The sequence below is a fragment of the Eptatretus burgeri genome, chromosome 11 (genome assembly GCF_056783735.1).
Source record: "Eptatretus burgeri isolate ZD-2024b chromosome 11, Ebu_testis_v1, whole genome shotgun sequence".
Taxonomy (NCBI): Eukaryota; Metazoa; Chordata; class Myxini; order Myxiniformes; family Myxinidae; genus Eptatretus; species Eptatretus burgeri.
The window spans coordinates 26310632-26454810 of NC_140971.1; the positions used below are offsets into that span (position 1 = coordinate 26310632).

The 144179-nt window shown below is 44.7% G+C and overlaps 4 protein-coding genes across 10 annotated transcripts in view; 2 read left to right on the forward strand and 2 right to left on the reverse strand.

Moving 5' to 3' along the window:
* Window positions 1-8286, reverse strand: part of CIART (circadian associated repressor of transcription) — a 65381-nt gene extending 57095 nt beyond the window's left edge. The window contains exon 1 of the mRNA XM_085845648.1: window positions 8116-8286. The gene's annotated coding sequence lies outside the window, so the exon portion shown is untranslated. The remainder of the gene's footprint in view (window positions 1-8115) is intronic.
* A 4764-nt stretch (window positions 8287-13050) lies between these two features.
* On the reverse strand, window positions 13051-56053 carry TAF1C (TATA-box binding protein associated factor, RNA polymerase I subunit C). Of its 4 annotated transcripts, XM_085845650.1 has the most exons (15): window positions 55864-56010; window positions 55604-55688; window positions 52767-52873; window positions 48647-48736; window positions 34603-34652; window positions 34041-34273; window positions 33870-33941; window positions 24649-24783; window positions 20951-21074; window positions 20720-20791; window positions 19035-19170; window positions 18595-18723; window positions 18082-18259; window positions 16521-16658; window positions 13051-16363 (listed from the first exon to the last, which is right to left on the reverse strand). In XM_085845650.1, exons 1-15 carry the CDS (start codon window positions 56008-56010, stop codon window positions 14994-14996), a joined length of 3066 nt encoding a protein of 1021 aa, XP_085701776.1. In that variant the 3' UTR covers window positions 13051-14993. The 4 variants fall into 4 exon arrangements, with proteins under 4 accessions (XP_085701776.1, XP_085701777.1, XP_085701778.1 ...); XM_085845651.1 differs by lacking the exon at window positions 33870-33941 and having other exon boundaries at window positions 48647-48785; window positions 55864-56053; XM_085845652.1 differs by lacking the exon at window positions 33870-33941 and having other exon boundaries at window positions 55864-56051.
* Window positions 56054-56982: 929 nt separating this feature from the next.
* HINT2 (histidine triad nucleotide binding protein 2) lies at window positions 56983-72705 on the forward strand. Of its 2 annotated transcripts, XR_015049157.1 has the most exons (6): window positions 56983-57251; window positions 64663-64815; window positions 64996-65080; window positions 65233-65337; window positions 69722-69794; window positions 72459-72705. XR_015049157.1 is itself a non-coding variant. In XM_085845660.1 (5 exons), the coding sequence occupies exons 1-5, from the start codon at window positions 57156-57158 to the stop codon at window positions 72548-72550; spliced, it is 519 nt and encodes a 172-aa protein (XP_085701786.1). In that variant the 5' UTR covers window positions 56983-57155; the 3' UTR covers window positions 72551-72705. The 2 variants fall into 2 exon arrangements, 1 of the variants encoding a protein (XP_085701786.1); XM_085845660.1 differs by lacking the exon at window positions 64996-65080.
* Window positions 72706-86860: 14155 nt separating this feature from the next.
* The window catches only part of LOC147016709 (integrin alpha-11-like), a 121627-nt gene continuing 64308 nt past the window's right edge, over window positions 86861-144179 (forward strand). For 2 of the 3 annotated variants that reach the window (XM_085847856.1, XM_085847857.1), the window contains exons 1-5: window positions 88458-88767; window positions 96257-96365; window positions 128705-128817; window positions 137856-137929; window positions 142851-142965. In XM_085847856.1, the coding sequence (XP_085703982.1) occupies window positions 88710-88767; window positions 96257-96365; window positions 128705-128817; window positions 137856-137929; window positions 142851-142965 (469 nt within the window). In that variant the 5' untranslated portion in view covers window positions 88458-88709. Of the gene's footprint in view, window positions 86880-88457; window positions 88768-96256; window positions 96366-128704; window positions 128818-137855; window positions 137930-142850; window positions 142966-144179 lie in introns of those variants that run through there. The other variant, XM_085847858.1, reaches the window with a different exon arrangement.

Here is a 144179-nt window from a genome sequence, read left to right on the forward strand (position 1 = left end):
ACTCTGGTCAATGGTATCCAGTGTCCCTTGAGACAAAATTCTTCTTTGCCCTATGGTGAGTTCCAAGACATCCACCGGCAACATCAAGGACGGTGGTCTTGAAGGCACTCCACAACTCTTCAGGAACCCCCAAAGCACCCAGGCCCCCCAAGTGTCCACTCAGCCTGTTCGCAAACTCCTCAGCAACTCTCTCATCCTTGAGCTTGCCAACATCTAGCCCAGGCTGGGATGGTACCATTCTCCGGATTTAAGGTGCAGCTTTAGAGTTGCTACAACAAGCCGGTGGTCAGTATTAAGGAACTGTGCACTCCGGTAGACCCTGCAGTTCTGGATCATCCTCCAGCGACCGTCAACGAGGACATTGTCACTCTCCTGTGCCACACCGCCAGCATTGGAATACCAAGTCCAGCATTGAGCTTGTGGGCGCTGAAACCATGAACCAGCCACCCTAAGTCCATGACTTCTTGCAAAGTCAAGGAACTTAGTGCTATTCTGGTTCATAGTTCCTGACCCATGGGGACCAACACATGTCTCATAACCATCCCTATCAGTTCCAGTCGATGGATTGAAATCCCCCAAGACTAGAAGTGTATCTCGTCTGGGGCACTGATCAACCACAGACTTGAGCGTGGCGTAGAATGTGTGCTTCACGGTGAGGTCACTCACCGCAGTCGGAACATAGACAGAGACCAGGGAAATGACACCGAAGGAGTGACGAATCCTTAGTCTCATAATACGCTCGTTGACCGGTGTTACCTCAATTATCATTGGGGTCAGCTTATTGGACACAGCTACAACAACTCCTGGAGTATGGTAACCATCAGAGCGACCAGACCAATCGTAGGTGTAACCACCCACCATTATCTCACCGCAATCCTGTCTCCGAACCTCAGAGTGCTGCAATACGGATGTCCAAACGCTTGAGCTCAGATGATAACAGAGAGAGGTGATCATCCTCTCTTAGGGATAGGACATTCCAGGCACACACCTGAAGGGACCGCCTCAGGTTAACCCAAGGAGACCGCCGTCTGGTGGACGACACCTCAGCACCACTCCGACACACTCTCCCGCAATCTGACCCAGGGATGTTACCCCATGGATTCCCTCCTTTCATAAAAGATTGGGGGTCTCGAAGGCTTTGCCGAAATCCCATCATCCGGTGAGCTGACCTGCGAAGAGAAGCTGCACAGGAGGTACTCCCACGGAGTGGGTTTTCAGATTTTTTTGCGTTGTTGTGTTTTGCAAAATAAAGGGTTTTACAGTGGCCAGAGTGCAAATCCTGCCACCAACCTCCTAATAAAAAGTAACCCAACTGCAGGAGGACGTCCGCAGATACAGTTGGGCACTAGATATGGATGGCCGTTGGCTCACAAGGTGCTCCTCCGCCCTTTGACAGGTTTTGTTTTTAATCCTGCTGGGTGTCCATATCCAAACACCCTCCTCACCAGAAAACCTGGTGGGGGAGACGGTTTAGTCGCCGACAACCCGACCATGGATCAGGTTAGTACAGTTTTACATGGTAGAGCGTACGAGGTGCGGTGGGACGCAAGAAGCACGCGGGCCACCATCTACTCCGCTTTATTGCGCGACCAGAAGCACAGTCTTTTCACCCCTAGCGGGCGAGGCATGATATACGAAAACCCAATCACGTGACACAGCACACTCCTCCCCTCGTAAAAAAAAAACCCGTCACACGATGAACGGACAATCACAACATGACCATCTGAAACCCATCAACACTCATAATCCTCCAAGTACCGCGGCCGCACCCTGACCTGCCTTGGACGGGCAGCACCACCAGACAGCCCAGGCTCAGACGCCTCCCGGCTCGGCCGAGGTGACACCCTCGCCGGACTCGCACTTCCTGCAACACCAGCCACCCCCGACCGCCCAGCCTGCTCGACGTCCCCGGGCAGGACGGCCTCAGGCGAAGACCCCCCTGGCGTCGGCCCAACCAGCCCCGGCGACACAACGTCAGGTGCCGGCGATACTACCGGTGGGGGTGCCGCATCGTTCGGCCCGGGGAGGGTGACGGGTGGGGGGGGACGCTGAACAGCGATCATGCATTTGGTCCACGTGCCGCTTCCACACATACCTACCATCAGTCCGCACCATGCAATTTGCCGGCCCCAGCACCACAGAGACCACCGCCGGCACCCATTTGGACCCGTGGAAATAATCGCGCACCATTACCCGCTGCCCCACCTCGAAGCTGCGCCGGACGCGACATCGCCCCACTCCCCGACCCTCCAGGTCGCAGCAAATCCAGCCTGGACCGCAAAGCCCGTCCATAAAGACGAATGGCCGGCGAATCACCCGTGACAGGATGAACTGCGTTCCTGTAATGGAGCAAAAAGACATCGACCACCGTCTGCACAGGTGCAACACCCCCCCTGTGCAAAGCCCGCTTCAACATCTTGACAAACGACTCAGCTTGGCCATTCGTCTCAGGATGATACGGTGCGGACCTTAGGTGTCGAATACCATTCTGGTGCATAAACTCATCAAATACACCCGCGATGAACTGCGGACCATTATCAGAGACCAGGATCTCCGGCAACCCTTTATTAGCAAAGATCGTCCGCAGTTTCTCTACTGTAATGCTTGCTAATGTATGCTGCATTACTACAACCTCCGGCCATTTAGAGAATGCATCGATCACAATCAAAAACATTTTGCCATTAACCGGTCCCGAAAAATCTACATGGACCCTCTGCCAAGCTCGGTCCGGCACAGGCCAGAGACCCGAAGCTCGACGCGGGTTATCAGCATCTGTCTGGCACGTGGCGCAACGCTTAACCAACCGCTCAATGTCTTTGTCCAACCCGGCCACCACAACAGGCTACGAGCAAGACTCTTGGTCTTCACGATGCCAAGGTGACTGACATGCAGTTCATCCAAACACCGCTGTCTGAACTTCGGTGGAATCACGGTCCTCATTCCCCACACTACGCACCGCTGGACCAACGACAGCTCCGCTGCGCGTGACGTGAAAGGTTGAAATGCCGGTGTCGAAGGCAGATCGCTCCAATTCCCGGTAGAAATCGCCTGGACGACACGGGCAAGCACCGGATCACGAGCCGATTCCACCGCGACCTGCCTGGCCGTGACCGGCCCGCTTTGGACCTGGCCCAGCGCGAACACATCGACCCGGTCGCTCAACTCAGACGCAGCAGGACCCTCCGCACACGGCAAGCGTGAGAGCCCGTCGCAGTTAGCATGCTTCTCAGTGCTTCGGAACTGAATATCATAATCGTAAGCACCCAGAAACAGACACCACCGCTGTATTCGCGCGGCTGCTACCACCGGCACCCCGCGTTCGGGTCTCAGGATGAATTGAAGCGGTTTGTGATCCGTCTGCAAAGTGAAATGCCGCCCCAGCAGATATTGATGAAACCTCCGCACACCCCAGACGAGGCTGAGAGCCTCACGCTCAATCTGGGCATATCCGCGCTCTGCTGTGGACAGGGTCCGGGATGCAAAACAAACCGGCCGCTCGGAACCATCGTCCATCCTGTGGGAGAGCACTGCCCCGATGCCATATGCCGAGCTGTCGCATGCCAATAGGAGCGGATGCGCAGGCTCGTAGTGCACGAGGACCGTATCCTCTGTGAGCAGCCGCTTGACGCGGTCGAACGACGCCTGGTGTGCAGGCCCCCAAGTCCAGCGCTCGTCCTTCTTGAGCAACCGCGTTAACGGTGCAAGTTGTGAGCTGAGCCCGCGCACGAACCTTTGGTAATACTGGGCCATACCAATGAACGAGCGCAGCTGCGTCTTGTCGCGGGGCGGTGGCATGTGTTGAATCGCTTCCACCTTCCGAGGACCTATCAACAGCCCCTCCGGCGTGATGATGTGCCCGAGGTATTCCAAGCGCTGCTTGAAGAACGCGCACTTGTCCCTGTTCAAGCGCAGGCCACACACTTCTAGCTTTGTCAGCACTTGGGCAATGTTCGCAAGATGCTCATCCGCCGTTTTCCCCGCAATGAGCACATCGTCCAGGTAGGTCTGAGCGGGCAGGCCAATGCAAACCTGATCCATAGCTTTCTGCCACAAGGCTGGGGCCGAAGCAATCCCAAAACAGAGTCGGGTATATCGATAGAGCCCTTGACACGTGTTGATTGTCAAAAGCTCGCTACTCCCGGGATCCATCGGCAGGTGAAAATATGCATCACGCAGGTCTAGCTTCGTGAAGTATTGACTCCCCGCCAATCGCGCATATATTTCATCGATTGACGGCAATGGATATTGCTCCACGCTGAGCCCCAGGTTAACCGTGGATTTGAAGTCCCCGCACAATCGGACGTCTCCATTTCGTTTCAGCACCGTGACAACCGGGGTGGCCCAATCCGAGCACGACACCCGTTCGATCACTCCACAGGCCTCCAGCCTATCCAGTTCACCCTTGACCTTGTCCCGCAGGGCATACGGCACCGGACGCGGCTTGCAAAACCGAGGAACCACCCCCTCCTTCAAGAAGAGCTTCGCCTCCATGCCCTTGAGTTTTCCAAGGTCGTCGCTAAACACCCCTTGATGTCTTTGAAGAATCTCCTCCAACTGATCCTCCCACCGGCTCGGCACGGGTTGCACAAGGTGAACTGCGGCCCAGTCTAGCCTGATGCGGGCCATCCAATCTTGGCCGAGGAGAGACGGCCCGCTCCCCCGCACGACGTACACCCGAAGCGTGGCGACCTGGCCTTGGTACCGCACAGACACGTCTGCCATCCCGACTGGCGTTATCTTCTCGCGGGTGTACGTGAACAGCACGAGGTTTGACCTGATAAGCTTCAAGCCGTTGAGTCTACGCGCGGTCTGTTCACCGATGAGCGACACCGCTGCTCCCGTATCGACCTGGAACGTGATCGGCGTTTCGTTCACTTCGACTTCCACTGTCATCGGGCGCGCCGTCGCCGGGCCAATTGAAAACAGGCTCAACAACGGCCGCTGGTTCCGCCCCGAGTCGCCTCGCCCATCGCCGTCCATGACCTTAACGGTGGCCGACGCCCCACGGCACACACGCGCCAAATGACCCACCTTGTGACAATTCAAACACACGTTGTGTTTAAACGGGCACGCACGACGCAGGTGTCGACCTCCACATCCCAAGCATGTCTGCGGGGTCACCCCGCCGCACGCGCGGCCGCGCGGCGACGTGCGCCCCGCATCGCAGGTCGTGCGCGCGTCCCGGGGTGCTCGCGACCCCGCGTGGCCGGTGATGGCTCGAACATCCCCGCGACTCTGCTCGACCGCCGTAGCCATGCTGATCGCCGAGTCGAATGTAATGGCTTCATCCTTCAGCCGTAAAACCGCTGAAACCATCTTCGCATCTCGCAAACCAGCAATAAAACGATCTCTGAGCCGAGCTGGCCGCTCCCCCGCCGTGAACTTGCAGGCCACGGAAGAATGCTTAATCCGCGCCACGAACTCAGCGACGCGTTCCTCTGCCCCTTTCGAGAGGCGATCGAACTGGAATCGAGCGAGCTGCAATGACTTCTCCGGCGCCATGTGTGCTTTCATTTTCTCCACAATGTCCCGAAACGACAGCTCGTCATCCCGGGGCCTGTTCGGTGCCACTAAATCACCCAGCAGCCGATAATGCTCCGGCGAAAGCGAAGCGAGCAAGATTGACTTCTGCTTGCTCTCGTCGACCACATCGTTCGCGTGGAAATAGCATTCCAATTGCTCCGAAAACAATTCGAAGTCGTCCCCGTCGAAAACGGGCATAAGTCCATATTCAACCATCCTCGTCAGCCAACTAGAGTATATGAGGTGCGGTGGGACGCAAGAAGCACGCGGGCCACCATCTACTCCGCTTTATTGCGCGACCAGAAGCACAGTCTTTTCACCCCTAGCGGGCGAGGCATGATATACGAAAACCCAATCACGTGACACAGCACACATGGTACCTGCAGCAGGTCACAGATCTAACCTGACCTGACACCAGTACCTGGACATAATCAAGGGCGTCTGTTATGAACGGTGCAGTTTGTAGGGCTTTGGATGTAATGAGTTGGGTGACATGAGCTCCACAGTGAACATAATTGTCCAGCGGTTGGAGTTTTTTTTAGCTGTGTTTGACAGCCCTTGTACTTTCCAGACATGTTTCTTGCCCCATCGTAAGTCTGCGCTCTAAGGTGTTCAATAGGGAGTTGACACCGAATTAGGACATCCTGAAGCATCTTACAAAGTGATACTCCTGTTGTTGACGATACTTGGTAGAGGCCGATGAGATCTTCTTGAACAACAAAGGAATCCGTCACATAGCGCACACACCGACTCCTGCTCATTACCCTGAATGTCTTGTGTTCCATCAGTTACGAGTCCGAACTGAGTGGACATTTCATTCACATTACTGCAGATATTTCTGAGGATGGCATGACGAATCAACTGTAGAATTTCGTTCTGAATTTCTCCGCTTGTGAACATCGTCTTCCTTGACAGCCACGTCTTGAGTTTTACATCATCCTCGGCCCGCAACTGTAAGAGCATTTTGAAATTCCCTTCAGAGGCATCCTTCCCACGAATTGCAAAACCTTGTCAGACTAAATATTGCGGTGAGGTGATAATCTTCAGAAGTGCTGACCGTGCAGATCTTTGCTCTTCTAGCAGTTTGCTGCTCAGCTGCACATGGACACCAGGTTGACTTCTGCGACATTTCATATTTTCAGAGGCAAGCCTCTGTGTATTTTATCGTTCGTGTTGTCTGAATTTTTCTGTAGCCTTTTTCCCAGTTCTGAAAGCCCTTTGAGACAAATGCGTCTTCTGCACAGCGGGCAAGTTCGGTAAGTTTTTCACGAGAAGCGTCCATACAGGTGTGACAGAGTACACCGCCGATGCTCTGATCAAAATGAAGCCACGGAAAATCTTTGAACCACTGTTGTTGAAACTTCAACCTTCGGTTTGGCAGTATTTGGACTGTTATACAACTGGCATCATGAGGTTGAAAAGGCTGATCTGGGAAATTAGGCCGAGCACTCGCAAATGCACCCTTTTCTGCTATCTTCTCCTTTGAATCGTCCACCTCTTTCTGGGAACTTGATTACTCCAGGAGAGTGGGTGGGGATGTGCTACTTGATGCTGTCGCAAAAAATTCTGATATCCACATCCTCCATGAAACAAGAAGGGAATTACATTTCAGTTGAATAAATTTGTACATGTGAATTATAGGGGTTAATTTTGCGTAACAAGGCATTTTTATTCGGTCTATCCTTATCCTTATCCTGTCGGTTTTTCCTTCGTCTTTGTCCTCGTGAAAACGGAAAATTATTCGGATGATGGCGGAAGAGAAATTCCTTCCGGAACGTTATTTTTCCTCGTAAAAATTGCAAGTCGCGGCTAAGCTACAAAGCCCAAGCCTTTTTTAATCGGATTTTCGAGGTAATCTCATTACTACCCTATAGATACTGTATAATCCGAGAACAGAATTCAAAAATAATTTTCCGTTCGTTTGTCCGAACCGTTTAGGTGAATTTTGCATATTTTTCAACAGCTACCTTTTAAAATCTATAATTTAATCCTCACAAGTCCGACGACCGAATGATACCTCTCGTTTTGTAGGTCTATACCTCCCCTAAGTCCAAGTACCGATGAAAAAATTATTTACATTAACCGCCGCAAAAGCGAGTGAATCAGCGCATTTTATTTTATGTTTCCCAAGTATTCAAAGCTAATTTAGTCGCCAAAATACCCACTTTCCTTCGATTTTCACCCGGTTTTCAACGTTGGGATTTAGGCCACTGTTATCGACTTCGAAATATGAAAACAGAATTACAAAATATCTTTCCGTTTGTTCGTGTGAGCCGGTAGAGTGAAACCGCGTCATCCTGCACAAGCTCCACCATCTCGATCAGCATACCAGGCCGCGAAATCTTTTATTGGCTTCTAACTCGACGGTGCAAAGTCACAACAATTAAACACACACATCATCGTGCAGGTAATAACATCAGGCATCCGGCGATATAAGTTAGAAAGGTGAAATAAACTATTTTGGTCGCTAAAGGGGCCCCGAGCCGTTGCGGCCTAACGCTATCCGAGGCGGGGCGCTCCGGGCCATGAAGCCGCGATTAATTTAAACACTCATAAAATGACGATACAAAGTCCGAAAACGCCCCAGCATACCTCAAAATGTCCAGGTCACGTTCCCTGTTAGTGGGTGAACAATCCAAGGCTTGGCGAATTCTGCTTCGCAATGATAGGAAGAGCCGACATCGAAGGATCAAAAAGAGATGTCACTATGGACGCTTGGCCTGTGGGAGACCATGGTTTGGGAAGCATGGATTCTCAATGTTGAATTGTTAACCTATCATCTTTAATAGAACTATAATAGACCAATAAAACTTTAATAGAGATTTAAAAATTTCTTGTTGTATTCGAGGAGCATCTCGGCCTGGTTGTACTAGAGCAGCTCGTTTTGTGTTACGTAACTTACGTTCAATGAAAAAGGTGGGGGGGGGGGAAATCGATATGTTGTCCCCCCCCTTGATAAAAAGTGGGGGGGGACATGTCCCCCCCCTGTCCCCCAGCAATCGACGCCCATAGTTCTTGTGGACTTTTTTGTTTCACACCCTACAGTTTTCATCGAAACTTCGTGAAACTTGCCATGTATATGCAGAAAGCCCACGCGCAGACAGTAACCATCTCCGATTTTGGAAATTCTTCCGAGAAAAAAAAGTTGACGTCATAATATCACCGCTAATGGAAATCGCCTATACCATTATCTCCTAAACTAGGCAAGCTGTTTGAATTTTGTTTGCGGGAATCAAGCCGGGCATTAGCACAGATAATTATTTATCGCAAACCTGATACATCACAATGACGTCATATTCGTTTTTATGACGTCATCATTAAGAGGACGAGGATCTTAGCTCATTTGAGCTTGTTAAACGGATGCATTGTCATGTGCGCTTTATTTCCGGGCAGCTCCTTTGTTTATTACGACGACAGGAAACATTTAAATAATGACCGCACAATATAACGGATAAGGAACAAATTTTCACGTTAACCTTCGCACATCCATATTCTGATATGACAAAGCATGATCGGGACTGCCGAAGGAGTCTCGTGACAGGTAGTTCGCCGGGTGGTTGCCATGAGCTTCCCAGCTATATGGTCAGGGCAGGAACTTGTTGAGGATGCCGGTGATAACTCGCTCCATAAAACATCACCCTGGGATCGTGAACGTCCACCAATTAATGCTTGTAGACGGGATGAGTTTAAAGTCCATCGGAAGGACGGCACACTGTTATGCGATCAACCTGTCTCTGAAACACTCCGTCGACAGATGAGAAAGAATTCGAACCCAGACTGGACGGTTCGAACGGGAAGTGCACTCACCCCTGAGCTATCCTGTCATTAGCACGGATGTAATTAGTGTCGACCTATTAATTACGTGTACATACAGGGAACTATGGTGGTTTGGATGGGTCAGCAGGATGACTTCGAAGCTGTCTAGTCTGGGTTCGAATCCCGACCAAGCTATAAACTGTCATCTTGGTGTTTCAGAGGCAGGGTGATCCAGCAATACGTGTGCCGTCCATCGGATAGATGTTAAACTTGGCGTCCCGTCTACTGGCATTCGTCGGTGAACGTTAAAGATTCCACAGTGTCCGTCGTGGAGGAGGTGAGCTATTGTTGGGGACAGGGGGAAAGAAAATGGATTGGTGGTCAGGTGGAGTGTGGTAGGGTGGAGGCAGTTACATACCTCCTTTAAAATATCTTGCTGGTATAAAAATTGTGTTTTTTATGAGAACCCCATTATTTAGCTAATTCCTCAGTGTAAATAAAATGACGTTTTCCTATTACAATTTACGTAAAGTCACAATTGTGGTTGCCTCAATATCTTCAGGACAGGCATGGATGGGCACTCTAATCATATTTAATGGTCCCAATTATTCCCACCTTATGGGATTGCCCAGCGAGGGTAATAGGGAACCGTTCTGGCCCAAGTCTTTCTGGAACCACTGGGTGAGGGCTGACTTATGACCGACAGGAATTTGGAATTTGTTCAGTTTGCCTATTCTTCTCAAGACATTGTGGGATCATGGATGGGCACCAAAGATTTGTCCTTGCAGACACGTCATGCAGATTGTTTTTTTCTGATGGATGGCGCACACATCAATTCATTGCCCTCCACGTCAAAGGCTACAGTTTATAATTTGGTTGAGATTCAAACCCAGGCAAGAGAAGCGAGTGCGAGTACTTCCACACCATCTCCTGCCAGCCAGTTAAAGGGAACTGATATTATTATAATCTAAAATAATAAATACAATTGTGTCTCCTCCAGAACCATCAAACCTCATGGCTGTAAACTTTGCACGCATACAAAGGTAACTCAAAGACACTGCATGAATGAAAACTAGGTATTTGGGTTAATACACCCCTGTTGAAGATAATTAACGAGGTGTTCATCAGTAAAAACAAAAAGGCTTACCCTTGCTCAGCCCATGGTTCACAACACAGGGGTCTTAAGCCACCATTTTGTTTTGGCCTGCTCAAAAATGCCTTACCTTGGAGTAGGGGATGTCCTAACATGTCGTTTTACAGGGGGTTAGGGGGTTTTCAGAACCGTCACATAACGACCCTTTAAGTTACATATTCAACCGAGCTATTAAAGGACGTTTTCGACGTTTCTGGGTGAGCTTCCTCATCACCTTGAATGAGGTTCTGATGGGGCTTTTCTCTATTCGCCTTGGTTTTGTCGAGAGATCTCACCAAGCTGGTCGATGGAAGAAAAAAAAAGTGATGACACCTCCATGAGAACAGGAAGAAGGGGGAGGTAGAAGAGGCAGCAGCAGGAAAATAGGTTGTCCATCTATAAAAAATAAATGTCAGTTTGTCTCCTCCATAACTCCAAAACCATGAAACCGAGCAGCCTGATACTTTGCGTGCATACCAAGGGAACTACAAAGAATTTCAATAGTGAAAATTGGGTGTTTGGATTAGTTAAAACACCCCCTTTTCAAGACAATTGACAGCCTTAATTAATTATATCCTTCATCAGGCAATCCTCGACCACCTCGATCTATATGGGGTCTTAAGGCATTTCCTGGGTAACCTCGCTGGGGTCTGAAGTTGCATGTGTTTTGGCATGCTCAACCATGCCTTGACTCGGAAAAGACAGCAACGATTTAATGAGAAAGTTTGGTTTTTTTTCTTCCACTTTTCTCACTCATATCGAATGCCTGTTCATCACAGCTATGACTCGCTGGATACATTGTAATGCTTACAAACGCCCAGAAACGTCAGCGTTCATTTCATTTCCACACATACCATAACCTCAAGAATCTCTTAAACCAAGCCAACTTACAAAATTTAACCTCTGGTTCCAACTACTGAAGAAATGTTCATTTGTCTAATTCGGACATAGTTTGGTATTTTGGGCATCTCCGGGACGGTTTCAATACGACGGAGCAGCGATCACCAATCGCTTACCAAACCAGCCGTTCCTTATCAACCGTTTCGTTGGAGTACTTCCTCGAGTACTTAAAGGTCCCATGACACCCAAAAGTACTGAAATTGCATATATATATATATATATATATATATATATATATATATATATATATATATATATATATATATATATATATATATATATATATATATATATATATATATATATATATATAGATGTCCTATCGGAGTTTTTCATCGTGATTTCAGATCTGACAATGTTTTTTCACAATACTTGTTCTGTAACATGTAAAATTTGAAAAACAAACCTCTTCGGGAACACCCCTAAAAATTGTGCCGCAATCTACTGAAAGGGGCGTAACCCACATGACGTCAACTGCAGGACGACAAAGGCTGCACGTAAATTACTCGGGTTGGTGGTCTACGTGATTCTATTGGCTTCCTGTGTGTTTCCACATTCGATTGGTCGACTCAATCACTTCGTTCATTTCTGCTTTTAAAAAATCAAACATTTGGTTTTGTATAATGGATGACATGGACTTTTGATTTGTCTGGTAGCGACAGTGAGTGTGAGAGAAATGAAGGATTTTGGTCTGCATCAGATGGAGAATTGTCGGATAACGTAGTCGCGGGAGGTGAAGTTCAGGCAGCTGTAAATGAAATACAGCCTTACCAGTTCGAGCCTGAAGCAGGACAAGCAGAGGAAACTGGCGATGAAATTCCCGGAGTTTATGATGATCGGGAGAACATCGAAGGAAGACTTGGCAATAACAACTGGTTGGGCTAAATTCTATTCGTAATTGAATAATGTGAATTCGACTTGCATACTGCTCGATATCAGAAATGTTTTAGTGAGGTGATGTGACCAGCGCAGTGGGCATGTTGCACCGCGGTGAATGAATCACAAGCAAGGCCGGCCCATGTCATCGGCCGTGTCTCTCCGCGCATAAAACGAAGCAATCTCGCTGTCCGGATACGATGAAAACGTGTGCAGAACACACCTTGTGACACAATTGTCTCGAGTAGTACGATAAATCTGACGTTCTGTTGCATTTTTATTTATTTTATTCCTACTGTCGTCATGTAGCGCCAGTGGAAAACAATGAAGAAAAGAGAATAATAAAAGAAAGCTACAGCACGTCAGATTTATCGGACTAGTTGGACGGACGACGGATTTATCGGACTAGTCTCGACTCCAGAGTTGACAAGTACCTTGTATTAGCATGCACACAATGGATAAATCAATGCGAAAGAGTCCTGAGGCTATGAGGCCGTGTAATAGGACAGAGAAATTTGTCTTTCAGAGTTGTGCCAACATATTTTTCCCTGTTCATTTAATACAGCATTTTGGCTAAATGTTGATGAATAGCAAGCCAATGGAAGCAGTACCTTCACATTAGAATAAACCCCTGTATGTTGAGTGCAGCCATACCTGGCTTGCATGTATGTGGAATCGTACCTATCCCAGCAGGCTGGTTTCAACGAACAATTCAATAAGCTGCAAAATGTAGGTGCATGTTTTTCACATTATTTGATTTTAAAATTCTCTCCTTGCGCCTTGAAATGATGCAATATTAATCTTTAGTATTTTACTTATGTCCCTGTAAGTTTCTTTTTTAATGGAAAGGTTCAACAGTCACATTTAATATTTTGTGGATATGGTATAGCCCTTTATTGTGCATACATGTATTGGATTTGTACATGACTACGACAAGGTAGTAAAGTGATACATAATTGCCTCGTGATTGTTGTGCATACACGACTCAGAAGCAGAATTTCTTTTCCGCGAAATAATCACATGAATTAAGATGATCAGTGAGATAGCAAACACATGTGCACAATGCATTTGTACGTACTTTATACGGCGCGACATCTAATCAATCCACTCTGTGTGAGTCGCATTCTGGAGTTGAGGTGAAGGCTGCGGTTCGCTGAAGTCAACGTTTTTAAGGGGCGGGTCATAGCAAGTCGTGAAAAGCACCAGAAATGTTCGAAATATTGGTCTAATTATCCCATTTTTTGATTTAAAAAAAGAAACATGGGTGATTTCTTCACGAGGAAGGTCAAGTTAATATATAAATAACCAGAAACTTTTGAGTGTCATGGGACCTTTTAGCTACTTCTCGAGTGCTTCACAATACTTGCAGTCACCGATTACTGAATATTGATAGACTTGAACAAAGTTCAGGACTACTCACCTGCATTGGCCCTAAGGTGCATTGGGGGATAGCTGGCTCAGTGAAAATATGCAATTTTATTTTACACTACGTTTACCCTTTTTGTTCAATCTTCTTTCATGATATGTCCCGTCACTTCGGCATAAATAAATACCTATAGAAAACTAGAACGGCACTCGATGGAGCGCATACCTCCGCCACGTAATGCCTGATCCACGAGAACATAACGGGCCCATACATTTTTGAAATATCATGCGATACAGTAATATATCGTTTTTGGTCCCACATCTCAATGGTGAAGAATCACTGTAAAAATTAAATAATTATCGTATCCCGATACAGATTCGGATCTTCACCAAAATCAAGTCAATTTGTCCTTGCTACACACCCAACCTGTCCACAAAATTTAATCTGGATCCGTCCATAACTTTTTGAGATATCCAATACACAGACAGACAGACAGATAGACAGACAGAAAGGGGTGAAAACATAACCTCCTTCACCTTCGATGGCGGAGGTAATAACTGTCAGGATCACTATATTTTGTGTGCCATTGCCTCAGGAGAGTGTTGGTTTTACAAAACCACAACAATATATTTGATAACACCCGATTTCTGAGCTGTTTGACGAATTAACCCGTTTTCTAAATTAGAGCCAACTTTCTTTCCACCAGTCACATGACGATTGGCAGCTGTTTATAAAGATTAATGTTTCTGCACATCTCCCTGAACCGTCAATAATGGAACGTTGTTTTAAAATTTGTTTATTGAAATTCCCCCAAAACAAGGGTGAAAGCTACTCAAGGTTTTTGGGTTGCATACAGTACGTACTGAACTGTCGACAGTATGAATCACAATTAACACTCCACTGCATGTCTGCCTTCCCTTCCTCTCACCTTATGCTGCCTTCCTTTCCCCTCCACCTCCTCCCCTTATGCTGCCTTCCTTTCCTCCTCCTCACTCTCCCCCTCCCCATCCTTATAGTACTTCTGTCAGCGAAGCGGTGACGGGAACTCTTCCGTGTGTGTGTGTGTGTGTGTGTGTGTGTGTGTGTGTGTGTGTGTGTGTGTGTGTGTGTGTGTGTGTGTGTGTGTGTGTGTGCGTGTGCGTGTGCGTGTCGTCATAAAGCACAAGATATCATTCTCTTTGCAAACTCCCCCTCATCCTTCTCTCTCTTAGTATTCCCATCAGTGAAGAAACGGGCGGCATTTGCTGGTTGTTAATAATGTATGTAATCTGCAAAAACAAATTCGATGAAAAGGTGCCTGAGCTTTAGCTAACAATAAAATTGGGAATGCTCACATACATTTCCAAATGATATCATATTTCCCCTCTCCCACCCTCACGAACAATCTTTACAACTTCACTGAAGATAGAATTTATAACATGCTCAGGAAAAAAAACAAGTTCAAAATCCCATGTTGAACTTCCTCTTCTTCTTCTTTGGTTGCATTCCAGGTCGGACGCAGAGGGATGTCCGAGAGGAAGTACCAAACATCGTGGGCAAGCTACACTGCGATGAAGGATTGTCAAAGCACAAATCCTCATCCATTCCAATTTCAAAATCTGGTGGGAGTGAAGATGGTTTAGCCTGACTGTGACCATGTACTTGAAGAGAAGCTGAGTCTAAGTATGCTGACATAAGATCTAAGTGAGATGAACTCCGAGTAGGCGATTGGCATAAACCCAGCATGATGGAATAATCACCTGCATTACGACTGGCCCCAGAATTTCCAAGTGCACTTTGACTTGAGGGGGTATTGGCATGTCTTTGTGTCTTGAGAATGGAGCTGCGCAATTTCACCACACTTGAAGGTGAAGCTTGTGTAGCAATGCCATCGGGTGAAGCTTCAGGCAGCTGTGGAGGAGCAATAATGGCTTCTGGAGAGTTGCTCTCGAGTTCATTTTCATCTACAGTGTTATCAATGATACGATGGGAATCGGTCAAGCCTCGCCTTGAAATTTCCACGATGTTCTCAGTCTCGGAACCAGAAAAAATACTGAAGGTGCTGTCATCATTTTGGCTGAGAGAGGACTGCGAAAACATCCCAGACAGGCGGCGGCGTTTGGGCTTCGTCCGTCGGTGGCTTGTACTTGATTGGACAGACCCAGAGAGGTTGGCTGTGCCACTATCGCACCAATTACCATTCCATGCCACCACCAAGCGTTGGCTCAAAGAATCCTTTGCAAGTTCATCCGGAAATGGATCAGGGAAACTTGTGGGTGGTGGGGTGATAATATGCAGTCGGCGTTCCAAGACAGCGCGCCATGTTTTAACATCACAGACGTTGCCAAGATGCTGTCGTACTGCCTGTATGTTGTCCATCTCCAATGGAGGCAGGCGGTCAGGCAGCTGATTGCCTCTATTTCTAAAAGACGTCCTCCTAAGCTGTTTGGGTGCTGCTACTTTCCAGGCCGTCAAGAAATGTGTGGCCCACCTATTACAAACCGCTTTCAAAACAGGTGAGATAAGATTTTCACTTTTTTGACCCAAATATTTAACTCCATTTACATCCTGAAAACAGCCAATAGAAGAATGTGGGAGGCTATCTGCTCGTGGAATTTGGTCTTCACCAGCAGAATTGCTCTGTCCTTGTGACCTACTGCCGTTGCCATCTTCTTTTGGGAGGTTTTCTGAGATGGGCATGGCATCCATACTGTTCGACTGTACATCTGGTGCACTGAAGAGCAAGGTCTGCTGAAAGGCATCTCCAGCTTCTGAAAGGTGGAGAATACTTAAATTCCTGCAATCACCAACATGCCGCACCACCGTAACACCTAGGAGAAAGAAAAAAACAAAAAAAATGACGACTTATCCACCGACCTGTTATGCATCTAAAACGTCTGGGAAATCTGGTTAATTACTTCCAAGAAAGATTTAGCATTTTCCTTTCCTCATTTCACCTGTATCCATACCCTGACTTCTGTAACTCACCTGCACAAGGGGCACCCAACCTTTTCGCCAAGGCTTGTTGTTCTCGAGGCCTGTGCGGAGAAATCAAGCCAAGCCAATCACGTGGTCCACTGAGTTTCAGTGGAAGGCCGTGTGCCTGCCAGGGACTCTCCACACCTCCTGCAGCAATCAATTAAGGGAAGCAATAGAAACGTCACCAATAAAAACTTTCCATCTAACCACAGGTATGGGTGGCCTGTTTGGCCTCCAAGTTCAAGCAAATGACACGTGATCCTGGAACTCAAACTTTTGCACTTGCAATCCTCGATTTAAAAGATACCATCAAGGAGAAAATTAAACTTTCGTGACCTTCTCAGCAATTATTGTGGAGCCAGTCATGCCTTGTCTATGATTTGCTGAAACGCACAGTCGACATAACTTGCGCGTTTCCGCAAGAAGACTTGCCTTGAAACTGCCGATCAAATATGCACATCAGGTCATGTGCCTAAATGGAATAAAATTTGTTGTCACGTTTTTGGTTTTTTTATTTTCCAGCAAACTGAAGAGTGATTGTGTTGATAATCATGATGGACAATCTATGTATTGGGCCAGAGGGCAATTAGAAAGCAATGACGAGTAAGCCCGCCAAGGAGATAACCGGCGCCGCGATTCCTTCCACGCCGCGGAAGTCTGTGGCGCCTTGTCCTTAAGTAGTGAACTGACTAAGTGCATGTGCATGGTAAATAGATATCGGCTGTAGGTTTTCTTGCTCGTGTCTTGTCCCCTACCCCCATTCATTGCCTTGCTTGCATATGTGGATTGGAAATAAATGTTCCCTATTGTTTGAATATTCACCTGCTCGTTGCGTCCCTTCCTCCATTGAACTGCCGTAATTGCGTTCGAAATATTAGCTGTTTTTTTAACACCGATAAGATAATCGGGTCCAACGGGGCTTGGCCATAATAAACCGCTCGGCAATCGCAAACAGAACGAGCTGCTTAAGGCGGCTCGTTTCCGTGCAGGCTCCATTGAGGTGTAGGCTCCCGGCATTTTTGTCCACGCGAATAATTAGGTACATCGACAATTCGGCCATCGACCCTGTAGTGCGTGGACAGAAAAGTTGGCTGGCTTATGGTGTGGTTAAAAGCACAACCGTAGCTGGATTTCGACGTTGATCCGAAAGCTGCGACTGGATTTCCACGTTCGGTGGGCGCGCGCGGCCGCAATCGGGGAAAAGGCGGCCGTCCGCATGCTGGAGTGGCGAGAATCCACAACAATATGTTTATAAATCATGTCAATACGAGTCTTTTCCATGATAAAATATGTACTTTCAATCATTCCAAAGAAAAAAAAAACGTTTCTGTGCTATCCCCATCATTATAGTAACACATATACTGTATATGAATTTTCACTTGGATGCCCTCATTTTGCTTTCCATACTTTCTTAGCCATCCCACAAATTAATCAAATGTTTTGGGATCAACAGTGCATTTTCCCATTGTTCCTAATCTTATCCTCTTTTCTCTGCAATAAGCCATAAAAATTAAACAAACCAACCCTGCAGAAGGTGTTTTCAATTTTTAAAAAAAATTATTTTTTTTACCTCTGTAGTTCAGCAGTACAACTTCACTTCTGTGAGTTCCCAAAACGAGGCTTCGCTCAGAAAGGTCCCTTTCTTCGGCAACAACAGCGTGTGCGAATATTGGTGACAATCCAAGCCCATGGTCCCACTTCACCACTGGCACATCTGGCATCCTTTCATCGATGAGGTAAGCAGATGACTGTGTGCACATGGAGGTTTTTGTCAATTTATAAAAGATGGAATATTTAGGGCCAAAGCAGTTTTGGCCAGATTGCTCAGGGAACCAGCAAAGTGTTGGTACCATCACGAATATTAAGGAGTCACTTCCATAGATGAGAGAATATAGGGATGAAAGAATGGATGCGAGTGCTCAGCTTATAAACGTGGTGGGTAACCAGGTGTGGGATTCTGGAAGAATGTGTGTGACCTGTGATACTTAAAGATGACAGTGGAAGTGTGACTTGCCAAACATGGGAAAAACATGTTCCACTAAGTTTTGAAGTAAAGCCACAAAATAAGAGCAAGATTACCTACCTGGGTGCTCACGAGCATGTGGAAGGGGCTGTGAAAGGGCAAGTGCTGGCTCAAAGCCACACGCTCCCCCAAGTGACAACCCGCCGTGGCCCCAATGCGGAACAGGCTCCGACCAGCTACATTACCGACCTATCCATCCATAACAGCACCAAACCACATGTCAGGCTGGATAAATCAACTGGACAAAAATGTTTTTTTCAGAGATAAACGGAAATAACTGTCATTTTAGATGCTTTAAACTAGCTTTAGCATGATTTCAAATACAATTGCTCGTTCGAACCTCAAAATTCGTTGAAGAAAAAGTTGAGATTATTACATGGTTGGGGGATATATATATATATATATATATATATATATATATATATATATATATATATATATATATATATATATATATATATATATATATAAAATCGGTTATGCGGCAGGTACATACACACCCTACTATCTGCTAATGCCACGCCAGTGCGGTCTGTGTACGCCAGCACGCGGGGATGTGCTGTGAAGTGACACCATCGCCAGCTGGACAATGCATTGAAGTACAGGTTTTGCTTCTCCCTCAGCACCAACTGCAACCTGAAAGGGATAAGTGTGGAATGGTGAAACAATAAATATTTAGCACATTAAATCAATTTGCTCAACAAACGGAATAGTTTATGAAAAAAAAAAAAAAAAATGGCCGAACAAACAGTATATAACATCAATAAATCAGGTCGTTTTGTTTCATTGTGAAAGAGGAGAAGAAGAAGGAGAAGAAGGAGAAGAAGGAGAAGAAGGAGGAGGAGAAGGAGGAGAAGGAGGAGGAGAAGGAGGAGAAGGAGGAGGAGAAGAAGGAGAAGAAGGAGGAGGAGGAGGAGGAGAAGAAGGAGAAGAAGGAGAAGAAGGAGAAGAAGGAGAAGAAGGAGAAGAAGGAGAAGAAGGAGAAGAAGGAGAAGAAGGAGAAGAAGGAGAAGAAGGAGAAGAAGGAGAAGAAGGAGAAGAAGGAGAAGAAGGAGAAGAAGGAGAAGAAGGAGAAGGAGGAGGAGAAGAAGAAGGAGAAGAAGGAGAAGAAGGAGAAGAAGGAGAAGAAGGAGAAGAAGGAGAAGAAGGAGAAGAAGGAGAAGGAGAAGAAGGAGAAGAAGGAGAAGAAGGAGAAGAAGGAGAAGAAGGAGAAGAAGGAGAAGAAGGAGAAGAAGGAGAAGAAGGAGAAGAAGAAGGAGAAGAAGAAGGAGAAGAAGAAGGAGAAGAAGAAGGAGAAGGAGAAGGAGAAGGAGAAGGAGAAGGAGAAGGAGAAGAAGGAGAAGGAGAAGGAGAAGAAGAAGAAGAAGAAGAAGAAGAAGAAGAAGATCCAAATAAATAAATTAGGCAAGTTATAAAAAGGATCTCTGCAGAGCAAGACCTTAAAAGGTAGTGTGCAACAGTCATGTGGTTGTGCAAAAGTTTGCATCAAATACAATTTTTTACACTTAATAAATAGAGCTTGTGTGGCTGTAGCTATGTCACCAATTGGTCAAGGCACTGACCAATCGGGTTACTCATTTTTCTCAGCATCATTCCTCTTGTCTACTGTTATCGCGTCTATCTGCGTCAGCAAGCAACGGTCCATCTAGGTGGTGCGGCAAATCAATCACAAGCTTTCCTCACCTCTCACAGTGTTGATTACATTATTGACGATTACGGTGTGGCGTCTTTATCACATGCTTTCCTCATGGAGTATGACAATGCCGTGATCAATAAAATCTTTCAAAAAGAACAAAAATGATGAAGTACATTTCGAAGACCGATTCCGCAGCATATTGCCCACCACAGCTGGGCCGCCCGGATGGCGGGAGTGCCCACGAGTACGTAAAATAAAACTCATTGATAAGACTAATGCAATGAGCAATACAGCCGATAAGAGGCGAAAACAATGTGTCGGATAAGCAAAAGTCGTGATGCCAAGGTGCAGAGGGGAAACACAATGAGTTGAGGGTGAGTCAAAGTGCGAAGGAAGCTGTTTGACGAGTTGTAGGTGAGGCATAGTCAAAGTGAAAAAGGGAGCCACAAGTGAGGCGTGATGAAGGTGTGCACGGAGCCATTGGTAAGGTGTATTCAAAGCACCAAGGAAGTCGGATATGGCATTGTATGCATGAACAGCAAGATTCACCCTTTCTCTGCCCTCCATAAGTAGGCAGCTCCAGTTTCTGTCACCACTGCTGCTTCTCCTGGCAGGTGTGGACTGTATGTAGACAAAAATCTGTAAGTCAGTACCTCAGCCAAAATAGTCAAAGTTTTTAGGTGGCGATATAGTGCAAGAATGATAATATCAACCTCAACTTTCATCTCCCTTTTATGAGATGCACAAAACCATTAGAGAGCCTCAATCAATGATCTTCACCTGAGTGCCAGACAGGTCGCTGGAGTTTTCAACCCCACAACCTCAATGCAGTGAGATTGTGCTAAATCTCCAGAAGGCAGCTTCCACAAACCACAAAAATAGTCTGAACGCACACCAGCGTAAACTGAAAAATAAGGAAAACAAGGCTCAGTATATTCATTTTTAAAATAGTGAAGCAAAAAACACCGGCAAAAATGGAAAATTTCCTGGAGAGACAAGTATTGTACTGCAATCCGAAATTTCCAGCAGTGATGCAAGCCTATGAACTGGAAAATTGGGGACGCTTCAATAATAATACTAATAATTCCATGAAGGATGCTTTACTTAAGGTTGGTTGCAAAGGGCCTTGAATAACAAGAATAAAGAATAGGTCTGCAGTGACTAGTTCTACCTTTCGAGTCTTACCAGTTGCAAGGTACAAAGTCTTTCCTTCGCACATCTGGACTCCTATCCACCTACAAGGATCCGCAGGTTGATGGAGTATTGCTTTCCCCTCTAAGCTGGCTCCACTGCCTCAAATCTTGCTCAGCTTGATGCTGTGGAAACCATGTCCTTCAAGATTATTGGAATCTCCTGTGCTGTACCTGAGTCTATGGGCTTATCATTTCACCATCGCTGACAAGTTGGTGGTCTCTGTCTTCTACCGCCTCCTCTCTGGTCTTGCGCCCTCTATTCTTTCCATGCTCCCCCCCCCACACCCTCAGGTTTCTGCATGGCTTACACGGTCCACCATCAACCCCCTTCTGGTGAATCAACTTAAATCCAGGATCACTGCTCACCTCATCATCTCTCAAACCTCTCTCCCTCAAAATCCTGGTGGCGTTTAATCAAATCTGTTTCTGGTGTATGTTCCCCCTCCATCCCCTCCCTTACCTCAAATGGCCGCACTGCTGATTCCACACATGATAAAGCTGAATGTCTAAACTCGGTGTTTGCAGCTAAATCTTGTGTCCGAAACCCATCTCTATCTCTACCCACTTTACCCAGTCGCACCCAACTGTCCCTGGACTCTGTGTCCTTTTCTCCTGACAAGGTGGAGAACTTGCTTTCAAACCTCGAGTCAGACTCTGCAACCGGTTCAGACAGCATCAGCCCACGTGTCCTCAAAGCCTGCTCTTCTGCTCTTGCTCACCCTCTCTCTGTTCTATTCACCCTCTCATTTGCTCAAGGTCATCTGCCATCTGCTTGGAAATCTGCTAACATCACTGCCCTGCATAAAAAAGGTGCAAAAACAGATCCTTGCAACGACAGACCAATCAGCCTTCTCCCAATCATCAGCAAGGTTATGGAATCCATCATCGCTTCAGACATGAAATCCTTCCTCTTCTCCAATGGCTTGATTTCCAATCATCAATTTGGTTTCAGACCAGGTCACTCTACCCTGGATATGCTGCTTCTGCTCTCCCATCAATGGATGGAGGTCCTCAATGCCAGAAAGGAAATCCGAGCCATATCCCTGGACATATCACGTGCTTTTGACAGTCTGGCACCCTGCCCTACTCACCAAACTCTCTTCCCATGGTATTCAAGGCCATCTCCACTCATGGCTCGCAGACTTCGTCTCCTGTCGCAGTCAACGTGTGGCCCAAAATGGAGTTCTTTCATCCCCTCTTCCTGTTCAGGTTGGAGTTCCTCAAGGTAGCGTTCTGGGCCCTGTTCTTTTTCTGGTTTTCATCAATGATCTCTCCGACTCTGGAAAATCCTCTATTTCTCTTTGCCGACAACTCCACCCTCTGCCGTACCATCTGTCATCACTCAGACCGGCAAGCAGCAGCTTCTTCGCTCACTGCAGATCTGGATAAAATCACAAACTGATCGAACACGTGGAACATGTCTTTCAATCCAGACAAATCTCACACTCTCACTATGTCTCTTCGAAAGGACCGTTTAGAACCCCCCCCCCCCACCCATCCACTTTCTCAACAATCCTCTGGAAGAAGTCTTTTCTTTCAAGCTTCTGGGTCTCACTATCTGCCATGACCTTTCCTGGGAAAGTCACATTTCCAACCTCGCCTCAAAAGTCAGTCGCCAACTGGGAATCCTCCATCGTGCAAAGTCCTTCCTCGGCCCTCTTGAGCTCCTGATCACTTACAAAGCTTTTGTCCATAGCCTGATGGAGTACTGCTCTCCCCTCTGGGCTGGTGCTCCTGCCTCCCACCTTTCTCGGCTTCATGCTGTCGAAACCAGGGCATTTAAGATCATCGGCATCTCCCGCAATGAAGCTAAGTCTTTGGGCCTCTCACTCAATCACCGCAGGTTGGTCGGTGGTATTTCTGTCTTCAACCGACTCCTCTCCAGCCTTGCCCCCCTGCTCTCTCTGCGATTTGTCCACACCACATTTCCACAGGGCGCTCAAGGTACGCCAACAACCCCCTTCTGGTAAAACTACCAAAATCACGAATCACTGCTCATCTTCGCTCTTTCATTCCTCTTTTTTCCCGCCTTTGGAATAAACTTCCTCACTCTATTCTTTCCCATTCTTCCCTCCAGGCTTTCAAAACAGCTGTTCACCACCACCTCTTATCATCCCCCATCCAAATCCTCGATCTTTTCTACCCCCGATAATCCACCCAAGCCCACTTCCTTCAATTCCCCTGCTTTCCTTCCTGAAAGTCCCTGTAATGTCCATCTTCTCTTCGCCATGTTCCCCATCCCATCCCATCCCTCTCCCTTCCACAGTTCACCTTATGTGTCTGTTCCCCACTGTTTTGTCCCTTCCACTCCCGCCCCTCTCGTCTCATGCCCCCTTGCTGCGAGTTGTGTGTTAGCTCTCATACGAGCCTCGACAAGGTATACAAAAAAAAAAAAACCTCCACTCATTTGTTCCTCTTTCTTCCCCTCCTGTGGAACCAACTTCCACATCCACTTCAATCTCATTCTTCCCTCCAGGTCTTCAAGGCAGCTGTTCACCACCATCTCGGATTGTCCCCAATCCAAAACCATGATCTTTTCTACACTCGTTAACCCACCCCAATCCCTCCTCCTTCCAAATTTCCAGTTTTCTCTCCTTGGAGTTTCCTTCCATATCCATCTCGTCGACCCCATGCATCCTATGTATCCATCTTGTCCACTCCATGCATGCATGTTTTGTGTCCTGTTTTGTCTGTTACATCCAGATCCGTTCAGTGTACTCGCTCTTCCATGAGCCTTGACAATGGATACAAAATAAAAAATAAAAATAAAAAAACTTGAAGGGACTGTTCTGCTACCCTGCTGAATATGGTGAATGTCTTTTACGGATTCTTCCAATGTACTAGTTAATAAATTGCATCCTCATTTAAAGCCCTGTGCACCTCCAATAATTTGGTTCTACCCTGTGGTGTCGTGACAGAGGTGCTCCAAGGCAGACACGAGCGGGGGAACAGTACAACCCTGCTTTATTGCACGAGCGAGAGTGTGAGCGTACGTTGCCCGTAACTCCACTTTATTGAGTACTCGATGCACTCTACAAGCCACACGACCTCCAGGCTCCCCAGGCCACAATGGTTACAGCAACTACGACAACGCCTCAGGCGGTGCGCACTCCTATATCCCGTGCAAGCACGTGACCACTCTAAAACCACTCCTCCACCACGCTCCCCAAATCATGCCCTGCCCCCGCAGGCCCGCTACACCACATACCCCACCAGAATCTTGTACCTTTCATTTAAATTTTTAACAAAAAAAATCCAAGGTGGCAAAAACAAAGAGGAACTCACCGTCTCCATGTATAGAACTGCTGCTGATCTGATGGATGCATCCCTGCAGGTGGAAGAGCACACGCGTTTGCAATGGCACCAGGCAAGATCTTCCACACGTCCTCCTTTGACAATTGCATGCCAGTCCCTGAAAAGCTAATAATTGCCAGAGTTCATTAGAAAAAAAAAAAAAAATATATATATATATATATATATATATATATATATATATATATATATCAATCACTTCAAACACTAAAAAAGATCTCAGAGTAGGTTACAAGTCTAAATCATCAAGCTGTCAAATGAGTCGGCCAATATAAAAGGATAGTAGTAAAGAGTGGCGTCAGTGCCGAGACCAAGTGATGCACGCGTTTTAGCACCTCTTCTCGTTCTTCCGTGTGCAGCTGTTCTTTGCTAGTGTATCTCGCAAAGTTGCAAGGGAGAATTCGTTGACCGAATAAGACTAGGGAAATGCAGGAAAAATATTGGATCCTAAACTGATGATCAATTGCATGTATGAGTGTTATACCATATCTCCAATCCCTTCACCTTTCTTGTTTTATGCGACATTTTTGGCTTATCTTTATTGTTTTTACTTGTAGAGGCACTGGGTTGAGTGTGAAACAGGTGTGATGGGCCAAAAGGCCTTTTACCCCTGTCAATTACAATACACGGAAATACACTTTACAAGAGATTCTGCAGGAGTAATGTTTCCGACAAGTTGGTGGTCTCGATACGGCAGGTACATACATCTATTACATCTATTACATCGATTCATCTATACATCTATTACATCTATCTATCAATACATCTATTCGTAACGATTCATTGAGCTGACACAAAAGGACATGTGTGACAAGAGTGAATACATTAAATTTTGGTGAAGATCCAAATCCAGATCTGAACACTTGAATTTTTTAAGTAATTCTTCACCATTGAGAGACAGGGCTAAACTAACATATAGCACAATATCTCAAAAAGTTGCGGACGGATTCGGAAAAAAACAAGGTGGATTAGTTGGTTCGGTGATGTGAACAAGCCAATTTGATTAAGGTCCGGATGTAGATCCGACCCATTGGTGGGACAGAAAAACGTAAACTCTTCAGCCTGGCGGAGGTATGCCGACCGATTGCCGTTCTCATTTATTTTGTCAAGAAAAGGGTGAGAAGTGAGAACCACTGTTGAAAATCTGGTTTGAAGGTGCTTCTATTTCTAAAAAAAGTAAATATAAACTCTGGAAATATAAACAAACATTCAAACCCATGATACAAATTACATTACCTCTGCTCCTCCCCCGAACCACTGTAAATAAATAACCTCATTGTTTGGGCGTTTGTACAGTATTAATACAGACACAGGAAATATATTGAAAGGAAATGTGTTAGGAAAATTTCCTACCCTTTCCCACTGTACTAACCGAGGCCTCACTTGACAGGAATATATATATATATATATATATATATATATATATATATATACATATATATATATATACATATATATATATATATATATATATATATATATATATATATATATATATATATATATATATATATATATATATATATATATATATATATATATATATATATATATATATATATATATATAGTTGCGGCCCCAAGGTCATGGGGATACTACGAGGGAGGAGATATCCCTGGTTTCTCCCCGGACTCACCGGGAATCGCAGGCCGTCGCACATGAATAAGTTAGTGTGACGGAGGGTCACTAATCGACCGTGAACGCCAATAATTTGACCAAGTGACCCAGTGTCCTCCGTCTGACTACCGTTTAACTGGGAACATGTGGTCGCCATATCAGGGAATCGCACCCTCGATGTGTACTTGCGTTGCTGACCACATCAGGTGCAGCTGAGCAGAGCTCTCTCTATCGAGTGCAGCCTGTGGCTGCTGGTTGCATCATTGGTTGGGACGCGGCTATGCCGCTGATGCAGTGTCCCCCTTACCAGTATACTGGTACTCATTTTGCCGACCTCGGAAGGATGACAGGCTGAGTTAACCTCCTGGTGTATTAATTCGGCGGCCCAACGGGGCTTGAACTCAGGACCCTAGGATCCCAAGCCACCACCCAAACCACTAAGCCAACACCAGGCTTGAGCAGAGCTGCCAAGGACGCACTGGCTAATAAGCATATTTTGGGGTGTAACTTCCCAGCTATGCTCAGGTGCAGACCATGCTGGACCAATGGAGGAAAAGAAAAAAGAAAAAAAAATGAGCTGGGTACATTTATAACAGACACATTTATTTGACAAAGTAAGGAAAGTTATGTGGTATAGTATGGGTTTATTCACAGATGTACAGCAGGGAAAAGTAAGGAATTGGTGGGTGCGACAAAAGAAATGCAATATTCACAAAAGAAGACAGTGCAGATTTACCCTGATAAACTGAGATAGTCTTAAACGAGAAGGGCACTTGGTAGAGCGCATACCTCCGCCCTGTAATGCCTGAGTCACGAGAACATATCGGGCCTGCAGAAACATTTTATCATGACTAGCATAACCCGTGCTCTGCGCGACATGTTGGGGTGGGTGTGTTTGAGAAAGGAACTGATGCAGAGTATCAGTCGTAATTTTACTTTAATGCAGTAAATGGAATAGGATTTCACTGTTTCAGAACCATTTTATTTACTTTTTTTTGTACCATGCACCTCATATGGTCTTTGAGATAATGTAAGCCGAATATCACATTACTCGAGCGCAGAACAAAGTCGAAGATAGCGCGACACGAAACCACAAACTCGGAAATAATATATAAAATGGGTTTGGGGGTGATAAAATAAATTAATTGATGATTAAAACCTGATATTAAAATAAAATATATGAATCCTGAAATAAATGCACTCAAATATGATATGATGTTTTAAGTATGTATCCATTTGGAATGAACATAATTATATTTCTCCTCTGTATGGAAAGATCACCTTTATATTAAAAGTGTCAACAGGTTGAACTTTGCCAGTAAGTTGAATATAAAGAAGAATTGCCTGTCACGTAGAACTATCTTCAGAATTTTGTATGGAAGACACAAACGAGTTGGAATGTGGACTTAAGAAAATGTACAGGCGCTCTGGTCGCTTCAAAATAATATTGTTACGAATCTGGCAGCCATTTGCACACAAACAGACAGCAGCCCCGTAGTTCAGTTATTTTGATAAGTATGTGTTTTTAGTCAGGGTCCCGTCCCCTATGTGTAATGGGAATTTCGTGTGTGCGCTGTGAGTTATTTTATAGTCATGTTTTATACATCCACTACAACAACAACAACGGCACCATCCCTCACTCAACCTGGTCGCCATTGCCCACGTGTTTTTGGCTGAAGTCGTGGGCGCAGCCTCCATCGCCTCAGATCGAGGCTCCGCCCCGAGGAAGGGCATGGAACGTTTCCTCCTGCCAATTAGCGAAGGGCGAGCATCGCACGCGTGCCCCATCCAATGGGAGGCCAATGTGCCGAAAGCTACTACGGAGCCTCTTCGGGGGGTGGGCCTCCGAGACGCCTCGACACCCCCACCCCCCGAGAAGCCTCGTCCAATTAGGAGGCTGACCACCTCAGGGGCAGCCCCGCCCAGCCAAGTGTGATGTTCGCCCCTCGTCCAATCCGGAGGCAAGTCCCTCAGAGCGGTTCCCTCGACCCGCGGGAAAGAAAGGAGAAAGAGAAGAAGCCTCGTCTTGCCTGCTGGCGTTCTCGTCTACCCGCGGGTGCTCGTCTCGTCTGGTCCGTTCCCGTGCTGGCTGGCATCTGTTGCGTCGTTCCTGGTCCCTGGTGCTTGGTGCTGCGTTGTCGGCGGCGGGTTCGAGTCCCGCCACCGGACAAGCTCGACCAGACCGCACGAGGCAGACAGGTGCAAGAATAGGCCCTGTCCTCAGCTCACCTTTCCCTCCAAAGCTGAATGGCCCAATAAAGGCCGCGGCCACCATTTATTTGGGTGTGTGTGTGTGTGTGTGGTGCCAGTCTGTTAAGTAGAAACTGTCCAAGTGCTTTTCGTTCACTGTACATTGCCTGCATTTCTTTTATTCGGATAACTCTGCTCTTTGTGTGCTCCCCTCCCCAATTATTGTTTATAAATAAACCCCATGTTAAATGTTCCAGTTCGTTGTCCGTGGTTTCTTTCATTGGCCAAGCATGGTTCGGGCTTGAGAAACAGTAAGGCCGTTGGTGCCGTAAGTTGTCATTGGGACGGGCGCGGCTCTGGTAACTCGGCTCGGTTACGCCGGATCTGAGTCGGTACCTGTGACTCGGTTCGGACAGAGTCGGCCGAGGGTGTGATTTCTCCGGTAATTTGACGACGTGGGTACTTGGGTATATTGAAATTTGGCTATTGACCCTACCCCACACCGTCAGAGAATTGGCGATCACGGTCCTTTAAGTGGCCCGTCGACTCCGGAGTTATCTGGGGTGACGACCTTTTAATTCCGGGTGTTCGGTGGGAGACGGCTCTACTGCTCCACCTAGTGGTCGTTTATCGCCACCGAACTCCGGCCCACAACAATATATCTTCCCAGTTTTGGGAGAAGCAGACTGACTTTTAACCTACAAAAGATAGAAACTTGTTTTAATGGCCATTCGAGTTGGCATTTGATGTCATTCTAGCATTCTGTGCGATTAATATATCTGGGGTTGAGTATGTGTTCCAACCATTTAAGCAGGAGCTGTCAAATAAGACTGAAGATAAGGTTCACCTGGAAATTGTTAAGACCGGGAGAACTGGCATCAGCGTCAGAAAATTACAAAAAAAACTGTCTTACTGGAAACTATATCAAGACGAAGATTCTCCGGTTATGTTGAAAGATCTAGAACTCGTATGTATTGTCCAGAATCTCCGATGCACATATTTAAGGTCCCATGACACTCCAAAGTTTCTGGTTATTTATATATTAGCTTGACTTTCCAAGTGAAGAAATCACCGATGTGTTTCTTTTTTTAAATCAACAATGGGATAATTAAGACCAATATTTCAAACATTTGTAGTGCTTTCACAACTTTGCTATGCCCCGCACTTCAAAAAAGTTTAGTTCAGCGAACCGCAGGTCAAGTGACCGTTGATCATCTCCAGAACGCGACTCGCTCAGAGTTAATTGATGAGACGTCGCGTGCCGTATAAAGTACGTACAAATGAATTGTGCACATTTGTTTGCTATCTCACTGATCGTCTTATTTCCTGTGATTGTTTCGCGGAAGTTTCCTCACACACAGAGACAAGAAATTATGCTTCTGAGCCGTGTATGCACAACAATCAAGAGGCAATTATTTATCCCTTTACTACCTTGTCGTAGTCGTGTACAAATCCAATACATGTATACACAATAAAGGGCTATACCATGTCCACAGAATATAAAATGTAACTGTTGAACCTTTCCATTAAAAAAGAAACTTACAGGGACATACAAGTAAAATACTAAAGATTAATATTGCATCATTTCAAGGTGCAAGGAGATGATTTTAAAATCAAACAATGTGAAAAACCTGCACCCACATTTTGCAGCTTATTGAATTGTTCGTTGAAACCAGCCTGCTGGGATAGGTACGATGCCACATACATGCAAGCCAGGTATGGCTGCACTCAACATACAGGGGTTTATTCTAATGTGAAGGTACTGCTTCCATTGGCTTGCTATTCATCAACATTTAGCCAAAATGTGTAATAAATGAACAGGGAAAAATATGTTGGCACAACTATGAAAGACAAAAGTATCTGTCCTATTACACGTCCTATCTGTCCTCATAGCCTCGGGACTCTTACGCATTGACTTATACATTGTGTGCATGCTAATACAAGGTACTCGTCAACTTTAGAGTCTAGACAAGTCCGAGAAATTCATCGTCCATCCGACTAGTCCAATAAATCTGACGTGCTGTAGCTTTCTTTTATTATTGTCTTTTCTTCATTGTTTTATACTGGCGCTACATGACGACAGTAGGAATAAAATAAATAAAAATGCAACAGAACGTCAGATTTATTGGACTACTCTAGACAATTGTGTTGCAAGGTGTGTTCTGCACACACGTTTTCATCGTATCCGGACAGCGAGATTGCTTCGTTTAATGCGCGGAGAGATACGGCCGATGACATGGGCTGGCCTTGCTTGCGATTCATTCGCCGCGGGGTAACATGCCCACTGCGCTGCGCTGGTCACGTCACTTCACTAAAATATTTTTGATATCGAGCAGTATGCAAGTCGAATTTACATTATTGAATTACGAATAGGATTTAGTCGAACCAGTTGTTATTGCCAAGTCTTCCTTCGATGTTCTCCCAATCATCATAAACTCCGGGAATTTCATCGCCATTTTCTTCTGCTTGTCCTGCTTCGGGCTCGAACTGGTAAGGCCGTACTTCATTTCCAGCTGCCTGAACTTCACCTCCTGCGACTACGTTATCCGACAATTCTCCATCTGATTCAGACCAAAATCCTTCATTTCTCTCACACTCACTATCGCTACCAGACAAATCAAAGTCCATGTCATCCATTATTCAAAACCGAATGTTTGATTTTTTAAAAGCAGAAATGAACGAAGCGATTGAGTCGATTAATCGAATGTGGAAAGACACAGAAAGCCAATACAATCACTTAGACCACCAACCTGAGTAATTTGTGTGCAGCCTTTGTTGTTCTGGAGATGACATCATGTGGGTTATGCGTCGTTCAGTAGATTTCGGCAGAATTTTTAGGGGCGTTCCCAAAGAGGTTTGTTTTTTTTAATTTTACAGAACGAGTATTGTGAAAAAACATTGTCAGATCAGAAATCACGATGAAAAACTCCTATAGGACATATGTATATATATATATATATATATATATATATATATATATATATATATATATATATATATATACATACATACACATATACATACAATTCCAGCAATCTGTGTGTGTGTGTGTGTGTGTGTGTGTGTGTGTGTGTGTGTGTGTGTGTGTGTGTGTGTGTGTGTGTGTGTGTGTGTGTGTGTGTGTGTGTGTCTGTGACCGCAGTTTCTCGACAACCACTGGTCCGATCTGATTGAAACTTGCCAGGAATATTGTCGGGGACCCGCGGATGTGCCTTTTCAAGGTTTGATATTAATCGGACGAGCGGTTCCCAAGTTACGGCCATTTTATTGCTTTTTCAGTGTTGGAAGGGTGTATATATTGCAGCTGAAGTGTCGTTCCACCTTATCATGCCATTTTTTCCAAACGATATCTCAGAATAATGATAACAGCATATTAATAAGAATAAGAATAAGAATAGCACAATAATTGGCAGTAATAAAAAGAATAACGCGATACAATGACCAATGTCTGTCAACCAATAACGACCTATATATTGTCTGTCAACCAATAACGTCTATCAACCAATGACAGGACACGGTGCTATGACATCACGAATGACGTCACAATTAATGTTTATTCATTTTGCTTTTTTTTGCACGATTGACGTCACAATTCTTCTTCTTCTTAGTTTGGTATGACGTCACAATCGACGCTGGGGACCTGAGTGTGTGCCTTTTCAAGGTTTGATATTAATCGGACAAGCGGTTCCCAAGTTACGGCCATTTATGTCAACCAATGACAAGACACGGTGCTCTGACATCACGAATGACATCACAATTAATGTTGTGTTTTTTTTTGCATGATTGACGTCACAATTCTTCTTCTTCTTCGCTTGGTATGATGTCACAATCGACGCTGGGGACCTGAGGATGCGCCTTTTCAAGGATTGATATTAATCGGACAAGCGGTTCCCAAGTTACAGCCATTTATCTGTCACCCAATGACAAGACACGGTGCTATGACATCACGGATGATGTCACAATTAATATTTATTTGTTTATTTATTTATTTAATTTTGCACGATTGACGCCACAATTCTTCTTCTTCATTTGGTATGACGTCACAATCGACGCTGGGGACCTGAGTATGTGCCTTTTCAAGGTTTGATATCGTTCTTCATCAGTTTCAGCCGTTTCCCAAGGTTTGAAAGCTGGTTTTTCCCAAGGTTTGAATTAATTGTTCAAATTATTAATTAATCCCAAGGTTTGAATTTTCCCAAGGGAAAGAGCTGTTTCCCAAGGGTTTGAAAGCTGTTTTTTCCCAAGGTTTGAATTAATTGTTGTGCTTGGTAGACATTTGTGAATACATTTGCAGAGAGAGAGAGGGGCGAGAGAGGAGGGGGGGAGTTGCTATCAAATCAAGTATGCTATCAAAAAGGATACATACTATGGTGAAAATTTAGCATCGATCAGATTTATGTTTGCTGAGAAAATGAATTTTAAAGCGTAAAAACCCCATAATTTGCCGGCGGAAGAAAAATATAAAAAGAAACAACAAAAACAATAGGTTACCCAGTCTTGAAGGCTTGGTACCCAAATAAAACTCTGCAAAAGCTTTCCAGGTACTTGAAATACTTTGTGCTGTGCTTTGTCCATTTGTACATATCATCTCATCGAGATTTATCTCCAATATTTTGCTGTAGTTGTGATGTGATGATGTAAAACCAGGTAAAACGACACACAAAAAGCAGATGCACTTTTATCTCCTAAATCTTAGTCTCCAAAATAACATTAAGCCTGTAAGTTGGGTGAGTACTTGGATTTCATAGTTAACTATAGCGTCACTCGGGAGAGCACATACCTCCACCAGGCTGAACAGTTTACGTTTTGCATCCCACCGATAGGCCGGATCTGCATTCCGGACCTAAATCAAAATGAAATTGGCTTGTTCTCCTCACCTCCCCAACTCATCCACCTGGTTTTGTTATAATCCGTCCACAACTTTTTGAGATATCGTTTGTGAAGAATCACTCGATTTTGTTGAAGATCCGGATCCGGATCCGGAAAAAAAAAAAAAACAAACATTTCAATCAATTTGTCTTTGTCACACGCGCAATCTGTCCACCAAGTTTAGTCTGAATCTGTCAATAACTTTGAGATATCCTGCTCACAGACAGACAAACAGGGGTGAAAACATTTAAACCTCTGTCTTCCTTCAGTATCGAGGGAACTATTCAGGACTCATGGAAGAGCGAGGCGACAAAGGAGGAAAAAGCAGTGCACCAACAGTGGGGCACAGTACAGTAACAAGCAGCCGAATGAACAAACAGGAAAAGAGGGAGGGGAGGAAATACAACAATAGACCCGAACGAGGACTACAATAGCATGTAGGACATACAAACTCAGCACAAAAACACAGGCGAAGGCACTAAACGAGATGCACAAACACATCAACAATTAAGAAAAACCATTAAGCAAGACTTCCAGAGCAGGTATCGTCAGCTTTCGATGACAACCTCTCAGAGCAGAGAAGACTGCATCTGGCCACAAAAGAAAATGGGGCCAGAAGGACAAATTGTATTTTACAAAACAAACAAAAAAGGAAACACTTTATGAAAATTATTTGTTGCAACATATACCGAGGGTGTCCATGGCGCTTCCTGTTGCAAATGCAAGAACACCGTGGTTAGGTCGTCCTTCCAACTGTTGAAACTGCAGGGAGCCCCCAGTGGCAGTTTCCTGCTGATTAAACCCAGCAGTGATGTCAGACTGCACGTCTTCATTGAACAGGGACGACAGGCAGCGTGGGGGAACCTCGTGCAAAGCTGTACCTAATAGTCTGGCAAGCTTGATCATCTGCCAACCATACCGACTGTAAAAAGGTAATGAGAAGTTGGGCATTATTGATTTAAATTTTCTAATTGTAGAAATATAAAATATTCCTAAGCTACAGAGAGAGAGGGGAGAGAGAGGGGAGAGAGAGGGGAGAGAGAGAGAAGAGAGAAGAGAGAAGAGAGAAGAGAGAAGAGAGAAGAGAGAAGAGAGAAGAGAGAAGAGAGAAGAGAGAGGAGAGAGGAGAGAGAACAAACACAGTAACCTACTGTTAAGAGGGTTAACGGAGGTTTTGTTCAGAAGCATTACATTTTTCCAAAAGATATCACCTGGTAAAAGAACTCCAAGTTTCTTATGCAAGTTACTTACCCATTCTTCATCAATTTGGGTATCACCACACACTGCCTTCCATCACCTGGCTGTGGAAAATGTGCAGATAATTATTAGTCAATGAGAGCCCATTTCACTACTATCCTGTCATTCATAAATTTTTCTCTACAACTCAACCGATAGGCAATGAAGTATCACCAAACTAATTTTTTTCCCCCCTTTTTATCAACAACAAGCTGGGGCACCTGGCTGTTGTAAAGTTGCTATTCTACTCCTGTTGCCATTTGGAAGAAATCGAATTTTGATTTTTTTTCTTCTTCTATTTTTTTGTAGGGGCCTAAAACACTTCCCTACACCCACAAAGGAATGGGGCTGGGGATCAATTAATATCACTTTCAGGTAGCTACAAAGGCAATGGCACTATAGAATTTATTTTTTTTAAAGGCAATGGCACCCATCCCCCAAAAAACACTCCCCGGCACTCACTGATCAACCTCAAAGTTTGACAAATATCCATTGAGCCATCTTTGAGAAAAATGGCAACACAAACATCTCGTATAGACACGCACGCACGCACGCACGCACACTAAACCTCGTTATCTCATAGTATTACGTTTAGCTTATAAGTATACTGTATTTATGTAAACAGATACGCTTTGCGATTTTCTTATTATACATCATTTTCTACACCTATTTCTTGCATCGCACATTAAAAACACTTTCTCCGCTGAAGATCAGCGCTGGGACCGTGCCCTCTGCTCTTAACCCTCTTTGCAAACGTTTGCAGAAACCGCCTCAAATGGGGGAGACCCCATTAAAGGTGGAGTGCACAGCACATGAGAGATTATTTTGAGAAACCAGCTTCTTTCGCACACATGAAAGCTCTTTGCGGTTTCTTATCTGGTTTCCTCTATGTCTTTCCTTTCGCTTTGCTTACTCGTTCTCGCTCTTCTCTTCTGTTCTCTTCTCTTCTCTTTCACCACCTTTCATTCTTCTACTCATCTTTCCTCCCATTCTCATGCCTATATTTAATAATTCACACACCTCCTTCACCTCTTGTTCTCGTGTACCCTCGCATCAAGTCCGGTCGCTACACTTGCGCTGCCTGGTTACATAACCGGCCCGACTGGAAACGATGGAGGTGTGCGAGCCAGACAAAACCCCAACAGCGAGTTCGCACTGCGAACGATGCATCACTGGGCGCATGGAGAGGGCGGCGCATTGGTGACGTAGAGGAGGGACCGAGAGCGGAGCGTGAGGGTTATGGATGCAAGATTGTCTGCCAGATCCATGGGGCGGTGCGAGCTCAACTGGGCTGGTACAAGGTGTGCAGGCTGGGGCACGGCACATGACCCCATCTTCTTCTTTCACTTATCCCCTCATTTTACCTTGCCCCTTCCCCCATCTCTCTTTTCCCCAGGTGCATGTTGGTGCCAGGTTATAGTAAAGTTGACAAGCGACTGATAAGGATCCGAGGACAAGTGGGAATGTATACATGCCTGTGAATAAATGTCTGTGAACCTCCTTGTACATATATAATTGTGAATTTGCCCACTCTGTAAATATGTATACATTTTCATTCGCACTCGAATCCATTGAGTGACTTGACTTATTCTGTCTGTTTTGATGGTGAAATAAGGCAGCTGAGGGTTGGTTAACCAAGGTTTAATTGGGTTTGTAGAGTACAAGAAGTGATTACGCAACAATTGGTCCCACTCAGCCAACCAATTAAGATCTGTTGCGTGATCGCCGGGTTCCCGGTCCTTTGTATGGTAAGACAACATTGGGCATGGGATCCTGTAAGAAGTACTGGAGCGACTGTCAATCATGATCTTCTTAGATGCGCTGTCCTCTTGGAGTTAGCTGGAGGCGACGATATTTGTGTGTATATATACATGTAATTAATCTCAGACATGCCAGCTGAGATTGAAGAAAATTAATCAATAAAGATAATCACCATTTTACCTCTGTCGGCGAGGTTTTTACCCGTTTGTCTGTTTGTGAGCAGGGTATCTCAAAATATTATGGACAGATTTGGATGAAATTTGGTGGCCAAGTTGGGTGTGTGACAAGGCCAAATTGATGAGATTTTCTTGAAAAAAAAAACAAACAAATGGGTGACGAATGCTTTGTCCACCGTCGTCGGCTGACCTGGTATCTTGTTTGCTACAGGATTGTCCCCCTTTCATACTTTCCCTAGATGCCATTTGTGTCCGTGTCCCACCCTCGTGTCTGTGAGGTGTCGATGTTCTGCCTGAGTGGGGGGAGGGGGGGAGGTGTGTGGTGGTGGTGATGGTTGATGGGGGATTGTGGAGGGGAAGGTGGTGCTGGGCGTCGAGGATAAAGGAGGGGACCCTGAAGGTTTTTGCGTCCTTGGTCAAATCCTGTCAGAGGAGTAGATGATACATACAGCACATACTTTCTCTCCACCATAAATAGATGATAGATGGTGGTAAATAGATATATATTTTTAAGTAACTGTAAAATGTTCCGAGCACAAAAGCAAACATTTTGCAGGCCCGATCCACACGTGGGGTATTTCGGACAAACCTCATCCAATTTCTGGCAACCCTCGGATCTTTCAGCCATTGGTGAAGCATGAAACCATCTCGATTTGTGTTACTATAGGACGCATTGACTCAGCATACTTCAATTTGTAGAAATTCGAAAATTATTCGCCGTTGGAGTTAAATCGTACCGTGATGTAACCCCGTATACAGTCCGGATCTGGTGATCTACTTCGTGTTGCGATGTCACAGCTAATCGTGAAGAAGAACAAGATTTTGACTTTCAATCAAAAAAATTACCCACTTAATGAATTCGGAAATCGGAAAAAGACAACATCTATTTTGTAGGGTATCAAGGGATAGATTAGCATTGATGTGGTCTGAGCATTTTAGTTCCCCTTCAAACATGTCAAAGCAGATCTGAAGGTTTCAGTGAACTCTGAGATACTTATTACCCTCACCGAAGGAGAGAGCCTGGTGTAGGCTTAGTGGTTAGGGTGACGGCTTAGGATCCTAGGGTCCTGAGTTCAAGCCCCGTTGGCCGCTGAATTAAAATACACCAGGAGGTTGACTCAGCCTGTCATCCTTCCGAGGTCAGCAAAATGAATACCAGTGTACTGGTAAGGGGGACACGGCATCAGCGGCATAGCCGAGTCCCAACCAATGATGCAAGCAGCAGCCACAGGCTGCACTCGAGAGAGAGACCGAAGGAGAGGTTATTGCATTTGGGTCTGTTTGTTTGTCCGCACAGAACTTTAGTGTTGTTCTCCGCAACCGCTTGTTGGATTGAGACGAAATTTTCACCCTGGGAGTGACTACTTATGTAGAATGTTTCAATGATATTTATGACGTCATCGGTCACGTGGTGTGGCAGCCATGTTGGAGAAAAAAATCAAAGAAATTTGGACCTCTGCATCTCTGAAACCGCACCAAGGAAAAAACTGAGCCTTGGCACATGGCAAGTACTCCTCATGGGGAAAAGTGATTCTTTTACGACATCATAATTGCATATGTAGAACGCGACATCTGATCAGTATGAAAATTTTTGATGGTCATCTAGGGATAAAATGGTCCAGAGAAAAAAAAAATGATGACGTCATCGGTCACGTGATTCGGCAGCCATGTATATATATATATATATATATATATATATATATATATATATATATATATATATATATATATTGTTGCGAATTCGCGCCCGCCGGCGTGCGGACGGCCACATGACTCGAATCGCGGCACGTCGCCCACCGGACGGACAATTCAGTCGTGACCCTCTCGGACCAACGCCGGGAGCTAGTCATGGGTGGGGGTTTAACCTCACCACGATCGTGCCAATTGCCCACCCGCGCAGGATAGGGTCGCTCGCCAAATTCGATCTACCGACGTACCTGCGCGAATGGTTTACCGGGCGATTGCACCACGCCACAGGCCGACTCCGGACACTAACCGCTTAAGCAGTCAGTTCCATACGACAGTGATAACCGAGCGGTGTTATCGTCGGCCTCGACGGTTCCGATTAATTATGGGGCGTGTTAAGCCCACTACGAATCCTTTACGTGAAGCAGGATGGAGGGTCAATAAAGAAAAGACGAAGCGAAATGGGAAAACAGTTCACACAATGCACATTTATTACGCGACACACGGAAAGCACACATATACAGCCAAACAGTCAAAATGCACATATAGCAGCTAAAACAAAAGAAACAATGATGCAGAGTTATTACCGAATACGCGTACACACGGCAACACTTATACAGTTCTACTTTACAGATGGCGCCAACACACATTTACTCAAAAGCAAAGGAAAGAAACCACCCTCATAGACAAGGGGGCAGACAGGCCTGTAGACAAATATGCGCACGTGACCTGAAGGAGCGGCCAGGTCCGCGATTCCGGGGGGGGGGGGTCCTACCTGCACCCTCGTGACGCGTTGGCGGACGAGCCGCAGATGTGGCCGTGTGGCTGTGCCCCGACTCCGTGCTCCTTGGCGGGTTTCGTTGGCACGATGTTTGGAGTGGGGTGGGAACGGGGCCCCCTTTTTGCACTATCTCAGCATGGGGGAAAGGGGGAATTGTTGATGCCCTGGGGGAGGAGAATTGCTGGCTGGCTTGGGTCCCGCGACGAGCGATCTCACACCGCGACCTCGTCGCCGACCGCAGTCCTTCTCGCCTCGGACCCGAGCTCCTTTGCCTCTTCTCGCAACTCTCCTCAGCCGACTGCAGAACCCAACTCGATGCCACACCGACGACTCGACTCACTCTCCCCTGCCGACACACTGCTACTGCCACATTCTGCACTGCCACACTCTGCCACTGCCGACACACACACTGCTACTGCCACACTCTGCCACGATTCGCCTTGCGCTCGCATTTTTATAGGCCGGCAGGAGAAAACAACATGCAAATATCCGGATCAGGATGACCTCGGGGGTGGAGCCACGCTCGCCAATTGAACGGAGGAAAAGTAGGCGTGAACCTCCCCTGATCCTAGAATTTGCATATATCGATTTCACACAGACGCGCCTGGAGGCGGGGCCAAGCCGCTCCGTGCTTGCTAACTGGATGGATCAGAAGTGGGTGTGCAGCATTCTTGATCCAAATTCTCCCTCGGAAAGGCCACGATTTGCGCTCGCGGCTCGGTGCGTACCGCTGAACGAGCCCAAGACAGCCCGACGCTCAGTGTTCACAGGTGGTGCGGGAATGGCCGTAGAAGGAGAGAGGTGAGGGTGGTGGAGGGTTTATCGGTGGTGGTTTGATGGTTATGGTACCGTTTGGGAATGACTGTGATGCGATGTTTGCGGGATTGAGTTGTGAAGGTAAAGGTCGTGGCTGTTGTCTGAGGGTTGGAGCGTGGTTGTAGTTGGTGACGATGGCTGGCGTGGTGGTTAAGGTGGTTGTTGTGTGATGGCGGTTGAGACGTGGTTGGTTCAAAATAAAGATATAACAGAAAAACGGCTATCTCAAAGTGTCGCAGCCCGAATGAATCACATAAATTCCCTCTAGACAATGGATTTGGGCTAACTACACATGTACTTAGAGATATCTCACCTACGGGCCCTTCATGGTGTAATGTGACTTTCCACAGCCATAACACTGCCCCCTCCCCTTTTTACAGACTCATCCCGAGTCGTCAAATTATCATGTGCCATCATGTGTAGTTCTCCCCTCGTACGTTTTACCTTCGGATCCCCGAGTGCGACATTCATGGTATTCGTGTCCCCAAAACAAATAACCTGAGGGCTGAGTAACTAACAAAACAAACCCACTCATACGGACGACTAAAATAAAATTGCCGGCGCTAGACAGACATGCCGGGGGTGCACTTATATGTACAGTACATCTTAACCTTAACTTACAAATTTTACACTAAACCATGGCCCAGGATCAATGGACTCTGCAAAGAGAAAAGCAGTTAGCAGGGAGCCAGGCTGCTCGCATGCAGTCTCTGGCTCAAGCAATGCAGGTGGCAGGGAACATGGCCGGCTGCTCACACGCAGTCCTAGGCCTCCCCCTTTTAAATGGGGGCAGCGAACAACGGCGCATGGGCTGTGCAAATGCAGTCTCCTTGTGCGGCTGCCTACAGGGCAGTCCCTGCAGTACGCGTGACGATCTGACGCAGCAAACAACGTTGCACGGGCCGCCAATGCGGTCCCGTGATGCGGCTGCCTATAGGGCAGCCCTGCAGCTTGCAAACTGTTGCGACGATCCTGGCGCACATGGCAATGAACAAGGGCGGGGGGGGGGGGTAAAGCAAAATTGAACGGGGGCAAAAAGTAGATGAGGGCAGTGGGCAGGCATAGCAGAGGCAGCAGGCAACCACAGCCTGCAGAACAAGGCCGTTGCAGGCAAACAGAGCCGGCAGACGAAATGGCCGGCACAGGCCCTTGAAGCACAGCAGCTGCAGACGATCCAGCCGGTACAGGCCTTGCAGCAAAACAAAAGCTGCTGAAGTTGGCCGGCCTCTCGCCGTGCAGTGCAGGTTGATGGAGGGAGTGCGGTGGTGTTGGCCACACAGAAGGCGGTCTCGGACCTACCTTCCTGTCTCCCTCCCAACCTATCGCCTTTGCCTGTCACTGTCCATACCCACTCCCTTAATTTGTAAAAACCCAATTTAGCCCCAATTAATTTTTTTGTTTTATTTTCTTTTTATTCCTATACCTCCCACTATAATTCGTCCCCTAACCCCCTTTATCGTCCTTGTTCGGCTAACCTATCGTCCCCGAGCCTACTCCCAACCCCTACGTTCCCTTCCCAGAGGGGAATAAGGGAGAGCTAGCGTCCTGTGTCGAGGCCCAACGAAGCCTCAGGATGGCCTCCCCAGACTTCAGCGATCTTTAAACCAAAAGTGGGTCCAGCGGCCCACAACGAGAGCGAAGGGATGAATGGTGCGGAGGGGTACACTTCCTAATCATTAACCTTTAAACTACCCCGGAGCTTTCAACAAGCGCCTCTTGCTTAATTTATTGGTTCTAACAACCCAGATTCCCGTCGCCCGTGTTGGTGTCCTTACAATTTTGGGTCTCGCCCCCCCAATTTTCTCTCCGTGCCCTCACACGGTCTCATGGCTGGGACGCATGGCTCCCTTGGCAGGCCGACCCTCTGCCGATTCTCCTACAATGGCACCCCCGGGCACTACACTGCCTCCGAGCCTACCAGCTCCCTAAACACCGGGGAGTGCCCTCCCTGGCGACTCCCCTGAAATGCTCAAGTGGCAGGCTGGCTTCCCTGGCCCCTTTCCGAGGGTCACCCGTGCCCACAACATTGCCCACGCGGCTAACAGTGCCCCGGGCCCCCACATCATGCGGGCGCACCCGTGCCCACTACGCTGTCCCGGCCCCCCATGGGCCCTTGGCCTACTACGGCCGACTAGCCTGGTGCCCGGGGTACCCACTCAGCGATACTCACCTTTCGCAGCCACGCTCCCAACCCGTCAACAGGGCTCCTGCACCCCTCCCAATGGGTATCGAGTCTACACTCCCACCAACAGCAAAACGACTTCCATTTTGTCAATTTAACTAACCTAGCTAACTCACTTTACACTGACCCCGGGGTCCCTTGGGCGGGAGTCACACCGCCCCCCAATCACTCATCGCACCATGCATTCCCCATTCGCTCCATTCACACAGACCCGCTGGCCTCACTCACTCATCATGTACTCACCTCACAACTCTTCAACACACACACACCGCTGAACTCTGCCATCCTTCTAACTACCTCCCCTAACTACCTCGTGCTCCCACATCGTCCCTTAAACTATAGCACGTTCCTTTTAACACTACGTAGCTAAACTACGTCCCCTCTACACATCCACAAGTCTCTCTCTGTCCTCAAATCTCGAAAATCCATTTCCCCTCCTAAATCTCAACTAAAACCCTCTACCTAATCCATTCCATGGGCCCCATGAGGACTTACCCCTGCCCCATGGAGCTGGTCTCGCTAAGCTAACCCTTCCCCCTAACTAGTTCCATCCTGTGCCCAGGCAAGGGGGTCTTCCACCCCTTGCCCGGGGAATCCTGTTCACCCGAAAGTGAGGCCTGCTATTTTTTTTTTTATGCGCAGCACCAGCGCGGCAACTCGCACCTGCGCACCAGCGCGGCAATTCACAGCCGCGCACCTTTGGCGTGACGTCATGGCAGCTGTTCGCGTCCCTCGTCCCTCTTGGACGGTACCATCCGGCAGGGATTCACCCTCCTGCCGGATTCCAACCACACACGCAGCCATGACGTCACCCTGCGCATAAAAAAACAAGCCCCACGTCTCGAGGGGTTCCCCACGCGAACACATGTGCTCTGCCCTTTGGAGCTTAACACACACGCCCGCGTGGAGAACCCGTCCGGTCCAAATTCGTCAACCTGCCTAAACTTCGTCCGTCGTGGGATTGGCGACATTCACCGCGCTCGTGTCCGGACCGGGCTTCACTCCCGCAGCCGAGCACGTGGAGGCCTCATGCGTTGCACGGCCCGAACCTCGCGCTCGCCGCTGGGTGAACCCAGCACGGTTCCCAAAATAGCTACGGCCGCTATCCGGCCTTCGTTCCTCATATGTCGCCGTTGTCGTCGCCATTCCACCCACGCACACCTACGTGTCACGACGCTCACACTCCATTCAATCACATTCACACCGGGAGACGCGGCTGCATGCTCACGCATGCCGACCGACATCTCTCTTGCACACGCTGTCTCCCTCACACTCGGCCGCTCACTCACTCGTGCCATTTCCCTCACACAAATCATACCACTCACACGCGGGGGCACTCGCCCATGGTGTCCCACTCACACACCGTGCCTCATTCACACACGGCTGTTCGCACACGCGTGCCGTTTCCTGCGCACACATGGTCATTTCCACCTGCGGTGCTCCTTTCACACACGGCGTGCTGGGAAGCACGCTCTTCGGCACACTTGCCACCACACCACTCGCACACGGGGCCACACTCACACTTTGCACCACACACCGGGACAACCACACTGGGGATTTGTGCCACCCCAAGGGTTTCCGGGGCCTCTATACCCCCCAAGCTTCGTGTGCACCCGTTCGCAGCACTCCTCCCCTCAATTCCGCTTGGCATGACCGAACCCACCTGGTCGTAAACCGCTTCAAGGGGCATACTCCCTCCCCTCGTTCCTGGAGGAGGTTATCCAGCTGCTCGCACCGGGTCACGACACAGTCCGCCAGCTCCCCCTCATCATCCTCCACTAACTCTGTGTGTGTGTGCTCGTCTTCAATCCCGTCAAAGTCACTCTCTATTTCCCTTGTCTCTATACATTTTATTCTTTCCGTCGTCACCTCGTGTCTCGTCTCATACGTTTCGGTCTCCGTCACCCCGATTAGTTTTTCCCCTTGCGTCACCGTCACAGTTTCCGTCACCTCCACGCGTCTCGCCCAACATGTCTCCCGAATTATTTTGTCCTCACCCGCCTCCATTGCGGGCCTGACAACCGTTGAACTCCCTCCCAGCTCGTTCGCTCCCACACGTGGCGTCGCCATTTTGAGCTCCCCTGCTATTGCCTTCATTCCCGCCTGTAGGCTTTGGACAATGTTCTGCGTCTCACCCCACATTTCTTTAATTTCTTCCTTCACTTGTTGCGCATTTACTTTCATTTCATTCATGCTTGTCTCAATTTTCTTATCCATTTCGTTCATTTGTTGCGTATTTCCATCCATTTTTGTTTTCATTTCGTTTATGGCTTGCAAAATCATTTTGAGTGCACTCGGCTGAGCGGATTCGGCATGGATCGGGGGGGTTTTGGTGGAGAGGGGGAGGGGAAATGTCAAATGCCGCAGCCGCTGCTGCTGCTGCGCCCATTTTGGGCTCTGGGTTCAGTTGTGGGGGGGTTTGCTCCTGCACATTAAGCATTTCCTGCTCGGGACTTCCATCCTGGGCCATGGATCCTACATTACGACACATATACATTTCTAATACCCCCGGCACCTGCTCGCCTTGAGACTCCATCTTATTTCTCGTAAGGGGTTAATTTAAATCGCTCGTAATTTGGAGGGAATTGGGGGTCGCTCCTCTCACCCCTGAACCGATTCGCCGTGAATTTAGCTGGAGACGGGAGAGTTTTCATCCCACTCCTGACACCAGTGTTGCGAATTCGCGCCCGCCGGCGTGCGGACGGCCACGTGACTCGAATTGCGGCACGTCGCCCACCGGAGGGACAATTCAGTCGTGACCCTCTCGGACCAACGCCGGGAGCTAGTCACTGGTGGGGGTTTAACCTCACAACGATCGTGCCAATTGCCCATCCGCGCAGGATAGGGTCACTCACCAAATTCGATCTACCTAAGTACCTGCACGAATGGTCGACCGGGCGATCCCACCACGCCACAGGCCGACTCCGGACACAAACCGCTTAAGCGGTCCGTTCCGTGCTACAGTGATAACCGAGCGGTGTTATCGTCGGCCTCGACGGTTCCGATTAATTATCGGGCGTGTTAAGCCCACTACGAACCCTTTAGGTGAAGCAGGATGGAGGGTAAATAAAGAAAAGACGAAGCGAAACGGGAAAACAGTTCACACAATGCACATTTATTACGCGACACACGGAAAGCACACATATACAGCCAAACAGTCAAAATGCACATATAGTAGTTAAAACAAAAGAAACAATGACGCAGAGTTACTACCGAATACGCGTACACAAGGCAACACTTATACAGTTCTACTTTACAGATGGCGCCAACACACATTTACTCAAAAGCAAAGGACAGAAGCCACCCTCATAGACAAGGGGGCAGACAGGCCTGTAGGCCAATATTCGCGCGTGACCTGAAGGAGCGGCCAGGTCCGCGAGACCGGGGGGGGGGGGGTCCTACCCGCGTCCTCATGTCGCGTTGGCAGACGAGCCGCAGCTGTGGCCGCATGGCTGTGCCCCGACTCCGTGCTCGTTGGCGGGTTTCATTGGCACGGCGTTTGGAGTGGGGTGGGAACGGGGCCCCCTTTTTGCAGTATCTCAGCGTGGGGGAAAGGGGGAATTGTTGATGCCCTGGGGGAGGAGAATGGCTGGCTGGCTTGGGTCCCGCGACGAGCGATCTCACACCGCGACCTCGTCGCCGACCTTCTCGCCTCGGACCCGAGCTCCTTTCCTCTTCCCGCAACTCTCCTCAGCCGACTGCAGTACCCAACTCGATGCCACAGCGATGACTCGACTCACTCTCCCCTGCCGACACACACTGCTACTGCCACACTCTGCTACTGCCACACTCTGCACTGCCACACTCTGCACTGCCACACTCTGCACTGCCACACTCTGCACTGCCACACTCTGCACCTGCCGACACACACTGCGACTGCCACGATTCGCCTTGCACTCGCCGTTTTATAGGCCGGCAGGAGAAAACAATATGCAAATATCCGGATCAGGATGATCTCGGGGGCGGTGCCACGCTCGCGAATTGGACGGAGGAAAAGTGGGCGTGAACCTCCCCTGATCCTAGAACTTGCATATATCGATTTCACACAGACACGCCTGGAGGCGGGGCCAAGCCGCTCCGCGCTTGCTAATTGGACGGATCAGAAGTGGGCGTGTAGCGTTCTTGATCCGAATTATCCCTTGGAAAGGCCACTATTTGCGCTCGCGGCTCGGTGCGTACCGCTGAACGAGCCCAAGACAGCCCGACGCTCAGTGTTCACAGGTGGTGCGGGAATGGCCATAGAAGGAGAGAGGTGAGGGTGGTGGAGGGTTTATCGGTGGTGGTTTGATGGTTATGGTGCCGTTTGGGAATGACGGTGATACGATGTTTGTGGGATTGAGTTGTTAAGGTAAAGGTCATGGCTGTTGGCATTGTTGTTGTTGGCTGAGGGTTGGAGCGTGGTTGTAGTTGGTGACGATGGCTGGCGTGGTGGTTAAGGTGGTTGTTGTGTGATGGCAGTTGCGACGTGGTTGGTTCAAAATAAAGATAGAACAGAAAAACGGCTATCTCAAAGCGTCGCAGCCCGAATGAATCACATAAATTCCCTCTAGACAATGGATTTAGGCTAACTACACATGTACTTAGAGATATCTCACCTACGGGCCCTTCATGGTGTAATGCGAATTTCCACAGCCGTAACAATATATATATATATATTTTTTTTTTAACCTTCAAAAATCTTCTCTGAAGTGGCTGAACAGACAGACACGTGTGAAACTCTACACATATGTCCACCTATCCATGAGGAACAAAAGGTTCACACATATGATGTCATCGGTCACATGGATAGGATGTGCATTTCAGCTGCTACTCCTCGACCTTCAAACCCATCCAGGCACAGCCAAGTGAGCCTCTTATTTCAAAAAAAAACAAAAAAAAAACAAACCAAAAGGAACCCAAATCAAAAAAAATTAAATAATTCTGGCTGTCAGACCATGTGTCCAATCAGGTTGAAATTCAAACCATATATTCCCTCTCACTACTCGATCATAATTGTAAAGTTTCACATCGATTGATGAAGCAGTTCAAGAGAAATACATTTTAAAGATTTTCGCTTAATCCAATATGGCTGCAAGACCATGTGATACCAATTTATTCATGAATACACTGGTTTTACATGAAGAAAAGCTTGGGGAATTATTCATGGTTCCCCAAAGCTTGGGGAACATTTGTGTGTAGTTTCCCCTCAATCTGTCCAGCCATTCTGGAGATTTTTATTGGTTTTAAGGTAAATCCAATATGGCTGACAAACCATGTGACCTATGACATGTGTGTGAACGTTTTGTTCCTCATGGATAGGTGGTCACACATGTAAAGTTTTGCCTCAATCTGTTCAGCCATTGTTGAAAAAAAACCCAAAAAACAATATGGCTGCCGAATCACGTGACTGATGTCAATGTTTTTTTGTTTTTTTTCTGTGGACCAATTTATCCCTTGATGACCCTCAAATTTTTTCATACTGATCGGATGTAGCTTTCTACATATGCAATTATGACATAATGATGATACCTATGATGTCAAAAAAAAAATTAACACTTATTTCTCATGAGGAGTACTCACCCTGTGCAAAGTTTCAATTTTTTCCTTGGTGTGGTTTGAGATACAGAAATCCAAATTTTTCCCGTTTTTCCAACATGGCTGCCACACCACGTGACCTCTGATGTCATAATTACCAATAAAACATTCTACATGAGTAGTCGCTCCGATGGTAAAAATTTAATCACAATCCGACAAGCAAAGTTCTATGTAGACAAACAAACAAACAAACAAACAAACAAACAAACAAACAAACAAACGGACCCAAATACAATAACCTCTCCTCTGGCGAGTAATAACTGTCTCGAGAACCGCTACATGTTGTGTGCCATTGCCTCGGGGGAGTGCTGGTTTCGCAGGACCGCCACAATATACGTATTACAAAATTCACAGCCCATAAAGCTCCCACTCCCACCCCTCCTCCCAAACATTATTAATCGTAAATATCATTTCAAACTTACCCTGTGCTGTTAACCTTAAACACCTTGATGTAACCTTGACCAGTGGCAAGCACCAGAAATGACCTTCCCATCAGTGTTAAGAAGCATCCAAACCAGATGCGGTGTCTCCCTCTGGGAAGCATGCCTCAGTGCTGGTTATGATGGCATAATCTTTCCAATTGCAGAGACTTCCATTAAATAAATCTACAAGCCTGCCATGTTCACATGAGGTAATCCCGTAAGGTTCAAAGTCCACTCACTGGAAGTTCTGATCAAGGTTTAGGGAGAACACGCCCATCTACAAACCTTCGGGTTTTGCACCAGCCCACGTCCTCGGGAGTTTGCAGTACGGGGGTGAGGTGGGGTGGGGGGGGGAGCTGCAAGCTATCAGTTTTTTGAGCGAGTTCATAAAGTTAAACCACTCTTTCGTTGTGCAGAGGCACACCCCTTTCTCACAGCTATGCTTCCAAGTATTTTCGGCTTCTTTCAGAAGCATTGTGAGCCATTTTAGGTAACAGTCCTTATCTCGCACACACAATATACTTTGTGTTGCCCCCAACACCACCGTTTCCTGGGGTTTTTGCACATGTGTAATGAGCATTCTGGCACAGATTCCGTCATTTCAAAAGACGCACATTGTCGTATCAAGAAACAAATTAGAGGGCACATACAAGTTTCAAACCTGTGTGGTTCTGAAGGTAAAGTTTGCTTCCAAATGTTGGCCAACAGAATGAAAAAGCACCTCAGGATAATCCTCCATCAGGTTATTCACCTGCCATGCAAAAAAAAAAAAAAGATGACCAAAGGTTTCCCAGAAGAACCTGTAGAAGGAAGAAATATGAACTTGTTTGATCATCATACTATATAATTGTACTACAATACGCAGTTGGGTGTGTTTGACCGCGATACATTCGGTCGTTACTGATCCAATCTCAATTAAACTTGCCAGGGACACTCGAGTTGGAGGTTGTAGCGACTTAATCCCCCCCCCAGCCCCCACCCCAGTGAGTTTTCTGCTTTGGACAAACTCCATGTTAAGGTGCATAAATAGCTTATCGTGACATTTTGTGGGCCACACCAACAGGAAGTAAAAATTAATATAACCACAAACTATTCAACGCAGGATTACCATTTTAAAGTCACTACCGTTGTTTAACACTAAACTGAAAGAAATATGGAGGAAACCTGACACCCTAAAGGCATTCTATGCTTATCGCATCTGCCTCTTCCTCTTCTTCCCTCATCCATACCACTGATCTCGATATTAACTGCATTCGAGGCTTAACACTGACCATTGACATCACCATCTACCATCTTTGTTCACCCAAAACGGAATCGACAAGCACCCTCCACCACTCAATTCAATGCCTGCCACACACTCAAAGCCTGTTTACGACTGTTCCAAAATGAATTGAGCCCAACAAATATAAAACGAGCGCACACACCAAAGTTTTCTCTTGAAAATTAAATATTTGTAATCGTTTGCCGACGCCTAAAACAAAAACACTAAATCAAAAAACAAAACAACAAAAAAAACAACAACAACAATACAAACAATGTGAAACACTGCTTTTACAGGAACAAAACATACAGTAGTTTTGAAATAATCAATCCACCGAAAGGAAAAGACGAAGTCAGCCAGGATGTGGAGCCATATATTGTCCTTTATTTTGTTTATAATAAATTAATTTTATTGAAGTGAAGTTTATTGCTTGGGAGGTTCAGCTACAACAGATTGTGCATTGCACAAAAAAAAAAAAAACTTACAGAATCATCCTGAACTTTTCAAAAATGCAACGCACAATGCGTCGTCTTTACCGACACCATGACGGACGTATCCCACGTGGGGCCATGTGTCATTAAAAAGAGCCGTTTGTGTTTGATAGTGGGAGCTGCTGACTTCTTTGCCTTGGTTGCGTATTCATCTCACTGATGCAGAATCAGCTTTAACATCTTCTTCCTGACTTTAGCTCCCATTATGGATTCCATTAGTTGTTCCCCTAGGTGGAAGAGCTTCGACATTGCAAAAGCGAGAAGATGCCATCCTCACAAGACTGTGAATGTGATTTAATTATCCACCGTTGCCGAGTCAAAATGATGAGTGCGCAATTCTTCAAACAACTCCATGTGAGCCGAGTTGCTTGGGACAGCCATGGATATTGCAGAAGACACCCCATATCCCCGTGGAAGTTTTCCACTTGATGTCTTCAGCATCCACTGGAAACACTTCTCCGTTTCTAGACATACAGAGATGATGCTTGCCGATTCCTTCCGTCAGCCTCCATTGTCCTTCATGGCCACAAACTTGTGACTCCTACCATGTGGGTCTGTTTGAATTATATTGTCAGTGCACAATCGCACTGACAATCTTATTCAGTCAGTCGGCCTGCACTTGTGAACAAGAACATTAAGTTACAGGAACAAACTGCTTATGAAGTTCCAGTCGATGCTTCTCTCATTTAATAAACCATTCTAGTAAGACATTTGTCTTCTGTCCCTTCAGCTGAGTTTGTTCAATTTCAGTAACACAGTGTTTGCAGCCTTACCGATGGAAAGTCAATGATGTCTCTCTTCGTACATGTTCATCACGATTTGTACACCCGTAGGCGGCACACAGCAGCATTTTGCTTTAAAGTGCAGTATTTTTTTAGCAATTCAATCAGTATGAAATCAGAGTATTCGTAAAACCAATGAAATCAAACAGAAGATCAGCGACAGCTTTCCAGTTGCATTCAAACAAACATTCAGTGCACATGTTAGTGGGAAACAATATGGCCACCAGTACACTTCCGGTGGTGTCACAATAAATCAGTGAATCAGTGTCGAGGCTCCAATCCAGTTGGCATGAACCCTTCCCAGCATGGTTGTCTTCTCCAGACTTGCATTTTCTGCACACATGATGCGTCCAAGTACGAGTCCGTTTTAGCACGAGAGCTTGTAACGTACATGGTGGTCTAATTTCTTCAAGTACCGATTTGTTTGATCTTCTTGCAGTCCATGGAACTTTTAATGTTCGTCTGGAACACAACACTTCAAACTGCCCATGACTCACATCCATACATTGTCACTGGAAATAACAGAACATTCACCAGCCTCCTCTTGGTTTGTTTTGTCACGTCTTTGTCGTTGCAGATCTATGTCAATCCTGACATTGCTGTTCTTCCCAATGGAAACCACCTCTGAATTTCTCTTCTCCATTCTCCACTCACTTCAATCTTAAAACCCAAGAAGATGAAACTTTCCATTATTACCATCTAATCGTCTCCAAATATGAACACGTCGATCTTTTCAGATGACAAGATTTTGCTCTTTTTTATTTTAGGTTTAAACAAAAAGACCATATTTTTCATACCCTGTAGCAGTTCCATAAAGTCCTCTTTACTTTCTGCCAACAGAGTGGTAATGTCAGCACACCTTAGCTTGTTGATTATATCTTCCTCCAATCCTGACTCCAGCCTCCATGTCATCAAAGTTTGATTTTGCGTCAAAATTATAACCACATATTAATCAGTTGATTATAATGGCATAATGATAATATTAATAATATATTAACACGGGGGCTGGCAGGGTGGCCTAGAGGTACACATACTTGCCTCTAAGCTAAGCTATCTTGCCAGGGTTTGAATCTCGGCCCAGCTATAAACTATCATCCACGTGTTTCACAGGCAGAGCAATTCATCAATGTGTGTGCCATCCTTCAGATAGACATTAAACTGGGCATCCCATCAGCTGCCATTAATTTTTGGATATTTAAGATCCCACAGTTTCCTTTGCAAAGAGTTCGTCGACCAAGAATTAACAGGGTCTATCTGACATTTCATTCAAATTTAGAAGAAGTCCATGTAGAAGGGCAACAGAGGAAACTAAGTAAGATTATTTTATGTAACCTTTATATGTACCTGTTATGTAGCACACGATATGAAAATAAAATGTTATGAGATAGCGGCAATTGCACTTTGAATTTTTGATTTCATTTTTCTCAAACTTTAAAAAAGTGTAGTTGGACCCTGTTAATTCTCGGTCGACGAGTTGGCAAGCTATCTCCAGCATGATGGCCAAATTACAAATCCCTGCCCAAGCCTTAAATCGAACATCAGGCCTGGTCAGCGGGTTCGTAAAAGACTTGGGCTTCCCCTGGCCAACCCCACAAGATGGTGAGAATATCTGTGGCCCTTTTGGCAAAGTTGGCAAAAGGTGACAAAACTGAGACTATGAGGTCACAAAAATTATCAAACCATTTTATTTTATTCTGAATGGAAATAAAAGAAGAAGATATTCATGAGAAAAATCGAAGAAGGGCTGGTATTTAGAGATGACAATAATGGTTGCCTTCCCTCGTCTACTCTTTACGAAACACATCAGGGAATCTTAGAGACCACCAACGACCAGTGCTGGCAGAGGGGTCCTCCGGCTTAATGTCCTTCCGATGGACGGTGCACACACTGATGTATCTCCCTGCATGTGCAACACCAGGGTGAGAGTTTACAGCTGGGTTGAGATTCAAATCCAGGTGAATGTGCATATCCTGCCAGCCCTTGTGTGGTGCACAGTTGCTATTAATTGTGTAAATTTCATCAGTCTCAGCACTGTGGTGTAGAAAAACCAATGTACAGTATGGTACTGCAAGTAATGCAACAATTATTTTTTTAACAGCAACACAAACCACTATGGTCAAAACATGGGACTCGAGCTTTTGTCTACGACTCTACGTGACAAGTTTACCAGTTGGGCGAGTCTTACGCTCCCGTATACCAGTGAAGACATTGGTGTTAAAACACCAACGGTTATAGACTTTGTGTTACCTGCCGCAAATAGGATGACACTGGTTTCCTTTGATATTTCCCACCAACTGAAGAAACTGGAGATTTTTTCTGATGCATGACGCAGTCCAAATCGCGAATCTTGCAGACTGCAAAAGCAATGCATTCAACAATTGCATGAAACATTTTCAGAGCATTGATAAAGTTAAATTACATAAATGTCCTTCGCCATTTATTCTATATCCCGAAAGAAAGTCATCCCTTCATTCATTGTATATAAAAGCACACGTTAAAGAAGTCTGTTGCAACAGACACAAAAACTCTACGAACCATTAACCCAAACCTTTTGCGCCAAATTTACAAAAGGAGTTTAAGAGTTAGACGCGTGTAGAATCGCTAATCGTGTCATGATCACCGTTCAAAGTTAGTCGCCAATCACTGAAGAATGATTATCTAATGAGTGATCAAAATCTAAATCGTAAGTGTGCAACTAACAAAAAAATTTTTACACCTAGTAGAGGGCATGTTGAAGAGTGCGTTTAAGGCCTTGAAGCAAGCACTGCATGGCTCATTAGTCGGTAGTTTACATGAGACATTTGCTTGAATTAACTCAAGAGAAGGCAGAAGAGGATAGGAATGACAAAGCCCCAGATATGACCTTCCCATCAATGTTAAGAAGCACCTAAACCAGATACGGAGTCTATCTCAGGGAAGGCTGCCTGATACATCCAGCACTCGCATGAATAATACAGGGTGTACGTAAATGAATGGTGGGGTTTTGTAAGCAGATTTATTTTTTAAATTACAGAAAACAACAACAGATACTCACTGTGCATTGTACTTTTGTTTGTTTGATTCACCAACTCAAAAAGTTTTTATATATCGCAGTTTTATCCATTTTATAAGGTACGTACTACTGTATATCCATGTCAAAAAATATATAAATGAGTGGACATGTGTACAATCCATCCATCCATTGGGACCATACTCTGTGCAGAGCGTTGGTGCTGCCTAAGCAGTCTCCCTGGCTATTGGGCACAATCCTGGACAGGTCGCCACTCCGACAGGAAACCAGCATGCTGGCACTCATTTTGCTGACCTCAGAAGGATGAAAGGCAGAGTCAACCCCACCTGGTATCAATTCAACAGCTGAGTAGGATTTGAACTCAGGACCATTAGATCCCAAGCCCACCACTCCAGCCATTAAGCCAACACCAGGCATATATGTGTATAATGTGGGGTATTACAGTGGTGAGTTAATGGCAATATCATGATACCCCACCATTCATTTGTGTCCACCCTGTAGCTGGCACAAGCTTTGTTTATTTACACGTCATGAAGATTTCCTTTATCGAAGAGTTAGTAACCATTACTTCGTTGGTAATGGTGATGCACGGCATGGTCTTTCCAAATGCAGACGTCCATTAAATAAATCACCAAACCTGCAATGTTCACAGGAGGCACTCCAGCACGGTTCAAAGGTCATTCATTGGCAGTGATGGTCAGGGGTTTGGGTTGAATGTGCCTGTGTACAGTTCTGGCCTTGCACCAGTCCATATCGTCGGGAGTCTGAAGTATGGACAGCTGTAAGATCTCAGCCCTGTCCACGAGCTGAGAAATTTCTCCAACTCTTTTGCAGCGGTGAGGTGCTCCATTTTCTCTGAGATACTTTTCAGCTTCTTTTAGAAGCTTTGTGGGCCATTTTAGGTAACAATCCCTTTCTTGCACACACTATATACGTCAGCATGATGATCACTGGTTCTAGGGGTTTCTGCACATGCGTGCCAAGCATTCTGGGGGCAGTTTACATCATTTTGAAAGTCCGATGTTGGAGTTGTAAACACTTATGTTAACATTCACTACGAGATAATCAACCCCTCATTAAATCCCCCCCCCCCCACCAACCCCAAAACTACGTTTTAGGTTCTCGTGGAGGATCTCTAAGTCTTACTCACATTGTTGTTCTTCATCTTCTTCTTGTGGACTTTTTTGTTTCACAGCCTACAGTTTTCATCGAAATTTCCTGAAACTTGACATAGATATGTAAAAATACCCTGCGCAGACAGTAACCATCTCCGATTTTGAAAATTCCTCCAAGAGAAGAAGTTATGACGTCAAAATATCTCTGCTAATGGAAATCGCCTAAAAAAATTATCTCCGATAACTAGGCAAGCTTTTTGAATTCTGTTTGTGGGAATCGAACAGGGCATTAGCAGAGATGAATTACCGCACATATGATACATCACTATGACGTCATATAAATTTTTATGACGTCATTCCTATTTTTTGACATTTTTTGTTTCACAACCCAGAGTTTTCATCGGATATTCGTGAAACTTGCCATGTATATGCAGAAATCCCACGCGCAGACAGTAACCATCTCCGATTTTGGAAATTCTTCCGAGAAAAAAAGTTGACGTCATAATATCGCCGCTAATGGAAATCGCCAATACCATTATCTCTGAAACTGGGCAAGCTGTTTGAATTTTGTTTGCGGGAATCAAGCCGGGCATTGGCGCAGATAATTTATTGCAAACCTGACATCACAATGACGTCATCATTTAGAGGACGAGGATCTTAGCTCATCTGAGCTTGTTGTGACAATATATACTGTACACACATCACACCTTCACAAGTATATCCAATGCAATTCAAAGACTTCATGATAATCATGGAGATTTTTTTTTAAGTAATTCCGTGCATGTGTTAGTGGCTAACCTTGTCCAGTAACCAACAGTACCACTTATAGGGAATTTGGCTGGGAGAAGAGGAATAGGGGACAATTTGTTGGGGGAAAATATTACAAGTACAGCAATTATATAATTAGTATAATTATCTCATGATGCTGTTCCAAAGAAAAAGAAAAAAAATATTATTACTGTCGTTTGGAGGAAGCAATGGCCATGCCACCGGGTCAACGAGGGCCCATGGGTCGTGTCCGTGGATCCTGGCAGTGAGCCACTTCTGCGCAAAAAAAAAAAATGTGCCGGGGGTTAAATTTTACCCCGTCACGTGGACGAAACACGAGGGAACGTTCCCTGGAAAACACCGACACGGGATTTAAACACGTAAAAGGAAAAGAGCGTGTTCGATCATCCAATGCATTGTAACGTTCGGAGGCCCCGCCAGCGTGATCTACCGAAGATCCTTGGTTTCCCGGATCCTGCGCAGATCCGAGCACCGTCCACGGAGCAAACGACACGAACTCGTCGCACACCGGGCCCGTCTCGTAGAACGAGGGGAAAAGGCGCGAAGGAAATGCCGCGCTTCCTCGAGGAGCATCCATCTGCACGTACAGGGGGTGGTGGAGCACGTACAGGGGGTGGTGGAGCACGTACAGTGGGTGGTGGAGCACGTACAGTGGGTGGTGGAGCACGTGCAGGGGGTGGTGGAGCACGTACAGGGGGTGGTGGAGCACGTACAGGGGGTGGTGGAGCACGTACAGGGGGTGGTGGAGCACGTACAGGGGGTGGTGGGGCACGTACAGGGGGTGGTGGAGCACGTACAGGGGGTGGTGGAGCACGTACAGGGGGTGGTGGAGCACGTACAGGGGGTGGTGGAGCACGTACAGGGGGTGGTGGAGCACGTACAGGGGATGGTGGAGCACGTACAGGGGGTGGTGGAGCACGTACAGGGATGGAGCACGTACAGGGGGTGGTGGAGCACGTACAGGGGATGGAGCACGTACAGGGATGGAGCACGTACAGGGATGGAGCACGTACAGGGATGGAGCACGTACAGGGGGTGGTGGAGCACGTACAGGGGGTGGTAGAGCACGCAGCGTGCCGTGCACCAAACGTGCTATCCTGTAAACACTGTACTGTACTGCACTGTACCCGTCTTGCTGAAACGACGCACATTCAAAATGTAATTCACAGATGCTTTACATTCCACGTGTTATGATTTAGCACGAAGGGCGATCCAAAAACACACGAGTGTGTTAACATTAAATGTTTATTTGTAACACGATTAATTATCGGTTCGGCCCGAAATACGAATCACGGCTTATACACCGCCACGGAATCGAGATTGTATTTTACTCCTGCTGAGGGCTAAATCCATCTCCCAAATGTATGTTTAATGAAAACAAGTAGAATGCACGAGTTTTAAAGGCTGTCCGTCACTGCAGACCACTGGTGATGATGAAGACCACGCCTTCCTTCCCTTCCTCTTCCGGTCAGGTTCAGTTAACCCACAGTGCTCAACCGGGTCCACCCAGGTTCGCTTCTTCTTCTTCTTCTTCTTCTTAATTTCTGCTTCTGCTTCTTCTTCTTCTTCGTCTTAATTTCTTCTTCTTCTTCCTCTTCTTTTTTCAAAACAACGGCCTTTCCCTTCTTTTCGGCTCGACGTCGTTACACGTTGAGTAATAAATATTCTTGTGTGGCCCACGTGCTGAAAGAGGCGTAATCACGTGTTGCGAGGGACAGCGACATGGCCTGCAGTGCACTGCGTACGGGTTACCGGCACCTGGGCGCTGCCAGAAGTGTTGTACAAGGAAAACGCGACATGTGGAAACTGCTGGGAAAGGTACATGACATGTCGGAAGGAGACGCTTGGAGAGGAGAAACAGCTTTGGAGGCGTGGCTTCGTGACGTTTCAGTTCATTTTATTCCCACCCTTGGGCCAATCAAATACAACAAACATACCTGTACCTGTACATCTTTATAATGAGAACTTAAGGAGCTTGAAAAACAAAAAAAAAATCACTGCCTTGTAACATTTCAGATCGCTATAGCAATGGGTTATGATTAAAAAGATGGATTCAGAAATTCGGGGCATTCCATGTAAAGTGTACACACCCTCCCGATACATACCTCATTTTCTCCCCTTATTTTGGTCATTTATTCACTTGGGTGAAAAAACTCAAAATACCAACTTTTAGAGCTGTGGGCCAATCAGGGCCCATGTTAGGGGCCCCCCAAATTTGGGCACCCCCGGCTGCCCCACAATCTTCCAGAGGCCATATCACAGGTTGTCGTGGTCCGATTTGGATGATCTTGGTATCAAAATGCTCGTAAAAGCGAGATCTTTCGAATCACGTAAAGTAAAATCACTCCGAAACAGTAATTCCAAAAGTTATAGTTTGGGGCGCCCTTTGAGCTTGGGCCCCCGCTCCCCAGCCAAACCGATGGTCCAGATTATTTCGCATGAGAATACCCCTTAATATACTCCAACACCTCAGCATAAATGAAAATGGGATCTCAATGGGTTCAAGTGTGATGATGGTTTTATTGTTCGGGGACTCGGGTGCTGGACAAACAATACAAAGCACAATATTTGAACACAAGATTTCCAATACACTATATCAGTATATTGTACATAAATTTTCCACATGCACATGCAGGAACTGGAAGCGATACTAGTACGAGTAAGAGTTTTTCCTCGCATATTATAGTCAAGATTTTTTGCCAACCAATGTTTTATTTGACAGCTGTGTTTCTTTTTTACCAATTGTGTAGGTTCTACCTGTAGCAGTTTTTGGTTCTACAGAAAGAAGTACATCAGAAATGTCTAAAATGCAGTGATCGTCAATGTCAGGAAAAAAGAAACTACTGGCAGGCCCATTTGGATGAAGAAAATTCACATTCACTTCATGAGTGTCCTGAAAGGCTTCCATGATGCAGGCAAGCCACCATTTTCCATCATAGTGCACTGTGACATAACCTGAGAGCTTCCCGTTAAAAGTTGGTGTAGATTTTGAAATAGCTGACTCGATACGGTGTTCCTCGCTCAGGCTGAATTCACGTACTTGAAGAGCAGTTTCAGAAATAGGGATGAAAGCATGAAGATTTTGAGTTCCAGCTATGGTTTTGGCCGTTTTTAACCTTTCTTCCAGATTTCGTTCTTCCTCGTCATACGCCTCTTGGATCCCGTAACTGAACTTCATTTCATTCAAACCATTTTCGGCAAAGGTGAAAAGTTATTTTGGAGAAATAATTTGACTGTCGTAAGGTCTACGCAGGCTCTCACGTGTTGCTTCTCGTTTGACTGTACCTCCCACGCCATCTGAAGGGCCCTTGCCATGACTTGTGGCAAAAAATCTCATTCTGCATCAATACCATACTCTGATTTGTGACGACATAGGTTATGAAGGATTTGCAATTCTTATATTGGCCAGCACAACCGTCTGAAAAATAGTAAAGTTTCTTTACATTTCCAAAGCTAGATTTCAAGGTTTCTTTACATTTCCAAAGCTAGATTTTAAGTGTTCAATGAGCATTCTTTGGAAGAGGTGGACTGAGACAACGTCGTGAGTATTGCATTCTGATATAATGGTGAACGAATCGTGGTTTAATTTGCCATCGTCCGATGTGAAATCGTAAACCCAGGGGTGAATTGTCACTTGAGAGCAGTTCCAATGGAATCCTTTGGCCGCATCCTGTACGACAAACTAATAGTTGTCTGAGAAGTCTCCAATAATGACAAATTCTCCTTCACCGATTTCATCTTTCTTATTTTTCAGAAACTGAGATTGGGCCTTGGCAATGAAGTCGTATCTCACTAATTTCACCGTGCGTTCACAGAATTTATTAATGAATTCTTCCAAAGGCAGGACCATGGAGCTCAGTTCAGATCTGTCGGTGGATGTCCACCGTTTAAACTGAACTTCATCAATATCCTCTAGTTCATAAGCACTCAGTAGCTCAGTTTTGAAGTTTTCAATTGATGGGCAACTTTCGCAAGTTCTGAAATACCATGCCGGTTGTGCTGGGTTACAAACTATGCGTGCTATCACATGATGATAGCAAGGAAGTTCAGCTATCTGTGGCATTTTGGAACCAAATATCACGAGTTTCACATTTTGATGTATCGCACATTCACATACACTGTGTGTACCGCCTGAACCGGCCAGGACACTCTGAGGGACGGAGCATGGCGAACTTCGCGAATCCAACTTTCAAGCCAGGGTTCTTCTACTTGAATTTCTGAAACAGTTCCTTGAGATTGTTTAGTACCAGGTGCTTTTGAATTTTCTCCTTTCCATGTTCATTCCTGACCACTACACAGTCCTTTTTTCCCGGCATTATTCGGCTGACTTCATCACTTCGGTAAAATTCGGTTACGGCGGATTTCACTTCGTCAGGCAATATTTTACCCTGTTTGGGATTTGGAGACGATAGCATACCATTTTCTTTCTCTCAATTTTTGGCTTGCACAGCCATTCTTTGGGAGAAACTGAATTCGCTCATCATCCCTCTGATGCTCATATTCCTAGCAAATATTGTCAGTATACGTATTTGCTCTGAACGGCTCGAAACAACGTATTTTTCTTTCAGGCTTTTGATCACCTCTGGCATGCAGTTTTCATCACATTTTGATGCTGTATCTTGTGTTTTCTCCGCAGTGCTTGGTCCAGCAACTAGTTCTAATTTCTTTTGCACAGAATCTTCCACTTTACTTCGCTTTTCAGGAACGTACCCTGGGTTCCTTTCCACCTTTCACCTATCATCGATAACGACTGGTTTAATAGGTCAACTTTTGCTTCTCGCTCAAAAACCTCCTCGTCCTCATCTGTCGAAACAGATTCAGCAATGCCTTCGATAGTACCTTCTCATGATAATTTCGAACTGGTCGAAGATGATTCTTCAATTCGCTCTGGTGACAACTGAGAAAGTTTTTTTTTCTGCACGAAGTACAAAGTCGTCATCTTTTTTCACCTTTGAAGAAAATTTCATCAACATATCATTTGACACATTGCGAAGATCTTTTCGTTGTTTCGTTTTATGGCAGCTGAACGGATCGCAACAGTAATTCCGGAACTCCTTTCGATCTTCAGTCGCCATGTTTATTGCAAAATATGCAAAAACTGAGATTAGCCAATTTATAACTTAATTCGATGATGGTTATACAAAAAAATGTACACTTAAAAATCAATAGACACAATAGGCACAATAATTTTTCACAAATGATGCAATATATATATATATATATATATATATATATATATATATATATATATATATATATATATATATATATATATATGTATATATATATATATATATATATATGTATATATATATATATATATATATATATATATATATATATATATATATATATATATATATATATATATATATATATATATACACAGTATATATAATAGTCCAGAGATGATGATTGTCAATTTCAGACATAAAGTCGCCTGCCAGCAGGTGACGTCATTGGAACGATGACGACAAACGTCGCCCAATGTTGAATCAAGAATTAGTGATATGTGGACCCCGAACAATAAAACCATCATCACACTTGAACCCATTGAGATCCCATTTTGATTTATGCTGAGGTGTTGGGGTATATGAAGGGATATTCTTACACAAAAAAATCGGGATCATCGGTTTGGCTGGGGGGCGGGGGCCCAAGGTCAAAGGGCGCCCCAAACTAGAACTTTTTGAATTACTGTTTCGGAGTGATTTTACTTTACACGATTCGAATGATCTCGCTTTTGTGAGGATTTTGATACCAAGATCATCCAAATCGAACCACTACAACCTGTGATATGGGCACTGGAAGATTGTGGGTCAAACGGGGGTGCCCAAATTTGGGGGGGGGGCTAAAATGGGCTCCCAGGTCTGAAAATTGACACATAATGCTTTACCATGGATACAAACACTTGCACAAAAAAAGAGTGAAATCTGAGACGATGTGTCAAAATTTTGCTGAAAAATGTGTACACTTGACATGGAATGCCCCGTTTCGCCATTGTCTTGGGTCACTCACCTGCATTTGATTTTTCATTTATTTGTTTTCATTTATTTATATTTTCATTTATGAATGCTTTCCGGTGGTTCTGTGATTTTTTTCTGGTGTATCGGCTTTGATGTATGTCGGCACACAAAATTACCATGCTTCCCCATTGTCTCGGGTCACTCACCTGCATTTTTTTCTTTTTTTGTCATTTATTTATATTTTCATTTCTGGATGTTGTCTGATGATTGTGAATTTTTCCAGTGTACCGCCTTCGGTGTTCATCGGCACACAAAATTTCAGCTTTCTACATCACCCAGAAAGTACCGATCTTTAATATCAGACAGTGAGTCAGTGAGTGTGTGAGTCATTCAGTGGTTAGAAAGATATATGTGTACATATATAAAGCCTGGTGTTGGCGCAGTGGTTAGGGCAGCGGCTTGGGATCCAAAAGGTCCTGAGTTCAAGCCCCGTTGGGCCACTGAATTAATACACCAGGGGGTTGACTCAGCCTGTCATCCTTCCGAGGTCAGCGAAATGAGTACCAGTGTACTGGGCCGGTGTATACCCCGGTTAAAATAGGTGTACCATATCCCTGTGTCGTAAGAGGCGACCAGGGTTGCGTCAGGAAGGGCATCCGGCGTAAAACATGTGCCAAATCACTATGCGGATCATACGGATGATCCGCTGTGGCGACCCCGAACGGGAGCAGCCGAAAGAAGAAGAAGAAGAAGATATATATATAGATATATATACACACACCACACACACACACACACACACACACACACACACACACACACACACACACACACACACACACACACACACACACACACACACACACACACACACACACACACACACACACACACACACACACACAGTAAGCTTACTGACTGCCTGATTCAATCACCATCGGGATCATCATTTGGGCATGATTCATTTCCGAGGTTACATCCAGGTACAGAACCGTCGACCAGAACCTCCATTGTGTCCTAAAATCACCCAAATGAAGCAGAGTGCGATAAAGGAAAGCTCCATAAATTACCAAAGACAACAACTCTCTTTCTCGCTCTCTCTTTTGCACCATGTTGTATCTATACAGAACATTAGTTCTGCCAAAGGAGTTTCTTGGCTAGGGCTTATGATGCTGGACGGATTTCCACTCCGGCACAGGATACTTGAACGAGTGTGCAGAAAATTTTAATTAGTTTGTGGTGCTGGTGATACCTCAGCTACGTTCCTCACGCAGGACACCATGGGATCTTTCACATGCACCAACTAATGCTGGCAGATGGGACGTCCAGTTTAACTTTCCTCCGAGGGATGGCACACACATTGATGTACCATCTGCATGCAAAACACCAGGGTAACTGTTTATATCTCTGTCGAGATTCAAACCCAGGTGAGACAGCTCAGAGGTGAGTGTGCATATTTTTCGGCTATCCTCAGGGTAAATGTGCAAGTGCGTATGTTAAGCATCATACACCGGATCATAAAACCGGGTACACTTTGGGCAAAGACGTCGCTTTAACCCACAGCACCACAAGGCAGTGCACAACCAGCAAAGCTTGTGGTTTGTGAGAAAATGTAATGCGTGTCTGACCATCTTGTTTCCTCGATGACTTAAAACATTGCATTTCTCAAGTTTGGGCCACTGGTGTTGTATGTCGCACTCCAGCTGTAGTCTACTGCATCACCCTGTAGCACTTACTGGGTACTGTGCCGAGACAGAGAGAGATTCTGACTGTAAGGCAACAAATGGCTAAATGAGGGTCATTCACAGTGATAGATAGGCCTGGCACCTTAGTGGAATACACGATCGCAAGATGGACTTGAAGGAGTTTATGTTGACATCTTCTGTCGTTATGCTACCCAAATAATTCACGAAGGCAAACATTCTGCATTTGCAGATGCTGGCAGATTCTGTGACGTTTGTCTCTGCTCATACCATTCAAAGTTGTCTGAAGCAAAGGAAGCATTGGACAATGGGAGGAATGGCAAGATGATCTATGGCCTCTGACAATTGCCTGAATGTCTTCCAACTTTGCAGTTAGTGACTACACATTCAGTCTAAGAGTCTTCATCCAATTAGAACGTCATTGTTGTCCATCAAATCGTGTTTGCCAGCTGGGGGCCACGTGTTATTTCATTGGCAAAGAGAGGGGGAGGGCATCCTGTGAGTACTATCACTCCAAGAACAGCGATGGCTCTTCCCAGTTGTTGCAAGCTTGGTCATCACGCATTGCTTCCTTCAGTTGAGACTCTGGTAGCATTCTGAGTTTATCGTGCACAACTTGTGAGCAGGACATTCGTTTTTTTGACAGCGTAGTAGAGATGCGTGCAATATCAACACGGTCGCCTTGGTGCGCCGCATATCAACATCTTAACAGCAAACAGTAGAACTCTGTGCTTTTTACACTATCGTCCACTGTTCTCAAATAAAAGATGTATTTATTGTCAACTATGTAGCTTCAACAACAATACCACGATGACTAGATAAAGAGCTTCAAACAGGAGTGGGAAGCATCCCATAAGATTTATTCACAGCTTGAGATGTCTTATCACGGAGAGACTTGTCTTTACTCGCTAAAATGCAGCTTTTGTTTTCTTACTCATTCAAGTTGAAGGGAATAGTATTCTTTGTGTCATCGTAAAACCCAACTGGCTCTCTAATGCTCCACAAGGAAGAAGTAATCTGCCAACCTTACCTGGTCTAGTTTACATGTTGTGCCAATCGGCTCTTAAATCCATCCATCCATTGGGACCATGCTCTATGCGGAGCATCGGTGCTGCCTAAGCAGTCTTCTTGGCTCCTGGGCACAATCCTGGACGGGTCACCACTCCGACGCAGTATACCAGCATACCGGCACTCATTTTGCCGACATCGGAAGGATGACAGGCAGAGTCAACCCCACCTGGCATTAATTCAACAGCCGAGTGGGATTTGAACTCAGGATCCTCGGATCCCAAGCCCACCACCCTCACCATTAAGCCAACAACACCAGGCTCTTAAATGCTGCCTGCAAAGGACAGCACCACTCACATTCCCATGATTATTGTATGATAAAAAGCCAATATATATATATATATATATATATTTTTTGGTTTATTAAATTTGCCGTTAAAATTGTAAACATTTCGGTTGTGAAAGAGAAATTAAAATGCGACAATAATTATGGGGTCCTCTTGTTCCTTGTGTCGCATTCCTTTGACTTGCATCACTGTGTGTCTGTCTGGAAAGGCCAGGTACTGCACAGCCTCAAATGGAGATGAAGTGGACAGGGCAAAACAAGCCACCGTGGAAAGTTCCAGGTTTCGGAACAAAAAGCCAACGATCTTCTCCAAAATAATCGATGGGACACTCCCTGCCGACATACTATATGAGGATTCCAAGGTGAATTTTGTTTTGTTGTTTTTGGAAAACATTGAAACATTGAAGTTTAGTGTATCTCTTCCTGGTGCTATGATTTTAATACAAAGTGAAGAACAACGATGTGCTCCAACAATAATTACCTCCGCCACCGAAGGTCGACGGAGGTTATGTTTTCACCCCTGTCTGTCTGTCTGTGAGCAGGATAGCTCACAAGATTATCGATGGATTTGGACGAAATTTGGTGGACAGGTTGGGCGTGTGACAAGGACAAAGCGATTCGATTTTGGTGAACACCTGGATCTGGATAATCTTATTTTTTAAAGCTGTTAGGGTTAGGGACAGGAGATGGTTATAGTTTGTCGACTTTTTTCATGAAAGCAAAAAAGATAGTTTGTGCAATGATGACTCGGTGACAAATCATGGACCTTTTCTCCGCAGTGCCTGGCATTTCGGGACGTGAACCCTCAAGCACCAGTACACTTCCTTGTCATTCCCCGCTTCTTGCTACCACGTATCAGCCAAGCCACCAGTGAACACGTTCAGGTGTTTCCCATAAAGCACGCCGACATCATTTCCTTGCATGGCTTGCTTGCTGTTTGGAAACTGTTTCCTCTCCTTCACTTGTTTGTGCTCAATTCAATGCAAATATCGACTTAATGCTGGGATAATGATGTTATGCCGGGTGTTCATAAGGTTCTACGAATGAGTTACTTGCAACAGTCCAAGACGCGACAAAAAAGTTCAACATGGCGGTGTATGTATAATAAATAAATAAAAAATACATTTACACATTTTCTTACGAACTACACAGTGCTCATGATCATCAGGCACCATGCTGTATGCAAGGCATTGGTTCTGCCGAAGCAGTTTCTTGGCTCGGGTTACAATACAGGACGAGTTGACGCTCCAATACATGATACTTGAACGTGTGTACACACATTTGTAATTTGGCCAAGGTGCCGGCAATAGCTCAGCTACTCTTCATGAAGGACACCGTGAGATCCTTAATGTCCACCAACTGATGCCGGAAGATGGGACTCCCAGTTTCACGTCCATCTGATGAGGACACGCACGTTGATACCTCACTCTGGCATGTGAAACACCAGGATGACAGTTTATAGCTCGGCCCTGATTCAAAGCCAGGCTAGACAGTTCAGGTGTGAGTGTGACTGGGTATACATCTAGGGGACCGGACTATCCTACCAGCCCACATTACTTGTATATTGAAAAATAAAATTTAAAAAAACATCTGTCCCTTTCGTAAGAGGATTTTTTTTGTCATAAGGACGTCTTTGCGAGACTATCGTGAGTATCTCGTTTGTAGAACCTTTTGAATACCTCCTGTATTTGTTGCTCCATCTTCACGATATTTTGTACTTTGATAATGTGTTTCCTTCACCCTGTGAAAAATTAATTTGCACAACTTCTCTTAACATGAAGTCATCTTGGATAATAAGTCGGACAAAAACAGTGATCACATACTCTTTGCAGACTGTAGGTTCTGTCTTCGCATTCTCTTGTCAAGGGTTTATAATCCTGGATGGGTCACCACTCTGACGCAGGATACCCGATGAAGGGATGCGGGAATTTGGAATTCCTCCATCGTGCCGGCGATAGCTCACCTACTCTTCGCGAAGGACACCGTGGTATCATTAACGTCCACCAACAAATGCCAGCAGATGGGACACAAATTTACATCCATCCACAGGACGTCACACACATCGATATCTCGCCCAGCCTGCGAAGCACCAAGATGACGGTTTATAGCTAGGTCAGCATCCAACTCCAGGCTAAACAGCTCAGAGGTGGGCTTGAATACCTCAAAGCTGTCCTACCAGGCTGGCTCGCACGGACACCAATGGTGAAGTGCAGAGCTACTTTGCGTGACCCATAATAATGTCTCATGAAATGCAGTTTTTTTTTCATCTACACAACTCATTAAAAGGGACAAGTTGAAGTCTCAAAACAAATAAACAAAAACAATCAGACAAGATTTTCAACATTGGATATTGGGCAACAAAATATGGATATTTTAGCCAGGATGGTTTTTGGAATCGGGAACGTTCAAAACATGAGCAGAGAATTATGACTTTGTGACAAGATTGCCTGGCATTATGTTCCATACTAATGATCCTTTTTAATATTAATGTGATGTGAAATGCTGAGTGCTGAAATGTTGTCTTCTGTGCATTAGAGCAAACCAGCCACCCACCGATATCTTTCCACCAACATGTTAGGCTTGGCGGTGTTGGCTTAGCGCTTCTCCGTGGTTTCCTGGTGTTGGCTTAACAGTTAGGGTGGTGGCTTGGGATCCCAGGGTCCTGAGTTCAAGACCCGTTGATTGCTGAATTAACATCAGGGGGTTGACTCATCCTGTCATTCATCCTGTCATCCTTCCGAGGTCGGCAAAATGAGTACCAGTGTACCGGTAATAGGGGCACTGCATCAGCGACATATCTACGCCCCTAATCAATGATGCAACCAGCAGCCAAAATAAGGCTGCACACAAAGGGAAGGGGTATTGGCAGATTTATTAAATCTGGTGTTGGTGTGGCGCAGGCATGATGGGCCGAATGGCATCCTCCTGCGCATAATTTCCTTGTAATTTCCTTGTAATATCCTTGTAATTTCCTTGTAATTTCCTTGTAATTTCCTTGTAATTTCCTTGTAACATCCTTGTAATATCCTTGTAATTTCCTTGTAATTTCCTTGTAATATGCTCCCACCCAACCTTCCCAAAACTAAATGAGTTATTCTTACTAATACAGAGCTTCTTGCATCTCAACAGATTTTAACTTTTTATAGCAAATGCAATAACAATCACTGTGGAATGTTTGTTTCCATGTTTTATTGATTATTTATTTGTATGCAGCCTGTTGCTGCTTGGCTGCATCATTTCCAGGGGATGCGGCTGTGACGCTGATGCAATGCCCCCTGTCACCAGCATGCTGGTACTCATTTTCCTGACCTCGGAAGGATGACAGGCTGCGTTCATTCCACAGCACGACAGGGGCTTGAACTCAAGACCCTACGATCTTAAGCCAGCCCACCGTAACCGTTAAGCCAACACTAGGCTTCGTCTCCATATTGACACTTGAACATTCCAAACATTGAATTATATTTCAATCTGGAACACGTTTTGAAGCCACACTTAGCGGTGTTGTGGTTAGAGCGTCCTCCAGTCACGTGGCCACCAGTCTCGGAGGTTCCATTCTGACCCCGGCCGAGTCACACAAAATGCTTTAAAAATTGTACATACTGCTTCCTCGCTCGACCTTTGGAATTTAGAGGATAGAGCATGGATAAACCACGTGTGATGGCATCCTGTGTCAGGGGATTTGGGGGAAGTGATTTCTCCTTAATCACCCAACTGACTATGCAGAGAAAAGGACGGTATCACCAGGACCCCAGGGTACCCCGGCAAGTTACGTCACTTTTTCCTTACGTCACCGGCTATGTTGATCCGAAGTTAAGTCTGATGTTGTCTAACGCTTCTGTCTGCAACTCTGCACGTATGAACGTAATTTGTATGACTACTTTGTCCTCGTAAAACCTGTTTAAAAAAAAAACAAAAAAAAAAACGGATAAATGCATGATCCAGGTCTTTCTGCATCTGGATTTTTGGTTTTCGCAGTTTCTCTTTCACGTGTAATTGGGCAGACATTGCACTAAAGCTCGTGGTCAAAGGAGGAAAGCCGAGAGGGTGTTCTAAAAAGATACGGATTGAAGCTGTCAAGAAAGCTCTGTAATGTTTGGGTTTGCACAAAAATGACGCATTGGATAGATCTGTTGGGAGGAATCCCATCACTCGACCAACTCCCTGAAAAAATGAGAAAATAGTCGTAAAACGCTTGTTTTGGTCGTCGTTGTCGTCATTGTCACTGTCACCGTCATCGGCGTATTGAGGTACTTGACCTCTGATGGTGGGCCTTCAGTTTGACACAATATACAAGGGAATGAATGAACAGGAAAATGGGGGAGAGAGGAGGGAAGGAAACAGAGTAACCTTCAACTAAGAGGGTTGGGTTAGGTAGGGTTAATGGGGGTAAAAATAAATTCTGGGTGAGGATGGGGGATCACATGAGATGCTGTTGCACCTCTTCCTTGAAGCCCTGGGGGGGGGGGGAGGGAGACTGGGATAGCACAGCCTTGGGAATGTGATTCCACAGACGGGAGAAGGGAGGAACAATAAGGTTTAGGTGCATTCAGCCTGGATTTCAGATGTTTGTCAGTCAGTGGTCAGTGGGGTCAGTGGAAGAACGTTTGCATCCTGGAGTTGCTGGGGAAGGGTCAGATGACTGAAAGAGCAGAGGTGAGACTGCCTGGAGGAGAGGCAGTAAAATACAGAGCGACTGCCGACCCGCCTGCGATATGAAAGCAAAGACCTTGTGCTTTGGGCTCATTGCCAGATATTCCAATAGGTTAAGAGTTTTGGATTCTGCAGAATCCAGGAGAGACAGAATGTGATGCTGGGATGCCAATCCATGGGAGCAGTAGTCCATTGAGCTACAGATAAAGGTCTTGCAGGCTGTGCGTAGTTATAATTTTTCAAGTAAAGACTTGGAATGACAGAGGATGCCCAGTCTGCAGCTGGCTTTGGAGACCAGCTTTGCTGTGTGGTTGGCCCAGGAGAGGCCTTCACTGTCGGTTAGGGCTTAGCACTTCAAAAGAGTGAACCTCTTCCAGTGGCTGGCCAGGGAAATAGTTAGGTGGTTTCATTTGACAATTTTTAAGAAGTGATAGGTGAGACTGTGAGGTTTTCCAGGATTGAAGGACATTCTTCATTTAAAAGACCAGGCAAAGTACTCCTCTTGTCCATTCAGTTCTGATGTCGTTTGCTGGACATGTGGTGGACAGTGTTGTTACAAATTGAGTGTGTATGATAAATGCCTAAGTTTCTCCAACTACTTATCTTGTTCTTCCACAGCTTTTGGGACATCTCTTGCTGGTCGCTCGAAATGTCGCTGAGCAACAGGGGCTCACTGATGGTTATCGTGTTGGTAAGTGCTCCAGGATTTTTCTTTTGTTGATGTCACTGAGCAAGGTTTAGGATGGCTTATTTACTTTTTTCAAAAAGTGAATGACAATTTAAAGTTCCTTGCTTGTGGTCCAAGTGTTGCTGGTCCATTGGTGGTACCTTTGCCTGTAAGATTCTATAATTTGAATTGGGAAATATCTGGCAAGCATAAATATCAAAGGTATACAATAAAACTTGTGCTGTTTATGCTTGTTTAACAACTCTGCATCACATTATCCTTAAATTGTGAAGTTCCTGCAGTAATATGGCCAATTATCCATCCATAGGCCAAACCCCTGCACAGCAGGGAAAAATGGCTGTAAAAACGGTCATATATATATATATATATATATATATATATATATATATATATATATATATATATATATATATATATATATATATATATATATATATCCATCCATAGCTTTGTTTTATGATCGAAAGAAAAAAGTGATGAAACAAGCTCGAATGAGCGAAGATCCTCGTCCTATTCGTGATGACGTCATAAAAACGAATATGACGTCATTGTGATGTATCAGGTTTGCGATTAATTATCTGTGCTAATGCCTGGCTTGATTCCCGCAAACAAAATTCAAACAGCTTGCCTAGTTTCGGAGATAATGGTATTGGCAATTTGCATTAGCGGTGATATTATGACATCTACTTTTTTTCTAAGAAGAATTTCCAAAATCGGAGATGGTTACTGCCTGCGCGTGGGCTTTCTGCATATACAGGTCAAGTTTCACGAAGATCCGATGAAAACTCTGGGTTGTGAAACAAAAAATGTCAAAAAAATAGGAATGACGTCATAAAAATTGATATGACGTCATAGTGATGTATCATATGTTCGGTAATTCATCTCTGCTAATGCCCTGTTCGATTCCCGCAAACAGAATTCAAAAAGCTTGCCTAGTTTCGGAGATAATTTTTCGGCGATTTCCATTAGCGGAGATATTATGACGTCATAACTTTTTTTTTCTAGGAGGAATTTTCAAAATCGGAGATGGTTACTGTCTGCGCAGGGTATTTTTACATGTATACGCCAAGTTTCAGGAAGTTTCGATGAAAACTGTAGGCTGTGAAACAAAAAAGTCCACAAGAACAACAACGTGAGTAAGACTTAGAGATCCTCCATGAGAATGTAGAAAACGTTCGATAATATTTCATATAAATATTTTTGTGCCAGACTACGCCACATGTTTCCTCATGGAGAAATGCCGAAGATCTAATGGGTAATCATCCTATAGTTTATTGAAGATTGAATGGGATCACATATCAATGTTTTCAGTTCGTTTCGTGGTGGTGTGTTTTTGTTTATTTAATGGAATCACCAGAAAGGTACTTTCTCAGGGCTGGCTGAGCTTACCCGGCATAGACCACGCCAAGACACTGCCTTGGCAGCATGGATGCTCTGTAAGGAGTATAGCACATTGATGATGGTACTTGCTGTAAAAGTAAAGATTTAACACACGTACGTTGGTCTATGAACACGTACACTTGCTCCCAAAATGTATATACCACAGGTTTCAATCCCATATTTAATTTGCCCTCATGTCCTTTTCTTGAATATAACTTTTTAATAAGCTCCTTCTTGAGCTTTAGACCATGGAAAAATCACCGCACAATGTTGTGCAAGTTCATAAACATATTGCATGAGTGGGCGAGTATGCGGAGGGGTAAAATCTGCCGTACAATTTAAGCTTGGTATTTATTCACCCACCAATTGAGTTACACTACGCTACAGCTAATCCTACTCTACAGATGTTACACATCCCTTGTGTAACATTCTTCGGTGGAATTTTTTAATTAGAAGTGGAATTTCTTTTGGGATAACTTCCAAACGCTTTTGTTTATATCGAGGTAATGGATTAAGTTTTTGAAAACGTTTGTCGCATTGATACTTTAACTTCCAATGTTGGATAAAATTAAACTTTTCAAGTCCTTGTAGCGAAGCCGTGGGATTGAGTTCTTGTTTTGTGCATCGGTTGTTTTTTAACTGTCGCACATAACAATGAAATGTACATGTTTTACCAAAAGTGCTCTGACTGGCCAGTCCCCCAATGAAGTGGGAGACAGGGTTTTGCAAGTGTGTGTGTGTGTGTGTGTGTGTGTGTGTGTGTGTGTGTGTGTGTGTGTGTGTGTGTGTGTGTGTGTGTGTGTGTGTCCGTGTCCGTGTCCGTGTCCCTGTCCAGGCCATAACTTTTTTTACCATTTGAGCTTTTGCCATCAAATCTTCAACAAACCATTATTATGAAAATATGAAGAAAAATAATTTAAAATTTGGGTCAAAATGTGAAAGGGCAAAGTCATAGCGATTATAAATAGCTTTTATCAGCCCGTCCGCAGCGCGTCGAGCGAGAGACGTCCCGTTTTTTAAAATCTCTTATTTACCGTTGAACTTCAGTGTGCCTGTCCAGGCCATAATATTTTTTTTTTACCATTTGAGCTCTTGTCATCAAATCTTCAACAAACCTTTATAATGAGAATATGCAGAACTCAGATTAATAAAATGTGCAATATTTTTTAACTGTGGTTTTCGCCAAGTTTAGTTTGAGTACAAAGCGGACACGGACGGGCTTTGCATTTTGAGATGCTTTCTAGTTGTAATTTGGTCTGTGTGTGCATGTGTGTGTGTGTTTTACAGTGATTAATGATGGAGTCCACGGATCTCAGTCTGTCTACCATCTTCATGTGCATGTGCTTGGGGGTCGTCAGATGAGCTGGCCTCCAGGATAGCCAAACTGCGTTCCACATATCCATACTCCTTTTTCTAGGAGAGGTAGCGCTTGCCTGCAGAATAGCCTAATTTGCTTTCAGAAAACCTTTTTATGATTAGTTTAATGTAACCAAACAATTTCACCATACTCAAACCAATAAAGTCTGAAAATCTGTTGGGTTTTTTTTGATTAAATGAAGAAAACATCTTGGTGACACATTTGTCAACAAATTCCCAGTACTTACTTTGCTGGTTACTTTACTTTTTTATCCACTACCTTTTTATTTTGTGAGTTTTTTTTTTAATTGAGAGACATTTTTACCAAAAAAGATGGAGAATTTTATATACGAGTCGAAAAATGATTATATTGTCATCGTCGTCATCATCATATTATACTCTTAACAGAGTGTCTGCACTGCCTTAGCAGTCTTTTAGCAAAGGTAATGCGAGGTGGTTCACTATTGCATTCCCAGCAGTCAGCCAGGACAGGAATTTGTAATTTGATCAGGGTACCTGGTTGTAACTCGCCAACTCTTCCTGAAAGACTGTGAGAACTTACCTTCCATCAATAACCGTTGCCAGCAGAACTGGTCCTTTGAACATCCTCTCTCCCGATGAACAGGTCAGGTCAGGTCAGGTATTGGAGCATGCGCCAGAGTAGCGCTTCGCTGCGTCCACTTTCTCTAAGTACTCCAAGGGCCTCCATCTGGCCATCCCCCAGGCAGATGCTTGGCCCATCCCCATCTCTTTGAGATGCCGATCAACCTGCTGCAACCACGAGGAACGAGGTCGGCCCACTGGCCTCCTCCACTCACGAGACTCCCTCGCTGAGAGAATCTGGTGAGCAGGATCAGCATCAGGAAAACGAGCCGCATGTCCATACAGCCGCAGCTGATGCTCAGGGACTATGCAGGAAACAAGTCTCATTTGAGTTTCTCAGCAACCGCTCGTTAGACACAAAGTCCGACCAGCTACAGCCAAGGATTCTCCGAAGAGACCTGGTTCCAAAGGAATCAAGTCTCCATCTCAGATCCCTGGTCAGAGTCCAAGTCTCACATCCATAGAGCAAGACTGGAAGCACCAAGGACCTGAAGACTCGGACTTTCGTCCTCCCGCACAGGTACCGGCAGCGCCACACCCCATGATCCAGTGAATCCATGACTCCCCAGGCCCGATGCAGCCGTCTGTTGACCTCTGACTCACAGGCAGTGGAGACATGAACATCACTGCCAAGGTAAGTGAATCTCTCCATGACCTCAACATTGTCACCACAAACAGGTACAGACAGGTCACGTCAGGTAAACAGGTATAGGTCAGGTCGTTGGGCCAAATCCACCACAATAAACACACCATATTTAAACCCCAAAACAATGCAACATAACCAATTCGAGTACAACGTAAAAATGTCACAAGAAGTTCAATCAATGGTTATAATATCTATTCTTATGGTTAAATGGCTATTTAGTTAATCAAGAGGTCTTATTTCGAACTCAACTCTTTGAGACTTTTGAATTGGATGTCAAGGGTGTTACTCTCCTTGCTGCTGATCCTCCAATCAACTGTGCCCACCTTTGTTTGTGGAAACAGGCTGCAGTGAACCAGTTGAAAGGGGGTAAAGCTCCTGGGATCTGTGGCATCCATGCTGAACTTCTCACAGCTGGCGGAAATGCTGTACTTGTGTCGTTGCATGCAGTTTTGTGCTCTGCCTGGAACACAGGCATCATCCCAACTGACTGGAAGAGGGGCCTTGTCCCTCTCTGGATTGCCAGGAGTGCAATAACTACCGAGGGCTGACACTGCTCTCAGTGCCGGGCAAGGTCTTTATTCGGATAATAATTATTGAAAGGGTTTGACACCATTTGCTTGAGCACCAGCACCCAGAGCAGTCCGGCTTTACACCAAAAAGGTCAACGATTTAACGTACCCTTGCTCTTCAGGCCCTCACCAAACGCAGGCGAGAGTTTCAGCAGGGGCTGCTTACAGCCGTTGTTGATCTCCACAAAGCATTTGATACCCTCTGGAGGATCCTCGGTCTTCAGCCGGTGCCACCAAAGCTGATTGATCTGATGTCTGAACTATACTGTGCTCTGGTACTGTGAGTGCTGTGAGATGTGGTTATTCCATTTCTCACTTATTTCCAGTTGTTTCTGGAGTTCATCACGGTGTGTACTGGCCCCCACCCTTTACAACGCTTGTGTGGACTGGATTGTGGTTAGGATGTCGGAGAGATCAAACTACAGTGCATCGTTTGGGAATGATAAGATCTCTAACCTTGATTTCGCAGATGATGCAGTCATCTTTGCGGAGACTTTAGATATCCTTTCGGGGCCCCCGTGGTGCTGAATGAGGAGTCGCGGCCGTTGGGATTATGGATTTCCTGGGTCAAAACTGAGATTCAGGCTTTCAATAATGTCTTGGATGCTGCTGTCCTGTTTGTGCCTCATTGTGGTGAGGATGTTGAGGTCATGGAGAGATTTACTTACCTTGGCTGTGATATTCATGTATCTGCAGGCTATGAGCCAGAGGACAATAGATGTCTGAGTCAGGCCTGGGAGTCATGGATTCACTGGACCATGTTGCCTAGCTCTGTTGGAACCTATGCAGCAGGATTAAAGTCCAAGTCTTTAAGTGCTTGATGCATCCAATCTTGCTCTACGGATGTGAGACTTGCACTCTGACCAAGTATCTGAGACAAAAAGATAACTCCCTTGGTACGAGGTCTCTTTGGAGAATCCTTGGCTGCTGATGGTTGGAATTTTTGTCTAAAGAACATTTGCTGAGAAAGACTCGGTTGACATTTGTTACCTGTGTAGTCCATGAGTATCAACTGTGCCTGAATGGACTTGTGGCTCCTTTTCCTGAGGCTGATCCTGCTCACCAGATTCTCTCAGCGAGGGAGTCTCATGAGTGGAGGAGGCCAATGGGCCGACCACATGCCTCGTGGTTGCAGCAGGTTGATCGGCATCTCAAGGAGATGGGGATGGGTGAGGCATCTGCCTGGGGGATGGCTAGGCCTAGGCCCCTGGAGTACCGGTGGAACATGGATGTGGCGACGCGCTGCTCCGGCGTATGCTCCCATACCTGACCTGACCTTCAGGACATATGGGGTGGTCAAGATTGGTGCAGAAGCAAACTCTGTGGAAGGAAAAACTGGAAATTTGGAAGGAGGTGAGCTTAGGGGTGGTTAACAAGGGTATAAAATATCCTTTTTAATTTATTATGGTTCCAAGAGGGAGGCATTAAGTGTTTAGCCTTGATGTCCATGGTGTCCCACTTTTTGAAAAAAAACAAAAGACGTTTGTTTTCATTATGAGACAGAATTTCAACTCCAACCAATATGGAACTTTCGAAATGACAAATGAATGCCGAACAAGGCCTTTTGCACATATGCTGTGTCAATGTTTACCGTGATTACGTTCTGCTCGCCAGGCACTTTTAACCATGCTATTGCTGGCATGAAATCTGTAATTCAAATCAACTTCTAAACATAATTTTCAGAATTTAGATGACAGAGTGGCAATTTCAAAATGGTTAATTTCAAAACAAATACACATGCAAGCATGGAAACGTCTGTATAAAGATGATGATGATTATGAAGATGATGGTGATGGTGATGACGATTAATCAGAATTGTTCTGTTCCTGAATGCAAATCGGACTCAAGAGAATATAGGAATATGAGAAATATCCGTGGATGAGCGGGATTGGGTTTGTTTCATTTACTGTTTCACCAATAGATGCAAAAATCAAATATAATTTATATTGTGCCCTGGAACCAAACAAAATTAATAAATACTTGTAACGGCACTCAAAGCTCTTTTGACTTCTTCTTATACCCCCAACACCTCCTCCGAAACATGATTTATAGTAAATATCATTTCAAACTTACCCTGTGTATTGCCAAGCCCAGATTATGACCTTCCCATTTTTGTTAAGAAGCAGGACGGTTTGGGTAGAACGCACCATCTATCAACCTTTAGGCCTTTCACGGGTCTATAACGTTAGGAGTTTTTGCAATACGGACTGTGGACATATCAACTTTTGGACGAGGTGATCAGAAAGCTCTCTATCTGTTTTGTTGTGCAGAGACACACCCCTTTCTGATTGGTATGCTTACAAGTACTTTCAGCTTCTTTAATAGGTGTTTTTTAAAAGTCGTTTCATTCTACAATTCTTATCTGGGAGGCATGAAAAACTGTATGTCCAAGCTTCCTCGACTGACTTCATTACTAGGGGTTTTTGCGCATGCGCACTGAGCAGTCTGGGGGCAGAATACGTCACTTTGAAAGTGCCATATTGGGTAATATTGTTGTGGGCTGGGGGTCGGTGGCGAGGAACTGCCAGGTGGAGCAGTAGAGCCGTCTCCCACTGAACACCCGGAATTTAGGTTGTGACTCTGACAACTCCGAAGGTCACGGGTCACTTAAGGACCGTGCTTGCCAATTCTCTGATGGCGTGGGGTAGGGTTAATAGCCAAATTTCAATATACTGTTACGGAAATGGCCCTTATTGGACTACTAAATATAGGATTAGCTCAGATCCCCCATTAAATGCATATATAGCTAGGTTGTGGTAAAATGGACGTAACATGTGTCGGGAGTGTAAAAGGCTGTTTTGTTGTATGTGCGGTGGTGGTGGAACAAGGGCACCCCTCTTCTTCCTCCCCTCTACGGACGATAGGCCCCGCCCAGTCGGCTGGGAGGGTGTGGCCAAGGGGAGAAGGTGGAGCTAGAGGGAGGAAGTGATGCGAAGTGGAGGGCTTTTGTCAGCTCCACCGAGAGAGGCGTGCTCGTAGAACGAAAAGAAAATTGTAAAGAGAGAAAAGGGTAGAGTGTTTGGAAAACGGAGTCACTGAGAGGAAGGCGTCATCGTGTGTCGAAGGAGCTCGTGTGTTGAAGCGAGCGAACGAAGGCTTCGTAAAGAGAATTGTATGTGAAAAACAGTCGGGTTCTCGAGGCGTGCTCGGAGTGGTTTCGAAGTGAGAGAAATGAAGGCTTCGTGAAAAGGTTGAGTTTGGAAAACTGCAGTCGGTTGAGATGGTGTTCGTGTTTTGGAAGCGAGCGAGTGTAAGAGAGGCTGCCTGCACATCGAGCCGGCGATCGACTCTTGTGGGGAGGTGATCGACAGGTTCGGCCTGCGTCTGGCCATGGAGCCTCCGTCCTTAATCACTTCACGGCTGGACACGTCGATCCGCCTGGGGAGCTCGGCACCTCGATTTGGGCCTTGTCTGGTGCACAGGCCAGGCCTGGATTTGTGTGCTAGACCTAGAGAGAGATCGGCTGTGGCCCATCATGTATCTGGCGGACTTGTGCCATCGACATTGCGCGGGGCCGGAACGCGCTGAGGAGAGCGTGCGCACGCGGTGCCTTGAGGGAGCAAGAGTACGACACCTCCATTTTGCCAGGCGGCACGTTCGAGCGGGAGTTCGAATCCGTGGACATTCGCCTGTTGCGAGCGACATTCGTGCTTTTGACACTGTCCTCTCGTCCATGAGACATCACCAAATACTCTGTCTTGTCTTGCATGCATGCTGTTTGTCTGTCTGTCTTTGCCTGCACGTTGTCTAAGGCATATTTTGGTAGCAACCCCCTTGAAACCTATAGTCTGTGGTTCCCTAGTTAAGAACGGGTTGAGGATTGTTAATAAAACCATTGTCATGAATTTTGCTTTTGTTGTGATCCCCGATGTTCCCCAATAAATCTGGTTAATTCGGATGAAGTTGCCACTATGGATTAATTTGTGTCGCGTCGAGGAACAATCCGTTCGATTGGCATATAACACCAAAAATGGTTACAGATTGGCAGAAAACCCTCGGCATCTGACAAAACCAGTCTGTAACCAAGGGTTCTATTTCCCCAACTGCCAAGGTACAAGGATTACGTTGGTATCGTGATTGAAGACGCGTGACCCGAGGCCTGTGCTGAGCCGGCCGGCGTTATAAACCCCGGAGACGGCGGTGGTGAGGGTGGCGCCAAAGACCGGGTGAGAATTCCGCCACCCTGGATCCGCAACAATTTGGCTGTCAGGAGTGGGACGACGAACTCTCCGCTTCCACTACCGTAAATTTGCAGAACACCAATTGTTAGTCGGGAGCGGGATATTTGGACCAGTGGTGCATTTTGCACCCCGGACATTGGTTACAAAAAAAAAAAACGGTCCAAATTTGATTTGATTTTATGCTTGAGCAGATCGGACAAAAAACTTGCAAATTATAAAGAAAATGGAGTCGCAAAATGGCGGCGCGGCTCCATCTCGGCGCGACACGAAGCGGGAGTCACAACAATTGGCCGATGCACAGGAACGAATTCGGTGGCTGGAAAATGACTCTGTCAAAACGGTCGAGGTACTATTTAGAGAAATGATTAAAGTAGAATGGTTTACCAGAAAGATGTTGGAACCAGAGAGGAGCAAACTGAACAGAGGAATAGAGGAAGAGCAGATTGGTATCTCCCAGGATAGGAAGAGCTTGGAGGACGAATGGAAAACAAAGCTGGAAGAGGAAAAACGGAAACACTATTTGGAATTGAAACAACTGAAGGAAGAGGTAAGATCAGGCAATCAGATAAGGGAAAGCCTAGAACAGAAGATAAAAAGAGGAGAGAAATATCTGGAGGAAAGGATGGAAGAATTGTTGGAAAAGCCAAGACAGTTCGAAGAACTACAGGGAGAAATGAGGAAAGTAGAGGGGAGTACCGATGAGTTGGAACAAGAGATGAGCGAACTGAGCGAAAGATTAGAGGAAGAGCAAATTAGTAACTCCCGGGATAGAAAGAACTTGGAAAAAGAATGGAAAACAAAGTTGGAAAAGGAAAAACAGGAATTGGAACTACTGAAGGAAGAGGTAAGATCAGGCAATCAGATAAGGGAGAGCATGGAACAGGAGATAGAAAGAAAATAGGAATATCTGGAACGACTAAGGGAATACCGTAAGAAATTGGAGGGATTGACGAGGGTAGACTGCAAAAGAGGTGCGGAGATGAGAGAGGAATTAAAAAAAAAGCTTCTGAGTTACAAAAACACCAAAATAAAGAGAGGGAATTACAAAACGAACTGAGCATGTTAAGAGAGGAAAGAAAGAGAATGGAGAATGAAACAAACGTTAAGGAACCACACTGTGCAGATTGAACAGCGAGAAGCCAAAGCAAGACTAAAGAATGACATGAAAGAAAGAATAGTGAAAGAACAACGAATGAAGCAGGAAAGAGAGATAAACCAATTGAAGGAAATGATGGGATTGGAGAAGGAAGAACAAGAGAGACAGTGGGAGAGGAAACAAAAGGAAGGACAAGAACAACTAAAGGAGAAAGCAAGGTTGAAGTACGAGGAGATAGTGAAAGAACAACGAATGAAACAGGAAAGGGAAATCAGCCAATTGAAGGAAACTACGAGATTGGAGAAGGAAGAACAAGAGAGACAGTGGGATAGAAAACAAAAAGAGTATGAATTTGAAACTGAACAACAAAAGGAAAAAGCAAGGTTGGAGTACGAGGAGATAGTGAAAGAACAACGAATGAAACAGGAAAAGGAAATCAGCAAAATGAAGGAAACGATGAGATTGGAGAATAAAGAACATCAGAGACGGTGGGATGGAAAACAAAAAGAACAAGGAATGAAACAGGAAAAGGAAATCAACAAATTGAAGGAAACCATGAGATTGGAGAATGAAGAACATGAGAGACAGGATAGAAAACAAAAAGAAAAGGAATTTGAAATTGACCAATTAAAGGAGAGAGCAAAGTTGGAGTCCACGGAGATGGAAAAACTTGGGAAAGATAACGAACAACTAAAAAGGCTCGGAGAGGAAGAACGACTCAAATGGAAAGGAAAATGGAGCCAGGAAGTAGAACAGCACAATAATATGGGATGTGTGGCATCACCACAGGGAGGAATGTTAGTGGTGCGGGACTCGATTGACATCACTCGTCGGATGACACCACAATTAGAGCAAACCCTGGTGAAGGAGACATTGAGGGAGCATGCGGGGTTGTTGACGAGTGAGATACATTTTGAGCAGGTCCAGCATGTGGAGCTGACAGCCCCGGAGGAGTGTGGCGAACCGATGATGAGCAACCTGCTGGAGAGAAGCGACCAGACAGAGGTGACTCTGGAACGAAGCAGGTACGTGGGTACATGCATACATGGTGCGGATGAGGAGCTTAAGGTAGAAATTGAATTTTATGTTTACAAAGAGACTCTGTCCGATGGGGTGAACGTATGCGTGACCCCTGAAGGTGTGTGTGGAGTGCCTGTGAATGAATGCTGTGAGCCCACAGTCCAGACTACAGCACTGGTGTGTGCTGCCGAGGCCGAAGTGTGTGTGGGTACTCATGTGGCGCTCGAGAATGTAGCTCTAGAGTGCGAGGCAGTCGGTCAGTACACAGGCAAGGTTGAAGGTGTGGAATGTGAACACCTAACCTTGGAATGTGTGCAGCCTGCTGTGTGTGGGAGTCCTGAGCATGGAATGAGTGGTGACATAGGAAATAGGTTTGAGGTGCAAGGGGAGATAGAAATGCCACCAGGACAGAACTTGAGCCAGGGGACGGAAACCATAATGGACAGCTCCGCATGGGTTCTTGCAGAGTTGGAGGTGCTGCATCCAGGAGCAGTTTTCGATTGGATTTTAGAAATCCAATTTAGAAATTGGATTTTAATTTCTCTATCAGCCTCACTGGAACTTTGGGGTAGAGCACACGAGTGGTTTGGCTAGCTGAGTGGGGTTTATCTGTGTTGAGAGAGTTGTGGAGAAGAGGGGGCGGCCATTCCACTGACTGGGGTTTACCTGATTTCCGTGAACCCTGGAGAAGATGGGGAGGCCATTCCACCTCTTGGGGTTTACCTGATTTCCATGAACCCTGGAGAAGAGGGGGAGGCCGTTCCACCGATTTGGGGTCTGCCTGACTTCCGCGAACCCTGGAGAAAAGGAGGTGGTGGACCACAACCCCCATTGAGGCGTGACCCCTTTGAGCCGTGGTGGAAAGGCAGCGGGGGCATGTAGTGGGTAATGAGGGATTCGTTCCCTCACTCCCCTTCCAATGAGCCAAAGAGGCAGGCCATATTGGGATGTAAGAAATTGATTGAAAATTGTACCGAAAGTGATTGCAAATTGAGAGGTGACAGAAGGCATAAGAGTGGCACGAGTGGATTTGGGTGATTATTGGAAAAAAGCGCTGGAGACATTACAGGCAGAGCGTTAAATGCACCTGAAACAAGTGGATGACAAAGAGTGGCTTGTTTGAGGGAGGATTGAAATGCCTGGTTAGAACCATACAGAGGTTCATGGGACTTGTGAAGAGATTTGGATGTTTCGTTTAAACTTTTGAAAAACTTAAACTTTTGGAAATAAACGATTAGGGCAGTATGGAGGAGGCCAGCCTACGACGGACGTAGTGACAAATTGATTGGGGTTTGATGAAAAAGTGTACCAGTTAAATTTGATGACAAAGTGGGATCCGAGGGACTGGTGTGTTGTTGTTTTCACATAAACGTGAAAGGTGTTGGATGGTGTTGTGGACTGGGTATGCGGCACTGTGGAATGAATGACTAAAGTGTTTGGGTGAATGGCGTGATGGTGCAGATGAGGAGAGTGAGTGCGAACAACGTACCCTGTCGGTAGGAGTCTCTTAACCAAGTTAGTGTAGGTTAGGGGGACTTGGAGGATTGGACATGGATTCTGGCTGCTGTTCCATTGTGCAGGCGGACTGTGAGGGGTAGGTGCAGGCCAAGGTATGGGGATACTGGCTGGTAGTGTGACATGGTATTGGAAGTTGGTGAGTCAGGAAATAGGGCAGCAGGACTTTGGGGGTTCCTGGCAGGTGAAGGCTGTCAGAGGTGCCAGGAGAGCATGGTAGGTTCAGTGCCAGGAGAGCACGGTATGTTCAGTGCTATGAGAGCACAGTATGGGGGCTATGAGGGCACAGTATGGGGGCTAGAGAGAGCCACCCCTTGGTTAGGAGCGCCAGAAGCACGCTCAGGTGAACCCCGAGGTCGCTGGGTGTCCTCCACCCCCGATTAGAAGCAGGTAAAGAGGCCTAGTAGTAGTCGCACTCCCCAGCCAGTGAGTTATGCCTGGCACCACCAAATGGAAAAAGACAAAGAAGGGCCTTGCCCAGGTTTAATAGAATGGAACAGTGTGCCAAGTCGGAAAAAAAATGGGTCATTAGGATCATTCTAGCCATAGCAGGGTTTGTTGCATTGTCTAGAGCTAAAAGTAAATGGTTAGGTTTGATGGACTCTCCTCCGCACCATTCATGCCTGACACCTGGTACGAGTATTGTTGATGGGAGAAATTGTTGGCAAGGACCAGGTTAGGTCACCCTCTCCAAGTGCCAGATAGGCCACCAGTTTGTCATGAGCACACATCCACGAAGAAAACAGTTGAGTAAGAAACACACCGTCCTGTCTGTAAAAGAAAAAAAAGAGAGAAAGAAAAAGAAAGGGGAGAACTTCACCAAAACAAGTCAGGCAAGGAAGGTTAAGGGTACACTCCTTCTCACCTGGTCTGAGGTCATCACACCCATTTGCGTCCTCAAGAACACCTCCAAACTGCAATTGCTGACCATCGATATCACCATGCCACCATTGCTGTGTCACCTGTTGTCCAATGCAGGGCTTGTTGCCTGCTGCTGCTTGTGAGTAGGCCATATGGGCCGAAGCATTTTTGTGGGCCATTGAGGCCAAAGTGCTTTTGTGGGCCGTTGCGGCCGAAGATTCATGCCATTTTGTGGGTTCAGTGGGCCGAAGAACTCTCTGTGAGATTCGGCCACTGGGCCAACTGAACTCACCTTCTGAGAGGCCAATAGGGCCACGAAGTGAGGAAACCCTCAGGGGTGAATCGACAATACTGCCGGGAGGGGGCATGAAGGAGCGAACACGTTAAGGAACTTTGAACCTTTGAATGTTCTGGTCCTATGCCAATATTGGTGTTAAAAGTAAAATTGAATGCCCTCCCGTTCAAATCCATAATTAGAATGTTAAGTCGTGTGCATAGAGTGTGAATTTGTTTGTTCGATTAGTGATCCGACACACGAGGATAGGGACATGCCAATCTTACTTTGACACTTTGGTTTTTGGAGTTAAGTGCTTCCAATATTGTGGGTTAGAGTAAATGGGAGATCTGTGCTGTACGTTAGACAGGGGCATTACCATGGGCTGCCCCAGATGGAGGCTCGGGAGAGCCTCGGCAGAAAGGTGGGGGTAGTGTTGCGGAAATGGGCCCTTAGTGAGTTATTAAATATAGGATTAGCCCAGATCCCCCCTTAAATGCATGTTTAGCCAGGTTGTTTGGTAATCGGACGTTACATGTGTGTCGGGAGGTGTAGCAGGCTGTCCAGTGTTCGTACAGTGGTGGTGTACCGAGAGGCACCTACTTTTTTCCTTCCCTCCTTCTAACGAGCCCCAACCTAGCGCCCTAACACTCAGTCAACAAGACGTGTCAGCAACCCATTGAGGGAGAGCTGCTGTAAAGTCGAACGATGGACTAATCACATGTCCCCAGAGGCGGTCCCAAAAGGCCCGCCCCAAAAAGGCAAGAGGAACTGGCTGCTGTGGAGAGTCTGCGTTCTGCTTCATGAGGAGTGCTTTGGTCGGCTGTTCCTCCCCGGTTATGGATCCAGCCTGAGGTCATCCACAGGTTCATCCTGAGTCCAGTCACTCCCTGCACTGTCACAGTAACTCTGACTGTCCTGACTCCCTGCACGGCTCAACACGTCTTTCATCCCATCGATCCGCTTGTGGAGCCCAACACCGGGATTGGGCTAGTCTAGTGTAAGGGCCAGGCCTGGATTCGCATTCTGGACCTTGTGAGAAACCAGCTGGAACACACCATAGATCTTTCTCTAATGTACCGTTGACCTTACGGGGGCTGAACACGCCGAGGCTAGTGCATGAGTGGTGTGACGAAAGGAGGCTGTCTCCGCCATCTTTCCACACGGCATGCGCGAGCGATGCCGATAGGAGTACGACGCCATCTTGCCACGCTGCATGCTCGAGCTTGGGCGCTCGAATCTGACGACATCAGCTTGTCACGAGCCACATTCGTGCCTTACACACTTTTCCTCTCGTCCATGAGGCGTCACAAAGTACTCCGTGTCTTGTGTGCATGTTGTCCAGGCCTAAGGCTTATTTCGCTTGGGCTCCCTTCGAAACCTGTATCCGTAGCTCCCTAGTTAAGAGTGGGTGATAGATTGACAAGCCGGTAGGTGGACATGGGTAGTCGACTACCCAACAGAACCTGACGCGATGGGCCTGTTCGATGGGGAATGACCTGAGGATTAAGCACAAGAAAATTCATGATTCTAGCTTCAAGGGTTAATGCTGCAGATTGTTTTTTCATTAAAATACCTCCACATTTAGAGGTTTTTTGGCCGTTGCTAGGCAACGGAGGGGACCATAGCAACGGTTCTTTCTCACACATAACTAGGACATACCATGAACCTACCATACCAGTTTCATGTATATCTGACTCATGGTCTCTGAGATATATTGAACTTCGTTTTTTTTATTGTTTTCGACCAGGGTTCATTCAAAGTCTATCTTCTCCAACAGTTTTCATAGGATCCGGCTGGAAATTGTTGACAATATGGCTGAATGTACTGCCCACAGTCGCGCGTGGCCAGATTTTTGATTTTCGAAAAAATAAATTTTTTATGATTTTTCTGAAATTTCAAAGTCCCGTTGCTAGGCAACGGTGGTGTCCATAGCAACGGTTCTCATTTGCACACAACTAGGTCATGGTATGAATCTACCAACCAAGTTTCATCGAAATCGCCATTGTATTAACTGAAATCGCCATTTTAAATACTGACAATAAGGGTAGAACAAATCTCAAAAATAATTTTTTTTCAACGAGATCGACTACCCAATTATAACGTTCGTGAATGCTTTGCTTGTATTTTGGTTCCCTGATGTGTCCCCAATAAATCTGGCTGAGTCATACGAGATTTGCGGCCTTGAATTTATTTGTGCCGCGCCGAGGAACAATCCCCTCGATTTGTATATAAAACCAAAATGGGCTACGGACTGGCAGACTTCGCTCGGTCTCTTACAAACCCAGTCTGTAGCCATGATCTATATCCCCAACTGGTACGGCCCAGGTGTACTTTGGTATCGTGATCTGAGGCACGTGGCCCGAGACCTGTGCTGAACTAGCCGGCATTATAACCCCTGAGACGGCGGTGCTGTTAAGTGACGCTGAATCTTCAACATTTGGTGTCCGGAGCAGGGTGCGAATCCTGCCACCGCCGGATTCCTCCACAATACAACCGCTCAAAGTAGCCGGCACAGCAGGCCTTCACTTCGGACTCCTCTGTCAAGAGCCTACCACCCTTTGCTCTCACTGCAGTACACCGATGGATGGGCTTCGATAAACGCAATGCACGAATTCCCCTGTAAGCAGGACGAGAATCACTTGACCACAGGTGATGCTCTACCCCCTCACAGATTCCTCATACATAGGCCTCCTTGTCCACCCTCAGTGCACGTACAGTTTTACGCCTCAGCTCCCTGAACAGCTCAGCTCTGCCATTCAGCCTGGCCCTGCGACTCTGGTCAATGGTATCCAGTGTCCCTTGAGAGACAAAATTATTCTTTGCCCGACATTGCTGTTTATAACCCTAACACCCTTTAAGGACACTTAAGACCCCTAAATAACCCCAAGACCCTTTAAGACCCCAAACACTCTTAAGACCGTTTAGGACCCTAAGACCCTATAGACCCCATTAGACCTTCTGTCTGAGGGCTTTCTGCAATCACAGTTGAGGGTCACCAGTCATTGCAAAAGCCCCCTCAATGGTAAACCACCTTCGTACCAAGCTAAGACGGTGCGAAATAAAATTAATTATTACATTTATCTTTCCTGTTTTTTTTTTTTTTCAGGTTCTGCTCATCTTGGTTAGTGGAATAAGGAAAAGTCCCACGTGGTAAAGAGAAAACGGTGTCCATGACAACAATTTCACCCCATTGTAATCAAATGGGATGTTTTTGTGATTTTATTGTTGCCAAACCTCAGGAATTTTTCAAGATATCAAACCTCAGGAATTCTAACAAACTTTGGTACATACCGGGTGATGAAAGTTGTGGTCAAGTTTCATCGGAATGGCATGTGTAGTTTCGGAGAAGAAGTTGCAAGCGTTTGTGGACGGACGGACTGACTGACTGACTGACTGACTGACTGACGGACGATGCGCCATCCCACAAGCTACTCGGAACTACATTCCAGGTGAGCTAAAAACTGTTCAACATTGAGCTCTCATGTTACACAGATATCTATTCCTCATACCACCCAAAAGGTGGGAACCTCGACTACCAGATCCTTGGTGAGATCGATTTTGTCACATCAAGAGTTCATAAAAAGGTAAGAAAAACATTTTGTCGGAAAAAAAAAAAATTCAACTTATATTTTACTCTTTTTCGAGCTAATGATTGTCTTGTGTTGTTTTGTTTTCATGTGTCGTCGTTATTATTATTATTATTATTATTATTATTATTATTATTATTATTATTATTATTATTATTATTATAACGAGTGCGTGGCCGTACGTGCAAAAAAAGAAAAAAGAAGAAGAATCGTGACGTCATAGCACCGTGTCCTGTCATTGGTTTGGTAAATAAATGGCCATAACTTGGGAACCGCTTGTCCGATTAATATCAATCCTTGAAACGGCGCATCCTCAGGTCCCCAGCAATATACCTGGCAAGTTTAAATTAGATCGGACCAGCGGTTGTCGAGAAACAGCGGTCACAGACAGACACACACACACAGATTGCTGGAATTTTCGATAGATAATAATGGCATTGGGCCTTAAAAACGGCAAGTGGTGTCCGGGGCCTCTGTGAACCTGTGAGAGTGTTTGCACATTGATGAGGACGTGATGGAGTAATGGCGGTGTGCGCATTGTCATGGCAACGCAGAGCCAATGCTTGTGATTGTCGTGGTGTGGAACTCGCGCATGCTGGGACAAATCCTCCAGTGGCGGTGTGCGCATTGTCATGGCAACGCGGAGCCAATGCTTGTGATTGTCGTGGTGTGGAACTCGCGCATGCTGGGACAAATCCTGCAGTGGCGGTGTGCGCATTGTCATGGCAACGCGGAGCCAATGCTTGTGATTGTCGTGGTGTGGAACTCGTACATGCTGGGACAAATCCTGCAGTGGCGGTGTGCGCATTGTCATGGCAACGCGGAGCCAATGCTTGTGATTGTCGTGGTGTGGAACTCGCGCATGCTGGGACAAATCCTGCAGTGGCGGTGTGCGCATTGTCATGGCAACGCGGAGCCAATGCTTGTGATTGTCGTGGTGTGGAACTCGCGCATGCTGGGACAAATCCTGCAGTGGCGGTGTGCGCATTGTCATGGCAACGCGGAGCCAATGCTTGTGATTGTCGTGGTGTGGAACTCGCGCATGCTGGGGCAAATCCTGCAGTGGCCGTGCGAGGTCGTTCGAGGTGCCCGGGGGCAATGTTCTTTAGTGACGACGCCCCGACATTGCTGCAGAGAACAACTGCCAACATGGAAACCTCCCTCCCCCCTCCTCCCTCCTTCCTCCGTTATAAAAGTTGATAAACGTTATAAATTTAATCAGGCAATAAGCTCGGAACCGCTCGCCAAGCGGCTTAAGCACTCAAACAAGCGCTCTAACGAAATGGTTGATAAGGAACGGCTGGCTTGGCAAAGCGCTTATAGCCAGCTCGTTGGTGAATGGTAATGGAACACACCCGACCCAGATCAAACTTTCTCTTCCTCCTCACCTTCAGATTTGGATCCGACTACCTGAACAACGCAACAATATTTTAAATAATTTCAGCTGCCAAAATAAATAAATAAATCAAGCACCCGACGGCTCCCCTCCCCCCTCAGCCTGGCGCTCGGGGTGGGGGAGATTCCTCCTCACAGCGCGAGTGAAATCCCCCCTCCCCCTGAAAGGTGAGTCTTGGTGGGGAGAGAGGGAGAGGAGACGTCGTGACGTGGGTGACGTGCCGTGACGTGACGTGATGTGACGTGATGTGACGTCGTCCTCGACAGACGATCTGCGCGGCACCTGGACGCATGTAACGCACCTCCTCGTTTGGTGCTCGTTTTCCCGCCCATCAAAGCGCATCGCTCGCGTCTCGCCGAACCCTGTTGCACCGCCTGCCCCGGGATCCCCGTTCCGCAGCGATCCTGGAGACCCCTGTGCGTGTGACGACAATGGCACCCTGTCCCTGGTGTACCGTGGGTTTGTGCGTGGTCACCGTTCTTGTACAAGGTGGGAACGAAGCGGAAACGCAGGGTAAAAGAAATGTATATAAATAAATAAATATATATTTATACACTTGCTTTCGCACGACTTTAGCAACTTCGTCTTAACTTTAAGGAGGCTTCTTAAAACGGTGTTTATCTTGCGGTCAGACACCTAGCTCAGGCACCTATATAGGCCAGCTCTCCTCGTACTGCTAAAACAAATAAATAAATAAACAAATAAAGGATGGACACCTTTACAAAACCTGGAATTTCAAGTTTCTGGTTTAGTGGGGCAACTTAGCATAACAATTGTGCATTTTGTGAGGAAAGCACCAAATTTGGCACACTAGTAGCCTATCATATTATGAACAGATTTGGATATTGGGCCATCTCAAAATTTTTGATAGCAGTGGAAAATGGCTGCCACAGCCATCAGCGGCTGAATTTGAGATGGCCCAATATCCAAATCTGTTCATAATATGTTAGGCTACTAGTGTGCCAAATTTGGTGCTTTCCTCACAAAATGCAAAATTGTTATGCTATATTTAGCTAAGTTGCCCCGCTATTTGAAGAACTTTTCACCGTGCAGGTGTCTGTCTCGTGCTGGTTGTTTTGACTGTGCATCTCTCAAATCCAGGTAAGTTGTTGTTGTGTCGATGTAGATTGTAGAACTTAACCTGAAACATTTTTTTTTCTTCATTTTTCCCAATTTAAATGTCTTCTCCAAAACTTTTTTGATCCCGGCCGAGCGTGACCCTCCACAACATACTCCATGTCGTTGTTACAAACGAATTTCTCACCTTTCCCTTTTAAGCTCGTAAACTGTTCTTTTTCCATTTTCTACGATTACGACATATTTTCCTCATGGAGCAACTTGTACATCTACAATAAGTACTGCACGTTAATTAGAACGATATTAGACTATTAAACACAAGAGGTGACATTCTAATTTCGAATCCTGCCATCATGAGCAAAGTGCTCATTTTGAAACATTTTATATATGTATATATATATATATATATATATATATATATATATATATATATATATATATATATATATATATATATATTCATAATTGTATATGATTGTTATGGCCAGCAAGAGGGTGCAGAGGGAGTTTGTGCTTAATGTGGTAGAGCACTTCTCTTTAAAAGCTGTCTCGTCTGGGTTTGATTCCCGACCCAAGATCAGTGCTTCGCAGGCATCACAAGTGTTTCGTTCCTTGGATTGACGTTAAGCTGGGTGTTCCGTCTGTGCATGTTTGGTGGTGCATGTGAAAGATCTGTCTTACGAAAGAGGAGGCGAGTTATCGCCGACACCTTGAACAAATTCCACAACTCCTGCGTCTTCAGTCGAACGTCAGGTCTTGTCAGCCAGATCGTAAGCCCGGTGTTGACTTAACGGTTAAGGGGGTTGGATTAAGATCTTAGGGTCTTGAGTCGGTCGTTGAATGAACACGAGGTGGGGTTGGCAAAATGAGTACCAGTGTACTGGTAACGGAGGGTGCTGCATCAGCGGCACAGCCGTGCTCCCAGAAAATGATGCAACCAGCAACCACAGGCTGCACACGACAGCTAGGCTAAGCCGGTTTGTGAAAAGATTTTGGACAAATGCTTTCTTTGGCCGAACCCACAATACAAGATGATGGGAATATTTAGGACCCTTAATCAATTCCCATTTTGTTGGATGAGAACACAAAGAGCTTACTCACCTGCCAGCTCACCTGGCAGCGGCTGGATAGGAAAACCAGGGAACCACTGGTAGGCGTGGATGATCCAAAAATATTTAATGGAGAAGAAAGTAAATACCTATGCATTTTTTATTTTGTTGTTAATGGTTTGAACAAACCTTGGTACATCATGGATGATGAAGGTTGTGTTCAAGTTTCATGAAAATTGTGTGTGTGGTTTCGGTGAAGAAAGCAAATATATTTTTGGGGACAACCCCCCCGTAGACCCCCTATGGCCTGATTATTATTATTATTATTATTATTATTATTATTATTATTATATTTTTTTATGCCGTGAATAAACTTCGGTACATACCGGGTGATGAAGGTTGTGATGAAGTTTCATCAAAATTGTGTATGTAGTTTCAAAGAAGCTGTTGCAAATGACACAGACAGACGGATTGACTGACTGACGGACAAAGTGCCATCCCATAAGCTCCCCGGAACTACGTTCCAGGTGAGCTAAAATTCAGGGTCTTAGGGGTTTTACCACCCAAAATAGGTATTTCCTTTCTTCTCTGAAACTACACACATCATTTCTATGAAACGTGAACACAAATTTCATCACCCATGATTGCTAAAAGTAAGTCTCATTTTCACCAAACTTTGAAGAACTTTTGAGAACCAAGGCCTCCTGATTCCTTGCAAATCCCTTCAAAAAATTTGCATCTTAAGTGGGTCAATTTAAAGGTCTAAGGTCATTACAATTCTGGGATCCCTACTTTTCACTTCTTCTCATAAAGTATTCACCTGATTTAGATGTTACTTTCACAAGTTTGTTCAAACCATCGGCTAATTTACATATTTTGTGGGGCATTCATGCCTACAGTGGTTTCCTGGTTCTACCACGTGAGCCCCGGGCAATTGCCCCGTTTTTTTATACAAGATTAGCCTATTTTTCAAGCCTGGTGTTGGCTTAGTGGTTAGGGTGGCAGCTTGGGATCCTAAATCCTGAGTCCAAGCCCCGTTGGCCGCTGAATTAAAATACACCAGGAGGTTGACTCAGCCTGTCATCCTTCAGAGGTTGGCAAAATAGGCACCAGTGTACTGGTAAGGGGGACACTGCATCAGTGGCATAGCCATGTCCCAACTAATGATGCAACCAGCAGCCACAGGCTGCACTCGATAGAGAGAGCCTATTTTTCAACTTGAGGCCAGAAAGCTGCCATCCACTGAACCTGTCACACTGATAAACTTGGGAGTAAGGTTGATACCTGCAGTGATGAGAGTCTGCACACCAGGACATTATGATTCAAAATGAATATGAATAATATAAAGATTTAATACAAGGAAGTCTGATGCAGGAGGAGACCATCCGGCCAATGCCCACGTATATCCACCAATATTGATGTCCCTCTCCATCCTCAATGCTTCCAGGAACCTATCCAACTCCAGTTTAAACCCTTCCACCGTTTCAACTACCACCACTGCTCTAGGAAGATTATTCCATTCATTAACTACCCTCTGAGTGAAAGACCCTTGCATTAATGTCATCCTAACTCTCATCTTCACTCCAAAGCTATGGCCCTTGGTCTTATTGCTGTCCATTCTGCTGAAAAACCTTTTTCGCACATATTCCCTCTATACCCTTCATTATCGTAACATCGCTACCAATCTTCTTCAGCCGTTCCTCATAACTATGTCTCGGTAGCCAAGGAATCAACCGAGTCGCTCTACGGCCAACGCTGAACACTCTCCCTGGCAACTATGTCCTTTCTCAGATATGGTGACCAAAACTGAACACAATATTCCCGTTTAGGTCTCACTAAATTCCTGTACAGTGTTAACACTAACTCTTTTCAATTGTAATTTGTCACTTCAAATAGTATAACCTAATCCTCTATCAACATTACCGATGGGTGCCTGGCACTGTGCTGTTTGTTTACTTCCCGCATATACACTCTCCTCCATAAAAAAAAACCGAACATGTAGAATTGATAATCTAATTGTTGAAGGACTGTTCCAGCGTTCATTCTAAGTTCCTTTTTGGCACAAGGGATGCGTAGAACACATTATTGCATATTTCCATGTACGTAACATAATTGGTTAATTGCCTCATGCAATAATTGCTCAGCACGTCAACTCGTGCACCATCCATACATTGGGACCATACTCTGAGAAGAGCGTTGGTGCTGCCTAAGCAGTCTCCTTGGCTATTGGGCACAATCCTGGAAGGGTCGCTACTCCGACACATTATACCAGCATGCTGGCACTCATTATGCCGACCTTGGAAGGATGATTTGCCATCCGAGAAGGATTTGAACTCAGGATCCTCGGATCCCAAACCCACCACCCTAACCATTAAACCAACACCAGGCACTTGTTCACCCTTAGGGTTTTAGAGGTGACACGAGACATTCTGAGCAAATTTTAAAGTCTTTCCGAGACACTAGTTTGTGGGTCATCCCAAAAACGCTTATTGCATTCTTTAACAATCCATTAGAACGCCACGTCTGTCAAAAAATGAGAGGAATAAAATTATTTGACACCTTCATGGAGCATCTTCAATTAGCATGCCTGGTGTTAGCTTAATGGTTGGAGTGGCGGGCTTTGGATCCTAGGGTCCTGAGTTCAAATTCCGCTCAGCTGTTGAATTAATACCAGGTGCAGTTAACTCGGCCTGTCATCCTTCCAAGGTCTGCAAATTGAGTGCCAGCATGCTGGTATACTGTGTCGGAGTGGCGACCCATCCAGGATTGTGCCCAATAGCCAAGGGGACTGCTTAAGCAGCACCAACGCTCTGCACAGAATATGGTCCCAATATCCTCCTCCTCCTTCAATTAGCCATGTTGCAAGGCTCTTTAACATGAGGAGAGGAACTGTCTATGATCTTAGAAGATGTTATCAAACTTACTGGATCAACAAGAGATGTGCGTTGAAGTGTATGTATCAAGATAACGATTCTGCTCAGGGCCAATAGATTAGCATGACCCATCTATTCAGTCGGTTTCAAACTGCTAAGAGTACTTCAAACACATTCCCTAGACCTTGTCGGATAAGCGTCAACATCTTGAAGTGTCTCCGTGATGCAGGCATATGTGCTCCTGATCCTGTTCAGCATCCAAAACTTACACTGTGACCCATCTAAATACTCTTGCAGTCGTCCAATCGGCACATCCGATGGACACAGAGGAAATGGGAAAGTGTTGTGTTCAGTGACTCATGCAGGTTTCTCCTTGAAAGGCATGTTGGCCACGCACAAGTCTACAAAATACGCAATGATCAATACACCCGAGTCTGTGTCCAGGAAACCACAAATTTTATACATGCATGTGTCATGATATGGGGTTGTATTGCTAAAACCTTTTGCCCCAACTTATCCATATCTATGGGAATCTGATGGCAGATCGATACATTAATGAGATCTTACAACAACAGGTGTTGCCTTCCCTTCAACAACATAGTTGAGGAACCATCTTTATGCACGATAATGCTCCTGATCACAGGGCTATTCGAACAAGGAACATTCTTGTCAATGCCAATGTTAATTTTATGACACCCTGGCCTGTCATCTCGCCAGATTTAAATCCAATTGAACATCTCTAGGATATCGTTGATTGACACGTTCGACATGTTCGAACCTTGCATTACCATCACCAGATCTTTTTTTCTTATTTTACAAGCTCCAAGACTGTCGCTTGCATTATGTAGTCCCTATTTTCATTATTTTGTTACCTAGCACCTTACATTTATTAACGTTAAACTGTATCTGCCAATCTTTTGCCCAATCAATCAGAGTATCTTGGTTTTTCTAAATCAGAATACCCCCCATCTGTGCTATCCAACTTACCTCTAAGCTTCGTGTCATCTGCAAATTTAGATGATCTACTCTCACTCCCATTGTACAAATCGTTGATGTAGATTATGAATCATAATAGTCTGAAAGCTGATCCCTTGTGTACCCCACTACTTACATCATCCTAGCCATATATCTTCCCATTCGCCGTCACATTTACTGCAAGGTTTAAATGTTTCTTTTCACACACTTGGGGCCTTCAACGAGCCCTTTCTCCTGATATTCTTGTAGAAATGCCCTCATTGTATGCACATTTTTAAAAGTTGCAATTAATTTATGGCAATAAATTATTTATGCTCTTCTGGTAATGTCAGTATGTTCAAGTACATTCGAACAATTACGCAAATCACATATTCGGTACGATGATCAGTAACTGTGAGGTGCGCTGGCACAGCCCCTGTGACTCCACCAATGCTGCACGCAATTCCCATGCTAATTTTGTATGCAGAGTCAAGGCTTGTAGAGCAACTCGAAGATAGAACGGATCAGGTTGCAACGGAACAAAATGAACAGCAGAAGGAGAGGGGAAAACGCACAACAGTGGGGATGAGGGACAAAATGGAGAGATACTTCAAAGATTAGGGATGTGAGTAGGAATGGAGATTAGGGGTGGGAACAATGAAGCAAAGTCTCAAGAAGGAAAACCTGGGAATTTGGAAAGAGGTGGGCTTGGGAAGAGTTAACGGGGGTAGAAAAGGTCATGTTTAGGATGGGGGATGCATCCAGATGGTGGTGAACGGCTGTCTTGAAAACCTAGGTGGAAGAATGAGATTGAAGAGAATGTGGAAGTTGATTCCGCAGGTGGGAGAAAACAAACAAATGGATGGAGGTGAGCAGTGATTCTGGAGTTTGGGAGTTTCTCCAAAAGGAGGTTGATGGTGTACCCATGTGTGCCCTGCAGAAACTTCGGGGGAAGGGGTGGGGTCGACGACAAAGCATGGAAAGAGCAGAGGATGCAGGACCAGAAAAGGAGGTGGGAGAAGACAGAGAGACCACGGACCTATCTTTGATGCGAAAGTGATAGGCCCATAGATTCAGCTTCATCACAGGAGATTCCAATGATCTTGAAAACCTTGGTTTGCACGGGTTCGGTTTGTTCCACACAAATTCCGAAGTTCACGCAAGTCACTGCGGGAACGTTACATGACTAAATTCCTTTGTGTTCATTGTCAAGCCTGCGACCCAATGCTATGACGCACCACACATGCACTCGTGTGTTTGTCTTTTCTCCACCTTGCTGTCTGCTAAAGTAAATACGTGACTTCAGTTGACAAACTATTTATTATCTGACGGTCACTCTGCTCTCGAGAAACCGAGCAGTCAGACTTGCTTCTCTTTGCAACACACGCAAGAAGAAGTCTGTTTGTTCGACTTCCCCATTGCTCACCGCTTGGCGAATGTCATTGCGATAGTTACGTCGGAAGCTCCATTCAGTGGGCTGAATGCTTGGCACACCAATCTGAGCACTTGAATCACAATGCCCTGACCACAGTAAAAAAAAAATAAAAAAAAAAAAAATATATATATATATATATATATATATATATATATATATATATATATATTGGTGTGGTAACATTCTCTCTCTCTCTCTCTCTGTCTCGCTTATCATTGATTGGGACGCGGCTATGCCGCTGATGCAGTGTCCCCCTTACCAGTACACTGGTGCTCATTTTGCCGACCTCGGAAGGATGACAGGCTGAGTCGACCTCCTGGTGTATTAATTCAGCGGCCAACGGGGCTTGAACTCAGGACCCTAGGATCCCAAGCCGCCACCCTAACCACTAAGGCAACACCAGGCTTTTTTTCAAGTACTGTATGTGTACAACCCTTATTCCATCAATAAAATTTAGTTTGTCACTTACTTCTTGCTACACAACTTTGAGAAACCCTTTACACCTGGTTAAGCGACTTTTTATTTTATTCTAATATCCTCCATTTTTTTAGCGCCATGTTAGTTGTTTTTGACATTTTGAATCTTTCCAGGGGCTTGGACTTTCAACGTCGGTGTGAAATCGGCTACTGTGTTCCAGCTCCCTACCTCAAGACAATTCGCATATTCCGTACGACAATTCACAAAAGAACAAAAGAACTGGTAAGAGGGAAAGAAATTATTGGAGTTCGTCTTTTGTGTGCCTGCTGGGAGTGTTTCAGATAAACTGGCCGTCTCTTCTCCCAAACTATCAGTATTTTCTTTCAAAACCGCTCCCTATATCTGCCTCCACCATTCTATCCTGCCAGCATTTTCTGCACAGGGATAACATGCTGTTTGAAGCAGCTGTTTCGCTTCTGTCTTCAGCATCTGTTCCCTCACCCGCAACTAATCCCCACGCACCCCCCCCCACCGCCCTCCTCATTCACTTGCCCCCTCCCTCACCCATTCCCAAGCACTTTGTCGACTGAGGATTCTTTAAACGTGTGCAAGATGTTCATATTACCTTCCCTTTTTAACACTGAAAACGTCTGCTGAGGACATTGCAATGTTCATTCACAAATTGTAGGTCCAAGAGAGTTACAAATAAACTTCAAAGATGCACAACAAGCTGCTTGGCCCATGTCACCTGCATGGCACATCTATTAGTTTCAATGAATGTGCTTCCCTTGTAACTTGCATATTTTCCTCGATGTAGCATCCTTATATCATTTCATTATTATTGTCATGAATGTACTTAATGATTTTCATAATATGTAGAGAAAAGCATAATACTCACACCATGTCTGCAATGTGTCCATGTGTGACTTTCCACCCCCCTTCCTTTGTCCTTCTTTAGTATGCAGCACAAGGCTGCAGGGTAGCATCATTGGCTGAGGGCATGGTTGTGCTACTGATGCAATGTCCTCTGCTGGTTAGGGTAGCAATTTGGAATTTATTCAGGGTGTCGGCGATAGCTCGCCTACTCTTTGCGAAGACACCGTGGGATCTTCAATGTCCACCAACTCATGCCGGTAGACAGGCTGCCCAATTTAATCACTAACCCAATCACTAACCCAGGCTGGACAGCTTGCAGGCGAGTATGCATACCTCCAGCCCCCTTCTCCTGTGACCATGTGGAATGTCGTAGCATAATAATTTCCATACATGAACATCCGCATAATATGTGCAGAAAAGGTAAACATTTTGACCCCTCCCACTTTATCATGCATTTCCTGCCTCAATCTTGGCCTTCAACTCTGCTGTTGGTGTCCCCCCCTCCCACCTCCACTCTCGACTGTTCTTTTTGTCCTGCCGCATTTCTTTTGTCCTCACCCATTCAGTGTACTAGCTCTTCCATGAGCCTCAACTTTGTATACAAACAAAAATTGAATGGAACAGACAGGAATAGATTGAGAAAGAACAAGTCTGAAGACGACGACGGTTCACGAGCTGTATTTGACGATGCAGATTGTTTCAGAAGTCAAGGATGAGACAATGTGATGTTTAACCAAGTTATAAAAATGATCAACATGATGTGGTATGAGTGACAGGTTATTAGCTGCAAAATGTCGAAAACCCGGTTTCCTTCAACGACTTTCAAAATTTGACCTTTGCATAACCTTTAAAGGTCCCAAAACAATGTTGTGGACATTAAAATAAGGAAACGATACATGCTATAGCTTATTGGAGTTAGTTCGTCGAAAAAGGTCAAAAACTCGGTTCGATTCCCAGAACTTTGAAAATTTGACCTTTGTGAACTTTAAAGGTCAAAGGTCAAGGATTATGACCTTTGCTGGAACAATCCAGGAACAATACAACGTCATATAGGCTATATGGCATTTCACACTCCACGGATTATCCATAGTTTGATGAAATCAGCGTAAAAACAAACTTGAAGGGGGCGCCACGGGCAAGGTGTTCGAGATAGAGCAAAATGGTTTCAAGACTTTAGGTGGGGAATGACCTCAAGATTATGCATAAAAAATATTGTCATCCTCGCTCTCAAAGTTTGGGCGGTCGTATGATTTTTATGTCACAATTCGCAATTTTCTAAGTTTTTGACCTTGTGACCTTGACCTTGGGACGAAAATGAAAAATCGGACAACGACAAGTTTTAGATAATTCATTTTTCTATTCAAATACCAAAGAACCCATTCCATCCAGTCAATTCCCTAGAAGAAGATAGATTTTTAATCCGACTACCCCCCAAAAATGGCTATTTTTGGGGCGTGGCTCCGCCCACAATGGGCGTAGCACACACTCATCCAGGAAAACACAACTAGACATTGATATCGAACACATAACCAAGTTTCATCAAGATCGGATCAAAGTCCACGGAGTTATGCTCTGGACAGACAGACACACAGACATAACGAATATAGTGGTCACTCTGGCTGGCGCTCGTGAACCAACAAAGAAAGAACTGGAAGGGCACTCGGTAGAAAGCATGCCTCCACCATGCTGATTAGTTTATATTTTGTATCTCACTGAGAGACTCGATTTGGATTTAGACCTGAACTAAAATTTAACGGCTTGTTCTTGTCATCGAACCAACTCACCCACCAAGTTTCGTCCGAATGCATCCACAACTTTTTGAAATATTGCGCTATATGTCGTTTTAGCCCAATCACTCAATGGTGAAAAAATCATTTAAATAATTCTCGGATCTGGATCCAGATTCGGATCTTCATCAAAATCTAACCATTTTGTCCTTGTAACATACCCAACCTGCCCACAAAGTTTCTTCCAAATCTCTCCACAACTTTTTGGGATATCCTGCACACAGACAAACAGGAGTGAAAACCTAACCTCCATCCACCTTCGATGGTGGAGGTAATAAAAGAGAGCTGCATTAAAATGAGCCATAAGTGAAGGGGTTTTTACAACTTAATTTATTTTAACCCCACTACTGTACCATTGAAATATGCATGTTCATGTAATCCTTCATTTCTTTCTATTTTCATTAAATGTCTCACTAACTATGTCATGTCATGAAACATGTCATGTTGTTAACTGTAACACTTAGATCAATTCAAATTAATAAACTTGCATTACAAACACACAAGTGACATGTTTACTTCTAAGCAACTTTGCAAGGATGTTCTTGATAGGTCATAAATTATCTATAAATGTTTCTTGTGATGATTTATGTCATTTTACACCTTATTCCCAACTGTCAACTACAATATGATTACAGCATCACACACATGTGCACACAAGAATACAACTTACCTGGCACAGAAACCACCTGAAGTCAGTTTCCATCTCAAATGAATTACTTTATTTTCCTAATTTTATTTCCTTCCAGTATCTGCAGGGAATCAATACATTTTGAAACCCTTCTCTGATCGATCGGTTCATCCTAATGGCACAGCATCCTGCCGTTTTAAAAGGAATGATGAGCTATCGATGGATATAAAATGGTGCCGATGACCCATGTGATCAGAAATTTCCAGGACATGACATGTCGCTACTCCTACTATTTAGGGATCTCGTGTTGGGTGATGAAAAATGTCGCAATTTTTACATCATTTAATTTTGTGTGTATTGTTCTTAAGTTATAGCGAACAAAAGTTTTATTGGAACATGGGCCCATCACTTTGTTTGAATGGAGAAATTATTATTTATTAATTATTTTAGGGAAATTATCTCTCCAACTTCTGATAATAGCATTTGCTAAAATTATACCTCAACAGAGACAGGTTTGGTTGGGAAAGGGTTAGCGAGAAGGAAGTGGTGTAGTGGGTATGAAACTCATACCTCGGCAAAATATTTTGTACCGGAATTAAAGAAGTTATTTTAACATGCGCACAAAAAGCAAAATGTAGCATTAAGCAATTGGTTCAAGTCCTTCAGTCCATCCTCAAATGTCACTTCATGATCGAGGAAGAACGTGATTTAAATTCAATGTTATATTTTGAACACGAATCGGAACATGAATTGGAAAAGAAACCGGCAGTGTAGCAGAACTTTGCCTCTGAATTCGTCCTGATCACACATGCGCAGAGAGGAGTGAGATCCATATTTTTACTCTAACTGTTTGGCAGTGAAACAAAATTGAAAATTATTCCAAACAGTAAACCTACTGTTTTTAAGGACATCATAAAGGACACATACAACAGGCACGAAGAAATAACGTAACGTGTCAAATAAGGTGATGTAATAGACACTATGTAAATAAATTTTTTTTCTACGACCTTTAAAATCGTAATTTTATTTTAGTTTAATCATAAAATTAATTAATCATTAACACTGCAGAACACAAATTGCCTTTTATTGTTTCCAAAAACCTCGTTTTGCAGTACTTTGACATCTTATTCAAGGAAGGAGGTGTATCAATGGAGCAGGAATCAAGACTTCTGAAATTTGTTTCATATGAACTTTAAAATCGTCATTTTATTTCAATTGAATTATATACTTGAACACTACATGAGGTAAGGTGTTCTATGAACTCTCTAGTTCTCCTGGGATTTTTGTCCAGTATTTTACAAATTCCATGTGTATCAGCATGTGACATTTCTAAAAAGATATTTAAACAAAAGCGTAAATTCCAACAACTGACATAATCACCAAATCTCACTGTTATCAAATTTGTCATCCTGAAACCTACAAATTGCAAATGGAGGAATGATGATCCTGTCAGTCATGGAACAAATGATGCAAATTTTTTTGACAAAGCAGAAGAAGCTTTGCTGTATAGCCATTTAATATCTGATCGGGCCTCCTTGTGCCATCGCCACACCCTGGGCCCTTACTCTTACATCCAATCCATTTTTTTGCCAGATTGGAGGTAAGGTTGTGTACTATTCCTTGCATCACATGCCCCTTGTTCTTTCACGTTATTTGGCCATCGTCAAGCCTGTAATTAGTGTTTCAACACCGTACAATGCCTGAGATCATGCATGAGAAATGTGTACCTGAACTCATTGCTCTGAAAATTTATTTACATCCTGTTTTCACATTTCAAGACACCGACATATCTGTTTGTTGCACTACACCATGTTTTGTAACCTTTTGCATTAACCACTCTGATGAAGGCTTGTGTACGGCTGTACTTCGATATTATTTCATGAAACGCAGGGCTTTGTACTGGCTCCACTTGATCTTCTCATACTCCCCTAACTTTTGTTAGATTAGGGAGGTTTGACTTGACTTTCATCTTGAAGGATCTGTGTCATCGAACAATCCACCAAGGGGCTCAATTCTCTCTTGAGGAAATTTTTCACTGGCTTGCCAAAATTATGTTCTGAATGGATTGTTGTTGTCTGTACTCGCTTTTGTTTGGATAAAAAGTCGAGACTCGTGGAGGAGCTAGAACAAAGAATGGATCAGGGCATAACAGAACAAAAGGAACAGGAGAAAGAGAGTTGGGAAACACCAATATCAGGATTGAGGGACAAAATGGAAGGAGACTTGGACAAATAAGGCATGTGGGGAAGAATGAATGATGGGGGAGGGCATATGGGGTGGACAAGATGAATACCAAAGTAAACTCACAGGAAGGAAAGGCCGGAAATTTGGGAAAAGGTGGGCTTTGGGGGGGGGGGAGTTAATGGGGGTAGAAAAGATTATGATTTTGGATGAGGGATTATCGGAGATGGTGGTGAACAGCTATTTTGAAGACATACACGGAAGGATGAGATTGAAGAGAATGTGAAGGTTTGTTCCACAGTTTGGGAAAAAGTGGAACGAATGAGTGTAGGTGAGCAGTGATTCTGGATTTTGGAAGTTTCACCAGAATGGGGTTTCTGGTGGATCACGTGCACCCCCACTTTTAGACCCATGATTATAATGCTTCAATGGAACTCTGCTCACTACTTCCTCTGGTAGAATATGCACTAAAACTGATCAATGAGACTCTTCTCTAGCTATTCATGCTGCATATAATGATGTTCATGGTTTATGCAGTGGACGGAATAGTGAATGTCTTTCACTCTTTTTCAGGTGTCTCACTCAGAGAGTAAATAATTAATGCATGGAATAGTCTTCCAAGAAAGGTGGTGAGAGCGGAAACAGTAGTTAGCTTTGGAGTTGAGTTGTATCGGTACCAATGAGCTTTGGGGATAGAGGAGTACCATGGAGATCACGGTAGGTAGCTGAGGTTTGGATCGGTGATTGCACATCTGTGTCATGGGATGTCTGTGAGAGGGTCTTGTCAAAAGGTGAATGTGCTGACTTGGTTTGATCATTCCTTACCTTACAACCATGGTCACCCCCCCCCCCAAATCGTACTCAATTTTTTAAATAAATAAAACCTATTTTTTAAATAATGAATATGTTTTTGATATATACATATATATATATATATATATATATATATATATATATATATATATATATATATATATATATATATATATATATATTTGAAACAGCGCGAAGCACTTACCTTGTGTAAGTCTTCTTGGATTGCTTTATGCAGCTACTTTGGCCAGAGGAGTGTGGGAGGGGTCAATCATATATATGCATATATAAATATTTGTGTAAAACACCCTGTTGGATGTGCTTGCACTGCTGTTCTCATCTCCACACCTCCATCCAAATACCCTCTCCCACAATTAATTTAACTGGATAACCTGTTAGATTGAATTGATATGGAGAAAATATGTAGCACAGGTTTGATGGATTGATGTTCCAGCACCACATTTGTCTCCCGGATTCTGTAAAAAAAATCTTCAGCTCACAACACATTATTGGAATCTCCCATGAGAAGGCAGAAGCGCAAGATCTGTTGCTTTCATAGTGCGAGCAGAGTGGTGGTCTCTTTCTCTTTTTTTTATTTTATTTTATTTTTTGTATACCTTGTCGAGGCTCGTGTGAGAGCGAACACAAACGCACAGCAAGGGGGCATGAGACAAGAGGAGCGGGAGTGGGAGGGACAAAACAGTGGGGAACAGACACATTAGGAGATCTGTGGAAGGGAGAGGGATGGGATGGGGAACATGGGGAATACAAGATGGACATTACAGGGACTTTCAGGAAGGAAAGCAGGGAATTTGAAGGAGGTGGGCTTGGGTGGATAATCGGGGGCAGAAAAGATTGAGGATTTGGATGGGGGATGATAAGAGGTGGTGGTGAACAGCTGTTTTGAAGGCCTGGGGGGAAGAGTAGGATTGAAGAGAGTGAGGGAGTTTATTCCAAAGGTAGGAAAAAAAGAGGAATGAAAGAGTGAAGGTGAGCAGTGATTCGTGATTTTGGTAGTTTTAACAGGAGGGGATTGTTGGCGGACCTTGAGCACCCTGCGGAAAAGTGGTGGGGACAAATCGCAGAGAAAGCAGGGGGGGAGGTGAGGCTGGAGAGGAGACGGTAGAAGACAGAAAGACCACCGACCAACCTGCGGTGATTGAGTGAGAGGCCCAAAGACTCAGCCTCATTGCGGGAGATGCCAATGATCCGAAAAGCCTTGGTTTCTACAGCGTGAAGCCGAGAAAGGTGGGAGGCAGAAGCACCACCCCAGAGGGGAGAGCAGTACTCCATCAGGCTGTGGACAAAAGCTTTGTAAGTGGTCAGGAGCTCAGGTGGGCTGAGGAAGGACTTTGCACGACGGAGGATTCCCAGTCAGCGACTGGCTTTGGAGGCCAGGTTTGAAATGTGGCTTTCCCAGGAAAGGTCATGGCAGATAGTGAGACCCAGAAGCTTGAAAGAAAGGACTTGTGAGATTTGTCCGGATTGAAAGACATGTTCCACGTGTTGGACCAGTTTGTGATTTTATCCAGATCAGCAGTGAGCGAAGAAGCTGCTGCTTGCCACTCTGAGGGATGACCAATGGTACGGCAGAGGGTGGAGTCATCAGCAAAGAGATATAGAGGATTTTCTAGAGAGTCGGAGAGATCATTGATGAAAACCAGAAAAAGAACAGGGCCCAGAACGCTACCTTGAGGAACTCCAGCCTGGACAGGAAGAGGGGATGAAAGAACTCCATTTAGGGCCACACATTGACTGTGACAGGAGAGGAAGTCTGCGAGCCATGAATGGAGATGGCCTTGGCTACCATAGGAAGAGAGTTTGGTGAGCAGGGCAGGGTGCCAGACTGTGTCAAAAGCACGCAATATGTCTAGGGGTATGGCTCTGATTTCATGTCCGGAATTGAAGACCTCCATCCGTTGTTGGGAGAGCAGAAGCAGCATATCCAGGGTAGAGTGACCTGGTCTGAAACCAAATTGATGATCGGAAATCAAGCCATTGGAGAAGAGGAAGGATTTAATGTCTGAAGCGATGATGGATTCCATAACCTTGCTGTTGATTGGGAGAAGGCTGATTGGTTTGTAGTTGCAGGGATCTGTTTTTGCACCTTTTTATGCAGTGCAGTGATGTTTGCAGATTTCCAAGCAGATAGCAGATGACCTTGAGCAAATGAGAGGGTGAATAGAACAGAGAGAGGGTGAGAATGAGCAGAAGAGCAGGTTTTTAGGACACGTGGACTGATGCCGTCTGGACCGGTTGCAGAATCTGAGTCGAGATTTGACAGCAAGCTCTCCACCTTGTCAGGAGAAAAGGACACAGAGTCCAGGGACAGTTGGGTGCGACTGGGTAAGGTGGGTAGAGAAAGTGATGGGTCTTGGACACAAGATTTAGCTGCAAACAAAGAGTTTCGGCATTCAGCTTTTTCACGTGCGGTATCAGCAGTGCGGCCATTTGAGGTAAGGGAGGGGATGGAGGGGAAACATCCACCAGAAACAGATTTGATTAGATGCCACCAGGATTTGGGGGAGGGAGAGAGGTTTGAAAGTTCAGACTTGAGATGAGAAAGATGTTGTTTTCAGGCTCTCCTGAGGGTAGATACACACTTGTTCCGAGCTTTATGGAAGGAACTGAGATTACCCTCAGTTGGGTTTACTTTCCATGAGGCAAAGGCAAGTTGTTTCAGGACAACTGCCTCACCACAAGCTTCAGCGAACCAAGGGTGGGAGGAAGGGTAGGACAACTGAAGATGAGAGGGGATAAATCTGTGCATGAGGGAGAGCAAGTTTCTTTGAAAGAATTCCCAGGATGAGGCGATAGGAGTCCAGTCTATAAGCTTGAGGGCTGCTTGCAGACCCTGCCAGTCGGCTTGAGTGAAATGCCAGACTCGACGGCGGTGAGGTGGTTCTCTGATAATAGCCAGAGAGATGTCCACTTTGACAAGGACTTGGTCAGAAGAACCAATTGGAGCGGAGAAAGAGCAGCAGATATTGTCAGGGAAATTTGTCAAAATCAGATCCAGAAGAGATTGAGTACCATTGGTTGAGATCCAGGTTGGGAAGTTGACCGATTGAGTCAGTCCCAATGAGTCGCAGAAAGCTTTTGCTGAAGTGCCATGACAGGTGAGAGAGGTACCAACACCGAGCCAACTGGCATGATGACAATTGAAGTCGCCACATATGAGGAAGAGAGAGTTTGGATGTTTAGCTCCCTCTGCTCTCTCGGCCCTCTGACTCATTCTTCGTGTAACCCACTCCTGATTTTATAATATCCAGGATGACTGCAAACCTCAACTCTTATATGTTCCTCACTTTGCAGGATGTGGAATTGTCTTCCAGAGGCTGTGCTATCCCATTCTTCCCTCCAGGGCCTGAAACAGGTGGTGTACCACCACCTTCTGCTATCTCCCATCCTGAAGGCACAGTAACACCTTGACGTTTTAGCCAGCAATGGCAACGTATCAAAATGTATGTAAAACGCTGGCTTACGTTGAACTTTTGATGTTTTTTTTTTTAAAAAGATTCGGAGGTATTCATAACGAGTTGGTCGTATGCATAACATATTAGTAATGGACACAGAACGTTTCTTTGTCTTGTAGATAACTTGTACCAACGAATGTTTAGCCTGTTGTCGGTGCTCACAACCTATGCCCAACAATAGTCTAACTCAGGGGTCGGGAACGTGTGGCTCGCGAGCCAGGTATGGCTCTTTTGATGATTGCATCTGGCTCGCAGATAAAATTGGAGTTTGAAACTTGGAAAGCCCAATATTTCTCGCGGAAGCTTTACCTATAGTTTGAATGGTGTCATGCTTCATTCACGTGCAGGGCTGAACTTGGCAGAAGGAGAGAAGAAAAAACACCTTCGAATTGTCTGAAGCGGTTTTTGTTTCGTCCAGTCATGCGGCCGACGCGACTAGTGATTTCGGTTCCTCCAATGACGTGCCGCCGCCGAGACGCGTCACGGAATTCATCTCGACCAATCACGCGCCACCGCTGAGGGGACAGCATCCCAGAGTCGGCCGGCCGTGCCGCACCTCTCGAGGATGTCAGCCCGTGCGCAGGCCAGCCAGACTCACTTGGGTCAACATCTCCCTCTCTCTCATTTGCTCAAAGCTAACCCTTCGACGAAGAAGATGGCGAAAAGAAAAAAAGATGAGGAGTATCGTACATTTCAGGACGAATGGGCCGAAGAATTCGCCTTTGTGGAGAGAGCAGGTTCTGTGGTGTGTCTAATTTGCAATGACAAAATTGCATCGATGAAACGGTCGAATATAAAGCGGAACTTCGACACGCGCCATGCTACCTTTGCATCAAAATACCCTGTGGGAGACAGCAGAAAGAAAGCGTGCCAAGAGCTACTGAGCAGGGTGCAAGCCAGCCAGCAGCAACTCCGCGTATGGACCCGGCAAGGTGACTATAATTCCGCCAGCTTTGCTGGATCTTTAGCAATAGTGAGGAACGGAAAACCATTCACAGATGTCGAGTATGCAAAAACGTTCATGCTGGATGTCGCCAATGAACTTTTTGATGATCTTCCGAACAAAGACAAGAAAATTAAACGGATACAAGACATGCCTCTGTCGGCAAGAACTGTTCATGATGGCAAACCAAGTGGAGGAAACGCAAGTGAAGGACATAAATACAGCGCCGTTCTTTTCCCTGGCTTTGGATGAGTCAACAGACGTAAGCCATTTGTCGCAGTTGAGTGTGATTGCAAGATATGCTGCTGGTGATACACTGCGTGAAGAAAGTCTTGCTGTTCTGCCAATAAAAGGGTCCACAAGAGGTGAGTATTTATTCAAGTCTTTCATGGAGTTCGCTCAAGAAAAAAAATCTACGAATGGATAAACTTATCTCAGTGTGTACTGATGGTGCTCCGTGTATGGTTGGGAAAAACAAAGGATTTGTGGCGCTTCTCCGTGAACATGAAAATAGACCCATCCTAAGTTTCCATTGCATTCTACACCAGGAGGCACTTTGTGCTGAGATGTGTGATGGGCAGCTTGGCGAAGTGATGTCGCTGGTCATTCGTGTGATCAACTTTATTGTTGCCCGAGCCTTAAATGCTCGCCAGTTTAAAACACTGCTGGATGAAGTTGGAAATAACTATCACGGTCTGCTTTTGCACAGCAATGCAATGTGCGTTGGTTGTCAAGAGGGAAGGTGCTTAGCCGTTTTGCGGCTTGCCTGAACGAAATCCGGACTTTCCTTGAAATGAAAGGGATTGAACATCCTGAGCTAGCCGAAACTGAGTGGCTCCTCAAGTTTTACTATCTCGTGGATATGACTGAACATCTGAACCAGCTCAACGTGAAAATGCAAGGCATTGGAAATACAGTGTTATCCCTTCAACAAGCCGTGTTTGCTTTTGAAAACAAGCTGGAGCTCTTTATCATGGATCTTGAAACAGGTCGTTTACCACATTTTGAAAAACTGAGACAATTTAAAGATGCATGCACAGCAAGTGAGCCCACTCAAAACTTTGATCTCCACTAGTTAGCTGGCTTCACGTCCAGTCTCCTACAGTCATTCAAAGCACGCTTTGGAGAATTTCGTGAGCACACTCGTCTTTTTAAGTTCATCACCCATCCAAACGAGTGTTCACTGAACACAGCCGACCTGAGTTACATTCCTGGTGTCTCCGTCAGAGATTTTGAAGCAGAAGTGGCTGACCTGAAGGCCTCAGACATGTGGGTGAATAAGTTCAAGTCACTGAATGAAGATTTGGAAAGAATCGCACGACAGAAAGCGGAGTTGGCGAGCAAGCACATGTGGACAGAAATGAAAAAACTTCAACCCGAAGACCAGCTGATTATCAAAACTTGGAACGCGCTTCCTGTCACATACCACACACTGCAGCGTGTGAGTATTGCTGTATTGACCTTGTTTCGATCTACGTATGCATGTGAGCAGTCATTCTCACATCTTAAAAACATCAAGTCCAACCTACGATCACGTCTAACGGATGAAAGCCTCAACGCTTGCATGAAGCTTAACCTCACCAAGTACCAACCAGACTACAAAGCCATCAGCAAATCCATGCAGCACCAGAAGTCCCATTAATGGTGAGTATTATAACAACATTATTTAAAAGAATAAATTCAGAGGCTTATTATACTCACATTTAGTTGAATTCAGTCTTAAAATATATTATATGGCTCTCACTGAAATAGATTTCCAAATATTTTGCTTTAATGGCTCTCCTGAGTCAAAAACGTTCCCGACCCCTGGTCTAACTTATGCATAGCGCGCTGCACGTATCGCCGACGATGACGTGGCGTAGCCTATTAAAAGGCTGCTGCACAACGATTCAAATCATAACCGCCGGAGAAATGGAAGTGTCAACATCGCAGTCACACCTTGGCGATCTTGCCAGCGTATGCCGACCTCTGAAAAATGCGTCAAACGCTGGCGCACGTCGAATACGGTATGGGTAAGTTTGGTATACGTGAATAGAACGCTAAAGTACGCTATCATACGTCGTAGTAAGTGGAGTACGTCTTGTAATTTTAAACGTGTTAAAAATTTTATGACGTACTTGCCGTATGCCTCACACGTTCCGCATGCGATGGGAATAAGTTGTACGCACGATATGCGAACATCGGCACACGTCGCCAAAAGTTACTTGTAAGCTACTCATAAGTCGAAACGCGTCAAGCTAATGTCTAGCGTACCCGAAAGTTATTTCTAACTTGTGAATAACGTGGTTTGAACCAATTCCTTACGTATTTCTAACGCATATTGACGTATGTAGACGTATTTGATTGACGTCTTCTGGACGACCAAATAACTAATTGAACATGTTTCTAACTTACAGCTACCGTATAATGGCGTGTTGGCAGCGTTTAGGGGAATTGGTATATAAAAATGGGCTTCACAGGAGGAACCCGTCAGTGCTCCAGACTCCGTGGGGTTTTTTTTTTTTCTTCGGTATGACGGTGATGTTGACACTTCGATTTCTAGTGCGGTTATGATTTAAATCGTTGTGCGCAGCCTATTAATTATATTATATTATAACCGCACTAGAAATCGAAGTGTCAACATCACCGTCATACCGAAGAAAGAAAAAAAAACAAAAACCATGGAGTCTGGAACACTGACGCTAAACATTACCTCGATGTGTTTCGACTTATGAGTAACTTACAAGTGACGTGTGTCAACGATCGCGTAGCGTAATAAAAACATGTCCCTCATAGGTTATAAATACGTTTCGAGAACGCTAAACATTACCTCGACGTCTTTCAGCCTATGAGTAACTTACAAGTAACGTGTGTCAACGATCGCATAACGTACCTAAAACTTATGGCCAGCGTAGCGGAACGTGTGAGTCATACGCTGGCATAAGTCGTAAAATTTCAAGCATGCTAAAATTTGAGGACAACCGCAAAGTACAACGATGAAAGCCAGCGTACTATGACGTATGGCAGTGTTTTTCAGTGTGCTCTCAATGTTTTCAAAACTTACCCATAACGTATTGGACGTGCGCCAGCATTTTAGACAAATTTTTCAAAAATCGGCATAAGCTGGCTAAAACGTCAAGGTGTGACTGGGCCTTTACCCACAATCTTTATTACTCCCATTAACCCCTTCCAAACTCAACCCTCTTACATGCAGGTTTCTAGTATCCACCCCCCCCCTTTTCTCTTCTGGTTCATGAATTCCCTTCCTTATTGTGTGAAGAGTTATCCAACTGCTCTTGTGCCAGCTCATGCCCTCCCTCACCTTGCTATTCCATGAGCCTCAATCTTGTAGAGAATTTGTTTTGAAAATAAACATCAGACGTACACTTGCACAAATTTTTACAACTGAAAAGGGGCCTCCCATAACATTTTGGAATATAGTGTAAGTAAAAAGCAGTCATTAACCAGCAACTATAACTTGATTAAATTTTAATTATGCAAGCAAAGCCATGCTTTCTCCATGATTGGCCAAATTGGATACATTATAGCACATCTGTTACAAGAGCACAAGACTGGGCTACGTCGCATAAATTGCAAGGAATTTCACGAAAGTTCAGTTTCACAAATTTTTCGCTCATTTTTAAGTGCCTAAATTAAATGTCCATCATGGCATTTCATATGCTGTCACATTTCTCCTCTATAATCTATACATGTAATAAATGTTCGTGTCTCCTCCATAACTCCCAAACCATGAAAACAATGTACAGGTACATGTATAAATGTGTGTTCCATTGTCTTAACTAGATCTGACAAAAGTTTAAAATGTAACTCTTGCCTCAGAGAGTTCCAGTTCCAGAGCAGGCACACAGGTTGGCAACCGCAGTTCGAGTCGCATCCCTCAAGGGAAGCCAATATTATAATCTCTTTAAAATGGTACATATGCTGCTTGAACGCGATGGTTGTAATTGCTATCTTGTTTGAATGTGCTGTTTTGATGTATCCCATTTCGTTCAATCCTGTACGAATGCTGGCATAGGGGACCATTCGCCCCACTTTCCATCAAGCCCCCCTACCAAACGCAAATCTAAAACACCCGATTCACCTCTCCACTTCCCCCCTTCCCCCTCCCCTCCTCACTCCCCCATCCTTCTCACACCCGCCCCCCTCCTCGCACCCCTCTCCCTCAGAATGTATAGCGACGTGTGGTGAGGTATCTCACTCCCCTGCCCCTTACTCTGTCTCTGCCACCTTTCCCGCTCTCTCACGATTACCCCTGCTCCCTCTTCCTCACCCACCCTCCTCACTCCCCTACTCCCCTCCTCACCCCCTTTCCCCCTCCTCCTCCTCTCTCTCCCCCTCCTCTCACTCTCTCTCTCTCTCTCTCTCTCTCTCTCTCTCTCTCTCTCTCTCTCTCTCTCTCTCTCTCTCTCTCTCTCTCTCTCTCTCTCTCTCTCTCTCTCTCTTTCTCTTTCTCTTTTGCTCACACCCCCTCCTTGCATCCTGTCCCTCCCAGCGTGAAAAGCATCACATGGTGAGGCATCGCTCCCTCCCCTTCCTCGCTTTCCCTCCCCTTCCTCGCTCTCCCCCTCCTACTTGCTCCTCCCCTTCCTAGCCCCCCTTCCTTGCGCCACCTCTCCTCACTGGCCAACACCTTCTCGCGCCTCCTCCTTCCACTCTCACTCCCTCCTCCCTATCCCCCTCCTGTCTCTCCCCCGTACTCTCACTCCTCTCTCTCTTTCTTTCTCTCTCACTCCCCCCTCGCCCCCTCTTCCTCGAACCCTGTCCCTTCTGGAGTGTATAGCGACGTGCATTGAGGCATCGCTCTCCCCTATCCCTGTCCTCACTCTCTCCCCTCCTTGCCCCACCCCTCCTTGCTCTCCTCTCTCTTCCCTCTCTCTTGTCTCTCCCCTCACTCCTCCCCCCCTCCTCAAGCCAATCCAGTATGACACAGACCAAAGGTGAACATGGTGCAAACTAAGCTATGCTGCTGTGCCCGAGCCACACAATCTCTTCATCAAAGTACTGCCTACACTGGATTTCTCATTGCTTCCAACATCTGATGAGATTGTACACATTCAAACCAATAAACCATATTTACTCAAATGCTCAAAACTGCTGCCTCGTCCTGTCCGGAAGGGTAACAGCTGACATGGATGCTTTGCCTCCCTGTTTATTATTGTCTTAAGGAACTATTTCGCTTGTCTTGCACTGTTACGTTGCAATGAGCTGACTATGTTTAACTTTGGAAATGGCTTTCTGGTAAGCCGACATTGTATGACGAACGTTTAATAAAGTCAACATTCGAACAGGAAAATCGATAGCGTAATTTCCCATAAATCCAAATTAACACCAAGGAGAGCAGACTTTGACTCGGCCTTTCACATCGCGTCATTCAGCCCACGGCGCTCTGCTGGTATGTAAAGGCCTCGTCTCCAAAACATGCCAGGGCTTGATCTTGGTGGAAGTTTGGAAGCAAACCCCCATGAAATGGGTTTGACACACCCTGGTAACAGTCACTCTTACCAGCGGCTAAACACGTATGTACAAAGGGCTGTTGTTGGAACATCTCTTCAATGCCTGGCCTTGTCAGGCAAGTAGCCCAGTTGGGAAATGGTAAATGGTCTTCTCTCACTGCACACGCCACCCAACAAAGACTTATTCCAGCACAAGTGTCACATTGCTGTGCCAGACATTTGGTGATGTTCTTTTAACGTAATTTCCAGCTCATAATCAAAACGCATTCCATGCTGTTCAGTTACAAGTCCTCACTAAGGCAGATTTGTTCTCATTTGATTTGAAATTATGTTTCGAATGTAAAAAAAAAACAAAAACAAAAAGAACATTACACTATACAATTTATTTTTTTTCATTTCACCGAGCGAGCGATTTGCAATAATTGCCTCCGCCACCGAAAGTGAACAGACATGTTTTCATCCCTGTTTGTCTGTTTGTTTGTCTGGATGTTTGTTTGTTCGTATGCTTGTATGTCAGTTGTCAACAGGTCACAGGTTTTGTCCAATCTTCACGAAACTTCACCACCTGGTAGAGTTGGTCATAAGCAAGAAGCCTTTTGATTTTGAGGTCAAAAAGTCAAAAGGTCAACAACTTAGGTGGGATTTCTAAAATCCTCAATTTTCATGCGATTGACTTGAAATTTGAACAGGTTTTGCATATCATGTCAACCAGCAATTATTTTTGAGGTCTAAACATCAACATAGGCCACATTTCTAAAATCGTTGATTTTCATCCGATTTACTTGAAATTCGAATGGGATTAGCGGATTTGGTCATTTGATTGAACCACTAATTATTTTTAAGGACAAATTTGTTTTATAGATTTTGCAACTACTGTCCTTTGCACAACATCTTTCTTGTTTGTGTGTGAGTATGATATCTCAGAAAATTATGGATGAATTCGGACAAATTTAGTGGACAGGTTGGGTGTGTCACGAGGTGACAGAAAGCGGTCCTTGTGGGTTACAAGGACCCCTTTCGGTCACGTACCCAACTCATCCCCCAAGTTTGTCATAATCTGTACACAACCTTTTGAAATATCGTGCTATGTATAGTTTTTGGCCCCATCTCTCAATGGTGAAGGATCACTTCAAAAATTCTTGTATCCAGAACCGTATCTGGATCTTCTCCACAATCAAATCAATTCGTCCTTATCAAACATCCAATTTGTCCACCAAGTTTTGTCTGGATCTGTATATATATATATATATATATATATATATATATATATATATATATATATATATATATATATATATATATATATATATATATATATATATATATCCCCGTAAGGAAGGAGGAGTGATGTAAGCGACATTTTTTTTTAATGATATGGTGATGATAGGCTCGGATGATAAGGTAAGGGTTAAAATAGTGCTATATGGCATTAACTCCAAAATGGTCGATGTGTCCCTTGCATCACTCCTTGTGGCGCCTCATATATATATATATATATATATATATATATATATATATATATATATATATATATATATATATATATATATATATATATATATATATATATATATATATATATATATATATATATATATATATATATATATATATATATATATATATATATATATATACACCACTGGTCAAAAGTTTTAGAACACCCCCATTTTTCCAGTTTTTACTGAAATTTAAGCAGTTTAATGTTTCAATGTACTCTGAAATTAAAGTATAGACAAATAAACAATTGCAGATAAAAATATATCATGGAATTGTTTTGTTGAACAAAATTTAATCAAAATTTTTGACTCATCAAAGTAGCCACCTTTTGTAGATATAACAGCCGAACATATTCGTGGCATTTTTTTTACAATGGAAATCAAATATTGCACGGAAAGTTCTTCCCAACACTGTTGCAGAAGTTCCCACAAATGTGTTGTACTTGTAGGTTGCTTTGCTTTCACCCTTCTGTCAGGTTCATCCCAAACCAGCTCGATGGGGTTTAAGTCTGGAGACTGTGCTGGCCATTTCATGACTTGAAGCCTACCGTCTTGTTCTTTTCTTCCAAGGTAGTTCTGACATAGCCTGGAGGTATGTTTTGGGTCGTTATCTTGCTGTAGGATGAACCCCTGACCAACTCGACATAGACCAGAGGGTATTGCATGGTGCTGCAAAGTGCTGTGGTCGCCCTTTTGGTTTAGGGTGCCAGTCACTCTGTGCAAGTCGCCGACTCTGGATCCAGCAAAAGAGCCCCAGATCATCACGCTTCCTCCTCCATGTTTGACAGTTGGTGTCACACAATGAAGAACCATCCTTTCGCCCACTCGATGGCGTACAAAAACCTTGCGTGATGAACCGAAGATTTCAAATTTTGGTTCATCGGTCCATAAGACCTTCCGGCGGTGCTTCATGGCCCAGACAAGCCTCTTTTTCTTATTTTGCCATCTTAGCAATGGCTTTCTTCCTGCCACTCGACCTGTCAAACCTGCAGCTCAAAGTCTTCTCTTCACAGCTGAAACTGAGACTTCCTTACTTCGACCAGTGTGAAGCTGTGCTTGAAGCTCCTGTCCTGTGTGCCGCCGATCACGCAATCTGTTGACTCTCAGAAACTTATCTTCTGATTGTGTTATGCCTTTGGGTCTGCCAGACCTCTTCCTGTCAGAGTTTCCTCCAGTTTCCAAGTGCCTTTTGATGGTGTAGGTAACTGTACTCACTGATGCCTTGGCTTCTTTGTAATTCCTCCAAAGGAAAGACCTCCACTTTTCAAGGTTATAATGGTCTGTCTGTCTTCCTTTGTTGATTGTCTTTTTCTCACCATTATGATAGCAATATACTACTTCCTGCAGTAAATATTGTCCAAATAATGCTTCACAGTGTGTAGCAACACAGTCTGTTCCAACACTGTGTTTATACAGACAGAGGGTTTGTAACAACTCAACAAAAGTTGAGACACCTGTAGGAATTGTTTGCATCAACTTTCAAGGCTTAATTTACTTCCATTGCTGCAGAACAGCTGCAGTTGCTAACCCATTACTTGTTCCCTGAAAAGGGCTTTTTTAACACTCTGAAATTACATTATTTTTCAGTTTTTGGTAACCTAAACTATTTCTTTTAACCTTTAGCAGTTTACTGCTTAGTTTCGTACTATTTCAGGGTATTCACTGGACTTGAAGTGCTTAAATTTCAGTAAAACTGAAAAATGGGGGTGTTCTAAAACTTTTGACCGGTAGAGTATATATAGATTATTTGAGATATCCTGTTCACAGACAGACAGACAATGGTGAAAACCTAACATCCATCCACGTTTATTGGCAGAGCTCACAAAAGGTATAAGCTCTAAAAGGTGTTTTGAAACAAGTTTGTTTGCACACTCCTGCAGTTGAAAGACATTTATTTACCCAGATTAATAATCCTTCAATTGTATGCTCACTTGGAAAGAGCAGTGGATGTTTAACTTCAGCTCAAAATCAATCGGAGGGTATGCTATGAAACCACTCCCGACTTAGTCATTGTGTGGGTTATCGGGTCATAGACACCAGTTTGGTTGAGGCAGGGTTTTATTTGAACAGCATCGTGCAGTTCAAATCTGCATCAAGTTCTCACCTTCCAACCAGACATTGTCTGCCTTCCTGTCTCTTCCTTTTCCTCTACATTTGTCCCCTGCAAGTGAATATGATGTTTGCAATCTTGTGTTTAGCTTGCCGTTACCCTTTCAATGCTAATAGTGCATAAGTGGTGGAAGCCTGAAGCTTGCGAGGAGCAGGGCAGGTGCATAAATGCTTCAGTTTTTGCATATTTTATATACACTGTATATGTCCCCACTATGCAACTGGCAGAGGCAAGGGCATGTCTGGCTCAGGTGTACATAACTAACATTCATCTTGTAGTTTGAGGGTTTTGGCACAGACAATTATAAATGTAGGTTATGAGGATTTTGGGACACAGACCATTATAAATGTATTACTCAGCTATTTTGATGTATGTGGAAGTAACATTATGTTTCTGTAAATGTATTGTTTTATGTATTGGAAACTGTTCAGTTTTATGTGTGTATATATGTATATATGTATGTGTATATATATATATATATATATGTATATATATATATATATATATATATATATATATATATATATATATATATATATATGAAAGGTGTTTGCGGAGTTTGAGCTTCTATACACTGAGCTGTTCCAGCACGTACCAGTATCCAATTAGGCAAACAAAGCACTTAAGGCCAGACTAGCCAATCTCGCTCATGCCTACTGTGGGATTCCAAACGATTTGTCTGATTTCCACATGCAGCGCGATTGCCTGGTCACTATACGTGACCTCAAATCCAATCCTGAAATCCAGACTTGAAGACCAGATAAAGGCTCTGGCATGGTTATTCTGAATAAGAGTGACTACATTGAGAAAATGGCTGTGATTTTGGGCGATGTCACCAAGTTCCAACACCAGGGAAATACAACTGAACGTGACCACACATCTCGTTTGGAGAAACATGGCGAAAAAATTATTGCAACTCTGCAAACGAGGAAACCTCTCTAAGGAGATTTACGACACAATTAGTTCCTGTCGGATTGCAAAGACCAAGGATGTATGGTCTGCCAAAGACTCATAAAGATAGTGTTCGTCTACGGCCAATCCTTTCAATGACTGGCTCTGCACAGCGTGAACTCACCAGATGGTTATGTGAACTATTACAGCCAGCAATGGGCAGTCTCTCAGAACATGTAATTGTGGATTCCTTCACCTTCGCCGATGCCACATGGTCCCTCACACACGTAAATGAGAATTCCACAAGGTGCTTATATGATATAGCCAGTCTAGTCATGAACGTCCCACTGACAGAAGTGATCGAAATCTGCGCACAACTTCTGTATCATAATGACTTGACACCTCTATCGATCTCTGAGTCTGTCTTCATTGAATTAATGGATATGGCGACCGGTTCCGTCTAGTTCAGTTTCAATGATTTAGTGTATACTCAGATTGATGGTGTTGTGATAGGATCCCCTCTAGGCCCTGTCTTGGCAAACATATTTGTAGGTTACTCTGAAAAACGTGGTTTTACAGATCCACAACCTGGAGTTCAACCCCCTTCCATCTATTTTCAGTCCGTGGATGACATCTTTGCTGTCTTTGAGTTAACCTCAGCATGTAAAGTCTTCTTGGCATACCTGAACTCTCTCCATCTATCCCTGGAGTTCACTTTAGAGACGGAACGTTCCGGAGTACTTCCCTTCTTGGACGTCTTAGTTGAGAAATCGGCCAACACTTATAAAACCACAGCCTACCGTAATTCTACTTTAACCGGACAGTATACCAGGTGAGACTCATACAGTTCCTCTAGATACAAGATTGGATTGATTGGTATCTTGGTCAATAGAGCAAGAAAGATCCGATCCACAGATAAACTCCATGCTCAAATTGAGACCATCAAGACGATTCTTCTTGATGATGGGTATCCTGAACAGGTCATCAATAGATATATAAACAAATTATTGAACCCACCAAAGAATCCTATAATCGGACTTGGTAAACGTCCCGTGTACCAACATCTACCAAGGAGAGGTAAAGCGTCTCAACGGTTTGAAAACCAGATCAAACAGACGGTGTCCCATTCTTACTATGCTGTTCAAGCACGAGTGATTTTCACCACCCGCCGGTTGCTTCCGTCAGTCCAAAAAGATGTTCTGCTTGCCTCTCATATAAGATTATTTATGAATTTCAGTGCCAGTGTGATGCAAGGTATGTGGGCTGCACATCTTTGAGATTGACAGATCACATTGAACAACTCGTCCCTTTAGGGATCAGACAGGGCCAGTCATCCGAAGAGACGACCAACTCAGGCTTGTAAGAATGTGCACAGAACAACAACTGTTCCCTGTGCCTCTGAAATTGGTTCCCTTTTACTGAATAATCCTCAGTGTGCAAAGCAATATCGTATCAGCTGGTTTAAAATCCTGAGTAGAGGATGCAGTTTAGCTCACCTTCGTGCAATGGAGGCCACATTCATCAGGTGAACCAATCCCATTGTTTGTAGACAGAATTTTTCCGAACCTTATATCTTTTCTGACTATGATGGCTTGACTGTGTGACAACTCCACCACAGTCAATATTAAGTCATCATGAACCCCCCCCTCACTACTCGCCCTCAGCTAATTATTAGCATTATGTTTCCACCAGTATTTTGTTGATTCATCTCCACCTAATCATTATTCATGATGGTTCATTTCCTCCAGACCTTTTCACCTTTTTCCAGATTTTTTTTTTCCTTTTCCAGCTTTTTCCAGATTAGATATATATCTTTTTCCAGAGTAGATATACAGCTTTTTCCAGATTTATATCACCTTTTTCCAGATTATTTTTCCAGACAGTGTTTATATTTGTACATTTTTTTTTTTGTTTCTGGTTGCTTGGACCTTGTTTCTCTCACCGTTTTGCAAGAGGCTTATTGATTTTAAGGTCAAAAAGTCAACAACCTCGTCAAATTTCTACTATCAATTTTTATCCGATTGACTTGAAATTTGAAGAGGATTTGCATATCACGTCACTCGATGCAACCACCAATTCTTTTAAGGTGTTTGCAAGTGTGGAATGAAGAACTAGTTTTGCTGGTTGAAAGGCTAGTGTTATTTGTGGATGGACAAGTAGAACAATGGATGAAATCAACAAGAAGTCCATTGAGGTATGGTAACTGCCGTGGGAAGCAAGGAGATATACCTCGATGAATATCCTGTTCATGTCATCCACTATTTATAAAGTTGGATGGTCATTTTGACATGATGCGAGCCATGGGTTCATTGCTGGAATGTTTAAGGTAGATCAGGGCAAAGAGGGCAACCAGGACCAAGCGGTTAACCATGATTCCTCGACAAGAGATACCTGCATTCTGGTGGAAACTTTGTCAACTACACTGGTTTACAAAAATAAAAAAAATTCTGATGCAAGCATGTGAATAGGTGTTTCTGACTCATTTTGATATTCTGAATTCAAATTTCTAAACAGTTTTGCTCTCTCACCTCTAGTTTTTTTGCTTTCACATATCCCATTTTTTTATTATAATGCATATATTTATAATATAATGTGTCTATGTAATATATTCAAATGGCATATTACAGAACGAAACAAAACATAGACACAGAACACTGACAGAACAAAATATATTTTGTTAGTATATTACTAAATATAAGTATAAAAATATATATATAATATATTACTATTACTTGGATATAAACATATATATATATATATATATATATATATATATATATATATATATATATATATCTATATATATATACACATCAAAGTACTACTCGGCCAGCGGTAAACCTCGATAAAGGGCTATATTTTAGGAGTTTAATCAACCGGCTTGATACAAAGCTACAACAGGTCTCATATGAAAGATGGGGATCTCAGTAACTCATTTTGCCCTGTTGTCCTTATATTTTGGTGTGCGGTCCATGAAATATTCACATTTGAAGGATACACCCATCTGAATATTTGGACCATTTCAGAAAATCACATAATTTCCCATAAACTACAAGACAAAGAGCCCTCTTCCGACACGTTACCAAGTTAATGCTGGACGCCCAGGACCACAATGGACAAAATTCATGGCTCTATCATCAAACAAATCCACCTTGACACACTTCATCTGTAGTCACGTCACGCAACATGCACCAGCAGCAAAAGAACTTTCAGATCACCAAGAAAAGCGGATCTATTTGGCTGGTGGCTTATCTGATGGTTCGCTTCCAGCATGCCTTTCATCTGCAGGAATGTATCATGACAGTCAACTTGCATCAATGCAGGAAGAGGCAGATTCTCGGATATTTCTTCATGTGAAGCATGCCGATGATGAGTTCAGATGTAACAATGTGTGTGGGTTCATTACAATCAAATCAGCAGACACTGATGTGCTTGTCTTAGCAGTCCACTACTTTCCACAGTTGCGGGACACTGCCAAAATATGGATAGAGAAAAGAACATCAGCAGGATGCAAGCTTATCCCGGTTCATCAGATATGTTACAGCTTGCTTCCAGAAATGTGTACCCGGCTTCCTGCGTTTCATGCCCTGGCAGGATGTGACTCTGTATCAGCATTCTTCGGCTATGGTAAAAAGAAAGCATGGAAAGCTCTAAAGATGGTCCACACCTCAAAGTCCTCGCCACTGACGATCTCCAGGAGGCAGTGGCTGCTTCAAGACATTTCGTCAGTGCCATATATGATTCTCAAGGGAAATATATGGATGCACACACAAATTTGAATGATCTTCAGGAGAAACTCGCAGCGACCAAAGATGTCCCAGAGCATAAGTTGCCTCCGTCCGAACCAGCTTTTCTCGAACATGTGAAGAGATCCTTTCACCAAACCCGAGTATGGATGAATGCTGACCTGGCAAATCCAGAAATTCCCACACCAGAGGGTCGTGGATGGTACAGAGGAGAAGGTGTGCTGCATCCCACATTGTTTGATGGACCCACATCAGCAGAGATGGTAGATGGTCTTGTGTATTCATGCCATGGTAGTGAACCATGTACCAACAGCTGCAGCTGCTCACAAGACAGTTTGCGTTGCACTAACGAGTGCATGTGTGCCACCAGTGACAGGCAGTGTGGCAACGAACCGTCACGTGGTGACCAAAATGACACGGACAGTGATGGTTGAACATATCGAGGGCACTCGCTCAAAATACATGTACATTGTACATGTACACATGCATATCTCAAAAATTAGAGGTCATGAGTGAAAATTGATTTTGTATCTCAAATCAGCACCCCAAAATTAGGTTAGAACATCTATTTTCATGCGTGCCTAAATTTCTTTGTAAACCAGTGCTATTAGAGGGCGGGTTGCACTTTTGCTTTGAAAGGTATCATCATAAAGCCAGTTCTTGTTTACAATTAATTTTAAAAGTATTGTTACGGATTCGCGCCCGCCGGCGTGCTGACGGCCACGTAACTCGAATCGCGGCACATCGCCCACCGGACGGACAATCCAGTCGTGACCCTCTCGGACTAACGCCGGGAACCAGTCACGGGTGGACCTTTCGGTCTCACCGCGATCGAGCCAATCGGCCCCCGCGTGGGATAGGGTTGCTCGCCAAATTCGACCTACCTAAGTACCCACGCGGAGGGTAGACCGGGCGATCGCACCTCGCCGCAGGTCGACTTCGGACACGGGCCACTTAAGCGACCCGTTCCGTACTATCGGGATAACCGAGCGGTGTTATCGTCGGCCTCGACGGTTCGATTAATTATCGGGCGTATTCAGCCCACTACCAACCCTTTACGTGAAGCAAGGTGAGGATTCAAAGAAAGAAATGACGAAGCGAAGCGGGAAACAGTTCAACACAAAGCACATTTATTCGCGATGAACGGAAAGCACACATATTCAATTCCACCAAAAGCACATAGAAGGAAAAGAGAAACACAATGCAATTTTACACAAAAAGCAAATGTAAAAGCGAAGACACAATGCAGAGCTAATACCGACTACCGAGCACACGGCAACACTTATACAATTCTACTTCACAGACGGCGCCGACAACACATACCCAAAACCAAGAAAAAGAACACCCTCAAGGATGAGGCGGGCCTGAGGCCGAGACCGGGTCGGGCCTACCCGTCTGGTGATGAGACGCGGAGCGGCGATGGTGCCTCAACTCCGCGGGCCTCGCGGACAGTGTCTGGTGGGGGGTGGGAAAAGGGGCCCCCTTGGTCGCACTATCTCAGTGCGGGGGGAAACAGGAGGGGGTTGCTGATGCTCGGGGAAAGGAGGATTTTTACTCTGTCTCGAGTCCCGCGACGAGCGTCTCCACCTCGACCAGGTCGCGCCGTCGGCCTCCCTGGTGTACAGCTCCCGGCACGACGCGAGCACCCCTCGTCTGCCTTCGCCCCCTCTCCACAGCTCCGTCCTCTTCGCTCCGACTCCAACGCACACGACGACGACGACGACGACCAACTCTTCTTCTTCTTCTTCTTCCCAACTCCACCGACTGCGAAGTCTTAACTCAACTCTACTGACGAACGCGGTCGCTTATATCGGCCCCGTGGCTTCGCCTTTGACCCCCTGCCTTCGACCTTTCACCTCGCTCCCCATTGGCCCGAGAAAAAGTGGGCGTGAATGCATTTTGATCCATGAATTTGCATATAGCGACCGCCCTCCAACGCCCTGGAGGCGGGGCCAAATCGCCCCTCGCTCACCGATTGGACGGAACAAAAGTGGGCGTGAGTCGTTTTTGATCCGTTTTTGGAGCGGAAAATCCGTGGTTTTGTACACGCTGTTCGGCGCGCGCCCTGCACGAGTCCAACACCGGTACCCACAAGCGGCGCAAGAACGGTGGCGATGCGACGGTTGCGAGGTGTGACGGGAAAGGTCGTGGCTGTTGTGGTGAAGCGGCGTTGTGGTGGGTGGTTGATGTTGTGGTTGGTGGTGGTAACCATGGCGGTTGGTCCAAAATAAAGATAGTAAAAGAAAAACGGCTATCCTGAAGAGTCGCAGCACGCATGAATGACATGTATTCCCACTAGACAACGGGTTTGGGCCTAACTACACATATACTTACCGAGATATCTCACCTAAGGGACCTGAATGGTGGTTTGCGAATTTGGTAACCACAACAGTATTTACCCCACGTGCAAAGTGAGAAGCGGCGTTAAGCAATTGGTTCACTCTGTCTGTCGGTCTCTGTCTACAGACATCAGTCGATTATTGAGGAACTACTTAATCACAATTGAATGTTGTATTTTAAACACTATAGAACACAAATAAGAACATGAAATGGATTGGAACACAAACCTGCAGTTTTGCAATACTTTGACTTTAAATTTTGCAAATTGTACGGAATCTCGTCCCGATCGTGCGTACGCACGGAGCAGGAAGGTAATCGTTTTACTCTGTCTTCAAAATCATTCCAAATCGGAAATTTCCTTTTTTTTAAGGATGTCATAAAGGACACAAGCAACAGGCATGGAGAACTAATTTAACGTCCTGAATTAGGTGGTGTAAAAGACGATGCATCAACGTCGGTAAACTTCAAAAAAAGTTTTTTTGTTGTTGTTTTTTTTTCTGCAACCTTTAAAACTTATTTTATTGCAATTGTCTTATATACTTGAACTCTGTAGAACACAAATCGCCTTGTTTGCACTTTCAAAAACCCTCAAGTTTTGCAGTTTTGCAGGACTGGGACAAAATATTGTGCCATTTTACGGAATATTGACCGATAAATCGTGCCACTCACGTTCTCAACATCGGGGAATATTGAGATTCTGACAAAATCGTAGCTCATAGGAAATATAGATCATGCTCAGAAGTGCAAAGCAAGAGTTTAAAAGACCCTTCCCATGCCCTTTTTCTCATGACTGCGTGGGGTAAGGTGTTCTATGAACTCGAGTTTTTCATGCTTCTGATATCAGGAAGGTGTTTTATTAATGTAACGCAATGACATATAATCATGTGTTATGTAATTTCAGTAATAGCACTGACTGAAGGCCATTTAATGATGCAATTTTCTTGCATTCACCTGCAACTTTGGTTCTCTTGTAGTTTTGTCGAAGCGACATTTCTGTAACGGCATCATGTGGGGAAAATGGCCTTTAAAAAAAAAACCACAAAAACTAATTAATTGCAAATACTGAATGCTAAAGTGAAAGGACCTCACCCCACTATGTATCTAAATTAGGCCTTATCGGTTGTCTGATTGTTTTTGAATTTTGATCGAGCGAGAAAGCGAGAACTGAGCTCTTTGTCTCCATTCATGGGGACGCACAGCTTCATTAAAGCTCAACCTAGTCTCAAGTCGAGCTAAAACAAAGCTCTGTCATTACTTTATACAAGTATTGTTATGAGATGGGGCATTATGGAGTGTGGTATGTGTATGATTTTACATGTAGTGCCATTCATTAAGAGTTGCTTACCTGCCTGGGAATTTGTAGGGTTTGAATTTTGAGATTCCAGGAAGGAATTTGCAAATGCCTTTGTGACCCACATCATTATTCAAGGCCAATAAAATGAGAAATTAATGAGGCTGTGTCTTGTGCTCATCTCCTTTGTGCAAGAGCTTTAACCCTCACCAAAGGGACTTCTTGTTAACATCATTGCCCTCAATCCTTTTGAGATAGGATGTGGATATATTGCCAACAAGATGTCATGAAAGTGATTATACCCAGTGAGGTCCAATCTATGTGCAAATTAGCAAACGTAGGTGCAGCAGAACTCTGCAATGTCCCAGTGTGGGAGAAAAAGCAACACACTCGGTCTCCAACTCTGGGTGGAGGACATGTTTCAGGCAACTCCATGGTGAGGAACCAGCAAAGATTGGTCCAAATTGATAGTCAGTTCGAGGGAATAAACTGACAAGAAAAATCTATGCCACAGAATGGAGCTCGAGGTGTCCATGAGAGGAGTAGACACCACACAGAGGGAGAGCAGCTAAGCCCAAGTACAATGAGAGATCGAGGAAATTTGTTGTACAGTAGCTGTCTTAAACAGGGCCATGTGGCCAGCAATGCTGGGGTGAAATCCAGGCCAAAGCTGCGTCGTGTGAGCGGCCTTCCCACTACAGACAATGCCAATGCATATTGCCGTTTATTTATGCCAATGCATATTGTTACGAATTTGGAAGCCTTGTGCACACAGACAGACAGCAGTCCTAAGTTTAGTTATCTCGATAAGTATGTGTTTATAGTTAGGGTCCCCTACCTGTGTCTAACGGAAATTACATGTGTGCGTTGCGGAGTTTCTTTTACAACAAATTTCCTTCACTTCACTTCGCACATCGACGCCATTGCCCACGTGCGTTCGACCACGTACGTGGGCAGAGATTTTCATCGCTTCAGCTCCGACTCCACCCCTTGTCCAATCACGCACAGAGGGCGACTTTCCCACGCCACCCCGGCCAATGAGGATGTAACAGAGGGCGACTTTCCCACGACACCCCGGCCAATGAGGGTGGAGATGTAACAGAGGGCGACTTTCCCACGACACCCCGGCCAATGAGGGGTGAGATGGCCACAGAGGGCGACTTTCCCACGACACCCCGGCCAATGAGGGGTGAGATGGCCACAGAGGGCGACTTTCCCACGACACCCCGGCCAATGAGGGGTGAGATGGCCACAGAGGGCAACTTTCCCATGACACCCCGGCCAATGAGGGGTGAGATGGCCACAGAGGGCGACTTTCCCACGACACCCCGGCCAATGAGGGTGGAGACCGCCTCAGATGGCGATTTTTCTCACCCCGGACAATAAAGATATAAAGGAACGCCAGGCGGGGGAGGTTGGTTGTCTTGGGGGTCGCGGGTCTTGGTGCTGGCTGGGTCATCTGGTCCTGGGTCATCGTCGTCTCTGATCTTCTCCTTGGTCTTGGTTGATTGGTGCGTGGCCAGTTGGAGAGCACAGTTCCTGGTGCTTGACACTGCGTGAAAGCTGTGGGTTTGAGTCCCGCCACGCGACCAGATCATCGTACACCGCACGAGGCGGACAGGTGCATGCCAGACCCTGGCCTTCGGCTTGCCTTTCTTTCTGAGCTGGAGGCCTCAATAAAGGCCCGCCGGCCCCATTATTGCGTGCGTGCGCGCGCGTGCGTGTCACCAGTCCATTAAGTAGAATTGTTTAAGTGCCTTGTACATACCTGCATTGCTTTGAGTCGGTTTAACTCTGCTCTGTGTCTCCCTCCCTTATAAAATAAACCCCTGTTAAATGTACCAGCTTGTTTTCTGTGCTTTCCTCCATTGGCCTAGCATGGTGCGTGTTGCGAATTGGTCGGGCCGTTCGTGCCGTGGATTGTTCATTTGGTCCGGCGTGGCTTTGGTAACTTCTGCTCGGTTACGCCAGATCCGAGTTGGTGATAGCGACTCGATTCGGACAAAGTTGGTCGAGGGTGTGGTTTTTCCCGGTAGTTGGACGACGTGGGTATTTCGGTATATTGAAATTAAGCAATTAACCCTACCCCACGCCGTTCAAATATTGGCGACCACGGTCCGCTAAGGGACCCGTGAACTCTCGGACTTATCCGAGAGTCACGACCTAAATTCCGGGTGTTCGATGGGAGACGACTCCACCGCTCCACCTAGTGGCCGTTTATCGCCATCGAACCCCGGCCCACAACAATATTGCCGTTTATTATTAATAATATTATTTCTATATACTTATCTATTTGGAGGTTTTATGAAACGCTGTTTTATTATTGTGAACTTGACAAATATCAGTCTTCTGACTGCCTTGTCCAGTGTTTGAAATTCTCAATGTGCAAAAATGATGATGGTTTCTGTGAGTGACTGCATGTCACACATGGCTATGTCAAAGGCCCGTCCCACGTACCCTCTGTGTGTTTTTTTTTTTTTTGGTAAACAAAGTCAAGGCTTGTGGAAAAGCTAACATACAGAATGGATCAGGACACAACAGAATAAAAGGAAGAGTAGAAAGTGGGGAGGAACCACCAACAGCAACCACCAATAGAGGGAGACTTTGACAAATATGCGACGTGGGGAGTAATGAAGGGTAGGGGAGGATGCATGGGGTGGATAATATTGATACAGAAGCTAACTCTCAGAAAGGAAAAACTGGAAATTTGGAAGGAGGTGGGTTTGGGGTTGAGTGAGGTTGGTGAAAAGGGGGGTGGGGTGGGGGGAGTGGTAACGGGGATTAAAACAAAAGATCATGATTTTGGAAGGGGGGTGATCTGAGATTGTGGTGAACAGCTGTCTTTTGAAGACCTGCAGGGAAAGATGAGATTGCAGAGTATGTGGAAGTTGTTTCCACAGGTTGGCGGGGGGTGCGGAATTGAAGGAGTGGAGGTGAGCAGTGATTCTAGATTTTGGGAGTTTCACTACAAGGGGGTTATTGATGGACCGCATGCACCCTGAATAAACCTGGGGTTGACGAGGCACTGAAAGAGCAGAGGGTACAAGACCAGACACGAGGCTGTATAACACAGAGAGACTACCCACTTGTGTGCGATGTGAAAGTGATAGGCCCATTGACTCAGCTTAATCACAGGAGATTCCATTGATCTTGAAGGCCTTGGTTTCTCCGGCATCATTAGTTTGTCATGAGGACCATTGTGCTGTGCTGCATCCTTGAGATTGTCGATTAGCCACTCGGACCGTGCTGCCCCCGCCCCCCCCCCCCGGCTCACTCCAGTATGCTGCATTATTGTAAGTTGCGCGGTACATTAGCATGACTTAAATTTTTTATCACTAATTGTTGGTTGCGGAACAAACTGCCACTCTATATCTTCTTTTAGTTACAAGGTTACGGGACTTGTTGTAAACCAACAACTCTCAAGTATACACTCATGGCATTGAAATACCAAATAAAGTTAGACAAAATATGATGCATTTGCTGGAGAACTGTAGAAGAGAACCCACAGTCGTCAATTCATTTAATTTGAATTGTCAAAAAATGTCACTTCCATACTTTCTTTGATGACTTCATTACGCACCTTCTTGTGAACCAGGTTCAAGCTGTAGCTGCTGTCTCTGTTCATATGATGTTAATGGGCAATGCAGAGTAAACGAGGTTTATTGCAAGCGCTTTGCACTCCGAAGGCACAAAGTTAAAATAGGAAACCTGTTCGCACGTGCCAGTCAAGAGTAATGTTTGTTTCTGCGATCAGCCAACATGCTTATTGAAACAGCAGCATGAGAAAATGTATACAATAACATTTGTGACCTAAATAGTGTGATGCTACATACAACAGCAGCTTCGTGTCGCTCACAATGTCGTGTAACTGAAAGCATGCTGGTGTGGTCGGTTTGTCTCAATTCTGATTTTTCAATCTCAATCCTGGTGAGTGGTGAGTCTAGGTGGTCGGCACTTTCGAATGACTTTGCGAGCACGGTATGGAACTTCCAATTGTTGATCTTCTGTTCATGACCAAACTGTTTTTTCTCACCTTAATCATACAAATGAGAGAAACCTCCTTGTATCTAGTAATTCCCAGCACGGCACATATACAATATTATTATCATAGTTTCCTCCTGTACATTGGTTTGGTTTTGAAAACAATGTCAGACCCATTTTTCTTGGTAATGAAAATGCAAAGCTATGTCAGCATTTTTTTTTTCTTTTTAGCTTTCTCCTCAACTTTTTAGCAAGCTGCTGACACGTACCCAAAACTGCGAGATGATTTTCATCTAGCCTCCAGGCATCCAGCATCGGACAAACCTCTTTAAACCATCTATCTGCCTGTCGCATCACTCACCTCCATTACCATTTGTCGGTATTACCTCCCTCGTGCTTGAACCTGTGAATCACGGCAGCAATTCATTTTGTGTCATAATGATCCTTACTTTTGCCGAAGGAACACCTAACTGACTTCAGGAACCAATATTGTGTGTTTTGAGGCAAATTATTGAGCCAAATGGTGGTTAGATGGACTGCCATGCAATTGCTCTAGTCCTTGCAAGGCAAAAGCTCTGTTAAAATAACTCGTGTGCATGTCCACAGGTTGCTCATTACAGATCCCTGGGCAGGAAATGTGGGTGAACGCGGTGGGCAGATTTACAGGTGCCCCGTGAAGAAGAACGGCAAGAATGATTGCGAGAGAATCCTACTTGATTGTAAGAAGCAAATCTTCATACGTTGGCTGTCACTCTCTTTTCAAACCATGGAAAACTACCGACGGTTGATTTCTGTTTAAGGGAGCTGGATGTTGGAGACATTGCCTAGGCTTGAGGCTGATATATCCATTATATAACATCATTGCCTCTTCACTTTGTGTTGCTGCCAAAGTCATGGCCATTTACAATTCTCAAAGGAATTTCCCATTCATTTCCTAGTCACAGCCATGAGAGGGGCATCTAATGGTGTGTGTGTGTGTGTGTGTGTGTGTGTGTGTGTGTGTGTGTGTGTGTGTGTGTGTGTGTGTGTGTGTGTGTGTGTGTGTGTGTGTGTGTGTGTGTGTGTGTGTGTGTGTTTCTCCACATTATATACAAACATTCCACATGACAAACCTATGCCGGCATAGGACAGAGCAGTAGATAAAAGATTTACCAGGAGTAGTAAAGGAGGAGATTGGGACCATACTCTGTGTCGAGCGTTGGTGCTTAAGTAGTCTCCTTGGCTATTGGGCACAATCCTGGACGGGTCGCCATTCCGACTCAGTATACCAGCATGCTGGCACTCATTTTGCCGACCTCGGAAGGATGACAAGCCGAGTTAACCCCACCTGGTATTAATTCCACAGCTGAGCGAGATTTGAACTCAGGACCATTAGATCAAAAGCCCACCACCCGAACCATTAAGCCAACACCAGGCACAGTAGTAAAGCGTATATCAAAATAGAGGACACTGGTTTTGGAAGAGTCAATTTTCATTTACTTTAAAAAAATGAACTTGAAAAAAGTTTCGATTTCTTGAGCAATGGCTACTTTACATTTGACAACAGGATACTCCAGCAGACAGTGGGGATGCCCATGGGTTCAGATCCAGCCCCTTTCTTTACAAATTTACCCCTGCACACGTACGAGTCTGATTGGATCCAGAAACATGAGCAGGAATACACTAACAACTGTGAGAATGAGCGGAAACATCTTCAAATTCGTTGATGATTTGCTGACAATTAATGGTGGGTTTATGCTATCAGTTTCATGGCGATGTTTATGCAAAAGAGCTGGAATAAAAATAGCAATTTACCAAACTCGCACTTCAGTCTCTTTTATAAGAAATATAAATTGATATCAATGACAACAAATTTCAAACCGAATTCTTTGATAAATCAAGATGTTTTCCCATTCCATATTGTACGAACACTTTTTCCTAGACAGCAACATTCCTGAAAAGCTCTTCTATGGTACAATGTTGGTTTGGATAATAACAATAATGAGAGGAACCACCCATAGCACAGCATTTATTAATAGCTGAAAACAGTAGAGCACATGGGAAATCCGTGAAAATTATGTTTTCTGTAATTGGACTTGAGCGTGCATGGACCACCTTTACCCCCACCCAGTCTTGAGAAAAAGGACATGGGAAGAGTCTTTTCAGCTCTTGCTTTGCCTTTCTCAGCACGATCTAGATTAGCTTTGTTCGTGAACTTTGAATAACAGGTGGGATGGTTACCCTACGAAGCCGATGGGTCAAACGGAAAAGTCCGGAGCTGAACCTTCTGCCAACTCCAAACTGGAAAATTTGATTGGTCGAGATGGCGTAAAGTTTTGCCCAAGTACTGATCAACTAGAGCAGGGGTTCTTAACCGGGGGTATCCATACCCCTTGGGGGTATGGGAACTAAATGCTGGGGGGTATGGGACTCGATCTCTGAATATTTGTACATATTTGATTTATTAATTTATAGTTGGTTAGAATGTTAGATTATAACTAGGACTGTTATTCAATATTCACTGTTATTCAATGTTTGTATATTTGTAATTTATTGGTTATTTTTTATTTTTATTTTTTGTAAATATATATGATAAATGCTTATGATTGCCTTTCATGTTCTATTCCGAGCTATCCATATCTAAAATAAATTCAAGCTATTGACATCTTTGGAATTCATACTGTCAGCTAATAGGACTGGTGATTATGATGATTTTGACAGTCAAGCAAAGGGGGTATGGGACCATGTTGGACAATCCATTGGGGGTCTGGAATCATCAAAAGGTTAAGAACCCCTGAACTAGAGGTTTATGTAAGTGATAAGAAGGCAATTTGTGTTCTGCAGTGTTCAAATAAATGATTGAATTGAAATTATATATGTTTTAAAGGCTGTAGAAAAATATCACCAAACCAGGCACAACAAATCCCCCCCATTTAAGGCATAAAGTTATTCTGGGGATCAAATTTAAATTTGATACATCCTTAACCTGAATGTTGATTATAAGGAATATTTTAGTCTTAGTTTGAAGGCAATTAAAACATTTTTGACGAAGTTATGACCGTAAAATGATTTTGACCTTTCAAGGCCACGTAAGGTCAAAGGCCATGGTGTCAAATGAAAGCCAATAAAGGACTTGATATATGTCTTCCATCGTAAACACACATATTCCTAACCTTTTTTTTATTTATAATGGAAAATTTGTAATTTTGACCGATAACCATGACCCCCAAAACTTCGGACCCTACCGATCTTCATAAATATGCATTTTTCACGATAGGAATGAGTATGATTATAAGTGACAAATAGAATAAGGTTCACTATAAGCTAAGTTTGAAGTAAATCGGATCATTTTTGACGAAGTTTTGAGCGAAAAACGATTTTGATCTTTTAGTGACCTTGACCTTTGATCCAATTGGACTCAAAAGTTAATGGGGTCGTCCAAGGTTCATTGCCCACCTGTGGATTAAATTTGATAGTGTTTGCTAAAGCCGTTTTGCCGTAAAGTTGCTAACAGACAGACAGACAAACAAACCGGACGATTACAATATCCCGCTCCCTCCCTCCGGGGGGTGGGATAACAAACCATTGACTCGGAAGTTTACCGCTGTTGATGCGCTGTCTTTTACACCACCCTTTTACACATGTTATATTAGTTTTTCATGCTGTTGCTTTTGTCCTTTAATGTCCCTAAAAACGGTAAGTTTCCTATTTGGATTTACTTTGTAATTTTGTTTGACTGACAGACTGACTCACAGACTGAAGCAATTGCTATACCGATCGCGAGTGTGCATGTGCACTTAGAATGAGATTCCTTACAATTTGCCAAATTCAGGGCCAAAGTACTGCTGAACTGCAGGTTCGTGGTCCACTTCATGTTCTACAATGTTTACAATATAAAATTCAATTGAAATTAAGTAGTCCTCGATCAAAGAAATTGACTGATAGACAGACAGAGTGAACCAATTGCTTAACCCTGCTTTGTGCTCCACGCACAGGGTTGTAACATGTTGATTGTGCAGGATGCATAATGGATGTGCTGCATAATGTGCATGTAATCCATAAGGTAAGGTGTGCATGATATAATGTCTTTTTATATAATAAAATGTGTGATTAACATTATGAATTCTTACTTTAATTCACGTGTGTGTGTGTGTGTGTGTGTGTGTGTGTGTGTGTGTGTGTGTGTGCATGCGTGCGTGCGTGCGTGCGTGCGTGCGTGCGTGCGCGCGAGTGTGCGATGCTACTCCGACAGTTCTGTGCCAATTACATCCAGACTTGCTACATAGGATCAGCATTTTTATCTTTGCCAGTGGTCTTGGGGGTGGAGTGGGGGGGGGGGTGTAGACGCAACTTTTAGGGACATTAAAGGACAAAAACAACAACATGAAAACTAATATAACATGTTAAAAAGAGTGGTGTAAAAGACAGCGCATCAATGGCGGTAAACTTCCGAGTCAATGGTTTGTTTGGTTATATTTTTCTACAGCCTTTAAAACATATATATTTTATTTCAAAACATATATGTAAATGTGGTATTGTGTACCTCAAAATACCTCCAGGTGGGGAAGGTATTACAATTCCCCACCTTTTACAGTGCAGTATTCCTGTCCCCACATTTTCCAGTGCAGTGAGGTGCTTTGCAGAGGTATTTTGAATATTTTGAATCAGGATAATAACATAATTCCCCTGACCGCTCCCATAGGGAGCAGGTGCTTCTAGTGTTTTGTAATACATTAAACACTCTAACAAGAAAGGTCAACATCTCCAGGTAAAGCTAAATGCAACAAGTAGAATGTTTGATGTGAGGTTGCATTGGGTTGACTGACAGTTTGGACACAGCTGAGGTTGTGGATCTACTAATGTAGACCCATGGCCAAGGTTGTGGACCCACGGCATTGTTTGGAGAGATTCTGTGCTGAAAGGGTCAAAACCTCTGAAGAATGGACCTCAGCTGATGATCTGAACAGTCTGTAAACCTATCAATCGGTTGCAAGTTAAGGTTCTTACTTTCAGTAAACAACTATTTCGAGGTCACGGGGCAACAATTGGGCACAATAAGCAAGGAAATGAATGAACAGGAAAAGTGAGAGAGGAGGGGAGGAAACACTGAAATCAACAGTTAAGAGATTTGTGTTAGGCAGGGTTAATGGGGGTAATAAATATCATGGGTCAGGATGAGTGATGCCACAAGGTGGCGGTGCACTGCCTGCTTTTGAAGCCCTGGAGGGAAGAGTGGGAAAGAACGGCCGATGGAAGGTGGTTCCAAAGACGGGAGAAGCAAGGAATAAAGGAGTTGAGGCTTGCAGTCAGCCTGGATTTTGGAAATTTAATCAGGAGGGGTTACTGGAAGAACGTGCACATCCTGGGGATGATGGTCAGAGGTTTGAGAGAACAGAGGGAGCAATATCAGAGAAGAGGCGGTGAAAAACAAATTGAAACCACGGACAGGGATAAAGTTAAAATCAGGGTTTATTCTAAGGAAAATTTACAACTGCACAAACTCTGATGCGAGGCAGGAAAAAAAGGTGGCTGCGAAGCAGCCGGGCACGACGGCGTTTGACAGTGACATTGACAAGCACATGATGGAGGTACTGGTGCCCTTCTTGAAGCTACAAGATGCTGACATCAAGGCTGTTCATCAGCTGATATGTCCAGATTTGGACCTTGAGGAACTCGGTATGGAATACCAAGATCTTGTGTCTTCTGGAGAAGGAAAAGACTTAACTCTCAACAAGCTGGTCAAGTATCTGGTGTCTAAACAATTGTTTCCAAATCTGGTGAAGGCATTAAGCAGAGTTGTGGCTGCCAAGCCTCATTCAGCAGATGTTGAGCGTCTTATAAGTAGCAGCAATGCTCTGAAAACGTGTGAAAGATCAAGAATGTCAGTGGAGACGGAAAATCTGTATTTGTACATGCATTACAACATGCCACCATTAGAAGCATTTGATCCAAGGGAGGTGGTTATGATTTGGCTGTCGTCAAAGGCACGCAGAAACAAAAGCCATGACAAAGCAAAGTTTCAAGTCCACTTCAAGGGAGTTTTCACAGAAGCAGAACACAAAGTAGAGGATGACGAGCCTGACGAGGTGGACGTACCACCTTGCAGTTTTGCTTACTTGGACAGGTTAAAATGTTCATTTTCGTTAAGTTCTACATATTTTGTTTAATCTTACTCTTGCCGAAGACAGCTAGCGAGTTGGACTTACCTGAAACTTGGTTCTAATGTTCGTCATCATCAACCTCAGGCTCAGGTTTATGATTTTGTTCTTTGTGTGATGATGAGCAACCACTTGTGGTTTCACATCTACTGCAAATATGTTTGATAATCCTCACTGTTTAAGATATAATTTTTAATGTGAAATGTGGTAGTCTATGTCATGTATTATGATTTATGTAATATGTATGATTGCATTATATTGTAAGGTTAATAAAAAAACAAGTTTTGGTCAGCTATCAGACTATCAGTGATGTCTATTGTGGTTCCTTCCTAGTTTATGACACCCAAGCCATGCAAATTCAAAGAAAGAACAAATTGACAACTGCACAAATCTGGATTTACAACTGCACATTTTGAATTTACAACTGCACATTTTGAATTTACAACTGCACAAAAGGGGTACAACTGCACGTTAGAATAAACCCTGGTTAAAATTGAGATACCGAGATAAAGTTTTGTATATCGGGTTGTTTCACTAGTATTATTTACATCATCCTTAGAATGATAATACAATGCTTTAGAAAAGCATTATTGTTCAGTGAATATTTCGAATTGTGAGAAACAGACTTGTGATAAAGCAGTGTGTGCGTGTGGGCATGGTGCCTTGTGTTTCCCCATTGTCACACGCACACATTCTGTTCATTGTTTAAAAAAAAACTGGCATCACGCACTTGCTAATAAGAGGTATGATGGTTTTTGTAGAGGGCACAACAAAAAACAACTCGTGTAACCCTGATGGTGGATCACACGGCAAATCGACCCCTTTGTGTAGCTTATTCCAGATGGGTGAGTCGGGGGAGCCAAAGCAGTTTCCTGGGAAATCCATACACTGGGTGGTTTTCTTTTAGCCTTCGCATTCTTTTTTTGTCCATTTATTTTTGAAAGACACCCGATGAGCCTTAACCCTCAAAAGGCATAAAGTGTGCTATCCCACTGATACGCGTTAAGCTGAGTGTCCCATCTGCCAGCATTTGTTGGTCAATGTAAAATTTCCCACAGTGTCTTTCAACAAAGAGTGGGCGGGTTATCACCAGCAACCCCAAAGAGTTACACATTACTGCTCTGACTACCACAGGGAAGGCAAAGGCAAACCATTGAATGTGATCCTTGCCCTAAGACCGCTGCAGTAGCACTGAACCTTCTCTTGAACAGAGCACCACAAGAGGGAGAAAGCGACACATGGTTAACATTGTATAAGGGCTGTTAAAAATGTTCTGGCAGTGAGAAACTCAAAATGGTCCTTCTTCTCCTCCTCTTCCCTTTATAAGGGGTGAGGTCTGATGGCACCAAGTTTCTGTCCTGTCTTGGCCATGATACTCCTCCACCTCCTTCTGTCCTCAGCCAACTCTCTCCACTCTCCAACCACCCTTACCTTATGGATATCCCTCCTCACACAATTCTCCCATCTCAATCACGCTCTACCTCTTTTCCTCCTACCTCTCTCCCTCAACCTATCCGCTCTCTTCCCCATCCGCACCAAGTGTTCAGCCCATCTCAGCCGGCATTTCACCAATCTCCCTGTCAAAGTCCTCCACACCAATCTCCTCCCTCAGTTCATCCATCCTCCTTCTATCCACCCGCTACACTCCCACAATCCTCCTGGCCCAGTTGTTCTCGCAAACTTGCAGCCTGTGTTGTTGTTTCTCTGTCAGTGTCACCATCTCCAGACTGTAAAGATAGGCCAGCATTACACATGACATCAGAAGCTTCCCTTTCAATTTCCTTGATACCTTTCTGTCTGCCATTACTCCCACCACCCTCCTCCATGCATTTGCACCCACTGGATCCTCCTCCGCACCTCTGCCTTGGACTTACCATCCTCGGTCACTGTGCCTTCCAGACACTGAAACCTATTTCCCTGTCTGATCTCCTTCCCCTCTAACCTGATATTCATTTATTTTCTCTGCTGCCCGACCCACATCACCTGGGTCTTCTCCATACTCATCTTCAGCCCGTGCTTTCCAAATGCCTCCTTCCACTCCCACAGTACTTCCAGTTTCTCCTGCCCTCTCTCCACCATGACAGCCAGATCGTCCGCATAAATCATCCTCCCCATACTACCCCTCAAGCTCACTTTCCTTCTTACCATCTCCATCACCATGATAAACATGAGTGGGCTGAGAGCGCTTCCCTGCCTCAAACCGATGTTCACACTGAACTCCTCAGACATTCCAGGACCAACCAAAAGTCTGCCCTTCGTTCTTTTGTACGTCCATTCCACCAACATAACTTCTGCCACCAGCACGCCCATCCACCTCAGCGTCGCCATCACCATCTCTTTCGGGACAGTGTCGTAGGCCTTCTCCAGGTCCACAAATCCCAATGCCATCTCACTTGGCACCTACAACTTCTTCTCCACCAGCTGTGTCTCAGCATGAACATCCCATCCATCATCCCCCTACCCTTTCTAAACCCTTGCTGCTCTTTTCTGATCTCCATCTCCACACTCTTCCTTATCCTCCCATTCATAATCCTCTCCACACCTTCATGACACGACTAAGGAGCGGAATTCCCCCTGTACTTCCCTGGATCTTTAACATCTCCTTTCCCCTTCCATATCGACACAATTAACCCCATCCTCCAATCCTCCAGAATTGAACCCCCTCTCATACATACATTCAACAGCCTCTTCATCCAACTGACTCCGACTTCTTCCACTGCAATTATCATCTCTGTCCACACCTCATCAATGCCGAGCACTCTTCCCTTCTTCATCCTCTTCAATGCCATCTGCACTTCCTCCTCTGTGATCTCCACCAACTCCACTTTTCCTACTACATAACACGGTAGCTCCGGCTTGCCGTTGCTTCCTTCCCGGCTCAACAGCTCTTTGAAATATCCTTCCCACACCTTCAACACTGCTGCCCTCTCTGTCACTCGCCTCCTGCCACCATCCCTAATCACCACCCCTGCCCCCTCGCCTTCATGCTCTTACCATCTTCATCCCTGGTAGGAGCCAATTTATATACCGTTTTCCTCCCATCATCCTCTTTCAAGTTGTTGTACACCTCGTCTTCCATACAATTCCTCACCTCATCCACAGCTCTCCTTGCTGCTTTCTTCTTCTTCTTCTTCTTCTTCTTCTTCTCCCCATACAGGTGCAGCAACCCCACATCCGGCTGCCTCCCCCTATCCTTGATCTTCTCTATACTCTTCCAAACCTCCTTTACACCGACTGCCTTCACTACCTCCTCTATCCACCATACCGGGTTTCTATCCCTCGACGATGCACCCTTTCTTAATGTCCTTCCACACAAAACTTCTGCATCACAATCCGCTGTTTTATATTCCCACATAGTAACTGATAAGTACATGTTTTCCTTACTAATTACAAGCATATACCTGCATTGTATATCAAAAAGAAAAATTCCATTTGCACATTTTGGACTATTTTGAGTATCTGGTTGGTAGAAACTTTTTATGCCTTAACTTTGGGATTTGATTCTGCGGCATGACAACTGGAGGGCTATAAATAATGTGAATCATGTTTTGTACGTAATTATGTCAACGTGTGTAAAACCTTGATGCCATGACCACACTAATAGGCCGCTCTATCCACAGCACATTTCTCCAAAGAGTACCATGGAAACATGAGCATGGGTTTAAGCCTGTCAGGAGATGAGAAAACGTTTGTGGTAAGTTCTTCAAAAAAAAAAAAACAACCAAATGATCCACAATACCATGGTGGATTATATTTATGGCAATATGTGATATTGTGGATGAGAATCTCTAAATCTACTCCGGAATATCATTTCATCCGATTTATCTGATCAGATAATACATCCATGTGAACGATACTGAGTTCTTTTCGTTATTCTTTTGGCGACGTTAGTAGTTTAGGAAAGGCTGGTTCTGGGGCACCTTGTGCTTGGAGGGCTCCGGAGCTCTGGGAATGCTCCGAGACCCTTACCTTTAGAGATGAATCTGGACGTCTTGAGGCAGTAGACGTCTGACTTGTACCACCAAGATTTCCAGTTCGACATTGGTATTTTCCTTAGTATGCCCAGGCATCTTGTGACGATAGAGGTCTCACTTGTACCACCGAAACATTCAATTAGAGCTATCTGAGTTGGTAACATATCGCAGTAACAATGGAAGACACAGGGCGTTACGTTGCTGTGAAAGTCAAGCTCACGGCCCCGATGAATAGTGAAGCTAAACAAACTAGAGACAGCCAAGCCAACGCTTTGCTTTCGCAAAGCAAAAAAGGAGCTCGAAGCCATCCACCTGAGGTATATCCTGCACACCAGTCATCTCCATCTCCAACCCGTCACTGGAGAATGAGGATGCTGAGTCACTCAGGTTGAGTTCCATCAAATTATTGCCTCTGAAAACTTTCTCAGCTAACTTGACCGCCTCATCTGGCAAGTTCAGGTAGAGTTTGGACTCAGATACCACCACCAACTGGAAGGGGCCGCTCTCCTCGACAAATACACCAGGCATGGGATTGATTGCATCGCCAAGACCGTCAAGCACTCCATCGCGACCGTCGGAGGGAAGTACAACATTTGTTTGGACTGTTGCGTCGAGATGACGGTTAACGTCGATGCATCAGAGCTGACCTGCGCCGAGTGTAGAAACGTCCGAGAGTTGATAGGAACCGTCTTCGAAAAAGCACAGTTATACTTCCAGGAGGGGCAGGATGACAAATCAGGCTTGTTCAACCTGAATCACCACTTTCAGTTTTGGATGGACCGCATCTTAGCCTGAGAGCCGGAGGAGGAGCTTGGGGATAAAGATGACCCCGATAATACTTATGGAGAAAAACTACTGAAGCAACTCCAGGAAATCATTCGGCGCGACAAGAAAAACCATCGCCTACTCACACTTGATGACATTAAGCAATGCTGAAAGAAATCAGGCAAATGGATCTGAATAAAAACTCCCATCTTATGATGCAACGTCTCACGGGTAATGGCTCCCCGCAGCTTCCTGAATCGATCTGCAAAGCGGCAATAAATATTTTCAGGGAGGCAATCAAAACTTGGGACTGGGTCCGACCCACCGGGCTGATGAACCACCATGATTACCCTTACTACGTATTCAAGATCCTTGATGCAGTTCTTCCCGAAGATACTGGTTCTTCGGCAGTAGAAGCGAAGGAGCTCCAACGGGTCCTCTACTACATACACATGCAGGGATGGGCTACCCTCCAAAAAATGCAATGGAGTGGGAAAAATTTGTTTAGAGCTTTCTAAGATAGAGCGGACTGCCATTAACTGGGAAAAAGCCCAGCGGCACCGGCAGCTCTAATTCTCGTGGCTGTCAAAGGCGGCGACTGGATCATACTCTGTCACAAAGTTTGTTTTCTGTAATTCTAGAGCATAAAATGAACCTAAGATTTCTTTGCCATACAGATCATATAATTTACAAGTCCAGGGTACTGTGTTGGGCACATCAACAATTTTAAATAACTCATTAGTCCATCTCTTAGTATACCCCTTCTCAAAATGTAATTTCCATCAGTGTATTCGTATGATATTGCCAAGTCTAAACTTTGGGTTCTTCAGATTAATTTCTTGTTCATATTCTAATTTTGTGAATGTTTCTGAGGGTTTCGATTTTGTTCTCGAGTGAACGGTGTCATTGTGAGCATCTACAACATCTTGTATTATAGAAACCCATTTCTTATGGCCGAGGTTAATAAACTTTTTGTCCAATCTCTCCTTCAAAGTGCAATTAAAACACGCAATGACAACAGCCTTTCCTTCATTAAAGGTACCGTACAATGTTATACCGTGGGCCTTCAGAAAACCCATAAATATTCTGTTATAGAACCCTGTGCCCTCATCAGTCCATAACTTCCTTGGTTTCCTTTTGCTTTTACCAGGTTTTACCAAGAATTGCCAGGTTCGTCTAATCTCTTATCCAGGTTTGTGCCAGGACCACAGAACGAATACCCCCCGGTAGATGTAGTTGGGCGGGTATCCCAGTCATTGTAAATTTACTTCTTGAGAGCAATTTTTAGATCCTCGTGGAGGATCTCGAAGTCTTACTCACGTTGTTGTTCTTGTGGACTTTTTTGTTTCACAGCATCCAGTTTTCATCGAAACTTCCAGAAACTTGGCGTATATATGTAAAAAATACCCTGCGCAGACAGGAACCATCTCCGATTTTGAAAATTCCTCCTAGAAAAAAGTTATGACGTCAAAATATCTCCGCTAATGGAAATCGCCTAAAAAATTATCTCCGAAACTAGGCAAGCTTTTGGAATTCTGTTTGCGGGAATCGAACAGGGCATTAGCAGAGATGAATTTCCGCACATATGATACATCACTATGACGTCATATCAATTTTTATGACATCATTCCTATTTTATGACATTTTTTGTTTCGCAACCCAGAGTTTTCATCGGATCTTCGTGAAACTTTCCATGTATATGCAGAAAGCCCACGCGCAGGCAGTAACCATCTCCGATGTTGGAAATTCTTCCTAGAAAAAAAGTTGACGTCATATCGCCGCTAATGGAAATCGCCGATACCATTATCTCCGAAACTAGGCAAGCTGTTTGAATTTTGTTTGCGGGAATCAAGCCGGGCATTAGTACAGATAATTTATCACAAACCTGATACATCACAATGACGTCATATTCGTTTTTATGATGTCATCATTAAGAGGACGAGGATCTTAGCTCATTCGAGCTTGTTGTACATCCCCATTTGTCTGCTGATAAATGAATTGACTCTTTTTCGTTCCACACTTTTTAGTACATATCCCTTTCTGTATAACTCTATTACTTTTACTTTTTAGAATAGAGATATCTCTTGTCTCGGTTTTCTTTCTGCACTTGGCACAATGAATCATTCGATTTTTAACTCGTACTGATTACAAGAAGCTTTTTCGCTTTCAACATAAACATTTGGATCTTTACTTTGCAAAAGCAGATAATACGAAGTAGCATCTTCATACTTTCCTCCAGAAAGGCTTACTATACGAAGTACTCAAATAATTTTCCTCTCTCATTGCGAACGCTGCTCATAGATAGCTCGGCATTGTTGCTGTTCTTCTTCTTCTTGTTGTTATTCTTCTTCTTGTGGAGACAAAACCTTAATCTCTAGGACTCGGCTCTTGTATATACAAGATCCGGATCTCCTTAAATACTAAGCACATGTACACATGTACTAAGCAAATATCACCTCTCATTAAAAGGCAGGGGATGGGTTTCAGAGCCAGAACCCCTTTTGGTATAACAAGGTACATATGGTGCACCTTCAACTGCACCGGATACTACTTTTTGCTTTGCTTTTAGCGAAGCTACAAGAGCTGGAAGCTGCAGTAGCAGCGACTTGCATCTTTTTAGCTGTGTACTAGCCCTTCATTCAAGATAAAGTTGGTCCCTGGAGCCTTTAGCAGCTCCTCTCGTAGACGTTGGGGTGTCCACACTCGGGCGTGCTCCCTCTCCTGGTTCTCGAGAACTAGGATCATGCTAGGCTAAAATACATCTCAATCGTTTTCTTCTCCCTGATCCTGTACACCCCTAGGAGCAGGTCTCGCCACCTCTCTGCCGGTTGAAGTCTTCGCTTTTTTGGCCATTGAAGTTCTTCGCTTAAAAATTCTTCCATTGCTGCTGCGATATGTTACTAACTTGGATAGCTCTAATCGAATGTTTGGGTGGAACAAGTCAGACCTCGATTTGTCAGAAGACGTCTGGGCATACTAAGGAAAATACCAATGTCTAAATGGAAATCTCAGTGGTACAAGCCAGACCTCTATTGCTTCAAGACGTCCATATTCATCTGTAAAGGTAAGGGTCTCGGAGCATTCCCAGAGCTCTGGAGCCCTCCTTGCACAAGGTGGCCCCAAATCAGCCTTTCCTATACTACTTGCATTGTTTAGGCTTGTATACAATGGTGAATCATTCTCGTTCTGGAAAGGATTTGGGGATCCTATAGAAATTTATGATCTGAAGAACATCGGTAATTTTCTTTCACAGAACAGAAGCCACTGCACAAAGAAGTAGAACGACACTCGGTATAGCGCATCCCTCCGCCAAGCTGAACGGTTTACGTTTTGTATTCCACTGTTAGGCCAGAGATGCATCCGGACCTGAACCAAAATCAAATTGTCTTCTTCTTGTCACCAACCCAACTCATCCACCAAGTTTTATCACAACTTTTCCACAACGTTTTTGGCCCCATCTCTCAATTATGAAGAATCACTTAAAAAAAATTCTATAAATCCTCGTATCCAGATCCAGATTCGTATTTTCACCAAAATCAAATCGGTTCAACCTTTTCGCACACCCAACCTGACCACCAAATTTCGTCCGAATGTGTCCGCAACTTTTTGTGATATCCTGCACACGAAGACAGACAGACGGGGGTGAAAACATAACGTCCGTCTATCTTCAATGGTGGAGGTAATGGTGGTTTCGCACTGTCGGTCCCATATCTGTTGTGAAGAGAGGAAAAAAAAATTCAAAAGAATGGTTGGCAAACACATTTTACTAAATGCATTTGTTTGTAAATGATTCCAGCAGCAAAGCAGTGATATATTTTCATGGCATTGATCATGTTCGAGCACCGCCCCTACCGACAGGTTGCACCGTCTTTGCAGGCCTGCGCACCTTTGTGGGCACAGCATTGTGGAAGTTCCTATTTTCCTGTGGGGGCGTGCCAAGTCAAGAACATTCTCACAGAGAATCAATTTAGCATCACACCGACCCGGCAAGGTGGGTAGAAACCGAGCGAATAACCTTCTCCTTGGAAAACATTGGTGAGAAATAGAATAGTCGTGGGTTTTGAAAGTAACAGGTGGCAGATCACACTATCATCTGCTCAGACCCCCTCCTCCCCCCCCCCACAAAAAAGGTCAATGTGTTAAATGACAAATTGTTTTTCTCACTCAGCATCACCCTTCCATTTCGAGGTAATTAGGGGTGTTTGCACGTGTTTTAATTATTTAATTATCTTCCTGTTTTTTTTTTTTGCCTTTGACATGTCTGCATCAGTGTGTATGTACACGCTATCTTAAGGCTGTTTGAGTGTTTTTGGGGAACAACATATCCATATTTAGAGCAGAAAAAATGGGACTGTTGGGTTTCCTTTTTTTTGTCATTTTGGAGAAAAATGTTGCTGTTGATGTGATGTGTTTTGGCTCACACTTCATGGATGCTCTTGAGATGAGTCAAACGGTGAGCTATAAATCAAGAAGACCCTTGACGACGTAGGAAATGTCCTATGCTATAAGGACACACGGTGTTTGAATGTTGGCCAGGATCTAATCTTTGCAAAATATACTTGAACGGCATCTTTAGTTACATTCAAAACTGACAACGATAATTGTCACAGAATTACCATCCCTTCCATGTTCATTCTGTCGACGAACATAATTATTGACTGCGACTGTTTTACTCCGACTTAATTAATGGCCACAATTATAAAGGTTTTAGCCAAATTCTTTCACGACCCTGCTGGCCAGGTGTGATTTTTTTTTCACTGACGGTGTAGGAATTTGAAATTTGTTTTTAGTGCCGGTGACGACTCGTCTACTCTTCACAAAAGATGTCGCAAAAGTGATGTCTAACATCCACCAGCAGCCGTTGCTGGTGGATGATTCCTCTAGTTTAACATCCATCCGATGAATGGCTCACGCGTTAATGTATCACCCTGCATGTAGAACACCAGGATGCCAGTTTATAGCCGGGCCAAGATTCGAACCCAGGCTAGATAGCGTTGAAGTGAGTGTGCGTACCTCCAGGCCATCCTGGCAGCCAAAGAAGATCCTCACTGAGATCTTAAAAAACTATACCGGGGAATATTACGATAAACTACAATTGGAGGCTGTCTGGGGTTCAGTGACGGTCCTGAAAAGAACTCGGAACAAAACAAATAACCACAAAAAAAAACTTCACAACTTGTTCCTTGAAACGTGATCTTTTAGCAA

Coding starts and splice junctions, on each gene's coding strand:
- HINT2 (XM_085845660.1), top strand. CDS start 57,156: ATGGCCTGCAGTGCACTGCGTACGGGTTACCGGCACCTGGGCGCTGCC. Junction 64,816..65,232: donor TACTATATGAGGATTCCAAG/GTGAATTTTGTT, acceptor TTTTCTCCGCAG/TGCCTGGCATTTCGGGACGT. Junction 69,795..72,458: donor CACTGATGGTTATCGTGTTG/GTAAGTGCTCCA, acceptor TGTGTTTTACAG/TGATTAATGATGGAGTCCAC.
- TAF1C (XM_085845650.1), bottom strand. CDS start 56,010: ATGGATGCTCCTCGAGGAAGCGCGGCATTTCCTTCGCGCCTTTTCCCC. Junction 24,784..33,869: donor TCTGGAAGTCTTGCTTAATG/GTTTTTCTTAAT, acceptor GGCAATTATTAG/CTTTTCAGGGACTGGCATGC. Junction 19,171..20,719: donor TTATGGAGGGCAGAGAAAGG/GTGAATCTTGCT, acceptor TATCCCTTTCAG/GTTGCAGTTGGTGCTGAGGG.